The sequence below is a fragment of the Amblyomma maculatum genome, chromosome 9, assembly GCF_055883805.1.
Source record: "Amblyomma maculatum isolate TAMU_Amacu chromosome 9, ASM5588380v1, whole genome shotgun sequence".
Classification (NCBI taxonomy): domain Eukaryota; kingdom Metazoa; phylum Arthropoda; class Arachnida; order Ixodida; family Ixodidae; genus Amblyomma; species Amblyomma maculatum.
This window is the reverse complement of record NC_139352.1, coordinates 83,498,202-83,642,380: the sequence shown is the minus strand read 5'-3', so window position 1 is coordinate 83,642,380 and position 144,179 is coordinate 83,498,202. Positions and strand designations below refer to the sequence as shown.

General features: G+C 44.9%; 3 protein-coding genes and 1 long non-coding RNA gene across 8 annotated transcripts; all 4 read left to right on the top strand.

Annotated features, from left to right (window-relative positions):
• The first annotated feature begins 3,192 nt into the window (after positions 1 to 3,192).
• On the top strand, positions 3,193 to 17,498 carry LOC146179635 (uncharacterized). Of its 4 annotated transcripts, XR_014700742.1 has the most exons (5): positions 3,207 to 3,908; positions 5,175 to 5,291; positions 6,572 to 6,633; positions 6,915 to 7,067; positions 15,337 to 17,498. It is a non-coding gene; the product is annotated as an uncharacterized LOC146179635 (long non-coding RNA). The 4 variants fall into 4 exon arrangements; XR_014700743.1 differs by having other exon boundaries at positions 3,193 to 3,719; positions 3,838 to 3,908; positions 5,175 to 7,067; XR_014700741.1 differs by having other exon boundaries at positions 3,196 to 3,908; positions 5,175 to 6,633.
• Positions 17,499 to 27,439: 9,941 nt separating this feature from the next.
• On the top strand, positions 27,440 to 94,798 carry LOC146179634 (uncharacterized). 2 transcript variants are annotated; one of them, XM_084579287.1, is made up of 13 exons: positions 27,440 to 28,126; positions 38,311 to 38,460; positions 40,154 to 40,282; positions 44,860 to 45,009; positions 45,931 to 46,059; positions 52,246 to 52,398; positions 54,795 to 54,923; positions 64,286 to 64,444; positions 70,672 to 70,824; positions 71,095 to 71,244; positions 82,313 to 82,465; positions 86,074 to 86,223; positions 88,526 to 94,798. In XM_084579287.1, exons 1-13 carry the CDS (start codon positions 28,114 to 28,116, stop codon positions 89,116 to 89,118), a joined length of 2,211 nt encoding a protein of 736 aa, XP_084435413.1. In that variant the 5' UTR covers positions 27,440 to 28,113; the 3' UTR covers positions 89,119 to 94,798. The 2 variants fall into 2 exon arrangements, with proteins under 2 accessions (XP_084435413.1, XP_084435414.1); XM_084579288.1 differs by lacking the exons at positions 45,931 to 46,059; positions 52,246 to 52,398.
• Positions 94,799 to 96,304: 1,506 nt separating this feature from the next.
• On the top strand, positions 96,305 to 98,413 carry LOC146179633 (uncharacterized). Its single transcript, XM_084579289.1, has 2 exons — positions 96,305 to 97,004; positions 98,034 to 98,413. Exons 1-2 carry the CDS (start codon positions 96,848 to 96,850, stop codon positions 98,294 to 98,296), a joined length of 420 nt encoding a protein of 139 aa, XP_084435415.1. The 5' UTR covers positions 96,305 to 96,847; the 3' UTR covers positions 98,297 to 98,413.
• A 6,849-nt stretch (positions 98,414 to 105,262) lies between these two features.
• LOC146179632 (uncharacterized) lies at positions 105,263 to 119,620 on the top strand. The gene is made up of 3 exons (XM_084579290.1): positions 105,263 to 105,297; positions 118,706 to 118,840; positions 119,203 to 119,620. Exons 1-3 carry the CDS (start codon positions 105,288 to 105,290, stop codon positions 119,418 to 119,420), a joined length of 363 nt encoding a protein of 120 aa, XP_084435416.1. The 5' UTR covers positions 105,263 to 105,287; the 3' UTR covers positions 119,421 to 119,620.
• Positions 119,621 to 144,179: the final 24,559 nt, after the last annotated feature.

Below are 144,179 nucleotides of genomic sequence, written 5' to 3'. Positions count from 1 at the left end.
CCCTTCCGCACATTAACCTTACTTTCCCGAAGAGAGCCTCAATGGGTCGCTATATAAGGCTTGAAATGAGTCTTCAGTGAGAGTGTCCTTCTTTAACGCTTTAGAAGTTTCTTGCATACTTTCGATATAGCAGGTGAACTCATTTGTAAGTCACCGCACTGCATCACTGCATCACCTTCATCATTTATTGGCCTTTTTTTACCACTTCGAGCACAAGTGGTGTCATGAATATCAACCATTTTTTGTTTTCATATTAAGCATAATATCATGTAAAAAGTTCATTAAAATTTGCAAAAATAAATAATGTTTATAATGCCACACATTGCCAAGTATATGAATTGTAATAACACTTAAAACTCAACCCTACAACGTTTACTTTGACTGTTATACTAATACTTTATATCATGCAAGCATTTTGCAATTTACATTACATTTTTATGAAATTATTTTCATCTTCGGTGCTACATGAATGGTTACGCATCTAGCGCTGACAGACGGTTTTGCTGTTGCAGACGAGTTGCTGTCATGTTAGCCTTGAAGGAGCTTCGATGTGATCACTGCTCATTCAGTTTTCTTTTTGTTCCCATTCGTGTACAGGCTTGAGAAAATTCGGATTAAAATGAACAAAAGTAGCTACCGTGCCGCAATGTATGCCATGCTTGTCGAACGTTTGCTGAACGACAGTGTTTTTTATATCCGTTCACGTGTGGTACGTTGACGACATGCCGCTGCAGCATCTACCTTCTGTGCTCTTTAATTTCGGGGCTGCACTCTCCACGAAACTCGCGAGCGACAACACGAAACCAGGCAAAAACCACCCGCCGCCGCTGAAGCAGACGCGGAGGGAACAGTGAGCAGGTCGCGCCCCTTGCGGTGGCGGAGAGCGTAGCTCAAGGAGAAAAGTTCCCATTGTTCCCGCAGCGATTGAGAAGGCCGTAAGAAAGAGAGCGCGCCCTCTCCCTCGAGACCGGCCGTGGTAGCCCTTGGCTTGTTGCGGCCTCTTCCGCCAGATGGACGGTGCGGTGCTGGATCGCAGGGTCCGCGCTTCGCAGCAGGGTATCCCAGGCTACTCTACTTGTAATATTTTGTCCTATCCCTGGAGATTGTGGGCACTCCCAAATTATGTGGTCGAGGGTCCCTCTCGCCCCACAGTGTTTGCAGAGATCATTGTCCCTAAGGTCTGGTTGGTTGGTTGGTTAGTGGGGTTTAACGTCCCAAAGCGACTCAGACTATGAGAGACGCCGTAGTGGAGGACTCCGGAAATTTCGACCACCTGGGTTCTTTAACGTGCACTGACATCGCACAGCACACGGACGCCTTGCTTTTCGCCTCCACCGAAAAGCGGCCGCCGAGGCCGGGATTCGATCCCGCGTCCTTGGGCGCAGTAGTCGAGCGCCGTAACCACTGCGCCACCCCGGCGGTAGCGAACAAGTTTAGGAGGTGTTGGTGAAACGCCCAGACCGGGTTCATGAACGTATTAGTTTGTAGCCGCCTCCACGCGACAGCTTCTCTATTATTTAGTGTAACATCTGGCGGGGGTACCAGTCTACGTCCCAATTTATAATGGTCGATGATTTCCCCGTTATTTAGCAGACGCTCGTCGTATGCCCAGTGTTCGGGGGGCTCGACGGCTACCCGGAAGTAGGGAAAGACGCAGTATCTGTCACACTTGCTCTGTGGACAAATGACGTCACGCATACGTTTACTTTGGCGCGAATTATAAACAAGTTAAAAAAAAAATCCGCCGCGTTGCATTGACGAGCCTGCATCGTTTAAAGGTTGTTGCCTTTCAGCGCACGCCAACCTTTGCCATCTAAAAGAACTCGAGTTTCTGTTTACGTCCTTATTTATAAGCAGTTGCTCCAGCACAGTGAAAGTGGTTGGCAAAGGTGGCGGCATAGAAAGGCAGCAACACTTCCAAACACATACCAAGCATACAAATTCATAATGCAAATACTGCTGCAAGTCATGCAAGTACTTTGGCCATGTACTTTGTCCTTCAGCACAGTAAGCTGTTGTACAGAAAGTCTGGTAAAACCGGGCAGTCGTGCTCAGTTCGCAACGGAGTGTACCAAGTGACCAGTTATGGTCTTCATAAACTCATTGTTTATTGCATCAACCAAGAAAATACAGCAATCAAGCCCAACAATGAAAAATGCATGTCGCAGACAGCAAGAACAGTAGCACGTACTGTTTAAGCGGGCTAATCATTTCAATGATCACAGCCGAGGCATGGAAAAGGCTGGAAGTGCCTGCCACAAAACGTCACCAGATAAGAAACATGCATGTACAGAAAACAAAGCCAGGTGCATCAAAACATACGTGGAGCATAGAGCACTGGAATTATACTCTTCACATTTAAACTCTTCGGCAGAAAGCATACAGCAGTTTTCAAGGCAATTTCAAGGCATGCACCAGTCCAGACAGCTTTAGCATCAACAAACGTGCTTAACACGCATTAGAGCATACATTGAGCCTGTGTGCAATTCTCCAGATCTGCTCACCGGTGAAAGTCAGCCGGCTGGGATTAAGCGGTGTAATAAGACACCGACGGTTGGGTCCACGCTGTCGCAATGTGCCACAGAGCATCGCTTTCTCACTTTGTGCGGGTTCATCTTGCGATAAAACATAAAACGCTAAGCGCAATACAATGTTGCAAAAAGGCTTCGCACTGCCCGCACGACGAAGGGGACGAAACCAAAAAAACGAGGCTGCATGGGGATAATCAATCTCACCAAACGGCGACAGAGCAGCGACCAGCAAGGACGTCGAAATCTTCGAAAAAAGGGACACTTTCAGACTTGCGAACTAAATTTATAAGCTTTCCCGGGCGCACCAAGGCCCGCAACACAGCAGACGAGCAGCAGACAGCGGTAAGAAACCGTTTCGTGCTTCGTCAGCTTCGTTATCTCCATGGTTATCTCCGTTGCCTTGGTTACCTCTGGTTGCCTACTTCCACGGAGCAAGAAAGCTTTCCAAAGTTTCGTCACGGCCGATGCAACACCAAGGGAACGTGATAAGAAGAGGGTTGCAAGATTGAAAAAAAAATTAAGAATATCTTTGTAAAGTACCACACCTCATTCACAAGCGAAGTTATCAAATGTCTATTCTTTTTATGTTGATTGATACTTATTATTTGTAGTAGTATAATCATAATCATAATGGTATAATTTCTTAATCTGAGTGATTGGCCCCCCGACCTGTGGCTACGCTGCGGTACCGCTGAACCGCTTTTGTGCCCAGCCTTCGCCACCATTCCGACCATTCTACTTCCGCCCCTTGATCTAGACACCTACAAAAAGCAAATGAAAAGTAGAACCTACATTTGAAAAGTTTGGTTGCGCTAGTTGCGTTTGATGTTTTGGTGCCATGTTTGGTGCTTTGGTGGCGTTGGCTTCAAATGCGTGTGGTGCACATGGTGATGCAACGGATGCAGCTGGTTCAAGTGCCCCAAAAGCCAGCTGTGCTCGTGGCGTGATCAAAGCGCTGGAGTTTGTCGCGATGCTGCCAAGACACTTGCCTATCCAAGCAGCACTCCAAGATCTACCTTGTCTCTCCGACAAGACAAGCGTCTACGTTTTGTGCGCGCGAAGACCTCAAAAGGACGACCACCTTTCGTCACTGTTCTGAGACGCCGCTTGTGATTGCGTTGTACCTTTTACTTTCATTATTAGAAAAGTGCTGTTCATGGCCTCAGATGCATGGCAAATACACATAATGTATGGCTTTTTCTTTTTTGGAAATCTGGGCACCTGTATGGTTTCACCTCAATAACCTTTTACTTGTTAGTTAAGTACATACACTGCATTTACAAGTGCTGTCATGTCTCCTTTCCAGACTTGCTCGCGTGTGTTTTTGTACTAAAAGTGCGTGGCTCACCAACTTTGTGACACATGAAGGCACTGCACGTAAGTTTGAAAGGTTACAGCAGCCTTGTAGTCGTGGCTGATCAAAGTAAAGCATGTCAAATGTTAATGTGCTTGCAGTGGTTTTGTTTCTATATTACTTCTTTGTATAGCATGGCTATCTGTCATTTTTCTTTGTTGTTGTTTAGAGCCATATTTTTATCTGTTAGGTTTTGCAGCCTTGTTTCGCTTTTGCAATGCACTGTCTGCCTCGTCAAATTCTATTTCTGTTAAAGTGGTACCTTTCGTGTGTGTGTGTGCTCCATGGTCATAGAGACATGGAGCCTACCAGCAGTGATTCAGCTAGTTGGGAACGTATGTTCAGATATGATTTATTGTATACGCACGTGGCGTTCGCCAAACGGGGTTTCTACGCATGACACACACCACTTCACGCTGCTTCTAACATGTCAGATGCAACAGGCCAGAGTTGTGTAGTGGTGGTGTCTTTACAGGCAAAGGCAGCTTCGCCGAAATCGAGCAGGCATTCATATTTTTTTATGGCACAGCGAGCAATGGTACTACGTAGCGGTGAATGGGTGATTTGAATAGTATGGCCTGGCTTGATGCTAAGTTTAAGTTCATTAACTTTAACTAAGTATGCAAGCATGGGGCTGCTAATTACATTAAATCAAACTTTCAACTATCTTAATGTCTGGTTTGGCTTGTGTTTTTAACTACCCAAAATGACTCAGGCTATGAGAGAGGCTGTCGCAGAGGAGTCCGAAAATTTCGACCACCTGGGGTTCTTTTACGTGCACTGACATCACACAGCACATGGGCACCTTGCTTTTCGCCCCCATCGAAAAGCGGCCGCCTTTCACTCACTTTAGGTGCTGCTAATGAGCCATTGAATATAATGATCCTTCCATTGCAATTATCTAATTTGCCCTCCTAATTCATGTGGTTCAGTGATATTATCATTAATACGCAAACTACATACCGTATTTTCCGGTGTATAAGATGCAGTTTCTTTACAAAATTTTCGGTAGTGTGTCTTATACAACGATGCATCTTATGCGCATGTTTTTTTCCTCGGTTTGCGCGATATTCATATAGTCTAGTCCTATTGCCCTAACCCGAATAAATTGAAGTGCGTCTCATACAAGAGTGTACCTTATATACGAATTTTTTTGTCGAAAGCCTTTAAATATGAGGGGTGCGTCTTATACAAAGGTGCGTGTTATAAGCAGAAAAATACGGTACCATGCTTGTGACATTGGGATTTCTCTCGTACTTATTCCAATTTTGTCTGTTTTTATTTTTCAGACACTGGAGAAAGTGATGTCAACATAAGAATTTAACTGTGCTGGAGCAAAGATCTTTCAAATCAGCTGCTGCAAACCTTCACAAGCCTGCTGGACTACTGTCAGCCTGTAAAACAGTGTGCGCAAGAAAGATCACTTAGCCTGTAAAACAGTGTGCACAAGAAAGATTACCATAAGTGGCCAACAGCGAGAACGAGAAAACTTTAATATGTGGTGCTATAGTATCTGGAAGACATCGAGGGTGAAGTTAGTTGACTGCACTTTTTCTGACTTGCTGGTAGAGGTATGCTGATTTGTGACTGAGCTGAAATACTTTGAGGAGCGGCATCCTTCGCCTGGTTTTATAAGATAACATTGTAGCGCTTTTGGAATGTGTAAGTACTTCTGACAGTGTGAATGCAGCGGCATTTATGCTGCTATTTGCAAGTATTTTGTCTTGTATCAGTGGCCAGTTCAGCATCGTATACACAATCAGTAATGGTCTCACAGTGATGAAGAAACTAAAAATTCTGCTCCAAAAAAGCCACTGAGATGTTAATTTATGTCCAAACTCAAGCCTTTCTGGCAAGCCAGTGCGTGGCAGTATCAGTAGAAAATCACTATTAAGCAGCTGTGGTCTACCAACCTTCTCTGTTCTACAGTACTGCAAAACCTCCTGGCAGCCTCGTTGCTTGAGTGCCGGGAGTACCTTGTGTTGCCTTAACTCATACCACCGGAGCCTGGCTTGTGGTAATCTCTTCTTGTGAGCACTGTATACTGTGATCTCAGTCTCTGCTATACGCGTGCAAAATGAGTGAATTGAGCTGTGTTGAGTCAAAAGCGCAGCAAGGTGCTGCAAATAAGATTTCAAGGAGGTGTTAAAGATTTCGCTTCTGATCATCTTGTTTAGTTCAAAAATATTTCCTGGACTGTCATGGTCTGAGCATTTAGGAAAGCGGGACTGTGGATGTGGCCTTTTGATTGTTCAGTAGACCACAGTGCAACTTTCATTTTTCTGATTATGTATGGCAGTCTTCTGCCACACTTTTCTTGTTTACATCTGCATTTTTTTTCTAGTGTTTTGGTGCATTTTATGGCCCTAAATATGGGCATTATTTTTAAGGCCAACCTAGCGTGGATGCTAACTGAGCAGCTTGTGAGTGTGCCTTCTTCAATCCCTGGATCGAGCGTGTGATTCCATATGCAGTGAAATACGTGAGGCAGCACTCGTTTAGGTGTTGTCACTTATGTACTCATTTAAGGTGCAACATACTGCACAACATACAGCTAGCGGTTGGGTGTTTGTGCGATGGATTGCTGCTTCAATTGCTATGTGAATTGACAGAGTTCACAAAATCTGGCATGTACTGTTTGCTTTTGCATCAGAAGTATTATGACTTTCAGTTGTTCATAATGCAGGTGTGATAAGAGTGTCGAGAGACTGTCATTGCGGTCAAGGATGACACATTGCCCGCATACAGGTAACAAGCGTTAGAGCCTGCTCAGATTCCTCCGTGTGAATAGCCTGCATAAAAATCGCTACTCTATTGATAGCCTCAGCTATGCCTTATGGGACACTGCAATTAAACAAGAAGCTACTCTGGTTGGTTGCTTTAAACATTAAACGTATAAAATAAAAATCAGCCTAGAATTGCTAAGGCTTTTGCAGGATGAGCTATCTTATTATAGTGATTAGCAGAACATGGAGTTCATTCATATTTCACCTGATGTCAGTTACTTTTTTTTTCTTATTTTTTGCAAGTTGAATGCTGGGTGGCCATGCAAGTTGTGAAGCAGGAAGAGACTGAGCTGTTGCCCAACCAGCCTGCTGATGAGGGGGTTGAGGACACACCAGCTGTGCCGCAGGAAGATCTGGGACAATTGCCATACCAGCCTTCTCCTGGGGAAATTGCAGGTATGTTCAGTAAAACAGTCATAATTTTCTTTAAAGGTCTTCAATTTAGATGACCCCGTTTTGCAAGTTGGTTATGACAAAGGCTCGCAAATCACACCTGCTGCAGCCTCTAACTGTTCTGCTGTCTGGCCGCGTTTGTTACTACAGTTAAACCTGGTCATAACAAAATCGTAAAATGGTCCCAATCTTTATTTACATCCAGGTGGTTTTCACACGAGGAGTCAAAAAGACAATGCAGAATGGAAAGCAGATGAATTAGGTAATCTAAGGGAAACCATCTTTAAAGTGTTTACAGTAAATCCCCATTACTCAGAGTTATAGAAGCGGTGAAACATTTTGCAATAACGCTGAGGGCGTGGTGTGACCATGGCAGGCAGTTCATATGACACCTCTACGAAAAGGGCGGGAAAAGGGGGTTCAGGGTTGGAAGTGCTGTGCCAATTGCGCCATTCCGTGTCAGTCTGACCTGTCGTGCCAAGCTGCGCCAAAACTGCAATTTACGCGATTATTGACCATTGCAAGTATACAATGCCAAATTTAGCCGTTATCACCGGTTGAGCAACACTGGGTGCTCGCTATACAAAAGCATGCGGCCGCTTCCGCATCCACAACAGTTGGTTCACTCCAGGTACGTTTGTCATAAAGCTGTTATCGCCATGGCTTTTGCAAAAGCCAGGTGGCACGAGCTTTCTTGAATTGAAATTAATAGCAGCTAATCGATTCCACTACTGTCTGCAATAGTTGTCATTTTGACTATTTCATGAACTCAACCAGAAAATCTTTGGAATCATTTACTCCTAAATCATTCTGCTAAATGGGATACAAAATAAATTTTCGTGTGATTTTTTGGACTAAAGTAAATTTTTGTTTTAACCCTCATTTATTCAGAAGTTCAGGTAATTTGAACTAGGAGCACAGTCGTGGCCGATGACCATTTAAAAGGGACAAGTGCAAAAAGCGAGTGCAATTAGCCAAGGCGCGATGGCCAATCACAACTCTTCGCCTGCATCCAAAAGGGTAGATGTCAATGACGGGCGGCACATGGCAAATGCACCGGCGTCCAGCGACACGTTGAGTTATGATGCTCTCTGCCAGCGATCACCCTCCCCGAACCTGAATTGCAGATTGTAACGGTTGTTACACTAAAGAATTACTGCAACCGCTGAACGAGGGCATCGAGAGAGCTGAACCAGGAATGCTGGCAACAGGAACGGCCGACACTTCAACATCCTCTACTTTTGCCGATTGTGCTCCTTCTTGTTCTTCACCTCTAATGCAAGTGTCACTGCCCCCTCCTCTGGAGCATCGCCCCGATGCGGTGTTACCATCAGAAAGAAGAGCGATGGAGGAAATGCGTTCAAGAGTTACACCACAGTCTGACATCACGGATAGATTACATGCAGCCTGAAAGTCAGTCGGGGGGTCGCTTGTAATATAGCTTCATTCGCACCACATGCACAACATCGCTGCGCTTGGTGTTGTGCGATGAACGAGCTGGTGTGGCTGGTGCAACCTCATACGTTACGTCGCTGAGGCGGCGGACTACAAGGTAAGGGCCGAAGTAGCGGCGTAGTAACTGTTCGGACAGCCCGCGGCGACGAACGGCCGTCCAAACCCACACAGTCACCTGGGTTGTAAGCAATGTAGCGGCGTCCAAGGTTTTAGCGTTCAGCATCGATCTGCTGCTGACGGTGAATGCGATGTCTGGACAGTTGCCGTGCGCTGAGCACAAGTGGCGACGCCGACGTCAAGTTCCCTCTCACTGTCAGGGGGGTAGTATCCTGTCGACCGAAGACTAAATCGAATGGAGTGAACTGGGTTGTTTCTTGCTGTGCGGTATTATACACGAATGTTGCGTATGGAAGAATTTGGTCCCATGTTTTGTGCTCGATATCAACATACATGGAAATTATGTCAGTCAAGGTCCTGTTGAGGCGTTCCACCAACCCATTTATCTGCGGGTGGTAGGCCGTTGTGTGTCTATGGTTGGTATGCGTGAGCTTGAGCACAGCCTGAGTGAAGCGGGCCGTAAATGCAGCTCCACGGTCAGTAATGATAGTTGCAGGAGCACCATGACGCAGGCCGATGTTGTGGACAAAGAATTTGGCGACTTCAGCAGCAGTACCATTTGCAAGTGACGTGGTCTCAGCGTACCGTGTCAAATAATCTGTTGCGACCACAATCCACCGTTTTCCTGTGGATGACTTCGGAAAAGGGACGAGGAGGTCTATGCCAATTTGCTGAAAAGGGGTCTTTGGGGGTGCTATGGGCTGCAGATAGCTGGCTGGTTTCAGAGGGGGAGATTTGCACTGCTGGCAATCGCGACATGTTGCTACATATTTACGCACTGATGCTAGTTAACTGGGCCAGTAATACTTAAGCCAAATCTTTACTAGTGTGCGGCTGACCCCCAAGTGGCCGGCGGATGGTTCATCGTGACAAGCACTCAAGATTTCGGAGCGTAACTCGGATGGCACAACAAGCAGAAACGTCTCCTTGTTGCTGTCAAAGTTGCGCTTGTATAGGACTCCACGCCGCAGGATGAAGGACTGTAGTCCACGACGAAACACACGAGGTACACTAGCATTAGAACCCTCCAGATACTTAATGAGTGGCGCCAACTCAGGGTCAGTTCGTTGAAGCTGCGCCATACGGGAGACGCTGATAGCACAAAGAATAGGGCAATCTTCGGTGATGTCTTGAGTAGCCGGTCCCACGGGCGCTCGTGATAAACAGTTCGTGTCTTGGTGCTGCCGACCGGATTTATAGACGACCGTCACATCGTACTCCTGCAACCTGAGCCTCCATCTGGCCAACCGGCCAGAAGGGTCTTTAATGCTGGCTAGCCAGCATAGTGAGTGATGGTCTCTGACAACACGAAATGGTCGTCCGTAGATGTGTGGTCGGAACTTACTCAGAGCCCAGATGACGGCAAGCCACTCTTTTTCTGTCGTCGAATAGTTCCGTTCCGATCGAGAAAGTGTGCGGCTCGCGTAGGCGATTACTCGTTCTGCACCGTCCTGCCACTGTATGAGGATCGCTCCAAGGCCGACATTGCTAGCATCAGTGTGGACATCCGTCTCTGCATTCTCGTCGAAATGAGCTAGTATTGGTGGACTTTGAAGGCGGCGGCGGAGTTCATCGAAGGCTTCATCTTAGGTACTTCCCCATACGAAGGGTGTGTCATTTCGAGTCAAGGCTGTTAATGTCTCGGTTAAGTGAGAAAAATCTTTAACAAAGCGATGATAATACAAGCAGAGGCTCAAAAAACGTCGGAGGGCCTTCTTGTCAGTTGGGCGTGGGAAACTGGAGATGGCAGAAGTCTTGTCGGGGTCTCGAAGAACACCTTGTGTGCTGACAACATGTCCGAAAAAACGGAGCTCCTCGAAGGTGAAATGACATTTCTCTGGCTTGATAGTTAGTTATGCAGATTGGAGAGTTTGAAGGACAATTCGCAATCGCTGCAAGTGTTGTTCGAAGCTAGACGAAAACTTGACCACGTTATCCTGGTACACAAGACACGACTACCACATCAGACCAGCTAAAACAGTGTCCATCATGCGTTGAAACGTGGCCGGAGCGGAGCAAAGTCCGAACGGCAGCACCTTAAATTCATACGGACCGTCAGGTGTCACGAAAGCCGTTTTCTCGCGGTCTCGCTCATCCACCTCGAATTGCCAATATCCACTTTTCAGATCTAAGGAAGAGAAGAACCTGGCGTCTCGGAGTCGGTCAAGCGCATCATCGATCCTGGGGAGTGGGTATACGTCCTTTTTGGTAACATTATTCAGTTTCCGGTAATCAACGCAAAATCGCAATGTGTTGTATTTCTTTTTCACCAGGAGCACCGGCGACGGCCATGGACTTGTTGACGGTTGTATAACATCGTCTGCAAGCATTTCATCAATGCGTTCTAATAGCCTCCCGCTCTTTAGGCGAAACACGGTATGGACGCTGACAGACTGGTGGCGTAGCCGAATCTGTGACGATGCAATAGCTTGGCTACCGGCGTACGTCCGACCTTGGAGTTCGTCGCGAGGCAATCTTTAAAATCAAGTAGCAGCGACGACAGAAGGTTCTTCTGATGAGGTGACAACCCCAGGTTGATTTTAACCTGAAGGGCATTACGTGGTGCGGCATTGTCGAGAAGATTCATCTCCACGGGGCATAGATTCGGCAACCCATCCACGTCGTGAAGGAAGGCGACGCCCATTCCCTTGGCGAGGTGCTGAATTTCATTGGCGAAATTCGTCACCAAAACTGTCGCACAGCCGTCATTCAGTTCGACAAGACCGCGCGCGTTAGCCACTCTCTTCTCTAGCAACAGCGAAGAGTGACTGTCCGCAATACCTTCGTAGTCGTGAAACGAGTCGTTCCTCACTAACACCAGCACACTGGGTCATGGTGGCAGCATTATGTCGTCTTCAACAATACGCAAAGCGTTGACTCCTGGGTCTTCTGTGTCACTGTGCGCCACGGCTTGCTTCGTCAAAAATGTGACTCGCGCCTCGTGTAGGTCGATCACAGCACCGTTTGCCTGCGGAAAGTCGAGGCTCAGGATCAAGTCTCTCGAACACTCGCGCAAGACGACGAATTCACCGACGTAGACGAAACCGCAGATGTCGATTCGGGCTGTGCACCTTCCGGCCGGGCTAATGAGGTGACCCCCAGCCGTGCGAATGCTAGGGCCCAACCACGGCGTCAAAACTTTGCTCAATTCCTGGGCGAGGGCGTGGATCATCACTGAATAGTCTGCACCTGTATCAAGTAGAGCGACCATGTCTGTTCCGTCAATTTTCACACACAAATCAGAAGTAGCGCGTCAGATGCTGTCGCTACCCTGCCCCTGCGAGAAATCAGCGTATCGGTGTGTTGGCGGCGGAGGATCTTCAGTTTTCCCGACAGCAGCGGCCTTGCCTCCGGAGACCGCTGGAATTAGTTTTCCCGCTGTGGACTGGGAGAACGCCGCTCAGGATAGCTAGCATCTCGGCGAGGACTTGGGGAACGGTATCGTAGCGAAGATGACGATGTAGAGTCATAGCGGCCATATTCAGGTCGTGTCACAGGCCCACAGATGAGGTTCTATTTCGAGTGGTCGTTCGCCGTTCTATGGGCAAGGGTCGTCGGGCAAGAAACCACGCAGACCAACTCGGCGGCACGGGCAGGTCCTGTAAAGATGACCGGCCTCACCACAGTAGTAGCAAAGTGGCCGCCGGTCCGGTGCACGCCACACATCACATTTCCGTGGCCGCTGATAGACTGGTCGAGCAGGCACACAGGAAAGACCAGACTGCTGCACTGCTTGAGTCGTGGTATTCATGTCGTAGACTGGTGCTGGCGTCCGACAGAGGACAGCTGCATATGTAGGTCTGACCTCAGTCTGTCTAGGAATCTGAGAGAGTTGTTGCTGCTGCGATGCCAGGTGCACTTCGTCCCGGACGACTTCAGACAACGATGTAACAGACGGCGCGCTGGGAGACAGCTGGAGGGTTTGTAATTCCTCCCTGATGATCGACCTGAATAGGTCACGTAAAACGGCTACATCGCTCTCTAGCGGCATCGAAGAAACAGCGGGCCCAAGCGTGCTTACATCTCGATTGTATTGCCGGGCTCATTGCAGGAGCGTCGCCTCCATGGTGGTCGCTACAGTGAGGAATTCGGCAACAGTATGTGGTGGACTGCGCACAAGACCGGCGAAAAGCTCCTGTTTGACGAAGCTTCGCATGAGGTGGCGAAGCTTCGTTTCCTCGGCCATGGAGGGGTCAGCACGCTTGAAGAGGCGCATTATTTCCTCCACATACATGCGGACGCTTTCGTTAGTCTGCTGGTTACGGGAGTGAAGCGCAGCTTCAGCCTTCTCTCGGCGGTCTGCGTTGGGGAATGTAGCTAGGAGATTTTGGCGAAATGTCTCCCATGTGGACAAGCTGTTCTCATGGTTCTCATACCATGTCCTTGTGGAGTCCTCGAGTGCAAAATACACGTTGTCGTCACTCCAACCGTTGTAGCAGGCGACCCGCTCGAAGGTGTCAAGCCAGTCTTCCGCATCCTCGTACACGTCGCCGTGGAAAGATGGCGGTGTTTGCGGCGAGTGGTAGAGGATGGGCGCCGGAGACCTGCTATCTGTGGCTATTTCTGCTGGAAGAGGCGGTCGAGGCTGTGTCGTCCTCGTCGAGGTGGTAAGAGGCCCGAATTCAGGTGACTGGCCGCGGAGGCGGCAGCTTGGGTGCTGATGGATCGGTGTGAGATTCGTGTTCCTATTTTGTAGGCGTACGCAGGTTGGGAAGCGTACCCAGCTCGACTTCACCAGATGTGTAACGGTTGTTACACTAAAGAATTACTGCAACCGCCGAACGAGGGCACCTTGAGAGCTGAACCAGGAACGGCCGACACTTCAACGTCCTCTACTTCTGCCGATTGCGCTCCTTCTTCTTCTTCACCTCTAATGCACGTGTCAATATAACTGTTGTGCCCGCGCACAATGTGTGTGCTGTGGCAGGTATGGCAATGATCGGAAGTCCGCCATTTCCGAATAAAGCTCAATCGCATTCTAGTGTCACGGTTTTTTATTCGCTTTGACTCCATGCGAACCTGCGGCTGCCATTGGGCACACATATCGGAAGTTGCTCAGGGCGTCACTGTTCTTTTATTTTTGTTTTGGGGTGGTGTCCCGCTGTTCTAACGCATAACGCATACATCCCACGCATGCATCCACATTCTGCTTCCAGCTGATCGCATGCAGTTTCACTGCACTGCGCGCTTCGCCACAGTACTTCACTATGCGACTCTGCGGTGAGGCATCCTCAAAGCACAGAAGGGCTATTTTGTGCACAGGTATCAATTCAATTGAGTAGCACTGTGAAGCTTTTACGATTTTGAAGCAAACTAACCTTCTGGGCAGTGTGCGTACCCAAAGCAAAGTGCTTGATGAAACCGGTAATAATTGTCGTTTTGACCTGCGTTTCACCTCAAACGCAGACTGCTGTTATGCAGGTAAAATTACTGTAAACAAACAGGTTTTGGCATTTTTTTTTATTCCATTTAATAATTAGAACTTTAGGCTGATTTGAATATTTTTTCTGTTCTTTTGGGGACCAAATTAAAAAGAACTTTCTTTAGACGTGAGGAGAAAATGCTCCTAGTAGCATATAATGCCATCAGACTGCTCCAGAATGCTCCCAAATAGCCCATAAATTGTTCCAAACATGCTCCAAAATCGGACTTTTGCTGCTCCAAAGCTGCTTCAAAGTAAGAATTTTGCTGCTGCCGTGCCTACTCCAAAAGGCTAGAGCCTGCTTCTACCTCTAGGAGTTATGCCGAAAATGCCATGGACAGGTTAGGGGAGAGTGTGCACGGTCGCATTGCCCCTGGCAGAGGAGGCACCTGCATCTTCATGAATTTTCCCTCTTGCATGCGACCACTGCTACACTAAGCAGGCTCTTCATTTCGCTTTGCGGGCATTCAGAAATCATCTGACCAACCGCGTAGCAGCCATGTGTCCAGAAAGCATTCCCTAGTGCTATATTTTTCTTCGTCCTTCTTATTTTCACTGAGTTTGAGCATGAGCTATTCTAGTGTCACGTCTTGGAAGTGAAAGCAGCAGAATTTGCTGCATTTGCAACATAAATGCACCATTGGCGCTGAAGCCGTGCATGGTTAGATTAGTTTACTCAGGCAGGTACGGGTGTCCAGGAGAATTCCGGACGATGTGCCATCCGCCTTCCCCACTCCCACTGCAGTCGCTCATTACGATCGTAGATGCTCCTCACATATCAGTTCATGCTTTATCATCATCAAACTTCCAGAGTTTTGCGATATTCCAAGTAAATCAGCACTCGATAAATTTTCGGTGCGGAAAGTTCGTTATGCTAAGGTCAACTGCTGCAACATGTCTGTTGTATGGAGTTTTGAAGTAAATTCTTTTCAGTGAGGGCGATGTTGGGGGGTTGAAAAACTTCGTAATATCTAGAAATTGACTGCATGGACGATCGTGGCATACAGGTTTAACTTTAGTTCAGTTAGTAGAGAATTGAAATGGCAGCCTTATCTACATGCACATCACGATGTGAGGAGTGTTTATTTATTTATTTTTTTTCAGAACTTCATTTTTACTCATTTAATCATTCAACCTGTCAATTCGACATTCATATGCTGGTGTGGGTGTTGTGTAAGGACTGCCTTGTGTCTCCTTGTGCTAACGGTCATAGGTGTAAATGAGCCGTTACGTGTGGGATCATGTTTTATTGATAATACTTCTGATTTCAAACCACAGGCACGGCCACCATACGTCACGAGCATATCACACCACCTGGGCACAACTCTGAGACAACTGCCAGCACCAGCGAGGTTGAGATACGGCAGCTGTGCACGCACTGTGACATGAAATTCTGGACAAGAAAAGACTTGTTGATTCATTACCGCTCTCACACTGCAGAGCGCCCATACCTATGCTACTCCTGCGGCAATAGGTATAAAGAAAAATGCAACTTATTGAAGCATCTTAATATCCACACTCAGCGTCCATTCAAGTGCCAATACTGCAGTAGCACTTTTGCACATCAGGACAGCCTGGGTAAGCACTTACGCACCCACAAGCCCCGTTCATACTGGTGTGACATGTGCGACCGAGGCTTTTTGACAAATCAACGTTTAGGTATTCACCGCCGCACCCACACAGGTGAGAAGCCATATCGCTGCCAGTTATGCCCTATGGCCGTTGTAAACGCTGAGAACCTTAAAAGACACATGATGCGAACCCACGAAGGTGTAAAACCGTACCAGTGTAACAAATGCGAAGAGGCGTTCCGAGATCGAAGCGAATTGAGAGCTCACAAAAATGAAAAGCATGGACATTAATGAAGCTTTGCTGCATTATGCATGAAGCTTTGCTGCATTACGCCTACATCAGTTGTGGCAATTGACATTTCTTCTCATCAGTGTGTTGGCGGCTGCATTCACCACTTTGTTTTTTGATTAACAAGCTCATTTCCCTTACTATATGCCTATAGAGCTCACGGGTTCAGAGCTCCTCTTTAAATGGTTTCCTTCCAAAAGGAGAGTAGCTTAGCTGAATTTCATATCTGTCATTGAGACTGAAATTATGACATACCTAGCATGAGTTTCTTTAGGAGCAAAGCTTTCAGCGGCTGTAGCTAAATTTGTGTATTTACTGTGTAATAGTGGCGCAAGTGCAAGCATTTTTGTCACCAAAAGCATTTAAGGAATCGAAGTGAAACCAGCTGCTTGCCAAACTGGCACATTCTGAGTGCAGCTATTTTGACACTGCTTTGCAGTTTCCAGTATTGATGTCACTACAGCTCTGTCTCTGTGCTTGGAAATTCGGAGCTAGGAAGTCCTGGTCATGTCATATGCTTAGGATTGTTCGTTTTTAGGTAAAACCCGATTTTACCCAGTTTTTGCTACTGAACGTGTTCCTAAAAAATCGGGTAACACCCGATTTTACCTTGTTTTTGCCCCCCGAACATGTTCCTAAAAAAAAAAAAAAAAAAAGGGTAAAATCGGGTTTTACCCGAAAACGAACAACCCTATCATTTTTCCAGATTTCTGGAACAACTGTGCCCACATAACTTGTTGAAAGCTCATATGAAAGCACCTAAGTTTTGTGCTTAAATCTTCACAAAATGGGACTGCACTCTGAAACCGAATGTCTCCTACAAAAGAGAAAACCAGTTGAAAATGTGGAAACTGGGCGCTTTACTCGATCCATTCCAGAAGCAGCTGCTGAGTCAGTTGTTTGATGACTACCAACCTTTTTATTTCCGGGATGGACGATGTAGGCTCACTTCGCGAGGAGTTTAAACACTACTTGCTGAAAGCAAGCTTCACAAATGAAAGTGTTGAACTGATGAACTATTGGAACTACGGAACTGTGGCACTACCCCAGGCTAGCAAATAGTTGTTGACATTGTTGTGCCTAGCTAATGGCAGCTGTGACATTGAGTGAACGTTCTCTCAGCTAAGATGCTTCCTCTTGGACGGAAACCGAAATATTGCTCATGCAGATGATTACCTATTTAATAAGGGCATGTAAAATGTCAATGAACTGACCGTTGCACAGAAACGCCGAAATATGAAATACTTTCTTCAAAGCAACCGAAAACATAACCCTAATCATTACCCACCAATTAGGAGAAATCAAATAAATTATTAGTTTGTAAGTTTAACCCGATAAAACCCAAATTTTGGAATGTTTCCATGAAAAACCTGATTTCTCTCCTCTTATCAAATCGAAAAATAATGCCCGATTTTTACCCACGAATTTGAAAAAATATAAAAACCGAAAACGAATAACCCTAAATATGCTTTCCATGTTAGTGCTGTCTAGAATTGTTTCATAATAGAAATTTCTTGCTTTTGTTTGTTGGCTGCAAGAGCAGTCTCTTCAATATGAAAATAAAAGGAAAGTGAACCATGTCAGGCTGTGTGCTCACTCCTTCAAATCTATGTCAGATGTAAATGGGATGTTTCTATTTGGCCAATTGTGTCCCCATGCATGTCTGGTCTTTTTTTTTTTCCAAGAATATTGCTCATTAGGTGAACTTCACTATGCTATTGAAAAACGTTTTTATTCTTTAATCTTAGTTTAGGATGTTGATCTCATATATAACACTTCCGGTCCTATTGGCACTTGACTTCCCATATTTACTCTGAATCCTCTGCAACCAGGGAAGTTACCCTGTCAGGATATAAGGATCTTGCCATTGAGATAGTGATTTCTGAATTATATCATGCTTGAGCAGTTGCGATTGACAATAGCCAACTGATATGCTTGGAGAAAAGTTGGAGCAATGCAGTAAGTGAGGCCTCGCTTTTTTATTTTGTTACCTTTTTGTAGGGTATTAGTTAATTCATAAATATGACCTCTGCTCCGAGATTCCATAGGATTCATAGCAGCCCTTGAAGCACTTGGCTCCTTGATTTCTGTTATGTTATATTCAAGTACTACGGAGGTACTGGAATGTCCATCAAGTTTACATTTACTAAGTTTAGCATATTTGGGTGAGTGTCCAGCTGCAGTCTAATGATGAAGGTCGATCCAACTTAATTGCTAGCTGCCAAGCTCTTCTGATCAAAAAGATCTGTTTACCATAGCTCTTCAATATGACTAGTTGCGAAGTTTACCATATGCCCTGTGTATAAAAAAATGGGTAGTAGCAGCGCCTGCACCCAGTAAAGGAAACTGTGTGGAAGTTTGAAACATCTAGTTTGTTGACAAATGCACAACCACCTAATAACATCAGTTAAAGAGATACAGTAGCAAAAATTATTAAACTTTGTAGCCATAGAGATGATTAAGAGGAAAAATAAAAAGAAAGGCTATTTTCAGAAGGCAATGGCAGCAATAGCTGAAAGCATTTGTTGGCCACTTGTAGTTGTCACCAGAATTCATAAGTACCCGAAAAATGCGTGCTAAGTCTGGTCACTTCTTGAAGCGGAGTTTTCCAACTTGTCACTCGTGGTGCTGCTGGCAGGTTGTTTGAAATGCATCAGCAAATGACATCTGCCCATTACCGTTGTTTGTCTCGCAGATGCCGACAGTCATTTTCTTTAGGTTGCTTCTTCATAATACCGGTGGCTTCACGCTTAGACATCGAAGCATTGGCCAAAAGTCTTCTTTTTTGAGTTTCAGCCAAGCTACTGATATGGCATTTAGTGTTATTTACCAGTTATACATTGAAAATATGAAAGTTGTCCTATATCACAAAAACTGTGCTGTACAGAAAGCTGGCGGTACCCTATGTCTGTGTATACCCTTCTTGTGTATATCCTTCTGTGTCTGTGTATCCTTCTATGTCTGGTTCAACTGCAAGGCACCTTTGGCAAGCATTCCTAGGGAAAAAAAAAAGAAGCATAACCCAGTCAAGACTGTAAAAGAAAAAGTAACGGTAGTTTAGCTTTGGTTTAACAGAGTAAAAAGTGGTAGCTTGTCGTGTCTCTGCTGCTTGCTTTGCCCTCTCCCATTCAAGAACTTTCCATAGACTCTCCTGGCAAATTGCTAAGCTGTCCAGATCGCCAGACGAGGCTAAGTGGCGGCTGTACATCCTGCAGCGACACACTTGTTCAGCACTGGACTCCATGGTTCTGACTGCGAGGCATCTCTGCAGCTGCTATTTACGCTCGCCTGAACACGTGTCGTCATGGCCTAGCACGTGAACACCGCATGTGAACTTCGTGCCAGGTGTGCTAGCACTGCCTCCATTACGTACTCTGTTTAGGAGGCCGTGATGTCGGAGCCTAGCATGTGAACACTGCATGTTGACTTGTTCCTAGACACGCCGACGCTCCTTCCATCATGTATTGGTTGACTTTGAAGTGACCTTGACGTTCCCGGCTCGACCTTGAAAGACCTTGACCTATGCAATGGCTTTACCATTGACCATCTAGGGGCCTTCCAAACTTAGAAACTGAAGGTTTGACCTTGGCTGAGCCTTGAAGGTCATGGGCAGCACATGCCGAAGAAAGCCTGAAACCACTAATAGTGAAGCTACCACTTCAAAACAGTAGGGTTTCAACTGAGGGTGAACCGAGTTAGATGTGCAAAATTCTGGTTTAATTACGCTCTAAATATACACACGTTTACAGTGTCTTTTCTCCCATTCCAACTCAGCCCAGCAGATATGGAGCACTTCTTCGACCGAGACAGTAGAAGGACCCGGCTCAGTCGCCATCCTGGCGTGGTCTGACGGGCGGTAGCAATTGCACGGTGTGCCTATGCAGGCAGCGATGGTACGCAGCAAGATGCCAGTCGCATTGTGCCGGGGCTGAGTCACTGTCGGTGCCACATGAGCAAGACAATCCTGTTGTCCGACTAATCCGATAATGGCCCCCTGCCCCAAGGCGTGATGGATGAGACTTTCATTAGCATGCGTTGACACGCCTATCAAAGACGCCGGGTGCACGGACCCCTTCCCACTTCCCTTTGTGCAGTCTCTTTTCAGCCCACACTGCAGCCCTCAGTTGGCACTTGACTACTGGTGAACTGTTGTTGCTTGGTTTGACACTGTCACATTCAAGGCTAAGCCGTGCACATCCTAAAGGGCCGGTTATACCTCATGGAATAGTGCATTCATGCTAAAACCTTGCTGATTATGAAGTCTTTAAAGAAGAGTTGATGACCATCTGCTGACAGCTATGCCAAAAAAGTCATGACAGCAAATGATCTTATATACAGTATGTATTGTGAAATCAAACAGCCATGACTACAAAAGAAAAGATGCATATGTTTGAAGACATATTGGTGGTGCAATTCCACAAAATTTTTAAAGCTTTCTAAATGTATTCAGCAGTGTGTAATTGTGTCTACAATTGAATTCAACAAATATAACAGCTTGTATAGTGATGTTGAACAAGGCCTGAGCAAATTTCAGGTCTTCTTCCGTGACGGTGAGGTGGAGCGAAGATGAGTGATGAAATATGGATAGCAGCACTTGGAGATAGCAAAGAGATTAACTGAAGTTTAGGCAAAAAACTTTACAATATATACAGCTAGGTTGGGTAACACATGGATCTGGTTAGCTCTGACTAGCCGAAGATGACGAGTCAAGCCATGCAGAACACTCGACTGGGCCATGGTGCTCAGTTTTAATGCCTCGGGGCCCAGCCCACATTTGAATCTTAGCGAATTGCAGCAAGCATCACCACGATTGGTTGCTTGCTGCTTACCACACCCCTCCCGACTTTCCTAGAATTAATAGTTAACTCTCTTCCAACACAGATATTCAAGCAAAAAGAGCAGCAGAACTCGAAACATACAAATGGCAGTGACCCGAGCAACCATATTAGACTGCCAAATCTCGGTCTCTGACCCACAACGTTAACTTGTACACAAGCCCCTCTCTTAGAGAGAGGGGGAACAACAACCAACCAAATACCCAATCCTTTTAACGTTTCGCTTCGTAACCCCGTGTTGCCTACAGTGCACCTGGTCACCTCAATCCTACAGTTGACAATGCTAATTTGGCGTAGTTGTTTTGCCGTATCCGATAAGTGACCATCAATGACCTTCACCCTTGCGATTGCTGCTGAAATGACCCCCTCCAAGCAGGTGCATTTCCCTTTTCTCGTATACGTTGTTGCAACCTCGACTCACCAGTCGTTAGACATTGCTCGCCTGCCATTCCAACAGCCTCCGCCAATTTCGTTCACCTAGCACAGCGCAAATACCTTGATCAGTGTCGACAAGTCCCTTTGTACTGTATACACACAAGGAACTATGTGTCCACCACGTTACCACATATCAATACCGACCACTAAGAAACTGAAAGATTCGATGTGTGAATTACTAGTGTGTTCCAGGGAAGGGTTTACCTTATTTCCTTCTTTTGCTATCAAGATGAGCAAACATGTTGAGGGCGTTGTTTTTGCCCAGGTGACTGAATGCAATGGCGTTTAAAGCCCTTGAAATTACTTTGACAGGGTTGTGAAAATCCTTGAAAGCTCTTAAATTTTTTTTTTAAGCTACTGGCAAACCCTTACAGCTGTTTTACTGTTATGTCATTTCAGTAAAACTGGAAAGCTTTGCCATGCTTTCAGAAATAGTTTGACTGGAAAGAGTAAAAATTCATCACGTGATGGGGAGTAATATATGTAAAATGTATGCTCTTATGTTGTCTTCAGAACTGTCACGTATGTGTTGCAGCAGATATGTAGCTCTGTAGGATATGGAATGGTTAAGGGACTACTTTAAAACCATGGACTCCGAGAAGCCAAGAAAACATGTAATTTAGATTTTTTTTTTTCATATGGTTTGTTGCGGTGTGACTTTGCACGAGTACTGGTACACATTTTTTCCATATAGTGCACTATGTATTTAGATAATATCAAGATGCTCCATTAATTAATGCTGACACAGTACTGTTCTGCTCATTGTTCGTCAATGTGAATACATGCAGCTACTTTCTTTTAACCTGTTCAGCTGAATTGTAAGAGGCAGACATAAAAACAATGCGAGTGCAGGCAGACGCATTATGCAGCCTTACTATTACACATTTTCTTGCTACTCATATTTCTTACCACTCTTATAATTACTGCCACTCTTATTCGACCTAAAATTGAACATGCTTCAGCCATTTGGGACCCTTATCAAGCATGCTTAATAAATGACACCGAATCATTGCAAAACCGCACCGTAAGTTTTATTTACTATGATTATTGGTGCATTACCAGCATTACAGGCTTGAAGAAACGGGGAGGTCATGAACTATATCTCCACCCTAAGGTTGCACGCTCACTTTATCACAAGCATTACTCGGCACTCCAGAATAATGTTTTTTGTTTGACTTCTTCCATTTTTGAGTGATGCGATCATCTTTTCAAAGTTAAGTGCATGTCATGTCGTACATTTAACTACGCACATTCATTCACAGCACGCACCATGACTGACTGGATTGCTCTGTCATAACATGTAGCTGCTACCATTAACCCTGGTGAATTTTAAACTGATGTCTACCGTAACTACTTCCTAACTTCCTTGCATTCATTGTTGCCAATCCATTGGGCCTTCTTGCTTTGTATTTTTATGAATTCATGTTGTATTATTGTTGCATGTTTCCATGAAGCTGCATAGTTGGAACTAATTTTTTCACTGTCTGCTTCTCTGTAATAAGGGTGTACAGAATTACTCATTGACATCCACCCAAGTGCTGCCATATGACTACGAAGGAAAGCTATACAGCTTTCTCGGAAACTTCCTAGTTCAAGAAAAATTCATCCTGGTCCGGGGATCAAACCCAGGACCACTGCCTTTCCAGGGCAGTTGCTCTACCAACTGAGCTAACCAGTGCAGTCAGCACAACAGATAGTAGGGTGGGAGCGAACTGACCAATAATTCAAAGTGGGAACGGTGTTGACCGAATATTTAGGGGAAACCCCCAAGGCGGAAAAATTTGTGATAGGGGAGCAATTACTAATTTTTCCCCTAAATCTGCTTCTCTGTTCATATGTTGTTTATATGTTTTTGTTTTTCCTTTATGCATGGATGTTAATTATAACTAATTAATGTTTCCCTTCCAATTCCATATGCTGTTTTTTTTTTGTTTTTTTTTTCATTCTCTTTGTGTTTTTGTCTATGCCTGTAACCTCTCCATGTAATACCTTCAGCCAGGGTGTTGAGGGGTATTTTATATAAATAAATAAATAATATGCACTGTGCAGAATCAATCATGAATTTATCCAGAATACACGATAATGTATAGGCAGTGTAAACATTGCTCACTCCGGTGAGGGATGGCGCAGTACATGCAAAGTTGGGAAAACCACAAAGGACTACTAAAGTGTGCATTGAATTTTACTGAAGTATGTCATGCTGTTAAAAGCTGCTAAAAGATGAAAAGTTGCTGAACAATACTGGTAGTGCCATTATTTACACCAAGTACTCAATTAGTGCATGTGACTACCCTTGCATTTTGCTGGCTCTGTGGCTTGTGCATTCAACTACTAAGTCCAAGGGCTCGGATTCAGATCCCAACTCTGGCAGCTGCATTTTTACGGAGGTTAAGTGCCCATGCAGTGTGCAATGTTGGTGCACATGGAAGAACCTAAGTGGCCGAATTACGTCATACAAGTGCCACTTCAGGACTTTAATCTTTGGCAACTCAATTGCAGTTTATAGTTTCCTCAAGTGTATTATTAGCACCACATCTCTGCGATGTAATAGAGAAAGGGACAGAAAGAGGCATTTTAATGAGACGTCTGCCTGCTAGTGAGCTTCTAACTACATGTAACGAGTAGCACCATCATGTCTCAAGGAAAAAAAATTTTCAAGCCCCCATCTATTCCATTGAGGTGTTCTATTTCATAACATGTTGCTTGCTGAAAATTTAAATTAACTCTTGTATCTGTAATGTGGCATTGTTGCTGTAAATTTTTTTGCCGATTCCACAATCAATTGATACCCCCTGAAGAGCTCTTCAAGGAAATAAAGGGATATGAAATGTAGGAATAGAGGTTTGTGGTTTATAGGTTTAACGTCTCAAAGCAACTCGGACTATGAGAGACGCCTTGAGGAGGACTCCGGAGATTTCAACCACCTGGGGTTCTTTAATGTGCACTGACATCACACAGCACACGAGCGCCTTGCTTTTCGCCTCGATTGAGAAGCAGCTGCCAAGGCCTGTACTCGATCCCGCATCCTTGGGCACAGTAGTTGAGCGCCGTAACCACTGCACCACCCTGGCGCGGCTAGGTGCTAACAAACCAAAAGAATGAATGTGCCCAAGAAGCTGCCACAAACTTTTCATCAAACTAAATGGGGTTACAAAACACCAAGCTTGTATGTTTGCGTGCGCTAGATTGCTCGGTGCATATTTTAAAAGCTCCCAGCAGCACGCTTGACCTCATTCGTAAGCTTGGCCTATTGCACGGTGTAAGAATAGCTTATTGGTATAGTCATCTAGAAAATAATAGTGTTTGCACTGAACAGCTGAAGCCATTAGCTAAGTAAGTGTAACAAAGCAGTGGCTATTACGAATTGCACTGCAGGGCCTCAAGCTTCAACTTCTTTATATTGCCAGGGGTCGCTCGGAGTGAAAACGACGTTGAAGTGAATCGGCTCCGGACTCGCAGGACGTACCTAAAACTTGGACCGTGTAAGTCCACCTGTATCGGCTCTGTTAACCTAGCCCCAGTCACCAGCATCCTTTGAAGGGTATCTGCCGTTTTGCCTCAAGATGTATCCGACTGTACAGTCTCTGATGAGTACAAGGTCGCCATCGTTCGTGGTTGAGAGCGACGTCCAATACGAGGGGGTAAGCAGGTTGCCAGATATTAAAGCTTGCAGGCTTAAAATGCTCTCACAGAAGCAAACATAGTTAGAAAATTACCCTGCACCTCCACCAGATTTGTCACGGTGTTGGCGCCCCCTGGCATTATGCCCCCTGGCATTATGCCAGGGGGCGCTCGGAGTGAAATAGACTAAGTGAATCGGCTCCGGACTAGCAGGACATACCTAAAACTTGGAACGTGTAAGTCCACCTGTACCGGCTCTGTTAACCTAGCCCCAGTCGCCAACACCGTAACAAATCTGGTGGAGGTGAGGTCTGATGTCCTGTAACCCTACTCTAAGCAGGAGTGCTGGTCATATTGTTACTGAGCGGTAATATTTCCCGTAACAATATATTCGAAGAAATGCCTGTTCACCGTACTAGCCGCAGGCAACGAGAACCTACCTCCTCGTGGTACCCACAGCTCTGAGAGAGGAAATCCTTTCCGCGTGCCACGATGAATCAACTTCTGGCCACTTGGGCTATTCTCGTACACTTGCTAGAATACGACAGACATTCTACTAGCCCAACCTTGCCACTATTGTTAAAAGCTATGTCAAGAGCTGTCGGCAATGTCAGCGTCGGAAGGTTCCGCAATCAAAGCCTGCAGGCCTCCTCATGCCCATAATACCACCACGAGCACCGTTTGATCAAGTCGGCATGGACCTTCTCGGACCTTTCCCTCTGTCCTCCGGTGGCAACCGTTGGATAATCATCGCCACAGACTATCTGACTCGCTATGCCGAGACCAAAGCGTTATCTAGTGGTATAGCGTCTGAAGTTGCCCATTTCTTTGTACACCAGATCATACTGCGGCACGGTGCTCCTACCTGTATTATTACTTATAGAGGGACTGCCTTTCCTTCAAAAATGATGGCCGAAGTCTTTCATTTCAGCAGTACGGCGCATCGAAAAGCTGCTGCTTATCATCCGCAGACTAATGGGCTGACGTAAAGGCTTAATAAGCCCATCGTGGATATGCTGGCGATGCATGTCGACGCCCAGCACAAGACTTGGGATGCGATCGTACCATATGTGACATTCGCATACAATACGGCAGTCCAAGAGACTACATGTTTCACGCCGTTTCGCCTCATTTACGGCAGGGAGGTTCGGACGATGCTGGGCGCAATGCTCCCTTGCCAAACAGATACCGAACTTTGTTCTTACGCCGAGCAGTTTGCCCAAGATGCTGAGCAAGCACGCCAACTAGCACGCGTCCACATCACCCAGCAACAGGACAGGGATTCACGCCGGCACAACCTCCACCACAGACAAGCTTCCTACAACACCGGGGACCAGGTGTGGGTGCGGACTCCTGTTCGACGCCGCGCCCTGTCAGACAAGCTAATTTGCCGCTACTTCAGACCATATATAAAATCGTGCGGCGCATCAGCAACGTCAATTACGAAGTGCTCCCGGATGGATCAGAGTTCACAGGCCGTCGGCTACCTCGTCCAGAGACAGTTCATGTCTTACGATTGTACTACTTTGCACGGTAACTGACAAACTGCATCTACAAACGTTTTTTTTTTTTTTTGGGGGGGGGGGGGGGGTTGTCCGCTTCTGTGCACGTGTGACTCTGTGCGTTACGCTTAAGGAGGGAGGAATGCCAGGGGGCGCTCGGAGTGAAAACGACGTTGAAGTGAATCGGCTCCAGACTCGCAGGACGTACCTAAAACTTGGTCCGTGTAATTCCACCTGTACCGGCTCTGTTAACCTAGCCCCAGTCGCCAACACCGTGACAATATCGTACGTTCAACTGTAGCTCTTCGCCGCATGCCTACTTGAATAATGGAACTTTAAAATAAACTTAAAAAGCAAGAAACATTATGCAATTACTGTAAGAAGCCACAAGTGAGAAAAACTTCTCCTTTTTATCTCTCCTTGATTCTGGTGAGGGGTGAAGAAACAACGTTCTGCAGACATGAATGCTGCAGAGTTTACCATGGTTCTAAAACGCTTTTGACATGGAGCTCCATATGGTTTTTGAACTCAGACGCGAACCGCGAAAGGAGAAAAAGAATAATAAAGCTCTCCGTGACAATAAAAGCAAGAATCCAGCGTTACATATTAATACATCATAGACTCCTGCTAATGAAATCAGTGAATACGTTTGAAACAAATAAGACAAGAAAAAAAAAAAAACCCTAACGCTATGCTGCTCTAACCAGAACACCAGAGCTTTTGAACAGCTCTGGCTGTAACTAGGGTGGCTACTGCACGGCCGGTCTCGAGGGAGAGCGCGCTTTTCTTCTTAAAGAGCGCGCGCTCTCCATCGAGACCGACCGTGGCTACTGTAACCATGCTGTAACGCTCTAACGTCTTCCACATGGTGCCGCCATCTAACCGCCATCTAAATCACAACTTGCACAGCTGGTGACAACAGCGACTCCCACGTGAATGTGTGAACTAGCGTGAGGACGTACAACCTGCTCCACACTGTGATTGTGCGGACATCTTTTTTTTTTTTTTCTCCTTCTTTCGTTTTCATTCGTTGTGACCGTCCGATACGACGGGAATAGCCCCATCACCATCACCATCAAGCCTGCAACCGAGCCAATAAATTCGATTCAATCCAATCCAACTGCAAATCCAAAGGGTCGTTATATTTTTGTGAACGCTAGTTGTGGAAACTTGCCATTTTTTTTGGCAGTGGACTGGAGTTTCCTGGCCAGAGTAGTGAAGATTAGCGGGCCATAGTTGCACTGTGCTAGGAGAAGTGCATCGCATGTTCGGCCAGATGCCGGATAGAACTGACAGAACACGACGAGCCGTACGCAGTCACCATATCATGGCTGCTGTTACAATGCGCCGGTGTACAGTACGAGCAGTTGCGCACTTACACTGTGTACTTTGCCCGAAACCTAAGCTGTCACTTAGCGCCGGCTTCATCGCCGCGTTCCGGCAGCGTTGCATCCCAGCTCTCCCTCAGTGCTCGTCGTCTGTCGTTCTGCGTCTTTTGTGTCTTTGCCCTGAGGCTACAGCCGCCTTCACAGCTCTCCGAAGGTGCCTCGTGCGCGCGATGTTCAAACGTTTCAGGCGCCGTTCGCCCTGAAGCGCCACTGGCGTTAGTGCGTCGAAGGACGATCGCCTGACGGCCTAGTCCGGCGCACCTCTGTCGCCGAAGAGAGGCTGAGGAGTCGCGAAAAGTGAAATCTACTGCCGCCTTCCAAAAGGAACCTCACAGCCCAGAAGTGGTGCGCACTGCTAACTCTCGGCAGTTACAGGCTGCATAATCGCTTCGTGCTTTGAAATCGCAGCGACTGATGGACAGCCACTGTAAGTAGAATTCTGAACTTTTGGGAGAATAACTGACTACCTGTTACAAATCTTGAAAGAGCGGTCTGGCCAATGAAGCCATAATTTATTTAAAGAGCTGCTAGGTGTGAACATCTGCTGTAGTGGTGCAATAATGACTTATAGTCTGAGAGGACTGGAAAGCAGAACAAGCATGAAGATAAACGCCGCCACGAAGGGAAATGCGAAGGAAACTAAAAGTGGATGGGTTAGATTTCAACTCATGTTTGTGACCGGTCAGACAGGAAAGTGGCTGCGTATCCCGGCTAACGTACAATGATGGCTAACATATGCTCATGATCCACTCTGGCAAACAACCTAAATGTCATTATTGGTAACAGCCTGACTACACCCAATGACTACATCCCTCCAGCTAACATTGTCCTCTACCAGCTGCATCAACTTTGCCCCCACAAACTTCCTAAACTCGTCTGCCTACTTAACTCTCTTTCACCCCCTGCCCTACTTGTCTTTCCTTGGAGTCCTTGATCCGCTTTGCACTCTTCCTGTTTCTTAATGCTGCACTTTACATTTCCCCTTTTATTAGCTCTTTGCATTGTCGTCAACTAAGTAGAACACTTTTCGTTACCATTCACATTTTTGCCCCATAGGTGAATACCAGTAAGATACAGCTTTTATAGCTGTTATAAGAGTAGTTAGCTCTTGAGGGATTCGGTTAGTATAAACGGACTAGTGATGGTAATTTTGGCATTAATATTGAGTGTAAAAGTATCGGGTGTTATCATTTGTAGCAGTCAAATCAGCTCATGCAGATGGGGGCAACCTCATGAGGTTATGTTGAATCCTCATTAGGTCACCTACTTCTGTTTGTTGCTATATCAAACTTCCTGATAAAATGCGGCTACAAGTTCGAGGTAAAGAATTCATTTTCCAGAGAAGGCTGCACTTGCGGGGCAGATTGGCAAATGTTCAATGTTGTTTTATTGCTGTAGGTGACTGAATGGTCAGTTTGATTTGTGGGCAACCTCATCAAGTTAAGTTGGAATGTCATGAGGTTGCTCACACCTGCACATGTGCATTACAGAATTTTTGCTATCTTCAACTATATTGTGTAGGAAGTTAGGAACATAGGAATACCAATATATAACAGGACAGACATACAACAATACAGTCAGAAGAAATGAGCAAAGTGAAAGAGTTTTGGGTGCATTCAGGGGTGGAAGCACTGCTCCATTTGCTCCATTCTTTTCCAAACTGCTTTTCCTGCTCCAAATCTGCTCATAACAAGCTGCCTAAGTGTACTGACATCAAATTTAGCTGAAGGCTGGTTTTTGCTGCACAGTGAATCATCGTACTGCCTGCAAAGAATGTAATCCATTCCAATTAACCCGCCGTAATATTGTAGTAACACTGTAACTGTGAAAAGCACAGCAGGCATGTTTTGAGTTGTGCATCCTTGATTTTGGGAGGTTCTATAGTTGAAACGATGACAGTACCCCGGCGGCAGAGGTACAACGCACCTTAATGCTGCTATGCCTGATACAAAAAAAAAAAATTTAATCTAGAGAAGTATATTTGGAGCAATAATAAATATTTGTTAGCAAGTAAATTTAAAATGAGGTGCAGGCAATTGGAGGGAATTAATTGTGGAAAAATAGCTGTTCATGTGACATAGCTTCTCCTCCCAGCCTTTTCAATCGCCTGTGGAGAGAGAAATGATGCAGTTACTGCAAATTTCCATCTGTTCGTTTTATACAGCTGCACAAGTTTCCTGAGCTATACTGCTTCTGTTATGAAAGTGGGAAGGTACTCGACCACTGAGCCTGTTTATCAATAACAATTGTGCAAAGCCTACGTCAAACAAAAGCATACTTGAATCATTTTGGGGGGGGGGATGTACCGAAGGTGCCAATCACTAGAAACTTGAAGGGGATTGGAAAGTCATATAGGGCTTATCACACACATGCTGGAATTGAGGAAGTGCAGTGTCTTTCAAGGAAAAAACGTAAGGAGCCACCGGCTAACACTTTCCTGTCCGTGGGAAAAGTAGAGGTTTTTGATTGGTGTCATATATTGTTTTTTCTTTCTTACAAAAACTTGCTTGGTACAGAATTGGTTTGGTTTGGTTTGTGGGGTTTAACGTCCCAAAGCGACTCCGGCTATGAGAGACGCCGTAGTAGAGGACTCCGGAAATTTCGACCACCTGGGGTTCTTTAACGTGCACTGACATCGTACAGCACACGGGCGCCTTGCTTTTCGCCTCCATCGAAAAGCGGCCGCCGAGGCCCGGATTCGATCCCGCGCCCTTGGGAACAGTAGTCGAGCGCCGTAACCACTGCGCCACCCCGGCGGGGTTGGTACAGAATTGTATAATAGCAAATTGTAGAGGAGGAAATTCTCTTCACAATGGTACTAGTCACAATTAACATCTTTACTGCGTAGGTGATGAAAAAAAAACATTATAGAAAAAAAATTGCAGTTACCTGTGGATGAAGTTAGAGAGGGTTCGAGGGATCCATTCCAATTTGCTGAAACGGCTTGGTCGGGGATGGTATTGGGTTCAGTAGCCCAGCAGGTCTGATTGGAGGCATCTTGCATCACTCACACTCACGGCGCATTTTCATGTAAAGTGCAATGTTGGCGGGTAATCGCGGCTTGCAAAGCCCAGATGCCCTGCAGTCGGCTCATCGTGCAACGCATGAAGAATTTCCTGCCTGAGGCTTTTAGGCACAAGAAGAAGCTGCGCGGTTTTGTTAGGAGCGAAGGTCTTCACTAGGACATCATTGCTTAAGGTGAACGACCACAATTGACACCTGAACACAGTAGGAGTGGAAGCAGTTTTGCCTTCCAAGTTCTCGGCTAGGTCTTTCAACTCAGTGTCTGATCGCTGGTGCTCTGTGAAACTGCTGGCGCTTACGGGTCCCAGAAAAACGTTGTCGTTGTCTTCCTTTGGAGGAGCGTCGGCGGGAGCTCTGGATAAGCAGTCTGCGTCAGAATGCTTGCGTCCAAACTTGTAGAGTGCAGTCATGTCAAAGACGTAAGCTCCATCTGGTAAGGCGGTCGGAGGGATCTTTCAAATTTTCCAGCCAGCAGAGCGTGTGGTTATCACTTACCACCTTGAATGGTTGACTGTCTAGGTACGGGCGGAACTTTGAAGTGGCCCAGATGATCCCAAGGCACTCCTTCTTAGTCATTGAGTAATTGGCTTCAGCTTTTGAAAGCAACCTGGTAGCATAGGCAATACTTTTTTCTGTCCGGCTCGCTTGTGAACGAGAACGGTGCCTAAGCCCACACGGCTTGCGTCGGTGTGAATTTCAGTCTGCGCGTTTTCATCAAAGTGGCATGGGACAGGAGGCTACTGTAGGCGGCGCTTAAGTTCGTCGAAGGCTTCTACTTGTGGCACTTCTCATTTAAAAAGCATGTCATTCTTTGTGAGCTGTGTCAACGGTCTGGCGATGTGCAAAAAGTTTCTGACAAATTGGCGATAGTAAGTGCACAGTCCAGAATCTGCGCACAGCTTTCTTGTTAGCAGGCGGGGGAAACTGTGCGATTGCAGCTGTTTTCTCTGGGTACGGGCGAGCACCATCCTTGCTAACGACATGACCTAGAAACTGCAGTTACTCCTAGGCAAAATGGCATTTCTCTGGTTTCAGTGTTAGCCCTGACGACTTGATTGTATCAAGCACTGTCCGAATCCTTTTCAGGTGATCATTAAAACTTGAAGAGAAGACAACGACATCGTCTGAGTATACCAAACAAATCTGCCACTTCAAGCCAGCCAGTACGGTGTTCATTATGCTTTTGAATGTGGCTGGTGCGGAGCAAAGGACAAAGGCATTACCTTGAACTCGAAGAGGCCGTCTGGTGCGACGAACGCTGTCTTCTTGTGATCTGTTTCGTCCACTTCAATTTGCCAGTACCTGCTCTTCAAATCCATGGAGGAGAAATACTTAGTGTTGCAGAGACGGTCTAGAGTGTCATTGATGCGAGTGAGCGGGTAGACATCCTTTTTTGTTATGTTGTTCAACCAGCAATAATAGATGCAGTAGACATCCTTTTTTGTTATGTTGTTCAACCAGCAATAATAGATGCAGAAGCGCAGTGTGCCGTCTTTCTTCATCAAAACAGTGGTGCCCAGGGGTTCTTCGATGGCTGGATCACGTCATCATTGAAGCATTTCCACAACTTGATCACGTATGGCCTGACGTTCTCGTGGCGATACATGGTAGGGGCTTTGACTTAGCAGTCGAGCGTGTTCATCTTTGAGTACTTAGGTGTAGAAGAGGATGTGTGGTGAAGAGGAAGTGTGTGTTAAGATCCATATTACAGTTGGTAGTGTGCGCCTGTGTTGTGTTTCTTCTCATGTGATTTTGTTTGTTGCGCCACATTTCTGGGTATTATGCAGCACCAACTCACCCCTCAAGCTGTTATTTTGACATGCAACTAAGCTTAAGCACGTGAATACACAAAACCGCAACAGGGATAGGCAGCGTAAATAGCCCTTCTATGGCACAGTCTTTTCGACAGGCACCTTGCACGGGCCATGCACGGGTCGCTGGAAATTGCATTCAATACATGCTTGTCCCTGAACTTGTAAGTTGATCCTGCACTGGTTTTTCTTTTTACACCCCATTTAGCTGATAAGTCGCGCTCGTAATGCTTGGAAATACAGAGTCCGCATACTGGAAAGTCGCACAGAAAGCCGAAGCTGGGTCTGCAGAAACGTTTGAATTTTACCGCTGCAGGAGTTTTAGCGTTTGTCATTAGGTAGATATCAGTCAAGGCACGCTGATATCATTCCACTGCTCAACTGCCAATCTCCTTTAACTTATGTGCTTGCAGCTCTCGAGTGAAAGCTTTTGCTTCTTGGCGCAGTGGGTACATCGCACATTAGAAGCGCACTGTCAGCTCAGGAACGCACATTGCATAATGACCGAAATGCTATTGTCGGCTGCTTAGTAATTACAAATATGCGCCAAATGCCATCTATTGCTGTTTCCTCTAGAAAGTGAATGGCTGTTTTTATTGAGATAGCAAGCGTTTTAATTGAGTTCTAGTTTGGTGCCTTCACTTTTCTTTGCTTGACGCATACATGCAATTTTTATACTTGTGCAGCTGCTGAAAACAGTAGCATAATGGACGGTTTCTCTCGCAGTCACAAATAAACACTCGTACATAGCTGGCTGTACTCTATATATTTCAGCTTGAGCTGGTGAAAGAAAAGAGTGGTCAGCATAGGGCGAAGGACGTTTTTCTAACTAGAGCATGCATGCACCTGATCGCCCGTACTGATCACACTGTAGCCCCGTTTCATGCGGCTATGAAAGAGAACAGTAGAGTCGAACACTGAAATTGTTAACTGGTTCGTGGCACCCTACGACGCAGGCGGCAATATAGCGGAGTAACGATCTTTCTAGACGGGGAGGTACACTGCAAGATCGCCACCGCCCATGCTTTGAGCATTTTGCCGGAAGGCAGCCGCAGCATTTCCTTTTTTTTTTTTTAATTTTAGGCTGCTGCTGGTTCGCAATGATGTCCATGATACGTGACGAGTCTTTTCACGCTCACCACGGGCCAAAAAGAAGCGCGAGTTGACATCAGGGTTGCCAGGTACTCACAGCATGACCCGCCAAACCAGAAAAATTCATATAGTTAGGGTAAACAATTTGCTTCAAACATTTATTGACAGTCTGTTGAAATGCAAAGAAACAGGCACCTCTTTAGGGCTCATTCACAACTTCGAGTCGCGAATGTGTCACAGGGTGGGAGTGCGACGAATGGGCCGTACCCAGTCACCCTTGAGGAGCAGGGGGCTCGACAATCCTCACACCACTCATTCTCTATTTTACATATAAAGAGGTGGTATTCTAACACCGTGCTCTTTCGACCCTTCTCCTTGAGTCATCTTGAAGTCGACTGGATACATTCCTGGGTTTACTTAGCACTGGCAAAAATGATGAAGACGAACCAACTAGCTCAGATTTTCGTGCTACTTAGAAAGGAGCACTTCTGTCTGCTCGCTTCTTCGAGCGGCATCTCAGAACGAGACCCTTCTGTTGGAAAACAATCCTTGCAGAGAAGCTAAGTTCCAGAAGTTGTCCATTAAATGATGGACCACTTTAACGCGATTGGCAACACCGGGAAGCAGGAAAGGGAAGGAAACGAGCTTCTGTCCGGGCACACCTCAGCCTACCGACCCCGTCATGTACGAAGTCCCCCCCCCTATTCACCCATCCACACCCCAATCCTCATTCCGAACAATTAACAAGCCACGAGTGCACAGACCCGTCTTCTATTGTCCCATGACTGTGCAAGTCACAATTAGGCTGCACCCCAGCGGTGAGGAGTCCATTTCTGAACATTTCAAGCAAAAATACAGAATAGCCCAAAAGTAGCAAAATAGCCAACCAACAATATTTCCTGGCAACCGTGAAACTTAACATAGAAAGCCTGCGAGATATGTGCTACAGCATAGGCAGCGCCGCTGTTGTACTGCCAGTCAGGTTTTTCTTGACTGCCACGAGGCGTCTCCACCTTACTCAAAACTCTAGTGCAAGGCTCTTATGAAGGTGAAAAGCAAGATGCCCGTGTGCTGTGCGATGAATATGAAAATTTTCAGTATATTTAGTAATTTTCACTCATTCTGTAATTTGTAATATCAGTTTTTCAACTCCAAACATCAATAGAATAACAAAAATATTAAATTCGTATTCGAAATTTCAAATATTTGCGCACCCATACTTCGTTTGAAAGATCTTTGGCATCTGTAAATTGACCTATCTTTTAAGTTCGCAGGCAGTTTATTCCAAATCACAGCTGTGTTAGCAATTGGAAGGTTAAAATGACGGAAAAATTTCTTGTCGGATGAGGTGGATAGACAAAACGGATGAGGGGGGGGGGGGGGGAGGGGGGAGTTATAATTTTATATTACAACCGCACAAGCCACTTTATAATCCTGCGTAACAGAAAAGAAAATATCAGCGTCACGGGAGAATGGAGCAGACTTGTATGAGTTTACTCTGTTATTTTATATTGTAGCGTGTGCAACAGCAGCCGCTAGGCGGCTGCTCATCGAGAGTCTCGTGCGCGGACTCGAAAAAGTGGCCCCGTGGCGTTCAAGAGCAAGCTGAAATCTGCTGCTGTCACTCAGTGCTCTCTGGACCTGCTCTTCTGTGCTTACTACGTCAACCCCCTATTAAAACCAACCTTCTGGTTACGGGCCTGAACGGCTACGTGACAATATGTTCCACCGCCTCTTACCTGCAGTAATATTTTATTTAATTGCGTGTATTATACTTAAGCTGCTCAAAACTTTATGATTTAAGTCGTGTGGCTACGAAAACAGTAGTGGTGCAGAGTGCTTGGTGAACAAAGTCTGGAGTGCTTTTGAGATTTATTTTACAAAAAGCTCCTTTCTTAGGTTCCTTTCACGGAATTTGAAGTAGTAACAGGCAAGCACATAGCTGTTATCAGCATGCTATCATATGACTAATATTGAATGAGCTATCTTGGTTTGGTTTACCACGGCCGGTCTCGAGGGAGAAAGCGCACTCTTTCTTACGGCCTTCTCAATCGCCGCGGGAACAATGGGAACGTTTCTCCTTGAGTTGCGCTCTCCGCCGCCGCAAGGGGCGCGACCTGCTCACTGTTCCCTCCGCGTCTGCTTCAGCGGCGGCGGGTGGCTTTTGCCTGGTTTCGCGCTGTCGCTCGCGAGTTTTGTGGTGAGTGCCCCTAAATTAAAGAACACAGAAGGTAGATGCTGCAGCGGCATGTCGTCGACGTACTACACACGTGAACGGATATAAAAAACACTGTCGTTCAGCAAACGTTCGACTAGCATGGCATACATTGCGGCATGGTAGCTACTTTTGTCCATTTTAATCCGAATTTTTCCCAAGCCTGTACAAGAATAGGAACAAAAAAACAAACTAAATGAGCAGTGATCACTTCGAAGCTTCTTCAAGACTAACATGACAGCAACTCGTCGGCAACAGCAAAACCGTCTTTCAGCACTAGATGCGAAACCATTCATGTAGCACCGAAGATGAAAATAATTTCATAAAAATGTAATGTAAATTGCAAAATGCATGATATAAAGTATTAGTATAACAGTCAAAGTAAACATTGTAGGGTTGAGTTTTAAATGTTATTACAATTCATATATTAGTCAATGTGTTCTATTATAAATATTATTTTAATTGTGCAAATAAACATTGTTTTAATGAAATTTTTACATGATATTAAGCTTATTATGAAAACAATAAAAAATGGTTTGATATTCATGTCACCACTCGTGCTCTAAGCAGTAAAAAGAGGCCAATAAATGATGAAGGTGATACTCGATGCAGTGACTTACAAATGAGTTCGCCTGCTATACCGAAAGTATGCAAGAAACTTGTAAAGCGTTAAAGAAGGACACTCTCACTGAAGACTCATTGCAAGCCTTATATAGCGACCCATTGAGGCTCTCTTCGGGAAAGTAAGGTTAATGTGCGGAAGGGAATGACATATGTTAGATGCGAGGGCCGTAACAGCTAGCGGCACATGACTACATTGTCAAGACGGACGTTTCATCTGAGAGCAAAATCAAGGCACCGAAGGAAGTGATGGCATCTCCTACCATCACATTTCCCACTGTCACATATTCCGGTTTACCTTAAGTCGCTGGATATATCGTTTAGTTAATCAACTTCGGGTGTGATGCTTGCGCTATTCTTGAAACTAGCGAAAGAAGCAGCCCCATGTAATACGCTCTTCTACGAGGACAATATTCTAGTGGGCTGCATTATCCGAAACCAGAGCTCTTTGCCCTATTGGACAAGCTCTTTTTTTTTTTTTTTTTTTTTTTTCGAAAAAGCTGTCGTGTACCTACTACACACAAATGTTCTCGAAGTACTTAAGATCCTGATTCAGTCAGCATTTCAGAATTCAACACTGAGTTGCCTGAAAGGAATTGACAACAGCTATGTTGTTAGATCCGCTTCTTTGATCTTTGAAAAATTTCTCAGAATTCTTCTTCTCAATTAACTACACCAGGAAAGTGACAGAGAAGACCGAGAGGCCAACTCCTTATGTGCACAAGCCGTGCAGGAAGGTTTTGAGACGGAATTTTCTAGACGTAGGTCGCATTTTGATGAATATATAGTGCAATGTGTAATTTTGAAGGACAATTTTTTTATTGTTTGCCGCTCTTTTCGATTCTGCTTAACTGTTTATGCCCATTTCCTTGATTAAAAGTAGTCGCGAGACTACATATACATCTTAGGTATTTCAACCGACTGATATGTTTTGAACGAAGCTAGAACAGCCCACTCCACTAGACAAGTGAAATTTTTGCTATATGAGTAAATTTTTGTTCTTTACTCTGAATCTGAGACGCGCCATGAATTTTTGCCCGTGCCCCTAATGATCTAAACGAAAACGGTAGCGGTTGACAATCTCCACCGAACAGTTCACCATGCACTCACGTCAGGTCGCGCTACACCTGCTTAAAACATTCAAAGGCACATTACATAGCGTGGTAAATTTATTTTTGTACAAAACTTAGGGGTAAAGAATGTTGAAGTGTACCCGAAGCTTCATTCGATCGTGCACGGCCGCACTGACGAAGGAGAGCGCGCGTGAGCGGATTGTTGACTGTATTTTATTCCTCGTACACGATAAATGTTCGATGTTGATTACGGACTTAGTATATAAACCATAAGGGGCGAAATGTCAGGACCTGCCGGTTGCAACTGACGCGGGCAAAGCTAAAAGCGAGCGCATTTTCCTTGCGCGTGAATGGCTGTAGCGGAGGAGCAGCAGTGGGGCGGTGGCGACCCCACCGAGGCACGGCTGCGGTGGAAACAGACCCCATTGGAGAGGCCGTAAGAGAAGAGAAGCGCTCTCTCCCTCAAGACCGGCCGTGGGTTTACAAGGCTTAACATCCCGAAGCGACTCATGCCGTGAGGAAGGCCGTTGTGGAGGGTTTTGGAAATTTCAACCACCTGGGACTCTTTAGCATGCACTGACATTTCACTAGCGCACAAGTACTTTGCTTTTTGTGGCCGCTGCAGCTGATATCAAAACTGCTTCCTTCGGATCAGTCAGTAGCTAAGCCACCATTGTGGGAGAATTAGCTTTCTTCTCATAGTGGTTAACAATGTGTGAAGTTTCCTCATAGTTGATCTTGCCTCCTCTTCTTTCCCTTCTTTTTTCTTTGCAAGTTGATTGGTGTATGTGCACGCCAGCTGTGAAGCACGGAAAGATGGAGCCATTGGTAAACCAGTTTCCTCTCACTGATTTCGAGTATGCACCGGTTGTACAACAGGAACAGATGGAACGTTTACCAGATCAGCCTTCTGCACACATTACAGGTATGTTCATGGAATCATTAGATTTTATTTTTTTTTTCAGCTTTTGTGGCTGGCATTGATGATCGGGTTGGTTTGATCAGCATACCAACTGAACACAGCACAGCATTCTCACTACATATGAAGACGATGTACACAAGGGTAGTGACTTGCTGCTGATGTTTAGTGGAAGAATGCTTGCCAGTTGTTACAGATCACGAAATGAATTTAAAAAATGCAATCCAATGCCATTGCCCTGCATCTGCATACTTGCTATCATATCTGCTTGTGCACATTCATCATTCATTCACAGCATGCACCAAACTGACTGGATTGCTCTACCATTACATGTTGCCGCTACCATTGACCCTGATGAATTTTAAACTGATGTCTACCATAACTGCTTCCTAACTTCCTTCCATTCATTGTTTTTAGTTCATTGGGCCTTCTTGCTTTGTATCTTAAAGGGACAGAACACAAGCCAAAATATGTCATGAGATTATGGTGGAGATGCAAACACCTTGCCTCATATAGTAGAGATCGAGGACTACAATATTAAAGAAAAAAGGCTTTACAATTTTAATTTGCCATTGAAGATTACATAAAAACAACTGAGGCGCTATCTAGCGGAGAAACCCTATTACTTTCGTTGTACCCACGTGACTGAAAATATTGCTGATTCTGCAAGTGCACACTGTTCTTTTTCTTCTAGGAGTGCTTGTCATAATTCATTATATTTTGCGCTCTCTGCACTGCATCCTTAAATAAAAACCATCTGTGTCTTCGCACTGTGAGAGGCATCTTTTCAGGTTTCGCCACTAGATGGCGGCAGAGTGTTTGGAATTTTGTGAATGAAGCGATCATAGTATCCTAAACTTTCATTGATAAGGCGTGTGCTATTGTGTCGTAACAGCCTTGAGTGTGAAGCTGCAAAGGACGTTACTCTAAGCAAAAAATATCGAATTACTGCCTGGCGAGCAAAATTTATATTTGTTTTCGGTACTTCTTTTATGTCGACCACCAATCGTCATTGCGGTCGCTGCTCACGGTTTCCAGCATCGAACTACATAAAAACGGGCGCATGCACTGACCGAAAAATTCTCGGTAAAACTTTTCTACAGCGTTTCTACCAAAACCGTTATGGAATAGAACTTTTTAGACATCAATCTTCCCATTGCACCGAAAAAAATCTGAGACCTAAATTCTAGTGTTCTGTCCCTTTAATCGATTCGTGTTGTAATATGTTTGTTCATCTCTATGAAGTTGCATAGTTGGTACTAATTTTTTCACTACCTGTGTCTGTAATAAGGGACCAATTGCTCATTGACATCCACCCAAGCGCAGCCATACAGCTGAAAAGGAAAGCTACACAGCTTTCTCAGAAACTTACTAGTTAAAGAAAATTCATCCTAGTCCAGGGATCAAACCCGGGTCCACCGCCTTTCCAGGGCAGTTGCTCTACCAACTGAGCTAACCAGTGCGGTCAGCACAACAGATGGTAGGGCGAAAGCGAACTGATCAATAACTCAAAGTGGAAATGTTTGTGACCAAATATTTAGGGGAAACCCCCAAGTTTAAGTAAATTTGTAATAAAGGTGCAATTACTCATTTTTTCCCGTAAATCTGCTTCTCTGTTCAAATGTCATTTATTTGTTTTACCTTTATGCTTGAATGTTAATTATAACTAGTTAATATTTTCCTTCCAATGTCTGTGAAGCTGTGAAGCAGGCAGAGTTGGAACCGTTCCCCGTCCAGTCTGCTTCTGCAGATGCAGAGGATACACCACTTGTGCAGCAGGAAGAGGTGGTGCAGTGGCTGAACCAGCTTGGCTCAACGGACATTGCACGTATGTCAGTATAACACTCCTTTTCTTTTTTGTTTCAACTGGTTTTCAGCATAATAGACTCGAAACCACGGCAATAAAGATGGTAGGTGTGCACGCTTCTAAGTTGAGCATTTAACTTTGTTTCATTGCCAACTCATTTCTGTAAGCAATTCAGTTATTTGGAGATTCGAAAGTTTACTTCTGTAAGTACTCCACTGGAACATTTTGTTTAAAAGCTCAATTCTTTTCCACACTGATCTGGCACGTTAAAATGCATACCTGACTGGGGTCTGAGTCTACTGCAGCTGGCAAGTTGGAATAGGATTATGGCCCAGATGTACCTCAGCATTATTGTGTCTGGAGCTTTTTGAACTTTTTGTAAGCATTGTGCATTGTGTATTTTTGTTTTCCTTCCTTATATTTCAAGTTTTCCTTCTGAAGGAGAAGGCTGGTGTTAAAAACCACTGTGGAGGAAGTAGCAATCATCAGGCTTTGCATTTTGTGTATCGCCCTTGATATTGAAGTGGGCTTATCTATATAAGGAGGATCTACACTTCGAGGGGAAGGCAGACAGATATGACGTCTAAGATCTTTATTATCTATGATAGTTGTGAGATAACCCGTTTTATGACCTGTGACATCAAGGCTGCCTGATCAAGGTCTTCATTTGGCTAATCACCAAACATATGTAGAGAAAATGAGAGGCTCGTTATTGGACATATACCAAGACAGCCAACAGCCAGTGATACCCAGGAGAGTATAGGTGAAGCAACTTAAGGAAAGCAAGGTGTCACCCGTTAATAATTAAGGGGGTATTATTAACGATGCGCCCTTAACGGTGCGCACACTCCCAGACACCCTTTGAGTGAGTGGGGGTAGCTGTTCCGGTCGCAAAGGAGATGCCCTCGACCTGCGTGGCAAGCTCAGCCGGAATTCAGCTACCTTGTGGTGACAGAAGGGGGTGGTCGTTTGGTGCCCAGCGGTCGCCGGTGCAAACCAGAGAAAGGATCGGAGTCAGAAGTAGCAAACAAAACACAATTTATGCACAGCAAAAGACGATACAAAGGAATACACAAGATCACTTGAAATACATAGACGAGAGGTTCACAGAATACAAGCGCTAAGCATGCAATTACACAGGTATCCAATAACGTAGAGGCTTTACAACAGATGAAACACGAGAGAGTACATAAACAAACACCAAATTGTTCACCGGGCACTGTTGCAGTCCGACGCCTCAAGAGTCACGATGTGGCCGCCATACGAGACGAGCGCCGCTCCCTTGAAAGTCCGTGGGCTTGCCAGCAGCGGGTGATCCCCGGGAGTCCAGTCGAAACACAGGCGAGCACGTCGCAAAACACTTGACGAACTGACTGACTGACTGCCTGACTGCTCATCAAGCGGCGCGGTCTCTTTAAATAGGGCGCGCCGCGTCTGTTTGTTAGCACGCGTCAAAGCTAGCGCGCACACACACATAACTTCGCTGGTTATAGCTCCCTCTTCTCCTCCCGTCGAGCCGCGCGTCGTCATTGGCTAGGTCCCATAGAGGATGCTAGAATTTTCTGGCTGATTCCAGTCCGATGAATCACCGTCTTCCCCGGGCAAGGGGAAAGAGGGTGACAACAACGCGTACAAAGCTACGCGCTCTCCCGCGCGGGGAAGGGGCTTTTCTCTCCATGCTCTCCACGCGACGCCGCGCGCGCCTAGCGCTGTACCGGCTTGCTGAAAATGGGCGCCGATTTCGTGACACAAGGTGCACAGTGGTTGTATACAAAAACAAAGAAATTGTGCAGTAGTTATAAAGGCTCTCAAACAGTGTTATACATGCAAGAAATTATTGATATATAATGGAATCAGATACAGTGAAATCTCTTTACTACGAACACCACATTAACGAATCTTTCAAGTTAACGAATTTTTTTAATAGTCCCCAGCAGATTTTCTATGTTTTCAATGTAAAACTATTTCAGAATTACGAGCTTCAGCATAGCGTATATTTCAGAATGACTTACATACTGTATTTTTTTATATAATCTAGGACCATCAGTATTGGAAATTCGGCTGAAATTAACAGTGCCGCAGCTCGTAACTCTCGCGTGAAACAGAAACTGCATTTTCTTTGTACACGGTCCACAGGCTGTAGCTATCATCAACATATCCAGTGCCAGCTTCTAATGCCTCCACAAAGCTATGGTTTAACATGCAGCAGCCAGCAGGCATTGCCACCTGAACTTTTTTCTTTCTGTATTGTGTGACGTTGACTGATTGGTCATTCATGCCATTCGCGCGTGCGGGGCATTTTTTTTTTCTTGTGAATTATTTTATTGGAAAGTTTGTGCGAGATCTGACGATGATTCCAGCCAGCGAAGTTCCAGGAAGATAGGAAAGCAGCTTTCACTGCAAGAAATCAATGCAGAGAAAAAGTGAATCGGCCTCTGAAGACAGCTAGCATTGCCCTATCATCCGCCGGGATCACTTTGAAAGACTGAGACAAGATTTTCAAGCTTAGGGAGCACTGAAGATGAAGTCATGTCGAACTCTGATGTTTTTTTGCACATGGACAAAATCCGTACTTTCATCACTCGGTGCGATCATGCACCCGATAAAGTGTTGCGCAAAGTGGTAGGTGTACGTGCTGTAATGTCATGCATGGCCATGGTTGCTACGTGCAGCAAAAGAAAATAACTGATTACTTCTGACAAATAAGCTTTGAAGTTACTGCAACATATTTATTCGAGGTTTTGCTTGTCTACAGACGTGCCTACTGCCAGGTACATCGTTTTCATACCTAGCTTTGACCACTGGCTTATGATCGCAGATTTTTGATTACAGCGATATTTTAAAATAAACTATTTTTTGTGGTCCCGCGGGATTCATTATATCGAGACTTGACTGTATTGCTTACCTTTAGGGACATGCTAATATTGTCTTCGAATACGAATTTAATATGAACATTGGAAGAAATTACTTCGAATATTAAGTATTTGGTCAGAGAAAAAAAAAATGGAAAATTTAAAGTCTAGCAAGCACGGTTTGCCTTGTGTATTTCAGAATTCACACAGCATATGGAAAGAGGGTTAAGATAGAATTGGAAAGAAGTGTGTATGCCCTACTGAAAAGTCCACTATAAATTTTATACATGATTTCGTAATCCAGTTTTCTGTATAGGAAAGACCTGCATGAAACTGGATGGATTGTCGTATCGCTGTAGAATACAGTAAGCTCGTTAATTCCACCTTCAAGGGAGTAGAAAAATTGATGGAATTAACTGAAAGCATAAATTATCGAATGGGCTCAAAAAAAAAATAATAACTGCCAACAACAGTTTGCATCGCATTAATTTTATGTGATAGACACCTGTACGATGGTTATCCGCATTTGATGTGAAGCAAGTGAGAATGGCGTTCTCTACCGGTTTCTTCGGGTGGTTTGGTTTGCGCACAATGCTGGGAAGCTCCTATTCATGAACAACGGCCCCTTCGCATTTTGAGAATGATTCACTACACTGCAAATGCGGTCGTGCATTGCGGCGAAGTATGCAGTGCAGGGAAATTGCAGTGAATTAGAAAAGTTTCAGTGTATTTGGTAATTTTTACTTATTCATAAATTTCTAATATGCATTTTTAAATGCAAATATAAATTGAATGGCAAACATAATAAATTCGTATTCGAAATTTCGAACATTTGCGCACCCATTCTTACCTTGGAAGCTCTTTGGCATCTGAAAATTGACCTATCACTTACGTTTGCACGCAGTTTATTCCAAATTGCAGCTATAGCACAGATAATACTTCCTTTACTACATATAAACAATGTTAGCAATTGCAAGGTTAAAATGACGGTTGGAAAAATTTCTTGTCAGTTGAGGTGGATAGACAAAAGTGGATGAGGGAAAGCTGATGTTATATTTTATATTACAACCATACAAGCCAGTTTATAAATTTGCATAACAAAAAAGAAAATAGCGTCACGGAAGAATGGAGCAGACATGCCCGAGTTTACTCTGTGTTATTATATATGTACGACCGCCTCTTACCTGTAGTAATATTTTATTTAATTGAGTGTATTATATGTAAGCCCCTCAAGACTTTATTCATGAAGTCATGTGGCTATGAAAACAGAAGTGGTGCGGAGTGCTTGGTGAACAAAGTCTGAAGAGCATTTTAGATTTATGTTGTAAATAGCTCCTTTCTTAGGTTCCTGTCACGAAGCTTCAAGTTGTCACAGTCAAGCACATTGCTGTATCAGCATGCTATCACTATGACTTATATTGAATGAGCTATCTTGGCTTGGCTTACAGGGTTTGACATCCCAAAGCGACTCATGCTGTCAGGGAGGCTGTTATGGAGGGTTTTGGAAATTTCGACCACCTGGGGTTTTTTAGCATAAGCTGACATTGCACAAGCACTCAGGTACTTTGCTTTTTGTGGCCGGTGTAGTTGGTATCAAAACCGCTTCTTTCGGATCAGTCAGCAGCTAAGCCACCATGGCTAGAGAGTTAGCTATCTTCTTATAGTGGTTAACAATGTGTGAGGCTTCCTCACAGTTGATCTTGCCTCCTATTCTTTCCCTCCTTTTCTTCTTTTTTTCTTTGCAAGTTGGATGGTGTATGAGCATGCCAGCTGAGAAGCAGGGAGAGATGGAGCCGTTGACATACCAGTCTCCTTCCACTGTTTTTGAGCATGCACCGGTTGTACAACAGGAACAGATGGAACACTTACCAGATCAGCCTTCTGCACATATTACAGGTATGTTCATGAAAACATTCCTTTCTTTTTTTCTTTTTCAGCTTTTGCGGCTAGCATTGATGATCGGGTTAGTTGGTTCAGCATACCAACTGAAAACAGCACAGCATTCTTCAATACTACTTATAAAGATGATGCACATAAGGGTAGTGACTTGCTGCTGATGTTTAGTGGAAGAATGCTTGTTAAATGTTACAGATCACGAAATAAATTCAAAACATGCTATCCAATGCTATTGCCCTGCATCTGCATAATTGCTATCATATCTGCTTGTGCATATTCCTGATTCATTCATAGCACGCACCATAACTGACTGGATTGTGCTGCCATTACATGAAGCTACTACCATTGACCCTGATGAATTTTAAACTGATGTCTATCATAACTGCTTTCTAACTTTCTTGCATTCATTGTTGCCAATTCATTGGCCTTCTTGCTTTGTATATTTATAGATTGCTGTTGTAATATGTTTTTACGTTTCCACGCAGATGCATAGTTGGCACAAATTTTTGCACTCTCAGCGTCTCTGTAATAAGGGAGTAATTACTCATTGACATCCACCCAAGGGCAGCCATACGGCTGCAAAGGAAAGCTAAACAACTTCATCAGGAACTTCCTGGTTCAAGAAAAATTCTTCCTAGTCTTGGGATTTACCCCGGGACCACCACCTTTCCGGGGCAGTCGCCAGGACGGGCAGCACTACAGATGGTAGGGTGGGAGCGAACTGATCAATAATTCGAAGTGGGAATGGTGTTGACCGAATATTTAGGGAAAACCCGGAGTATGTTTGTAATAAGGGAGTAATTACTCATTTTTCCTCTAAATTTGCTTCTCTGTTCAAATGTCATTTATTTGTTTTTGTTTTTCCTTTATGCTTGAATGCTAATTATAACTTGTTAATATTTTCCTTCAATGTATGTGAAGCTGTGAAGCAGGCAGAGTTGGAGCCGTTTCCCATCCAGCCCGCTTCTACAGATGTAGAGGGTGCACCACTTGTGCAGCAAGAAGAGGTGGTGCAGTGGCTGAACGAACTTGCCTCTATGGACATTGCACGTATGTCATTATAGCGTTCCTTTTTTTTTTTTTTTTTCAACTGGTTTTCATCGTAATGGACTTGAAACCACGGCAATAAAGATGGTAGTGGTGCACGCTTCCAAGTTGAGCATTTAACTTGGTTTCATTCCCAAGTCATTTCTCTAAGCAGTTCAGTTGTTTGGAAGTTCAAAAGCTTACTTCTGTAAAAACACCTCTGCCTGGCAAGCTTTAAGAGCTCAATTCCTTTCGACACTGATCGAGCTAGCAAGTTAAAATATGTGCTGGACTGGGATCCACGTATACTGCAGCTGGCAAGTTGGAATAGGATTACGGCCCAAGTGTACCTCAGCATGATTGTGTCTGGAGCTTTTTGATCTTTTTGTAAAGCATTGTGCAATGTGTATTTTTGTTTTCCTTTCTTATATTTCACGTTTTCCTTCTGAAGAAGAAGGCTGGTGTGAAAAACCACTGTGGAGGAAGTAGCCATCATCAGGCTTTGCATTTTGTGTATCGCCCTTGATACTGACGTGGGCTTATCTATATAAGAAGGATCTACACTTCGAGGGGAAGGCAGACAGAGATGACGTCAAAGATCTGCAATATTTGATATAGTTGTGAGATAACCACTTTTAATGCTACCTGTGACATCAAGGCTGTCAGATTAAGGTCCTCATTTGGCTAATCACCAAACATGTGTAGAGAAAATTAGAGGCTCGTTATGAGACATATAATAAGGGAGCCAACAGCCAGAGATACCCTGGAGAGTATAGGCGAAGCAAGGTAAGGAAAGCAAGGTAGACAGTGATTGTATACAAAAACAAAGGCTAAAGACGCAAGAAATTGAGCAGTAGTTATAAAGGCTCTCAAAACAGTCGCAGTCGTGGCCGAGTAGTTTGGGCGCCCGTTTCGGCTGCGGGAGTTGGTCAGTTCGAGACCCGCCGCCGGACACCCACCAGTAAATTTGGGTACAAGCGTCCCCCGGCCCGGCGCCCGGCTCTTCAAGGGGTGTGCGTTTGGAAGAGGCTCTGCTAACCCTGCTGTGCTCCTTCGAGGGCTTAAAGTTTCGAACAACTAATGGGCTGCAAAGGTCGGGTGAACAAATACATGCAAGAAATTATTGCTATACAACAGAATCGAATAATGCTTACTTTTAGAGTGTTGCAAATACTGTAGTCTTCGAATATGAATTGAATGCAAACATAGGAAAAAAAAATGACTTCGAAAATTGAATACAAAAATGGGAAATATAAAGTGTAGCAAACACTGTTTGCCTTGTTTATTTCAGAATCCACTCTAAATTTTACACATGATTTCATGTACCAGTTTTTTGCATAGAAACGACCTGCATGAAACTGGGTGGACTTTCATATCATTGTTGAATGCAGTAAACTCATTAATTCAGCCTTTAAGAGACTAGAAAAATTTATCGAATTAACTGAAAGCTAAATTATCAAATTAGTGCGAAAAAAAAAAACTGCCAACAGTTTGCATCACATTAACTTTATATGATGAACGCCTGTACAATGGTTGTCTGCATTCGATGTGAAGCAATTGAGAATGGCACTCTTTACCGGTTTCTTCGAGTGGCTTGGTTTGCGCACAGTGCTGGGGAGCTCCTATTCATGAACGAGAAGGTGCCTCTTCACACAGTGGCCCTGTGCCATTTTGAGAATGCCTCATTGCATAGCAAATGTGGTCAAGCGTTGCGGTAAAGCGTGCAGGGCGGGGAAACAGCAGTGAATTCGAAAATATTCAGTGTATTTGATAATTTTCACACATTCATAAATTTCTAATAGCCATTTTTCAATGCAAATATAATCTAGCACAGGCATTTCGGAGTGTGCAATGCCTGACGCTAAAGAAGGACGACGACAACCGTTCAACGCTCGCTCCGACGCTCGTGCTTGTGCTGACCCAAGCTGCAAAGTATTCAGTGTATTTGCTAATTTTCACACATTCATAAATTTCTAATAGCCATTTTTCAATACAAATATAATCTAGCACAGGCATTTTGGAGTGTGCAGTGCCTGACGCTGAAGAAGGACGACGACAACCTTTCAATGCTCGCTCCGACGCTCGTGCTTGTGCTGACCCAAGCTGCGACTACCACGATTGGTCGCTGGATGTTCTGTTGACTGTTCACGGCATAGCACCCTGTGCAAGGTCCTTTATTACAAGTGGTGGAGGTGTGGGGAGGCAGGTGCCGATGGCAGAGGCCGATCGCTCAAATACCGCTTTTGTCACACCCGATGGGCTCTATGAATTTAATGTCATGCCATTTGGCCTGTGCAATGCCCCCGCCAAATTCGAGCTCACGATGGACAACCTACTCAGACGGCTCAAATAAAGCACGCTTGCCTTTGGTACCTGGATGACGTTATCTTTTCCCCGGATTTTTCCTCTCACCTCCAGCACCTGGACACTGTTCTGCGAGGCCTGACCGATGCTGGCCTCCAACTAAATTTAACCCTTTGAGGGTTTTTGCCTTAAATGTATGGCAGCGGTTTTCTGTCCTGCAATGTCTTTTCCGTACTGGCACGGTTTCAATCCTCCTTTTGAAATTTCGCACCCTAATAAGGATACATGCTCACTGGGAGGTGCTGCCACCTGCTAGGACTTACAAGAAGCGCTTGAAATTTATGCTCTGCCTTTTTGCGAAGATGAACAGAAGTGATTCCTAGCTGCAGCGTGTCCCCGGTCTGCGGCAACACCGCCCTTTTGCGGTTTCGGTTTTGTGATCGCAACTGAGACACACGAAGCTTGATTATCGTTACGGTCACTCCCGTGCAGGGGCCACAGAAGCTGATTTCCATCTTTATTGAGGCTGCTGTTACCTTGTTTATCATTGAAGCTCTCGAGGTATTCCTGCTCTTTTTGTTTACTGAGTTTCTTGAGGTTCCTGAGTTCGCAGTCTTGAGCAACGTTGACTCCAAAATACGGTTCCTAATATTTTTCTACAACTTTTCCTTCATTTTACTCGTGTTGAACTTTCAAAATCTGCAATAAAGTAATTTGACCATCTGGGAAAGTTTAAAAAAAAAAAAAATCGACCCTCAGAGGGTTAAAGAAGTGCCATTTCGGAGCTCGGCTTCTCACCATTCTCGAACGTCATTTCCAAGGATAGCGTTGTTTCCAATCCGGCAAATTTGCGCACTGTTGTAGAATTTCCCAACCCCACTACTGTGAAAGAACTGCGCAGCTTCGTCAGCCCCTGTTCCTACTTCCGTCACTTCGTTCACAATTTCGTCACTGTCATCGACCCTCTGACCAAGCTTCTGTATAGCCACGACCTTTGAGCTTGATCTTCACACTGTGATGAAGCCTTCGTGACACTCCACCGCTTTCTGATGACTCTGCCAATCCTGCATCATTTCGACCCTTCTTTTCCCACGGAAATCCACACCGATTCCAGCGGCGTTGGCCTCTGTGCAGTACTCGTTCAGCGCAAGTCTGACTTTGACGAGTATGTTGTCGCTTACACCAGCCAGACCCTAATAAAAGCTGATGTAAACTATAGCATCACAGAAAAAGAGTGTTTAGCTATCCTTTGGGCAATAGCCCTTTTGACGTTGTCACCGATCATCACTCCCTCTGCTGGCTGTCTTCTTTGAAAGATCCCTCTGGTCGACTGGCCCGGCTTTGAGGCTCCAAGAATAGGACATTAATGTCTTCTATCGCTCTGGTCGTAAACATGCTGATGCTGATGCCTTCTCACATTTGCCCCTGCTGTCCTGCATCCCACCGACATGCCCACCGATATGTTTTCCGAGTAACACAAAGACACATGGATCGCTTCACTCCTGTATTTGTTTTCTGGCCGATTGTCACGACCTCCTTGCTGCGCTCTCCATTGCCATTCCTATCATTTCACCATCGGAGACGAGCTCCTTACCGTAGGAATTACCTCCCGGATGGCCGAAAGTGGCTGCTTGTTATTCCGACCCACCTGTGCTCTGTAATTTGCTCCCACTACCACAATGATCCGCATTGTGCCCACGCCGGCTTATTGCAAACCTTCACCGCCTGCGACAGCGGTACTACTGGCATGGGATGTACCGTTATGCTCATCGGTTCATCCATTCGTGCCCCAAATGTCTGTGCCGAGAAAATCCACCTCAACAGCTCGCTGCTCCTATGCAGCCACTGAACTGCCCAACCCAACCCTTTGAGCGTGTTGGAATTGACTTGTACGGCCCTCTTCCTAGCACATCAACAGGCAATCGCTGGATCATCGTTGCAATTGTTCATCTCACACGTCACGTCAAAACATCCCCTTTGCAATCTGCTACGGCCCATGACATTGCCTCTTTATCCTCCATCGCATCATTCTTTGCCACAGACTTTTGTTTCAAGTACCCAACCAGGCGGAGTTCCGCTGAAGATGTTCTCGTTCAGGGCTCCCAAAGAGCTGCTGAGTGGCAGAGATTCGGCCTCCCTCTCTAAATTATGGAAGCTCTCCTTCGGGAATGCAACATCATTCACCGCACAACCTCCGCGTACCATCCGCAGACAAATGGCATGGTTGAGCGTTTCAACTGCACCATGGGCAATGTTTATTGCTTCCGACCACTCCAGCTGGGACTGCGTTCTTCTATTCGTCGCCTTCGCTTATAACTCTGCCACTCAAGCAACCACCAGATTCTCGCCATACTTTCTCCTGTATGGCCGTGAGCCCTCTTGTACCATGGACACCATTCTCCCATACCGACCGGATCTTTCCGAATTCACGACTGTTTCTCAAGCTGCCGCTTTTGCTCAAGTATGGCGCCGCCTTTCCTGCTCATTCACTTCTCATGCCCAGCAGCAGCAGCAGAAAACTACTCAAGATCAATCTGCACTTGCTCCTGCTTATCGTCCAGAGTCTTTGGTCTGGCTATGGGTACCTTCCTCCAGTCCCGGTCTTTCCTCAAAACTTATCAGCAAGTACCAGGGCCCCAGCAGTATTCTCAAACAAACATCCCGATCAACTATCTCATCAAACCCTTTACGCCATCCACTGACCACCATCGCCGCAACCGGGAAATAGTACACAGCAACCACTTGAAACCTTATTACGATCCCATCATCGTCACATCGCCATAAGTCGCCAGCACCTTGTAGGACAGGCATTTTGGAGTGATCAGTGCCTGACACTCAAAAAAGACGACGATTCAACGCTTGCTCTGATGTTCTTGCATGTGCTGACTCAAGCTGCGACTACTACGACTGATTACCGGACGTTTAGTTCACTGTTCACGGCATGGCACCCTGTGCAGGGTCCTTTATTACAATAAACTGAAACACATGCATATTAAATTTGTATTCGAAATTTCGAATAATTGTGCACCCATACTTACCTTGGAAAATCTTTGGCATCTGAAAATTACCTATCTTTTAAGTTTGTAGCCAGTTTATTCCAAATCACAGCTGTAACACAGATAATAGTTCTTTTACTATAAACAATGTTAGCAATTGGAATGTTAAAATGATGGTTGAAAAACTTTCTTGTTGGATGAGGTGGATAGACAAAACTGGATGAGGCTAGGGGGATATAATTTTTTATGATTACAACCACACAAGCCAGTTTGTAATCCTGCATACCAAAAAGGAAAATATGGAACAATGGGGCAGACCTGTCCGAGTTTGCTCTGTGTTATTTTGTATGTACGACCGCCTCTTACCTTTATTTAAATGCATGTATTATATGTAGGCCCCTCAAGACTTTATGTTTTAAGTCATGTAGCTATGAAGACAGCAGTGGTGCAGAGTGCTTAGTGTACAAAGTCTGAGCAGCATTTTAAATTTATGTTGCATAAAGCTCCTTTCTTAGGTTCTTTTCATGAAGCCTGAACTAGGTAGTCACAGGAAAGCACATAGCTGGATCAGCATGCTATCACTATAACTTATATCGAATGAGCAGCGTTGTTTGGCTTACAGGGTTTGACATCCCAAAGCGACTCATGCTGTGAGGGAGGCCATTGTGGAGGGTTTAGAAATTTCGACCCCCTGGGGTTCTTTAGAATACGCTGACATTGCACAAGTACACAAGTACTTTGCTTTTTGTGGCCGCTGCAGCTGATATCAAAACCGCTTCTTTCGGATCAGTCAGCAGCAAGCCACCACGGAGGGAGATTTAGCTATCTTTTTATACTGGTTAACAATATGTGAAGCTTTCTCACAGTTGATCTTGCCTCTTCTTTCCCTCCTTTTGTTTTTCTTTGCAAGTTGGATCGTGTATGAGCATGCCAGCTGTGAAGCAGGGAGACATGGAATTGTTGGCAAACCAGTTTCCTCCCACTGATTTCGAGCATGCCCCACTGGTTGTACAACAGCAACAGATGGAACATTTACCAGATCAGCCTTCTGCACACATTACAGGTATGTTCATAGAATCATTGGATTTTTTTCTTTTTTTTCATCTTTTGCAGCTAGCATTGATGATCGGGCTAGTTGGTTCAACATACCAACTGAAAACAGCACAGGGTTCTTTAATACATATGAAGACAAGGCTAGTGACTTACTGCTGATATTTAGTGGAAGAATGCTTGTTAGATGTTACAGATCACGAAATGAATTCAGAACAAGCAATCCAATGCCATTGCCCTGCATCTGCATAATTGCTATCATATCTGCTTGTGCATGCATATTCCTGATTCATTCATAGCGTGCACCATAACGGATTGGATTGCTTTGCCATTACATGTGGCTGCTACCATTGACCCTGGTGAATTTTAAACTGATGTCTACCGTAACTACTTCCTAACTTCCTTGCATTCATTGTTGCCAATTCATTTAGCCTTTTTGCTTTGTATTTTTATGGATTCTTGTTTTATGTTTTCTCGTTTCCATAAAGTTGCATAGTTGGTACTAATTTTTTCACTCTCTGCTTCTCTGTAATAAGGAAGTAGTTATTCATTGACATCTACCTAAGCACAGCCATATGGCTACAAAGGAAAGCTATACAACTTTGTCAGAAATTTCTGAGTAAAGAAAAATTAATCCTGGTCTGGGGATCAAACTTGGAACCACCACCTTTCCGCAGTAGTCGCTCAACCAAATGAGCTAACCAGGACGGTCAGCACAACACATAGTAGGGCGAGAGCGAACTGATCAATAACTCGATGTGGGAATGGTGTTGAGTGAATATTTAGGGGAAACCCCCAAGGTGGAGCATGTAATAAGGATGCAATTACTCATTTTTTCCCTGAATCTGCTTCTCTGGTCTAGTGTCGTTTACAGTCGAACCCGGATATATTGAACTCGAAGGGGATCGCAAAATTAGTTCGATATATCGATAATTTGATATGCAGAAATCGGCTTGTGACGACATTTACGGTGCAAAAAAACGATACCGTATTTGTCGCGTAATCAACCCACTCACATAATGAACCTACCCTCCACTTTTGCCCGCGAGAATTTTTTTGGGGAAAAAAAAAAAAAAAAAACGGGCTAAGGCCAGCTCGCTCACATGCAAGCGATTGAGGGATCTCAGCGACAAGTGGCAGCGACAGAGCGAAAAATTTCCAGCTTGTTGGAAGTGCGTCCTTCTCGCCACTCGAGCTACCATGGCAGCTAAAAACAAGGTTTCTGTGTCGCTGCGGCAGAAATCGCGAGCGTTTTCGCTTGCATGTCGATGGCGCGCCACTCCGTTTCGGTCGTCTCATCCACAGCTCATTTCTTGGCAGCGTGCCAAGACGCTGCGCAGCGATAACGTCACGGCGTGTTTATCTTTTGATAGCTCCTGCGGTGGCGGGGAGCGAAATTGGCACAGAGTGTCCGATGGCTTGATTGCACAAGCCTGGTTCGATTTATCAAGCCGCGCTTGGAGCAGGCGTAGTCCAGTGCCACAAAATCATTGGAAAGCGGGATAGCTGCAAACGCTGTTTGAAGCGAGAAATGCTAAAAGCCGGTGTCGTGATCGCAACTGAACGCGTGCTTTTATTTATTCACACATGCAAGATTAAACGACTCCCGAAAAAAAAAAAAAAAAAGAACTGCCGCTTCTCAACATCTGCAGCCCCGCGTACAGAGGATAAGAATAAACGACTCTTGCAAAAAAAAAATAATAAAAGAGAGAGAGAGATCTGCCGCCTTCTTAACGTCCGCAGGCGCCATAGCCACGTCAGCCGCCGCGCGCAGAGGGTTCGCAACACACGCTGGAGAAAGCGTCCGACGTTCTGTCTGAAAACGGGTGGAGCTGGCTTGGCGCATGCCTAGCGCGTGCTACTGCGAACGAAGGCCCGGAGAGAGGAAGGAGAGAGATAGCTCGGCAAAAAAATGGGCACGCCCTTGCGCTTCGCTCTATTGCGTTTTCCCCCTCTTCTTCCCACCGGTTCATTCTGGTTCATTCACGCACGTGGCTTGCAAACGTCACTTGCTGGCGCACGGGAAACGATAACTGCAGATGCGCGCCTTTGGGGAATGGGCGGGTAGCTGCCCTGGACCAGCCGTCGCCGAACTGTCCCCTCTCATTCCTTCCGTGCGTGGCTTAGAAACGTCACGCGGCAAACGGCCGAGGGTGATGCGATCATCTTTGGAGATGGCACACTTTCCAGTCCATGGTGCGGAGTTCGATATATCGAACAACTGGTGAAATTGAGTTCGATATATGACGCGGCTTTTCTATACTTTTTTTACATGGGATTTTCAAGGGGATTATTCGTGATTTCGAATAACCAAAATTCGATATATCCGGGTTCGACTGTATTTGTTTTTCCTTTATGCTTGAATGTTAACTATCACTAGTTAATATTTTTCTTCCAATGTATGTGAAGCTGTGAAGCAGGCAGAGTTGGAGCCGTTCCCCATCCAGCCCGCTTCTACAGATGTAGAGGGTGCACCACTTGTGCGGCAGGAAGAGGTGGTACAGTCGCTGAACCAGCCTGGCTCTACGGACATTTCACGTATGTCATTAAAACGCTCCTTTTCCTTTCTTTTCAACTGGTTTTGACCATAATGAACTTGAAACCACTGCTGTAGAGATGGCAATGGTGCATGCTTCCAAGTTGAGCATTTAACTTGGTTTCATTGCCAAGTCAATTCTGTAAGCAATGCAGTTATTTGGTGATTCGAAAGTCTACTTCTGTAAACACTCCACTGGAAAATTTTGTTTAAAAGCTCAATTCTTTTGCACATTGATCTGGCAAGTTAAAATGCATACTGGACTGTGCTTCGAGTATACTGCAGCTGGCAAGTTGGAATAGGATTATGGCCCAAGGCTCAGCATGATTGTGCCTGGAGCTTTCTGATCTTTTTTGTAAAGCATTCTGCAATGTGTATTTTTGTTTTCCTTTATTATATTTCAAGTTTTCCTTCTGAAGAAGAAGGCTGGTGTGAAAAACCACTGTGGAGAAAGTAGCCATTACCAGACTTTGCATTTCGTGTATCGCCCTTGATAACGCAGTGGGCTTATCTATGTAAGGAAGATCTACGCTTTGAGGGGAGGGCAGGCAGAGATGATGTCAAAGATCTTTATTATCTATGATAGTGAGATAACCCCTTTTTATGCTATCTGTGACATCAAGGCTGTCAGATCAAGGTCCTCATTTGGCTAATCACCAAACGTGTGTCGAGAAGATGAGAGGCTCGTTATGAGATATATACTAAGGCAGCCAACAGCCAGTGATACCCTGGAGAGTATAGGTGAAGCAAGTTGAGGAAAGGAAGGTAAACAGTGGTTGTATACAAAAACAAAGGCTAAAGACTCAAGAAATTGTGCAGTAGTTGTGAAAGCTCTCAAAACAGTGTTATACATACAAGAATTTATTGGTATACAATGGAATCAAATATTGCTAACTTTCAGTGATGTGCAAAAACTGTAGTTTTTGAATAATTGAATACAAACATGGGAATAAAAAGCTGACTTCGAATATTGTATATTTGATCAGTGAAAAAAAAAAAGGTAAATTTAAAGAGTAGCAAACTCTGTTTGCCTTGTTTATTTCAAAAGTCACATAGTATATGGAAAAGGGTTAAGCTAGAATCGCAAAGAAGTGTGTATACCTGACTGAAAAATCTACTATAGATAAATTTTATACATGTTTTTATATACCAGTTCTTTGTATGGGAAAGACCTGCATGAAACTGCGTGGACTGTCATATCGCTGTCGAATACAATAAACTCAATAATTCACCCTTCAAGGGACTGAAAAAATTCATCGAACTAACTGAAACCTCAAATTGCCGAATGGACACGAAAAAAAAAAGCTGCCAACAGCAGTTTGCATCACATTAATTTTATATGATGAACACCTGTTGGTGGTTATCTGGATTTGATGTGAATCAAGTGGGAATGGCGTTCTTTGCCGGTTTCTTCGAATGGTTTGGTTTGCGCACAATGCCGGGAAGGCCCTCTTCACAAAAGGGTACTAGGTCCCTCTTCACACAACGGCGCCGTCGCATTTTGAAGATGCTTCACTGTACAGCTGATGCAGTCGCGCAATGTGGTGAAGCGGGCAGTGCGGGAAAATTGCAGTGAATTAGAAAAGTTTCAGTGTATTTGGTAATTTTCACACATTCATAAATTAATAATATCAATTTTTAAATACAAATATAGTTGGAATAACAAATATAATAAATTCGTATTCAGAATTTTGAACATTTGTGCCCCCATACCTCTTATAAAGATTTTTTGCATCTGGAAATTGACCTTTAAGGTTGCTTTTTTCCAAATCGCAGCTGTAGCACAGATAATAGTTCTTTTATATAAACAATGTTAGCAATTTGAAGTTTACAAATGACAGTTGAAAAAATGTCTTGTTGGATGAGGTGGATAGACAAAAGCGGATAAGGCTTGAGAGATAATATAATTTTATATGATGATTATAACCGCACAAGCTACAGTAGAACCCGGATATATCGAATTTTGGTTATATTGAACTCACAGAATATCCCCTTGAAAATCCCATGTAAAAGTATAGGAAAGCCGCGTCATATATCGAACTCAATTTCGCCGGTCGTTCCATATATCGAACTCCGCACTACGCACTGGAAAGTGTGCCTTCCCCAAAGACGATCGCATCATCCTTGGCCGTTTGCCGCGTGACATTTTCAAGCCACGCGTGGAAAGAATGACAGGGGACAGTTCGGCGACGGCTGGTCTGGCCAACTCCACGCCCATTCCCCAAAGGCGCGCGCATCTGCAGTTATCGTTTTTCGCGTACCAGCACAGGACACTTGCAAGCCGTGTGCATGGGTGTGCCAATTCTTTTGCCGAGCTATCTCTCTCCTTCAACATGCGCCAAGCCAGCTCAGCTCGTTTTCAGACAGACGTCGGACGCTTTCTCCAGCGTGTGTTGCGAACCCTCTGCGTGCGGCGGCTGACGTGGCTATGGCGCCTGCAGACGTTAAGAAGCGGCATCTCTCTCTCTCTTTTTTTTTTTTTTGCAAGAGTCATCCATTCTTATTGCTGTGCTGTACACGCGGCGTAGTGTAAGATATGGCGGCTGCAGACGTTAAAGGGACACTAAAGAGAGAAAGGAAGTGGGTTTGCATCGATAGGATGCCAGTTCCTGATTACAAAAAGACCACTCTTACTGAAAACAGAGCTGTTATAAGGTAGTAAAGAAGAATAACAGAAATACAGGTATCGCCACCACAGCCAAACGGCCGAGGCTCGCAACTGCAAATCACGTGACGCGCTAGGGATCCCGGAGGCTGACAAATGCGAATTACGTTGCTTGTTTGAATGCGGTAGTACATTTTTTCTCAAACATGATAACACGCTTTTATCATACGTAAACGACGGCGAAAAGACAACGTAAACGTTGCAAGGCAAATACAAAAATATACTTGGAGGCGCCACAGGCGCCCACTTCAGTTTTGGTTATGTTTCGGCTCAGGCATTTCGTGCGCACTCGGATAGTTTGTTTGAACCTGCAGCGCCTGAATTACGAGCTTGGAGCAGCAGATGCGCCTTGATGGTTCCCATTTGAGCATTCGGAGGCACGAGCGAGCGAAATCCGCTACCGCCGACACACTCCATCGTTCACACTTCTGCGCCAACATATCGCCGCCGTTGCCGCTTCGACTGCGACCTGACCGCTTGACTGCAGCTACGTACGCCACGAAAAGCATACATATGCTAAGTACCGAAGGAAAAACGCATTATCATTCAATTGTTCACTAAATCATGGCACATCTGACCAACATAGCTGCGTCAACAAGACCTTCAACGTGCTATTTGCAGGCGTCGTAAGCAAAAGGGGCATACTTGCCGCTCATACCAAGGAGAGCGTCGATATATTGCGCTCGTCGCCCGGCGAAAAAAAAGGGCTTCGGGTAAAAAGTAAAAACTAAAAATAACGAAGCACCAGAAATACATTACAAAAGATTTAAAAAAAATCGATTTGAAAAAAAAAAAAGAAAAAGAAACACCAGAAGCGGTAAGACTCGAACTCGCTACTGCTTGCTCCGTGCTTGCTCCGTAACGTTCGGCGCTAACCGCTCGGCTACGCCGCGCCACAAGAACCTTAGAAATATTTTTAGTTTTTATGTCATAGCCCCATTTACAATAAAGTGTTTCTGCTGTTGGTCTAAAAATTACAACTGCTTGATCATCGGCGCATGCTGCCTGCTCTCACGTCTTGCAACTTATGTTCTGGATGCCTATGCGCACTATATTGTGCACTGGATCCATTTTAACATGTGGAATATCACAGCGCTGGCAAATGTAGTGGCACCGGCACTTCGGTCATGTTCTGCTACCGTGGACGTAATTTTCGCTGAACACGGAGCTGTAGCACAAACCTTGAAGGAAAAAAGTGCGACGAAGCTTCAAAACTGACAAGCGCAGCAGCGAGGACACTATTTTGCTGGTAACTAAATCTTATTTGTATGTAAACATGTCAGGAAGCGTTGCGATGACCGAGGGCTCGGTTTGTTTATACACAGTGCAAGAAGGAGCGCAAAAGCTTGAGAAACATGTAAAGTATTGTGCATTACAAGCACTCTATGTTTTTTTTTTCTTCCTTTATGGGCCCATCGCTCAGTAAATTACTCTCTTCATCGTTTTATTTATTTCGGCTGAGGCCGTCATTGCGAGTACGCTGTTGCCAAGTTGGCCCTTGAGGAATGCGACACCGCGGGCCGCGCCGGCTCGCTAGCTATCACGGAGTCTCCGCTTACGTCATAGTGTGCGTCACTCAACTCCAACTACGTAGTTGGAGGCCACAGTTTGAATTCGACCGGCGGGAACAAGAAAAAACCCCAACTTCTTATCGCAATATCTCAGCAATTATTCGATTTTTTGCTGCCGGATATGCGGCGACAGTGTCACCAAATGTAGTTTATTAGATTTTCATACCATCTTTGGCTGTCTTTAGTGTCCCTTTAAGAAGCGGCAGGTGTTTTTTTTTCTTTTTTTTTTTGCGAGAGTCGTTTATCCTTGCATGTATAAATCAACGAAAGCACTCAGTCAGCTGCGATCATGACGCCCGCCCCCAAGCACGGCGTGATGTATCAAACCAGGCTTGTGCAATCAAGCCATCACGGGCACTCTGCCAAGTTCGCTCTCCGCCACCGCAGCAGCTATCAAAAGATAAATGCGCTGTGACGTTATCGCTGTGCATCATCTTGGCACGCTGCCAAGAAATGAGCTGTGGATGAGGTTACGGTCTGGTGCGTGACATCGGCATGCAAGCGAGAGGGACGCAGTTCCAACAAATTGGAAATTTTTCGCTCTGTCACTGCCGCTCGTCGCTGAGATCGCTCAATCGCTTGCATGTGAGCGAGCTGGCCTTAACACATTTTTTTTTTTTTTTTTTCAAATTCTCTGGTGTAAAAGTGGAGGGTAGGTTCATTATGCGAGTGGGTTGATTACGCGACAAATATGGTGTCGTTTTTTCGCATCGTAAATGCCGTCACAAACCGATTTCTGTACATCGAATAATCTATATATCGAACTATTTGGCGATCCCCTTCGAGTTTGATATATCCGGGTTCAACGGTAGTTTATAATCCTGCATTACCAAAAGAAAATATCAGTGTCACGGAAGAATGGACCAGACCTGTCCGAGTTTACTCTGTGTTATTTTATATGTATGACCGCCTCTTACCTGTAGTAATATTTTATTTAATTGCGTGTATTATACGTAAGCCCCTCAAGACTTTATGCTTTAAGTCATGTGGCAATGAAAACAGCAGTGATGCAGAGTGCTCAGCGTACAAAGTTTGGAGAGCATTTTAGATTTGTGTCGCAAAAAGCTTCTTTCTTAGGTTCCTTTCATGAAGCTTGAAGTAGTCACAGTCAAGCACATAGCTGTATCAAGTCAAGCACATAGCGATGTGCGATACTTCTCACGGCGCGTACAGCATGACTGGAGATGGCAACATGCGGGCCGCACGGCGCCACAAACTGCTCGCGGATCGCGGGCCAGCGATGTCCAGTTCATGTGCACCCGCCGCGTATGCTGCCGCCTGCTTCGGCGGTTGCGACGTCTGCGGTTTGTCAGCCTTGTGCCGCAAAAAGGCTTATTGCGGGGTGTGGCCGACAAACCGCAGACGTCGCAACCGCCGCTTACGCTGCCGCCAGCTACGTCGATTGCGACGTCTGCAGTTTGTCGGCCTTCCGCCGCTGAAAGCTTTTTGCGGCTTGAGGCCGATAAAAAATCGCACCTCGACGACGTTGCAATTTTCTGCCAGGCTCACGCCACAAAAAGGCTTATTGTGGCGCGTGGCCAACAAACCGCAGACGTCGCAACCGCCGTAGCTGGCGGCGGCGTATGTGGTGGGTGCGCACGGACTGGACATCGCTGGCTCCGCGATAGCGATCTGCGAGCAGTTTGCGGCGCCGTGCAGCCTGCATGTTGCCATCTCCACTCATGCTGTACACGCCGTGAGAAGTAGGTGAGGGCGGATCGCACATCGCCGACATCGCGATCGTTTTCCACGCCGCAAAAAGTTTGCAGGTGGTGGTGGTTTGCAGCGGTGCGCGGTTGTGAGTAGTAGTAGTCGGCAGCGCACGGGGCGGCGGGCGCGCACGGGCCGCACATCATAGACTTTGCGACCGCGCGCTGTACGCATCGCGAGCAGTCAGCGGCGCCGCGCGGCTGGCACATTGCCATCTCTTTTCGTGCTGTACCACGGCCGGTCTCGAGGGAGAGAGCGCGCTCTCTTTCTTACGGCCTTCTCAATCGCCGCGTGAACAATGGGAACTTTTCTCCTTGAGTCACGCTCTCCGCCGCCGCAAGGGGCGTGACCTGCTCACTGTTCGCTCCGCATCGGCTTCAGTGGCGGCGGGTGGCATTTGCCTGGTTTCGCGCTGTCGCCCGCGGGTTTCGTGGTGAGTGCAGCCCCTAAATGAACGATTACAGAAGGTAGATGCTGCAGCGGCATCCTGTCAGCGTGCTACACACGTGAATGGAGTCTTTATATTAAAAAACACTGTCGCTCAGCAAACGCTCGACAAGCATATGACATGTATTGCGGCATGGTATCTACTTTTGTTCATTTTAATCTGAATTTTTTCCCAAGCCTGTACAAGAAGATGAATAAAAAAAGTGAATGAGCAGTGATCACATCGAAGCTTCTTAATTTAAGGCAAACATAACAGCAACAATGGCAAAACCGTCTTTCAGCGCTAGATGAGAAATCATCGAGGTAACACCGAAGATGAAAATAATTTTATAAAATTGTAATGTAAGTTGCACAATGCTTACATGACATAAAGTATTAGTATAACGTCAGAGTAAACGCTTTAAGTTTTGTTTTCAATTTTGCTATAATTTATAGGCCAGCAAACGTTTTATGTTGTATTATAAACATTATTTTAATTTTGCAAATAAACGTTGGTTTAATGAAATGTTTACATGATATCATGATTATTTCATGAAAAAACAGGAAATCTATTTCAAGCCCTAATTAGCAATATTTTCTTTCTTTTTCTAGTATGTGTTAGAACTAATAGTTCCTTGTAACTATCTGTGCAGTAATGCCTGCCTTAGAGAGCAATCGCTGCCCCATTATTTTGGTAGAATGCTTTGCTTAATACACATTCGCCACTGTTACTCAAGGGACACTCCTCAATAATGAATATAAAAGCTTTTCTTTGTGCTATTTATTCAGATCGAGGTGACTATAGGAGTTGTATGTCGCGCTGTATTGCGCGCCTAGGCACCTAGTGTCGACCCCGACGAAATCATTTCAGCTCTGCTGCAATCAGTAACCGAGGAACTGAAAGAAGTGATGGTATGTCTTGTCATCCCATTACCCACTGTCACGTATTCTGGTTTAGCTTACGTCGCTGGATACATTAATTGTAAAGTTAATCAGTGACTTCGGGTGTGACGCTTGTGCTATCCTTCTTGAAACCAGCGAAAGAAGCAGCCCCATGTACACTATTCTGCGAGGACAAGATTCTAGAGGACTGCATTATCCAAAACCAGAGTTTGTAGCCCTCTTGGACAAGGTTGTGTCTTTTTTTTTTTTTTTTTGAAAAAGCTGTCATGCACCTACCACACACAAATCTCCTTGAAGTCCTTCAAATCTTAATCCAGCCAGCACTTGAGAACTCACCTTTGCTGAGTTGCCTGGAAGGCATTGACAATAGCCATGCTATAAGGTCCGCTTCTTTAATATGTGAGAAATTTCTCAGAATCCTTCTTGTCAATTATGCTAAGAAAGTGACAGACAGGAACGAAAGGCCAGCTCCTTATGTGCACAAACCGTCCAGAAAGATTTTGAGACTTTAATTTTCTAGCCGCATGTACCGTTTTGATGAATGAGTGCAATGTGTTAACTTTGAAGGACATTTTTTTTTATTGCTTGCTGCTCTTTTCAATTATGCATATTTGTTCATGCCCATTTCCTTGATTAAATGTTTTTTTATCGCTGTATTAATATGACTACGACTGTCTACGTGTGCGTCAGTCGCAAGATTACGTATACATCTGCTGTCTTTCAACCTACTGATTTGTTTTAAACGAAGCTAGAACAGTCCACTTCACTAGACAACTGAAATTTTAACTGTATGCGTAAATTTTTGTTCCTTACTCTGAATCTGAGACGTGCTATGAATTTTCGTCAGTGCCTCTTTTGCTCTAAACGAAAACGGCAGCGGTTGACAGAATATCCACCGAACAGTTTGCCATGTACTAGCGTCAGGTCGCGCTATACCTGCTTACAGCTTTCAAAGGCACACGGCATAAAATGGTACACATAGTTTTGTGAAAAATTTAGGGGCAAAAAGTGTTGATGTAAGTGCACCCGAAACTTCATTCGACCGTGCGCGACAGCACTGACGAAGGCGCGCGCGCTCTCGCGCGCACGCGCATTATTGACTATTTTATTGCTCATACACGATAAATCAGACGCTGATTACGGCTTCTTCCTATAAGCCATAAGGGGCGAAATATCGGGACCTGCCGGTTGCAACCGATGCGGGCGGAGCGAAGAGCAAGCGCGCGTGAACGGCTGTAGCAGAGGAGCAACAGTGGGGCGGTGGCGACCCCACCGAGGCGCGGCGGGCGGTGGAAACAGACCCCATTGGAGAGGCCGTAAGAGAAGAGACAAACGCGCTCTCCCTCGAGACCGGCCGTGGCTGTACGCGCTGCGAGAAGTTCGCGGAGGCCGACGTCGCGATCGCCTGTGGCACTGTGTGTGCTGCGAGTGGCGAGCTGTGACTCCATGGTGCCTTAGCTGTGAGTAGCTAAGGCACCATGGAGGGAGAATTAGCTATTTTGTCATAGTGGTTAAGCACTTCTTTCGGATCAGTCAGAAGCTAAGCCACCATGGAGGGAGAATTGCTATCTGGTCATAGCGGTTAACCGCTTCTTTCTGATCAGTAAGTAGCTAAGCCACCATAGAGGGAAAATTAGCTATCTTGTCATTGTGGTTAGCCGCTTCTTTCGGATCAGTCAGTAGCTAAGCTACCATGGAGGGAGAATTCGGTATCTTGTCATAGTGGTTAAGCGCTTCTTTTGGATCAATTAGTAGCTAAGTCACCATGGAGGGAGAATTAACTATTTGGTCATAGTGGTTAACTGCTTCTTTCGGATCAGTCGGTAGCTAAGCCACCATCGAGGGAGAATTAGGTATCTTGTCATAGTGGTTAAGCGCTTCTTTCGGATCAATCAGTAGCTAAGCCACCATGGAGGGAGAATTAGCTATCTTGTCATAGTGGTTAACCGCTTCTTTAGGATCGGTCAGTAGCTGAGCCACCATTGCGGGAGAATCAAGTACCTTGTCATAGTAGTTAGCAATGTGTGAAGGTTCCTCACAGTTGATCTTGTCTCTTGTTTCCAACCTTCTCCTTTTTTTTCTTTGCAAGTTGGATGGTGTATGAGCATGCCAGCTGTGAAGCAGGCAGAGATGGAGCCGTTGACATACCAGTTTCCTTCCACTGAGTTCGAGCATGCACCTGTTCTACAACAGGAACAGATGGAACAGATGGAAAACATACAAGATCAGCCTTCTTCAGACATTACAGGTATGTTCATGAAAACACTCCTTTTGAAGAGTGGTTTATTGGGGGTTATTCGGAGGACTGGAGACGGCGACCGGTGACACAAGACGATCGTAGAGCGAAGCACAATATCGTCCAAACAAGACGGTCCGAGCTCTCAGTGCGCGCGCACCAGCTGATCGGCGTCTTCATCGTCGTTAGCGTCGGCGCTGTATCATCTTCCTTACAATTGCCCCGGCGGAAAGAGGGAGCCATCCTGGCGACTTAGGGCTAGGATATGACAAGGGGATCGTAGTGTGGCTTAAGTCAACTGACGCGAACAACTTCTCGCCCGCGGGGACGGTGGTCTGAAGAAGGCGTTGCTGGCTCCACGACATAGTTAACTGGTGATGTACGCTCTAATACACGATAAGGGCCATTATACTTTGCAGAGAATTTGGAATCAGCCAGAACACAGAGCCAAACGAGGGTGTTGGTAGGAAAGTCAGCAGCGGGCTTTCCGTGATCGCTCTCATGTCGGCGAAGATCTTGAATGTCCGACGTGAATGGGCGAGCCAGCTGATGGCACTGCCCAGCATTATGGGCAACAGCAGAAAGAGAAGTGTACTCTGCACTGTCGGGGTAGTAAGGAAGTATGGTGTCTAGTAAACAGGAAGGCTCACGACCATATAGGAGAAAGAATAGGAAAAATCCAGTCGTTGCTTGAGACGCTGTGTTATAGGCATAAGTGATGTACGAAAGCACCTGATCCCAATTAATTGGTTAGAAGAAACGTACATGGCAAGCATGTCACCAAGAGTTCGCTTAAACCCTTCTGTGAGGCCGTTGGTTGGAGGATGGTATGCTGTGGTGGTTCGATGTATTGTTTGGCAAGCTTCCAACAGCTCGTTGACCACTTGAGATAGGAAGACGCGGCCGCGGTCACTGAGAAGTTCACGAGAGCCCCGTGACGCAGAACGAAGTGACGCAGGATGAAGGAGGCGACGTCACGAGCACTAGCCGTAGGCAGGGCTGCAGTCTCCGAGTAGCGAGTGAGGTGATGGCGACTATTATCCAGCGGTTGCCTGATGTCGAAGATGGAAGGGGGCCATAGAGGTCGATGCCAACACGATCAAAGGGTCGCGCTGGACAAGGCAATGGCTGTAATTGGCCGGCGAAGAGGCGCGGAGACGACAAGCAGTACAGGAGCGAATATAGCGGCAGACAAAGTTGTACATCCCCCGCCAGTAGTACCGCTGGTGGAGACGCTCGTATGTCTTTAACAGGCCAGCATGTGCGCTTTGCGGGTCGGCATGGTGATGAGCACAAATTTCTATGCGAAGATGGCGAGGAATGACCAAGAGCCATTTGCGACCATCCGGGCAATAGCTTTTGCGATACAGCAGACCACCCCAGATCGTAAAATGGGAAGCTTGGCAACGAAGGGCTCGTGGGAATGAAGACGTTGAGGACGCGGTGAGGACGTCTAGGAGCGAAGATATCCAGGGATCCCGGCGTTGTTCAAAAGGCAGGTCGCCGAAAGTGAGGGCTGCAACGGAGGGTTCAGATATCGAGTGCGAGGGTGCAGGAGAAGGCAGCAGCGAACGCGACAAGGCGTCAGCGTCGGAGTGTTTGCATCCCGATCGATATATCACGTCAAAGTCAAAGTCTTGAAGGCAAAGAGCCCAGTGGCCGAGGCGCCCAGAAGGGTCTTTCTAACGCCTTCTTTCTAACGCCGTTCTAACGCCTACTTATATTTTCCTCTCTTGCATCCATGTGCTTCTTCCGCTCTTAGAGTACGTTGAACCATTGCGGTTTGAGGATGCTTCACTACATGGGTTACGGTTCGAGCAGTGAAGCATCACAAAACGCAAAGGGCCGTTTGTAATGAAGCGCCACTACTACTGTGTCACACTGCTAAAAGGGTTGTGGTGGTACTTGTGATTTTGGAGAAGTTCTTCTACACTGTATTTTAGAAGCTGCGTGCCTTTAATGGATGCATCTAGATTTTTTTTCATGTGTCTGTTGGAAGTTTTCGATATGTTTTCAGGCCATTCATGTACAGCAAGGTTGTCTTTATGCTGTCTCGTCGATAGACTCACTTTCTCGTCGCCAGATAGTATAGGAGGCACATCAGTTATGGCTTTTGTGTTTGTGATAATATAACTTGAGGTGGTATATCTGAAAATTTCTTTGGGGCATCAGCAGGTCAAGAAACGCACAGCTGCCTTGGATTTTGAATTCCATAACACCGCTGTGGAGCCCAAGACTGCAGCAATTAACATTTATGGATGCTGGAATAATGAAATACTATAAAGTCTTCTCCATGCACGAAAGATATAACCTAATATTCTGAGTGATCGCCAACAAAATATTGATCCAAAAATCGAGTCATCGCCAGCCCCTAAACTCCGTTTCATACATCAGGTGTAACACAGCGAAAGCTACGCAAGTAGTCTGCAAAAAAAAAATTGGAGTTGTGTCACTACACGCTCGTTTTGTGGCCGAGTGGTTCTTTCGGAGACGGGCTCTATTCCGAACATACACGTTTGCAATAACTTGCTTCACGTGCCTAGACATCTTCGCAGTGCGGATCTTATAGAAGAAATGCTCACCGAAGAACCATTTTCTCAAAAAGAGATGTGCAGTGGGGAGGGCAGAGCCAGCGCCATCTAGTGGCACAGCTGGCAAGGTTGCGGGGCAGCGAGAATGCGACACGAACGAAATCGACATAAAAACATACAAATTCACTGAATCCGATCCTTTCTCCCTAAAAAAGGTGCTCTTTATGAAATTGATGGCAAATGTAAGATGTACCATACACACGCGCGTAATGGCCGCACTTTTTTTCCCGAGATTGGGGTGAAAATCAGGGGGTGCGGCGATTACATGAGAAAAAAGACAGCGAAAAAATTATTTGCGGTGGTGCCTGCCTTTATTATTGTCAAAAAACTCCTCGTCCTCCTCCGCTAAACTCGTCGGGATTTCAGGCTCGTCCTGTGTCCAAAACATCACTCCTCGTTGTCGTCGTCCTCCTCCTCCGAACTCAGCGGGACTTCAGGCTCGTTTTTGTCCCAGATGAAGTCATCCTCCGTGCCGTCCAGCCTGTTTTATATCCCTGTCACCTTGAAACTTTTTTCCACAGTCTCGAACGAAACCGTGGCCCACACTTCGAGTATCCAGTGGCAAACGGCCACAAGCGATGCCCCTTTCAGTCTTCTTGGGAGCACCATCGCCGTACACATTTTTCGTCAACGCCGAACTTTCGTCCAGCCACTCTTTTTCCTTCTTCTTTCGCATAGTGAATCACTTTCAGCTTAAAGTGAGCGGTATAACTAACCATTTTCCTATCGGTATAACTAACATATTTTCCCATCGAGGAAAAAGAAAATCTTCAGCTCACGAGCGCAGAACAAATCAGGGCAGCGATGCATTCCGATTGCGAGATCGCACGTGATATGCTTCAGGTGATTGAGGAAATGGCTGTAAAACGGAGGAGCGAACAGATTTGGATTGGACTGGATTGGATTTGCTGGCCTCACTCTTTGTAACGGGCGGGCATCGCTGCGGCTAGGAGCGCCCCCTTTGTAACGGAGGTATTGGCCGCTGCCCCCATGCTCGACTTTTTTTTAACTCAAATATTTTGTTCTTAATTCTTATTGGCAATTCTACTTCTAACCTTACGCTTCATTTTGGCTTTCACTTGATTTTTGGGCCCCACCTGGCGGCAGTAACCACAAAACGTTCCGTATTTCTTACACCGCACAGTAGACGGCACTGCCCAACTTCCTGAAACTCATGGTGCGGCTTTTACTCGGGAAATTTTTTAAAAGTTTTTTTTCCCAATTTTCTTTCTAAAGTTCGGGGTGCGGCCATTACATGCGTGCGGCCATTACACGCGTGTATACGGTATTAAGCTTGCAGACAAAGCAACTATTATTTCCTCTCGTCAAGAGCAGGCACTATTTTTCATTGCGGATGCAGGAAGCGCGAACAAGAGCTGTAGCTTTGGCAGTGTTGCACTTAAGCGGAGTATAGAAAGCATGAATCGCTGGCCTAAGACGAGCTCGCTCATCAGTTGTCTTCGCTAACGACTTGCTTTCTTTTCCGCTTTCGGCTTGTGGCATTTCGCCTTTTGGTCTCTGTTTTTATTTAATTTTTTCTTCTTTTCTGTGTTTGCTTTTGAATCAATGTTATTATTTTTTTTTTTTCCTCCACTCGCTTTTTGGCGCAGGCTCATCGCAGTCACTGCTTCGAATTGGTCTCTTCTGGAGCTTCCCTCGGATTTTGCAGACAGCAAAACATTGTTTTATAAGTCTTGCGAGGTTATGATCCCGGGATTGAGATTGTCAAACTGTGCTAATACAGTGAAAGCTCGCTAATTCGAACCTCGATAATTCGAATTTTCAGATAATTCGAACTACATTACTTGGTCCGGCCAAGCTCCATAGAGATTTGTGTATTAAAAGTTTGTTAATTCGAATGCGTGTCAGTTCTGCTATGGATAATTCGAACTACGCATCGCCGCGTCTGGGCGGCTTGGCGCACATCACGCGGCAAAAAAAAAAAAAAGTAAAGAAACACCTTTGCGATCGGAAGGCATAATTAGAGGCTGCGCACGTCCAAAATGGGGACAGAAGATGGAACCAGGTAAAACCATGGAAGAGTGGGTAAAACTTAAATGGCGCCATGACCTCCGCGGCGGCCGGCGGCCGCGGCAAGGTCAGTGCATGGCTGCGCGGCGGCGGCTGCCTGCTCTCTCTTCTGCGCAAGCTGCGTAGCTCGCAACTAAATACTTGTTAATTCCAACACTTTGAATTTGAAAATAAGTACAGTCGGCGCGGTCCCAGCCAACGCGCATAAAAGGCTATGATCTCGGACTGGCACTATGGGCTAAACTTTTTTTTTTTTTTTTTTTTTTTTTTGCGATAGCCATCCATTCTTTCACCCATGAGTCAACGGAAGCACGCGAGTCAGCTGCGATCATGACGCCGGCTTTTTTAGCACCGTCATTCGTTCCGATCACCCGTCCCAGTCTCTCATAGCATGATAAAGCGAACATACTGAAAAGGAGGCGTGCACAACCGGACAAGCGCTGGCACTCTGCCAAGTTCGCTTCCCCCCCCCCCCCCTCCCCCCTGCCAGAGCTAAAGTCAAAAGATAAACACGCTGTTGTTGCTGTGCAGCATCTTGGCGCACTGCCAAAAAATGTGTTGTGGACTGTGACGGTGGGAAACGGAGGGACATGTTAACGACTGATGCCGTTATTTTTTTATTTTATTTTTTTTTTTTTTCAGATTAGTAGGCACAAATCAGGGCTGGGTGGGTTCATTATGTGAGCACGACTAAATACGGTACATTTACCGTAATGCAAATGGTTTTGCTCAGTTTTTTGGAGGCCATTCGATAATTTGAACATCGGATAATTCGAACTGTTTTCCCGGTCCCGTTACGTTCGAATTAACAAGCTTTTACTGTATATGCAAAAAATTATATGATATGCATATTCTTTAAACATTGTTTCATGAGTTTTGCAAGGTTAAGATCCCATGATTGAGATTGTCAAACTGCAGTAGATGAAAAAAAAAATTTGATATGCATATTTTCTAGCTTCTTTCTCCTTTTTTTTTTTTGCCCCCAATGTTTGAAAAATTAACCTCCTCAGTTTTATGGCTCACTTAATTTTTTTAGTGGCATATCATGCCTTGTGGTACAAAATGCTTATTTACCAAAATAAGCACATGCCAAATTACTAAGGTAAATATTCCAAGCACTGGTTATAGGTGGCCCTTGCTAGATTTCTTTTGGATCACATTCATGCCGATGCTCACATCTCTTCACTTTTTAGTGCCGAAAGTAGGGTTTCGTCTCTGTTTAATGGCTCCAAATTTGAATGAATTCAGGCTCCAAAGGGCAGTTTTTTTTTTCCTGTGAGCTGCTCCAAATATGGATTTTACTGCTCCAAAACTAAGATTTTGCTGCTCCAAAAATTGCTACAAATCCTATTTCAGCTGTTGCACCCCTCTTATTTATAATTTTTTTTTCTTTTTGTTTTCACTGATCTAATATTCAATATTCAAAGGCATTTCTTTCCCACTTAATATTCGATTCTTACTTGAAACTGTCAGTATTCACAACTTTCAGCATTCACAAGACGAGACATGACTGCATTAGTGTACTGTCACAGTTTTATTTCATCAGAGTGATCAGCAGTGTGTGAAGCTGCTACGTGGCTAATCTTCTATCTCTCTGCTTCTCTTTTTTTCTGCAAGTTGAACAGTTCATGGGCATGCCAGCTGTCAAGCAGGCAGAGTTGGAACCATTCCCCGTCCAGCCTCCTTCTGCAGATGCAGAGGATACATCACCTGCGCAGCAGGAAGAGATTGTGCAGTTGCTGAACCAGCCTGGCTCTATGGACATTGCACGTATGTCGTTAAAACGCTCCTTTTCTTTTCTTTTTTGTTTCCCATAAGAGACTTGAAACCGCTTCGTTCGGATCAGTCAGTAGTGAAGCCACTATGACAGGAGAATTAGCTATCTTGTCATAGTGCTTCTATCGGATCAGTCAGTAGCTAAGCCACCATGGTGGGAGAATTAGCTATCTTGTCATAGTGGTTAACAATGTGTAAAGTTTCCTCACAGTCGATTTTGTTTCTTCTTTCCTACCTTTTCTTTCTTTCTTTTTTCTTTGCAAGTTGGGTGGTGTATGAACGTGCCAGCTGTGAAGCAGGGAGAGGTGGAGCCGTTGTCATACCTGTCTCCTCCTGCTGATTTCGAACACACACCGGTTGTACAACAGGAACATGTGGAACAATTACCAGATCAGCCTTCTGCACACATTACAGGTATGTTCATGAAAACATTCCTTTTTTTTTTTTCGGCTTTTCTGGCTAGCATTAATGATTGGGCTAGTTGGTTCAGCATACCGACTGAAAACAGCACAATGTTCCTCAATACACATGAAGACGATGCCCACAAGGGTAGTGACTTACTGCGGATGCTTAGTGGAAGAATGCTTGCCAGAGGTTACATATTATGAAATGAATTTAAAAATGCAATTCAATGCCATTGCCCTGCATCTGCATAATGGCTATCATATTAGCTTGTCATTCATATGCAGTATCGAAGATACATGTATCTTCAATACTATGGAAGATACATGTATCTTCAATACTATGTTTAGATACATTTTGTGTATTGGTATTAGGTACCGTGAGCTGAAAATGAAAGTATTGGAGTATCGGTATCGAAAATACATTTTTAAAGTATCGCATAATTTGAAGATACTCGATACTAAAGAAAGCTTCAAATATTGAAACCACTGTGAGACTTCGGGTTGACGGCGCTAGTTCAGACAGTACAGTACAGGCCCTGAGACAGCTCGGCTTTTAGTACCGACTGAGTTCCCTACAAGTGCCCCGGCACCTCAGCGTCAGCTGCATTTCCAGATTCCCTGTTTTTAAAACTGAAGGAGACAGTGGTAGGTAGGTGCTCACGAGGTGCTTTACTTTTGAACACAGAGTGCATATCACGAAGTTGCTAAGCCTTTAATAGACACACAAAGATATATGAACAAAGTGGAAACGCAAGGCGAACACGCAGTAGGGATCACGCACACGGCTGTACCCTCTCTTCCCACCCTTTGCCATCCCCCCCCCCCCCCCCCCCCCGTTGCCTCTGCGGCGTTTGATTCTCGTCAAGCAGTGCCCCCAGTGTGCTTTCGAACGCAGTAACGTATGCACAACCCAAAACCCCTGCCGTGTGCCAGCTCTGCTTGGCGGCAAGAACACAAGCTTCTAAGGGCTCAGTCCACCATGATGCAGTCGGCTAACCACGTTCTTGTAGTTACGGCGTTTGACGGAAAACTAGTTCATCCTTGGTAACTGCACAGGGAACAGGCTTCTACAGACTTTTTTTCTGGAAAAAATATTGCGTCCAAAATTTAACGAAATGCACGACATGAAAGCTATGAATGCAGTTTTCTAGCACAGTTCGAATAACAAATTATGTGTTGCCAAACAATTTTTTCAAAAACATTTGAGAAAACCTTGAATAATACTTGTAAAGATATCTCTATCTTAAGAAAAAAAAAACCTTTAATTTTTGAAATAAGCAAATTGATTGACACCATATTAGTCACTTTTTGTTAAAAAAAATACTTCTATCTTTTATCTACAACCAGCCATAGTTTTCCAGCGACACTAGTGAACCTCAAGTTTCCTAACTAACTCCAGGATGCTTGAGTCAACGCGGCTATTGTTCACTCTTACATGCTGATAAAAGGCATCTTCATCTAATACAACACTGCGGTGTGCTTGTGTGCGTATGTAGAGAAGCTTTCCTTATTTGTGTCGCTTTTAGCACGTCCTTCCAATGCCATATGCTGTGGGTTTTTTTTTGTGTGTGTTTTTTTTTTCATTCTCTTTGTATTTTTGTATATAATTGATCACTTGCCTGTAACCTTCCTATGTAATATCTTAAGCCATGAGTATTTTATGGGTATTTTGTATAAATAAATAAGTAAAAAAATGAAATGCACTGTGCAGAATCAATCATGAATTTATCCAGAATACACGATAATGTATAGGCAGTGTAAACATTGCTCACTCCGGTGAGGGATGGCGCAGTACATGCAAAGTTGGGAAAACCACAAAGGACTACTAAAGTGTGCATTGGATTTTACTGAAGTATGTCATGCTGTTAAAAGCTGCTAAAAGATGAAAAGTTGCTGAACAATACTGGTAGTGCCATTATTTACACCAAGTGCTCAATTAGTGCATGTGACTACCCTTGCATCTTGCTGGCTCTGTGGCTTGTGCATTCAACTACTAAGTCCAAGGGCTCAGATTCAGATCTCAACCCTGGCAGCCGCATTTTTACGGAGGTTAAGTGCCCATGCTGTGTGCAATGGTGGTTCACATGGAAGAACCTAATGTGGCCGAATTACTTCATACACGTGCCGCTTCAGGACATTAACCCTTGGCAACTCAATTGCACTTTATAGTTTCCTTAAGTGTATTACTAGCACCACATCTCTGTGATGCAATGGAGAGAGAGACAGAGAGAGGCATTTTAATGAGACGTCTGCCTGGTAGTGAGCTTCTAATAGATTACATGTAGTAACCAGTAGCAACATCATGCCTCTAGGAAACGAATCTTTCAGGCCCCCATCCATTTCATTGTGCTATTCAATTCATAATACATTGGTTGCTGGTAATTAAATCCCTTTTTATGTATCTGTAAATTGGCGTTGGTGATGTAAATTTGGTGCTGATTCCTGAATCAATTGATACCCCCTGAAGACCTCTTTAAGAAATCAAAGGGATATGAAATGTAGGATAGAGGTTTGTGGGGTTAAACGTCTCAAGTAACTCAGGCTATGAGAGACACCATAGTGAAGGACTCCTGAAATTTTGACCACCTGGGGCTCATTAATGTGCATTGACATCGCACAGCACATGGGCGCCTCTCTCTTTGCCTCCACCGAAAAGCTGTGGGCGAGGCCGGGATCTGGTCCCGCATCCTTGGGCACAGTAGTGGAGAACCGTAACCACTGCGCTAACCCGGCGGGGGTATAGAAGGGGACCGAGAAAGCAGATGTGTCGTATCTGAAGGCTGTGACTAAGAAACCAAAAGAATGATTGTGCCTAAGAAGCTGCCACAAACTTTTCATCAAACTAAATGCGATTACAAAACACCAAGCTTCTATGTTTGCACACGCTAGATCACTAGGTACATAGTTTAAAAGCTCCCAGCCTTGGTGTTAGAAGTACTTTAGGTGATCCAACGGCGCTTCTCCGCCATGTAACCACCGCAGAGAACATTGGGACGAACTTTCCCAGCAAGACGAGAGGTGGGTACTCTGAGCCGGGCCGGCAGCGCCTGCACCTAGAGAAAGAAATGTTCGCCGAGAGGTGGCGCCACTCTAAGCCGGGCCGGTAGCGTCCGCGCCTAGAGAAAGAAACGTTCATGCATGAAGCTCACGTCAATTGGTAGCCAGCCTTTGTGTGGTGTTTGACGGTCGCCGAAAATCACGAAAATTGTCGCACATAGAAGCGATAATTCTCAACAATCATTGTGCCCAGTCTCGCAGTGTTTGAGTAAGTTATGGGAAAGTGACAGCATGGGGAGAAAGTGCTTTGTTCCTCGATGGAACTCCGGTTACAAAATTTGCTCCGAGAAAGTGTCCCTGTTTGCTGCTCCAAAGGATGAGAATCACCTAAAAGCTTGGCGACACATCATACAGCGCAAGGACCGCTTGCTGCAGCCGGATGACTACGTCTGCGCGAAGCACTTTAAACCACACTTCGTCACCAAAACATAGGAGGCTCATTACAATGGGCAAGTGCTTGCAAGTGCGCCATGAGTAGCTGCTCTGGCTAGAGATGCCATTCCAGCGGTTTTTCCCGGATGCCCGGATTACTTATCGAAGAAGACAAAACGAAGACAAGTCTTCAGAAGCGCTCATTATGCTCTGAAGAAATCAATTAGCCCTCTCACAAAGAAAGTGAAGGCACTGACCACTCAGCTCAAAGACACTAAAAAAAAGTTGTCCATTTCTGACGAGGCTATAGATGACTAGCTTCGGCTATAGGAGCTTCTAGAAGGACAAACAACAGCTATTAAGGAATGCAAAGCAGCTGCCAAATGCACCAGCAAAATGAGCAGGTGCTACACCAAAGAGTGGCTTTTTTTATGTCTTCTCTTGCATATCCGCAGTTCATCACGGTACTCTTTCCTTAGAGACAACATCTTACCACTTCCTTGCACGTCAACTATAAGGAAGTATTTATCTATGGTGCATGTTAACTGTGGCTTTGAGACCCAGTTTTTCTCTGCATTTAAAAGAAAGCTAGAGACAAAAGATAGTTTTAAGCGGCATGGAATTCTGATTTTTGATGAGATACATGTCTGGAAAGAAATGAAAGTTAATGCGAGAACAATGACCTACACTGGCCACGCAGACTTTGGAGACGAGGTACAAGCGCCTAACCAATTGGCAGACCATGGACTAGTCTTCACGTTTCGCTCTTTTGGGGAAAATTATTTCCAACCTATCGCAGTCTTCGCAAGCCGTGGGCCAACAAAAGAGACTATATTGGCACAACTTATAACAAAGGCTATCCTTCTACTTGAAGATGCTGGTGCACTTGTCGATGCAATTATATGTGACAATGCTGCAACCATTCGGTCAATGTTGAAGCATTTCGATGTAACAGGAACTCTCAGTTCAGTTCAGTCGTTCAGTCGTGTCCGACTCTTCGTGACCCTATGGACCATGTCACGCCACGCTTTCCGGTCTCTCACTATCTTCCTAAAATCACATAACTTCATCTGCAGCGCCTCGAGGATGCCATCTAACCATCGCGTTCGCTGCCTACTCCTTCTCCGGCGACCCTCAACCTTTCCCAACATCAAATCTTTCTCTAGCGACACCTCTCTTCTCATCAGTTGACCAAAGTAGCTGAGCTTTAACTTTAGAACTTGACCCTCCAATGAGCAGTCAAGGTTTATGGTCGACAATATCAACTGATTTGATCTTCTGGCAGTCCAAGGAACTCTCAAGAGTCTCCGCCAGCACCACAATTCAAACACATCAATTCTTTGGCAGTCAGCCGCCTTCACAGTCCAACTCTCACATCCATACATCACAACTGGAAAGACCATAGCACGAGTTATACGGATCTTGGTTGGCAGACTAATGTCTCTGCTCTTTACTAGGCGGTCAAGGCTAACCATGGCTCTCTCTCCCAGAAGCAGGCGTCTCCTAATTTCATGGCTGCAGTCTCCTTCCAGGATAATCTTGGATCCCAAGAAGAGAAAATTTGTCACAGCTTCTACTTCTTGTCCCTTGATGCTCCAGGACTTGATAGGGCAAGACGCCATGATCTTAGTCTATTTAATGTTCAGTTTAAGCCCAAACTTCTCACTCTCTTCTTGTACGCGCATCAGAAGTCTCTTGAGTTCCACTTCACTTTCTGCCATTTAAGTGGTATCATCTGCATATCTAAGGTTGTTGATACGTTTTTCAGCAATCTTCACTCCAGCTGAAGACTCGTCCAGACCGGCCTTCCTCATGATGCACTCTGCATATAGGTTAAATAGGCAGGGCGACAGTATGCAGCCTTGTCTCACTCCTTTCTCAATCGGAAGCCAATCAGTAAGACTATGCCCAGTTCTGACTGTGGCCTCTTGCCCTTCATACAGGTTCCTGAAGGGACAGATGAGGTGAATTGGAGCTCCCATCTCTTGGAGAGCTTACCACAATCTGCTGTGATCTGCGCAGGAACTCTAGACGGCACCAAGAACAGCTTCTTGAACCCTACATTCGACGACCGCAATGTTTTTGTTTTTTTCAGATGCACCACACCTCATCAAATGTGTACGCAATCGCCTGTCACAATGCGGAATGTTTTGCATAAATCGGAGCCGTGTTGTGGTTGCATTATGACAAGCTGTATGTAGCGGACACAAAATTTGAAGGCCGACTCGGGGCATGTCCAAAACTGTCATTTTCTTAGAATCCAACCAACACAGAAAAGATGTGAGTAAAGCTGGCCACTCAGCTATTTAGTATGTACGTCGCAAACGGCCTACAGTTTTATTCCAAGCGAGGGATCAAGGGACTCGGAAACGTAGAGAGCACAGTTGAGTTCACAGTCAGAATGAATAATTTGTTTAATGCACTAAATTGCAGACATCCAAACAAAGGCCTGAGGTTGGGTGGTCAGGATTTTAAGGTGCTGGAGTCTTCTTTGCAGTGGCTAGATGAGTGGCAGAAAGACGTCAAGGCTGGAAAAATTGATCCCCATAGTTTTTTATCGTACTCAACTGCTGAAGGGTTGCGAGTGACCATTCTTTCAACAACCCAGCTTTCTAAACACCTCCTGGAAACATGCGACTTCAAGTATGTCCTGTCTGCAAGATTTAATCAAGGTGTTCTGGAAATGTTTTTTGCCGTAATCCGTCATGCGGGCGGCCAAAATTAACACTCCTGTCTGCCAACTTTTCTGCAGCTTTACAACATGCTGTCCATTTACAGTCTCATGAGACCGCCTAAGTACGGGAATTGCCAGTTGGAGGCTAAAGAGGAACCATGTCTGCAGAGTCTCTCAGATCTGACAGCCGCATTTTTAGAAGATGCACCCAGTAAGTCTCGATTGGAAGAGCTTAAGGTAAAACTTGACAGCTGTGTGGAGAGTGAAATTGAATGTGAGGCTGTGTTTGAGAATGTGTCCGTGGAAACCAGTGTGACTGATTGCATCTTTTACTATGTGACAGGCTTTCTGACGAGGAAGCTACTGAAAACCACTAGTTCACAGTGTAGACTCGGGCCAGTAGCAACAGATGATGTGGCAAGAAAGCCTGAAGCAGCGCTCGTTATGTGCAAAACACATGGAGGGCTTAAACATCCTCACTCTGCGCTCTTCTGCTTCATGAAGCAGACAGAAGAAATATTTCAGAAGCACGCTGACGATAAACAAGTGTATGACATAACCATAGGCTACGCGCTAGAAAACTTCAATCTATCTATTCCATGTCCAGAACATAAAAGAGATATAATGGCACAAGTGTTGTACTACTTGGTCAGATTGCGAATGCACCAGTACTGCAAACAGCTCAAGAAAAATGAGCCAAACAAAAGCCAGAACCTGCAAAAACTCTCAAAGCTGGCATAAGCAGTAGTCCGACTTTCTGTTGAAGAATGTAATGGGCTGCCATTAGATGATAACTAGTGTAGGACTAAAACCTGTGCACCTCATCAAAGTTGAACGTAAGATGAAAGCTCCAAGTATCATGCCATGTAACATAACATAATTAATATTAGGAAACCAGCCAGCATGCAAGCAAAAGGTCACGAGATTTTAGATACGAACTATTTATTAAGCACCGCGAAAGAAAAATTTCTTAATGCACGCTGAGCGTCTGCAGTCAACATTAAGTTGCTGAGCTGTCCGACTTTTCCACTCCCAGTGCAGACTTTTCACAGCCCTCATTTGGCTCAAAATATTTTATTTAAAAGCAAGACGTGCGTATTTGCATGTCACAAACAAAGCTAAGTGTTCACTGTAAAAAAAAATATGAATTTCTGCCTTCTGTTACTTGCCATTCGGCCTACTTTATCATCCTTATATCATGATGACCCTGCATGCAAATGTTAGTGAAAGATTCACATTTTTTGGTGAACTGCGGTTAAAGATGTACATTACTTTTACATTAGAGCGTTGCAATGTGTCGTATCTTTTTTATGCTGTTGTTGTAAATATTTTGTTAAAAATATCGTCACTACCGTCTTTGTCACTATTTAACCCTTTCGCTGTCAATAACGTACCGCTACGTTCTTGCTCTCCCCCCCCCCCCCCCCCCACACACACACACAGTGTCACCGACGTACTGGTGCGTTCTCTATCGTGCACTTAAAACATCGCACCTGAGCGCGAAGCTGGCGCGCGTGGACAAGCTGCGCCATTTGTCAAATCTTTCTACAAGTTCGTATTTTTGCCCCACGTTGTGTTGGTACGTATATACTGAAGAGTATGGAACGACCACACCCACCCCTGCCACCTCCTTTGCTGGGGGGCGCGGTCGCTCCGCGCGCGCTACTCTATCGCACTAAGCAATCATGCGGCGCGTGCGTGCAGTTACGGGTTCAAGGGTTGCTCAGCCATCTGCCGCAGGTTTACAGGTTTTTATTTTTATTCTGTTGCCGTGTTTGCTACGGCACGTCACGTTCAGGGGCTCGCGCCGCACCGTTGCCTCTCGTCTACACATGACCCGATCGCTGCTTTCGCTCTCTCTTGCCACGCCCTTGCTTGCAGCTAGCAGCAGCAAAGGAGGTTGTTTTAGCCTCTTTTGATCTCCCTCTGTCATATTGATTTCACAATGTGCCATTTATCTTCGTTGTGCGGGTCACCGAAAGTGCGCCCTCCGTGCGTGCAATTGGATGGCTGAACACGTGGGACCTTCGACTGCGGACTGCAGTGATGACTCGTTTGATTATAAATACGAGACGAGCTCGGATTTGGTCTCCAATGAAGTATTGACCAGTTTTTTTCTTATATTATCCTCATTTATTTGATTTATAATCACGCTGATAATGATGATGATGTTAATTAACAACGCCTCTAGAACAGTGAAATGTGCATATTTTGTTGAGTATGTTATTTGTATAGCAATCATAATCAAAAATGAATCGCTATGCTCGTTCCCTGAAACCAAGCCGACACTAGGGGTGCGTCATGACCAGAAACGCCCGACAGCGAAAGGGTTAAGAAGTGCTAGCATTGCTGTTATTGCTCTGCTTCACTGGCGTTTGTCAAAATAAATCATGTGTATCCCAGACTCTGCCAATTTACTTGGCTCATTTCCTCTGCGCTGCAGAATCTTATTTGCAGCTTGTCTGCAGCTTCACACAAGTACTAGCTTGAGATATTAAAAGTATACATATATATTACCTAGCCTCATGAATCGAGTGGGTGGCATTAGGCAAGAAAAAAATAAATATTAAAATCGTGAACATAGAATATATTAAATGACGCTGCGCCGCCCCACAGCACTTAACCGTTGCGACCGCAGTTCGGTACATCGCGATCAATGGCAATTTCACACTCAAAACCACTTATATTTGATTGGCATGCATGCTAAGGTGTTCCACGCTAACAGTGCCATGTAACATTAACGGTATCCACTTAAGGCGAGTAAACGCGCACCACAGCATCAGAGTTCACAGGATCACCCATAGGGCAGGACGAGAAACAGGTTCGACTACCGGCACGGGCGGCCGTACTCACGCAAGCGCCATCCCGTGGCGGATGAGGGAAGTAGGGACAAATGTGTGCCACCTCCAAGGCGCCGTCATATCACCTAAAGTATACTTCCAACACCATGCTCCCAGCTGCATGCTTGGCCTATTGGTATAAGCCTCTAGAAAATAATTGTTTGCACGGAACAGATGCAGCCATTAGCTAGGTGTAACAAAGCAGCGGCTATTACGAATTGCACTGCAGGGTCACAAGCTTCGACTTCTTTGTATTGAGGTTCAACTGCCGCATACCTACTTGAATAATGGAACTGTTAAATAATCTTAAAAAGCAAGAAAAATTATGCAATTACTATATAAGAAGCCACAAGTGGGAAAAACATGTTTCCTTTTTATCTCCTTGATTCTAGTCAGGGATGAACAACATTCTTCAGACACGAACATGAACACTGGACAGTTTACAATGGCTCTAATACATTTTTGACACAGAGCTCCATGGTTTTTGTACTCGGACGTGAGCCACGGAACGGAGAAAAGAAATAAAAAAGCTCCTCTGCGACAAGTAAAATAACTATCCAGAGTTCACCATGTGCTTATGCGTTACATATTAATACACCTACAGACTCTTGCTAATGAAATCAGTGAATACTTGAAGAAATATGCTCGCAAGTGTATCCCAGCTTAAAAACCTTAATGACATACAGATACTTGAAATTCGTCGCTCCATTTCACTTCTGTGTTTATTCCATAAATATGTTCACACCCGTCCTTCGTTGTTACCTCTGGCATCACCTTTCCGCTCTTCACAACGCTTACACAATCAACTCAGCTTCAACCGGATATATGGGAAGACCCTGTCGTTTAATTCCTCTGCATTACCTAGAGCAATAAAACTCTGGAATGATCTTCCTGACAACATAATCTCTTTCATTGATCCTGGTGAGTTTAAAAAACATCTATGTATACATCTATTGCCATAGTGATGTTCAAAATGTACAACAGTTTCATTTGTTCTTAACGTTGTTTTTTGTGTCTCGTGTCTGATGTTATTTTAACTCGGTTTTGTATAAATTTCGTGTTCCTTTCTTGTATTTGACTTGTACCGCGTTCTTGTACGATATTCTTGTACCGATTTGCCCCCCTCACCCAATGCTCTTCGGGGCCTGTGAGGTACTAATAAATAAATAAATAAGTAAAAACAAATTAACGCGCTACTGCTCTAACAAGATACCAGAGCTTTTGAAGAGTTCTGGCGCTATCATCTTCCAGATGGGGCTGCCATCTGTATGTAAGCCTGTAACCGAGCCAATAAATCCAATCCAATTGCAAATTCAAAGCGGCCGTTATACTATTTATGTGAACACTGTAGCTGTGGAAGCTAGCCTTTTTTTTTTACAGCGTAGTGGAGTTTCCCAGCCACAGTAGTGTAGTTTAAGCGGGCCGTAGTTGCACTGTGCATCGCATGTTCGGCCAGATGCCGGATAGAACTGACAGAACGCGACGAGCCGTACACAGTCACCAGACCATGGCTGCTGCTACAAAGCGCTGACTTGACGAAACCAGGGAAAAACGTAGTTTTCACTTCGATTTCACCCCAAAGGTAGACCATAGTGCAGGTTTCATCAGGTAAAATTAGTGTGTTGCAAATGTCTTATGGCAATTTTCTGAGGCCCATTAGATTCACTTTTGAAGGCTGAATTAACAAGAGTTCACTGTATTCAGCTGTGATATGACAGCTCCTCTCACATAGGGCCTTCCTGTGCAGAAAACCAGCTAACAGAATTCTGCAAAAATTTATACTGGATTTTTCAGTAGAGTATACATTTCTGTACAACTGTAGTTCAGTTTTATTTGCAAATTCATGTGAATTCTGAAATGAATAAGACAAACAATGCCTGCTACTTCTAATTTTCTATTTTTCTTCACTGATCAGACATTCAATATTCGAAGGCATTTTTCCCCATATATGTATTCGATTCTTACTCGAAAATGTCAGTATTTGCACTGCCCTACTTATTAAGCTTTTAGCATTCACTAGATGGGACATAGCTGCATCTGTGTACTGTCAGTTTTATTTCATGAGAGTGATCAGCAATGTGTGAAGTTGCTACATGGCTTAACTTGTACCTTTGCTTGTTTTTTTTTTCTCCAAGTTGGAGGGTTCATGAACATGCCAGCTGTGAAGCAGCGAGAGTTGGAACCATTTCCCGTCCAGCCTGCTTCTGCAGATGCAGAGGACGCACAACTTGTGCAGCAGGAAGAGATAGTGAAGTGGCTGAACCAGCCTGGCTCTACGGACATTGCACGTATGTAATTAAAACGTTCCTTTCCTTTTCTTTTTTGTTTCAACTGGTTTTCACCATAATAGACTTGAAACCTCTGCAATAAAAATGGTATTGGTGCACTCTTCCAAGTTGAACCTTTAACTTGATTTTGTTGCCGAGTCATTTCTATAAGTAATTCAGTTATTTGGAAGTTCAAATGTTTACTTCTGTAAACACTTCAGTGTGGGAAGTTTTATTTAAGAGCTTGATTCTTTTCAGCACTGAGCTAGCAAGTTAGAATACGTGCTGGACTGGGCTCCGAGTATACTACAGCTGGCAAGTTGGAATAGGATTATGGCCCAAGTGTACCTCAGCATGATTGTGTCTGGAACTTTTTGATCTTTTTGTAAAAAATTGTGCAATATGTATTTTTGTTTTCCTTCATTATATTTCAAGTTTTACTTCTGAAGAAGAAGGCTGGTGTGAAAAACCACTGTGGAGGAAGTAGCCATCATCAGGCTTAGCATTTTGTGTATTGACCTTGATAACACAGTGGGGTTATCTGTAAGAGGAAGATCTACGCTTTGAGGGGAAGGGAGACAGAGATGACCTCAAAGATCTTTATTATCTGTGATAGTTGTGAGATAACCCCTTTTTATGCTATTTGTGACATCAAGGCTACCAGATGAAAGTCCTCATTTGGCTAATCATCAAACGTATGTAGAGAAAATGAGAGGCACGTTGTGAGACATGTACTAAGGCAGCCAACAGCCAGCAACACCCAGGAGAGTATAGGTGAAGCAAGTTAAGGAAACCAAGGTACACAGTAATTGTATACAAAAGAAAGGCTAAAGACACAAGAAATTGTGCAGTAGTTAGAAAAGCTCTCAAAACAGTTGTATACATGCAAAAAATTATTGTTATATAATGGAATCAAATATTGCTTACTTTTAGTGATGTGCAAGTATTGCAGTCTTCAAATATGAATTGAATACGAACATAGGAAAAAAATAACCTGGAATATTGAATATTTAAAAAAAAAAAATGAAAATTTAAAGTGTAGCAAACTCTACTTCCCTTGTTTATTTCATAATTAACATAGTAAAACCTCGTTGATACATTTTTTTAAAAATGCTGGAAAAACATATCCGGGAAAACGCATGATCCAGAACCCCTAATATACTATTAACAAAATTAACTGTTGAATGTGTACAAAGGCATTTAGAATTGAGACTTTCACTGCATAAAATTATTTATAGCATATGATTAGCATTTATGACATGAAGTATGCACAGCTCGTTTTTTAGCTCTCGCAGAATTCAGTCCGTATTTGCGTTGTCCTTAGCACGGAAGAGAGTTAGCAACAGATTTCGTTCGTGGAAGGAATGACGAGCCTGGATCGCCGGCTTGGTTGCTTCCAGATGCTTCGCCCCCTTATACCAATGACATGCGCAGAAGCCATGGCTTACAATCGCCGCGCTTTTTGCTCATGCCCCTCGCGTTATGACCCCCACCCCGCACACACCCACGCACTTTTGCCAGTGAGAATTTGAAACAAAAAAGGAAAAGAAAAAGAGTTCGTTAACACGTCCCTCAGTTTCTTTCGCCCTGTTGCCATCACATTCACTGGGGATTTCCTGGCAGTGCGCCAAGATGCTGCGCAGCGATAACATCACATTTTCATGTTAGCTCGGGGGAGGGGGAACTTAGCGCCAGAGCTCGTTCTATTGTGCATGCCTCGTTTTCACTTTATCATATCGCGTTTGTAGCACCGTGAAATACCACAAAATCATTGGAACGCGTGATAGTGCAAACGGCATTTGAAGCGAACCATGCTAAAAGCTGGCGTCAGGATAGCCACTAACCGCGTGCTTTTGCTGATGACTCATGGGGGGAAGGATGGACGAATCTCGCTTTTTTTTTTTTTTCTTTTCTGTGTGATTTGGATTTTTATTTGGAAATGTGTAGGGCCGTCGATGTGATAGCCTTTCATGCGCGTTGGCTGGGACCGCGCTGACAGAATTACTAATAATTTGCAAGTATTTAGTTTCAAGCTTCGGAGGTTGCGCAGAAGAGGAGAGCAGGCAGCAGCCGCCAACCCTTCCCCTTCAGTGCCGCCAGCCGCCGCGCCGGTCATGGCGCCATTTCTTCTTTAACCTCTCTTCGATGGTTTTACCTGGTTTCATCTCCTGTTCCCGTTTTAGAGGTGCGCAGTCTCTAACTGTGTCTTTCTATTGCGGAGGCCTTTATTTGGCCATGTGCTGGGTGCCAGACCGCCAATATGCAGTGGCGCATAGTTCGAATTATCCGTAGTGGAACCGACTCGCGTTAGAGTTAAAGGTCTTTTTATACACAGACCTCTAGAGAGCTTTACCAGACCAAGTAGTGTAGTTCGAATTAACGAGTTTTCACTGTAGTTGTAGTTATCAAATGGTTTATTCCTATGCCCCTAAGGCACCACAAAAGGAGTCATCCCATTTCTCCTCATGAAGTCACTTTTCTGCTATGTTCGTTTGATCGCAAAACGTATTATACGACCACAGCCCTTATTCATGAACGAGAAGGTTCCTCTTCACACAACAGCCCCGTCGTATTTTGAGGATGCTTCACTGCACTGCAAACGCGGTCAAGCAGTGCGGTGAAGTATGCAGTGCGATTAAACTGCGGTGAATTCGAAAATGTTCAGTGTATTTGGTAATTTTCACTCATTCAGAAATTTCTAGCATCAATTTATTAAATACAAATATAAATTGAATAACAATATTTATTAAATTCGTATTAGAAATTTCGAATATTAGTGCACCCATACTTAATTTGGAAGATCTTTGGCATCTGTAAATTGACCAGTCTTCTAAGTTTCCAGGCAGTTTATTCTAAATCACAGCTGTAGCACAGATAATAGTTTTTACTATGAACAGTGTTAGCAATTGGAAGGTTAAAATGACTGTTGGAAAAATTTCTTGTTGGATGAGGTGGATAGATAAAAGCGGATGAATAATTTTATATTACAGCCGCACAAGCCAGTTTATAGTCCTGCATAACAAAAAAGAAAATATCAGCATCACGGAAGAATGGAGCACCCCTGTCATAGTTTACTCTGTGTTATTTTATATGTACGACCGCCTCTTACCTGTAGTAATATTTTATTTAATTGCGTGTATTATACGTAAGCCCCTCAAGACTATGCTTTAAGTCATGTGGCTATGAAAACAGCAGTGATGCAGAGCGTTCAGCGTACAAAGTCTGGAGAGCATTTTAGATTTATGTTGCAAAAAGCTCCTTTCTTAGGTTCCTTTCATGAAGCTTGAAGTGATATAGCTTTATCAGCATGCTGTCACCATGACTAATATCGAATGAGCTATCTTCTTTTTGTTTATAGGGTCTGACATCTCAAAGCGACTCATGCTGTCAGGGAGGCTGTTGTAGAGGTTTTTGGAAATTTCGATCACCTGCGGTTCTTTATCATGCACGGACATTGCACAAGTACACAAGTACTTTGCTTTTTGTGGCTGCTGCAGCTGGTATCAAAACCGCTTCTTTCAGATCACTCAGTAGCTAAGCCACCATGGCTGGTGAATTAGATATCTTGTCATAGTGCTTAACAATGTGTGAAGTTTTTTCCCTCCTTTTCTTCTTTTTTTCTTTGCAAGTTGGTTGGTGTATGAGCATGCCAGCTGTGAAGCAGGGGGAGATGGAGCCGTTGACATACCAGTCTCCTTCCACTGATTTCGAGCATGCGCCTGTTGTACAACAGGAACAGATGGAACATTTACCAGATCAGCCTTCTGCACACATTACAGGTATGTTCATGGAATCATTACTTTTTCTTTTTTTCAGCTTTTGCAGCTAGCATTGATGATCAGGCGAGTTTGTTCAGTGTACCAACTGAAAACAGCACAGCGTTTCTCAATACATATAAAGACGATGCACACAAGGGTAGTGACTTGCTGCTGATGTTTAGTGGAAGAATGCTTGCCAGTTGTTACAGATTATGAAATGAATTTAAAAAATGCAATCCAATGCAATTTCCCTGCATCTGCATACTTGCTATGATATCTGCTTGTGCACATTAATGTAAATTGCTTCTTTTTTTGTTAGTGCGATCAACATTTCAACATCATACATTTTTTTCTTGCTGACTGTTTTTGCAGCATGGCGGCATCTTCAAGTGTGGATTAATAGGGTCAGTCTTGGCACCGGGTTCCGACGTGTGCCAACTTGATTGTCGGGTTCTACTGATGTTTCGTTAATCTGTCGTTTAGACACCAAGAACTTTGTCCAACTTTGTCCAACCCAGTGGAATGAAGAGCACTTGTGGTTGCACAAGTGTGGAACAAACTTTCCTAGTGTCTGTACGATATAATAAATTGAAGGAACATCATTACTTCTTGATGACCAAGTCAATGCTTGTTGCTTGTTGCCATCAACTGTTGAGGCTGGCCCTGCAAACTCATATTAAGAACACTGTCTTGCTGTAAAAACTTTCAGGTTCTAGGGGTTAAAACTAGGTTTATTGCTTCAAACAGAAAATATGTCCATGCCGCAACACGTCATTCCCACACTCATAAGTCTGCTCCGCTGACCAATGGCTCAGTTCAAACCCCACACCGCACCACAGGTCGCACATGCTTCTTCCGTTGTCCCGACGCCATCTTGCTTCCTCCCCGGGCACACCTAGCGTTGACCCCAAACCACTGCCTCGGTACCCTGGTAACCGCCGGGCACCTCACAAAACAAAAATGAGTTGACAGAAAGATGAGATTATCGCAGCTCAACAGACTACCTTAGTGATTACTGTGGGAGCTGCCTGCTGAGGCAGTAGCTGAAAGGGAAGCAATTTTCTTGATTGTGCGTTAGTAGATGGCATGGGGACTGTACATTTATTGTGCAGGGATACCGGCTTTCATTTGTGGATTTATCACGTGATCTGCATATCAGGTGATTTTGTTTACTGTTTACAGATTTTTGTTTTAAAAGGTGTGGGGTATACCTTGGTGCAATTTGAGTGGGTAGATTGCAGAGCAAAGTGAACATTATGCATGCTGTAGAGCTTAATGATTAGATAGTTAATTAGCTGTGGTAAGTAATATAATTTTTATTTTAATATTGTGAAATCAAAGGCCGTCCTCATCAAACGTGAGACCCCATTTTAAATTTCTTAATCTGTTATGGCTTGAAATGTCACACGTCAAAGATGGTTATCTCAAAGCTCATTGAACTGGCTTTCATACATTGCACATTGATAAAATGGCAATTGCCGGATGTGGCATTGGTGTAAAAAGTACTTCAACTTTTTTGTCATAAATGGCAGAAACGACGTTTGCATTTGATGTGCAAAAAAATACAAATGACGCCATTTTATAAATGTTAAGTGATGAACATCGAGTCAATGAGCTTTGGGATGCTTATTTTTGATGTTTGATATATTGAGCCACATTGCAGGTAAAGAATATCTAAAATGATATTCTCCTATCCTGTTGACAGCCTAACTTTTTGATTTGATATTTCCCCTTAAAATGAAAATGATGTTGATTAGTTAATTTGAATTCTCTAATCATTAAGCTTTGTTATATACATAAATGTCCACCACCTTACTGTACAATTAACCTGCACAGACGGCATCAAGGTATATCTCCTAGTTTTTAAAATACAAACCTGTAAACAGCAAGACACTGTCTTTCAGCATCATTTGAAAGGTACTCTCTTCGTGCATCTCGTTTTTGTCTCCATTTTTATGTGGTCTGCCATCTCCAGTCGGCAAGTTTTCTCCACAGCAGCCTAGAAGCTTCCGCCGTGAAGTTTGTAACGGTTCACAAAGTCAGGTCAATCGTGGTCTTCAACTTGATGCCAATGTTAGTCAAATTAATTTACCAGTTGAGGAATGCGCAGATTGAACTGCGGGCTTTACATGTATTCACGCTTTGACGTGAATACAAGTTGTTTTACAACATTGCTCTTTTTTGAGATTGACCGCTCGAGCAGGGCAGTAATATGTTGCCATAGCTGTTGTTCGTACATTTTGTTACCAATGCCCATGGCAACTAATGAGCTGTGACAAGTGAGGTGCCGCATATTGACAATACTGTCGATTTCACGATGCAGGCACGCCCGCCACAGGTCACGTACCTAGTGGAACCTCCACTGTAGTCGGCCGTGCGACAACTGCCAACTCTGGTGCAGCTGAGAAGAAGCGACATCAGTGCAGCCACTGCAGCAAAGTCTTCAGTGAGAATTGTCAACTGGTGAATCACATCCGCATCCACACAGGCGAACGTCCGTACCAGTGCCTCTTTTGCTCCCAGAGGTTCAAACAAAAAGGCCATTTACAGGCACATCACCACACGCACACAAGTGACCGTCCATACAAGTGCGACGTCTGTGATAGCAGCTTTGCACATCAGGCAAACCTAAATAAGCATTACCGCATTCACACGGGCAGCTGTCCTTACCAGTGTGACATTTGCAAAAAAAATTTCAAAGACAGTAGCAACCTGACTAGGCATCGTCGGATCCACACAGGCGAGAGGCCGTACCGCTGTGAGCTATGCCCCATGACCTGTACAGAATCTGGACGCCTTAAGAAGCATTTGCGAATCCACAAAGGTGTAAAACCATTCAACTGTAACATGTGCGAAGAGGCGTTTCCAAAGCCGGAAGATTTGAGAGCCCACAAAAATGAAGTGCACATAATTTAATGCAGCCTTATGCTAAATTGAATTACGAAGTGTTCCTTGTTAGTAATTGCATGTAGTCGCCAGCGGATTTTTTTGGACTCTGCAGGATCTGGAAAATGATTGGAATAATCGAACAGTTCGAAAAATTTATGAACAAAAGAAATATTTTTCTGTGAAAAATCGGACTTCGAAATCGTGAGCTTCGCTGCTCCCCATGTTTCATTTATTTCTTTATGGCTTGATGATACAGAATTGTAACATGGCGCAATCCGCTATCGTGATGTGCTCCCGTACACCACCGATGTGCCTAATCTATAGTGGTTACAGCATAAAGAGAAAGAACAGTTGCTAACTATGGGCAGGGGTACACAGCAGGTGTATTACTCTGCTGAACCATGAAAGAAAATCAGTTTTTGATATTTGACAATACCAAACAAGCAAGAAGCATCTAAATTGTTGTGCTTATAATTTGGTCCCACGGTCAGCTTTTTTTTAGGTAGCCATAAATGCTTTAACAGGGTACTAATTTCTGGAACAGGAAGTATTTTGGGTGGCAGTTACTGCAGACTTGTGTTGTATCTGACTATAGCGGGATCTGATACTGCAGACCTGTAGTGCACATACACTGATTTGTCCCGATGTAGGAGGCATGCATGCCGCTCCCCAAAGGCGACCTATGCATGCACAGTGGTGCCCCGCGGAAGTGGATCATGCTATGATAGCTGTCTCAGCCAAAGTCCCGCTTTCGTCACGTCCGCACCGCTTCACTTCATGACAGCGCACGTATCGCGCAAAGCAATAACATTCAGTTTACATGGGTAACGGTGGTCGCGAAACACCGCGAGATAGACCTCATAGGAGGAAAATGAGTGGAACGAAAAAATCCGCGAGGGATGGTGTCGTGGCTTCAAAGCCACGACTGACGCTGCTCATTCATTTTGAAAACCCAGTCGCTCTTTCTGTTTAGGCTTCCTTGCTGACAAAGAAGAACATACCGTTATGGTTACTACTTCAGATGGCAACGATGAACAAATAGCCAAACTAATCTGTCTGAATGACCTTGTTTAAATCCGAGATTGCACCTTTCACGGCCGCGCGGAACTGGTTGGTTCCAACATACCAGCAATGGTGACAGCTCACGTGTGCATTTTGCTTTTGGCCAAAAATTGATCTCCACAATATTGCTGGCACCTGTTTTGGTCCAAAAAATCGAACTTGGCCTTGAAAATGTAGACATTCTTATGGGGAGCATGATGGTTCCTGAATTGGGAAATATTATGCAAGTCCAAGTTATTGAAGTCTAAAAAATTGGTCAGCTGATGTACTAGTCCTTTGCCATGGGGACATGGTGTTAGCCCAGCAGAAAACTACTTGAGCATATATCCTCAAGCTTTTCTTTCACAAGAAGAGTGACAGGCTTCGCATGCATCGTTCTCTCTGGGATCAGCAGTGATACCTTGATTAGCATATCTATATGTTATGGTGGCGGAGACTCGAGCCTTTCTTTCAGCAGAAGCATTCAAGAACCAAAAGGGTCAGACTAGTCTTTCAATTTTTCACAATCCAATGGATGCGTTTTGGTAGTGCTTTATGATTTCGTGCATTAATGTTGCTGCAACTTCTTGTTATACTAGAATGAGGAAATTCGAGTAATACTACATTTTTTTGTATCTGTGCTCAAGCATTGTCTGAAAATGGATTTAGCTTGTGTTTGTTTAGGCTGTGGAGATGTCTCTTGCGTATGTTTGAAAACTTGAGCAAGACCATACCAGTCAGTGTATCTTTTTTCATAATATCTGTCTTTCTTTTTTCATGTAGATGGCATGCTTATGTTTTGCTAATTGTGTTCACTGTATGCCTGATCTTTTTTTTCAAGAGCAATGTAGCATTTCTATTCCTGCACTTAGCCATATGCTTATCATGGTGGTGTCATTTGAAGCAGGTTTGGGAAAAGCTTTGCTGGGACATGAACTTCCCTATTATACTCTTCAATGCTTGTTCATAATCTCCATAATCACAGACCCTATCAGGATTTTTTCATTAAGATAAATTCCTGCAATTGTTTTATTTATGAGCGTTTGCAGTTGTTAGCGGACAGCTAACATGCTTGCAAAAAAGTTAGTACAAGTGCAGTTCTGCAGTGTGTTTTGAGCTTCGATTTTGTGGACTTCTTTTTATGCAGAACATTGGTCAGTTCACGAATGCATTTTATGACCCAGCCGACACCAAGGAAAGTGTCGGGATATATATATATATATAATGTAATTGTTGTAGTAATCAATTGGAAAATATAGAAGAAAAACAACCACAAAAAACTGTTGAGATGGGTGGCTCTGGTGAACGCTCTCAAGGATGGGTTACATGCAACGTAGATACTTCAGAAATTAAAAGATTGAACAACCATTGCCATAGCACGACTCACTTAGTAGCTCATGACTCAGTAGAGCACCGGACGGGAAATTAGAGGTCATGATTTGGGATCCCATCAGCGGCATGTGGTTGTTGTTCTTCTACTTTCTAGCAGTTTATCTCTGCGGTTACATCATTATTTCACATTGATGAATGCAAAAAAGAAAGTATGTCCCCTATGCTTTCCTTGGTACCGATGACAAAGTGCTGCTTTTGTGTGCGTCTCGTAATGAGCCTCTAATTTTTTTGTATACTGCTTTGCTGATTGCTCTGTGACAATGTTTTATGCATTTCATTTGTGCTTGGCCTTCATTGCAGTATTTCTTCATTGGCAATAAAACATAAGAGCTTTGCCATGCTTTCAGAAATATGTTTGTTGGGAAACGGATGAATGTGGGTGAAGTGCACGCACCTTGTTGTACAGTGTCCCTGATCCCGTCAGCCTGATGTATATGTTGCAGCTGTGGTCAACTAACTACGCACGCTATGCAATGGTTTTGCCACATTAGCAAAATCATGGTGGCTTTGGATGGAGCTGCGTTGTCACAAAATTCCTGCGTTATTGTACTGGCACATCCTTCCTACACTGACTGCATGCAACCAGGACATATCTTGATCTTACTCTTCAACATTTGATATTTCTAGTAGTATTAAGATTTGAGTCCAGAAAACACACACAGGCAACGGGTACTTCAAAGCAAGATGGGTATTCATCGTCTTCTTCTTTGTCGCCTCTTTATCTTCTCGTAGCTACGCCTCTTTACGACTTAGCTGCGGCCACCCGATGTCTCACTTTGTCTGTTGTAGTGTTGCTTTCGCAACAAAGAAAAAAGTGTTACCATATTGCATGAGAGTTAGAGCCAAGAATTATCAGTACGTACAAGGTTTGCTCCAATGGTCGAGGCAAGAGGATTTTTAAATGTCGCCAGGAGAAACGTGCATCACAGGCTTGTAGCTATGAAACTAAGAGGAAGTGTGCCTAACGAGAACTGCTGCGAACTTATGTGGCAAACTAGATGGGATAACGAAAGATGCGACATACTCAAGCTGGCAAAACAAACTGCGGGAGGCTGAAAATTGTGCACACAGCTAGAGTGCTCCATTGAGGTCACAGTAGACTCGGCCGGTCTCTCTCAGGAGGTCAATTAGGGTGGATAGGCGAGACAACTTTCAATTTTGTCATGTCAGCTGTTTTAATTAGTAGTGAGTCATTCTATGCCACATGACCGCACACTGTGCTCTGCAATCTCGGATTTCTTTAGAAAAGAAATGTAGCCTGTCATGTCATTTCTGATAAATGCTCTTTTCAAGCCTGTTTTTGCAAAAAGAAAAAAGTGTTTTGGCTGCCTTGGCTTCCATTAAGAACTTTTTATATTTGACCAAATCATGCTGTCAGATTACGGTCGAAATAAAAGATGCTGCATCAGAGTGCAAGTATGAAGTGCTGTGATGGCTAAGAAAAGGAGTTTGTGGTGTTAATTAGGCATGGAAAAATGTATAAGCAAGTCAATACATCATCTTGTAAGGATTAGCCATTATTAGTGCATCCTACCACAAAACCAAATTCTTATTAACTGCTGATTCATTATTTTCAAGTATGTGGTGCTTTTAGAGTTTACACTCTCCAGTGCATCCTCTAAAAAAAACGCAACACTGTCTTCAGTCACTGATGAAGTGCTTTGAACTTCTGTTGATACTACTTCGTTTCGCACCGGGTGAAGAGGTTCAATGGTCCCTGAAGGCTGTTTTCAACGGCACATAGGTCACCGTGTTTTAATATCTTGTGTGAACTGAAACGGATGTTGTTCTGTGCTACAACTGTCTAATTAACGGTTTGGCTCATGAGTACATTAGTTTTTTGTTTGTCAGCACATAGTTATTCTCATGCCAGCCTGTCATGGCTTTCGGTATTGGGATACATAAAGATGGGCAGGTTCATTGATCTAAAATTCCATTTGAATATAGTTCATAAAACTGTCGTAGAATTGCGCACTCCAGATACTAAATATTGAAACAAACAAAAATTTTCTCTTTAAAATTCAGGCATTTGTCTCTTTAGAGTCACTGTTTGTGGGCTGAACTTTCCATTGCATGTATCTACTTTCTCCAAATCTATGGTGCTGCCATGTTTCGATCAATGTATAAAACACATGTACTGATGCTTGTGGCGTGGGGTTTTTTTCCTTGTATTTATTGTATTTATGAATATTTTCTCCTTTCCATTTTGCAGGCTTTAAGACGAGTGCCTTCAAGCCATGGAGTAAACTATGTTACAAGGAGAGACTCTGAAATCACCTGCGGCCAATCGTTGCTGGCCCAATGGCTTGATTTTCATGTATAGTTTAAAATGTTCAATGAACACACAAAAAACAAGAGGTTACCGCAGTGAATGTGAGCCAGAGTCAAGAAATATAAATACATACAAGGTTGGGGTCACCTTTGCCACTGTTCTAGCGGGGGTACGCAGATTTTTTAACTGCTGTCTTAAGCCGAAATAATGGGTTTAGTGACCCTAACTGTTGTTCCAACAGTTGTTAGAATATGTTCCTTTGATACAAATACAGTGACATTTATGTTGCCATACAGAACACTCTCTTGTATTAAAGTGGCAAGTTCAGCATGTGATAAACAGGGGTCTGACTTTTGTAGCGAGAGCAACATTGGCTACAGTCTCGCCATTTTGCCGTGCCAGTCCGAAGGAGCGAAGAAGAAGAGAAGGAAGAGGAAGAACTCATTGGAGACGTTAGCTGGCAGCTGACATGGCCAGACACTAACTGGACCTAGGGCTTCCTGACATTACGTTTGGCAGGAGCTGCCAACTCGGGCCTCTCCTTTCATATGAGAGGGTAATATCACAGTCAGCCTGCCAAAACCGTTGCATTCATGTTATCCTTAGGCCACACAGGCACGTTCATATGGCTCTGTTACAGCGGGGCTTTATATGTTGGCTGGTAGCTTACGCTATTGCGTCATCGCGAAGGTGGGAGTGAACACAGAGAGAAAAAGGTGCTGTAGTGGAGGGCTTCAGACCACCGCTTTTGACTCATCACACTTTAGTGGTCAAAAGTAATCCCTATGGCATAAATAAAGCTGAAACCATAAAGTAAACTACTATGTGCAAAAGCGATGTCCTTACTTTCAAGCACACCTAAGGGTAGCCATGCAGATAGCTCTCGCGTAACTCCAGGTTTAACCACAAGCTAAACCACAGCAGGTTTTTTTGTTCTATTTCTTGAAAATTTGGCAGGATGTATTGTGTGTTTGTGTTTCAGTATGCGGTTTGCATCAAATTTTTTTTCATTGATGTTTCATTTATCCCACGGATAAATTAGCATTCTTTTTTTTTTGGGGTGATGTGTAACATTTCTGTACAAATCTATCAGAGTACATTTTAGGCACGAAAAGTAGGTTCACTAGTAATTAACATTTATTTGGTCATATGTACTTTTGTGTGATAAAGGAAAGCATATTGCCATTTATGAAAGAGCCAGACAAAAACGCAAATCAAAGTTTAATTCTAAAGTTTGCTTGTCATTACTGTTGGCTAGTAGAGGACATTTGATCGAAGTGTAGAGACTCCCAGTCAGCAAGAGGTGTGTAAGGCAGTTGGGCAGCACTTAAAAACACAAAACTGCCCTATCTAATTGAAAGATGACACTGTCGCCGTACCACTGGCTTCTAGGCCTTGTTACTTTTACCTTTTAATTGGTTGATTTTTGTGAATGGTGCACAATGTCAAAGATACCAGCCTTTCTGTCTAAAACTTTAATTTATAGGATAGAAATTTGGCATACTTTTATTGGCATTTTTCAGTTTTAACCAAGAAGTCCACTTCTAATATTTGAACCGTTGGCAGTGATCAAGCACCGATTGGGACAGTAAATGCAGTGTTCTCATCAGTCATGCAAGATGTGACCGTTTATGCAGACTCGTCTCTTTATCAACCAGTGTGCAGCAGCGGCTGCTGTCTACCAGCCTATCCTGTGCTAAAGTGATGAAAAAAGCTTGGCAATCTTTTCATCGGTTTGCTTGTGCAAAAGGAGTGCCTTGTATCGCTCTTTGTGCATTTTGTTTACTGTTAACCAACACAGTGAAATTCATCGAACTGTGTCAAGCCAGGAGCCTATATGGGTGAATAAAATGTAGTACATATTAAGCATTGCTAAGAGATATCACTTGTGACCTTGAGTTTGTATGACAAACTTATTTGACTATGCATTTCACATTGAGCATTGAGTATTCTTTAACATGTGTCTCAGTTACAATGACAATTACTTAATAACCATGTCAGTACCATTATTAATTCTCCGAACTAGGATCATTTGAAGTGTGCATTCAATTTTCATCCTGATATACTCACTTTCATGTCACCCATAGCTGCACACCACGTTAAGCCACATATCAATGCTCACTTTGACAACATTAGAGAAACTCTTCGTACACTTCCTTTTCCTGATAAATCCCTCACTACTATGCAAATACGCATTCATAGATGCATGCTGCTTAATACACTCCTTACTCCTGCCCGATCGTTTCTATACCGAATCAGACATTCTCCGCATGCCCAAATTGTTCTGAACACGATGCAAACTTAAAACATCGCAAGTTTTCATTCCCTGTTGCAATTCAATCACCTCACTTCCCACACCCTCCTCACCCAACTTGATGGGCTTGGTTAGCCTCTGACCAGCTGAAAGATCAGTTCACCTTGGTGACCCTGGCCCAGGACATTCTTGACACTTAGTAATGCATTAAATAAAGTTGTTTCCTCCTCCTCCTCCTGCCACATATTCTGTGTTTGGGTATAATTTTTTTTTTTTCTGTTGAAGTGTTGAATGGTCATAAATATGTGTGTTCTGTTTGAGATCAGACTAGCTAAAGAGAGGTTACGCATGCTGGCATGGCTGCTTACAGACATGCCTCTTTCAATCCCTAGGTAGTATCTATAGTGCTTATAAGCAGGAATATGGGGTCGGGGCTTGTTCAAATGTCATTAATGTAACCATTCAAGGCAAGACATAATTTACAACATAGTCGGTGAAATGCTGAACATCAGCTAGATTGATTCCGGCCTCAACGATTTGGTGCTTGACTATGCAGTACACAAAATCTTGCACTGGCAGCATTGTTCATTCACTTTAAGCAGTGTGGCTGTCATATATCGGTTCTTGTTGATGTTTGTTAAGAGTGTAAGGGGACTAACATTGTAGGGAACTATGATACGTGCTGCTGATTGGTTTTTTATTTTAAGCTTTCAGCATTCACAACTAGGAACGTAGCTACGTTGGCAAGCTATCAAAATTTTATTTCATTACAGTGTTCAGCAATATGTGAAGTTAGTATGTGGCTCATCTTGTATCTCTGCTTCTCTTCTCCACAAGTTGAACGATACACGAACATGCCAGCTGTGAAGCAGGAAAAGATGGAACCATTCCCCAACCAACCTGCTTCTGCAGACGCAGAGGATATGCAGTCGCTGAACCAGTCTGCCTCTACAGGTGGGTATTGCATATGCTCATTAAAACAGGATTTTTTTTTTTTTTTTTCATGTGGTTTGCACCACAGTGGCCTTGGAGCACCCCAGTAATGAAGCTGGTAATGATGCATGTTCAGAATTTATGGCAGCTATGGCCTTTAGTTTGGTTTCAATGTCAGGTCATTGCTATAAGGATTTCAGTTATTTGGAAATTGAGATGTTTGGTTAAAAGATGTAGAGAAACCAAAGGTTACTATACAGTTGATTTAAGGTCAAGTGAAGCGTGCAAGAAACTGGGATATAATTTCTGCTTGTTCAGGTTTTGTGACAAACTGTTTTGCAGGCTTGATTTAGATATGGTGCAAAATGAACATAGCAACAACCGTACTGCAGTTGTTCTACGCCTTGTGTGATTTAAATCATATTGGACGTTACGGTTGTTGCTTGGTGGATGGAGAAAAAAAAAATTCATTCGTAAATCGTTTCCATTTGATTACACAAGTCACGTGGCTGAACGTTTTTTAATGCGCTATGTATCGTTCCAAAGACCGAATACGGAACTAAAATTAGATTATCTTCTCCAATAATCATGCGCATACTTCAGTGTCTAAAGTTTTGTTCAGAAACCTAATTCTTTTTGAGACTGATCTAACAAATTGGAATACATATTGAGTTGTGGTCTCAGCATACAAGAAACATGATTGTGTATTGAGCTTTTCAATCATTTGGTAGAACATAGAGTAAGTTGCATGTTTACTTTCTTTAGTTGTTTCAAAATTTCTAACTGAAGCAGCTTATATGACAACCTCAGGCCATATCAGGCAATTACTGTTTCGATTGTGACGAGAGCTCACCTCGTCAGGAATTTCACTGCTTTGTAATGGCTTTTGAGGAGCAGAGCTCATCAAATGGCTTTTTACATTCAAAACATATAAGCCAGGACCCATTCTACCATCAGCGCATTTCTTTGAATTACAGTTCTGACTCTACATTGCAAAAAGCATTCCTTTTGTGTTCAGGCTCACCTTATTATGGAATGAAATTTACTCAGGGAACGACAATACAAAGAAGAAAGGGCAACGAGGATGTATCCTGAACACAAAGCGGCTCACTGAGCGCCACTTCGTATCGCACATCCCCCCAACAGAGAAGAAAGAAGAGCCGACACGCCGCTGCGTCCTCTGCTACATGAAGAGAGACAGCAATGGCAAGAACATCCGCAAGGAAACGAGAATGTGGTGTCGATGGTGCGAGAAGGCCTTGTGCGGAGTGCCGTGTTTTGAGCGCTACCACACCGTTGGTAATCTCTGGTAGTTTGGAGATAATCAGCAAATGACTATAGTGCATGTTGTGTAGTGCTATCCAAAGCCAACCATTTCTTTTTGATATTTATGAATGGAGAATTGATAATTGCTAATAAAACAACGCTCTCTGCCATAAAATGATGTCATAGTTAATTTTGTGTTTTAAACATGGTAGTATTGAAGTATTTCACATCATAAAATAAACAAGCCATTTTGGTACTTTTTTTTTTTTTTTTTTTTTTTTTTTACTGCGCATTTAAGGTGTTAAGGGTATAACTCAATGACATTAATGGCTCCCGTCTGTGACTCTCCTTGCATACATGTGTTTTGGCACTCGCTTAATCACTATCTTAATTGGTGCCTTTATTCTCTTATACATACTCAACAGCACACAGTTGTAATCAACCACATTATTTGGTTGCTTAAGAGATAGTTATGTAGTTCCGCTTTAATCAACCCATACAAACTTGCCTGCGTGGCCTGGCATATGGTGTCTGCCAAGATCGAAATACAGTCGAACCCGGATATATCGAAATCAAAGGGGATCGCGAAATAGTTCGATATATTGATAATTCGATACAGTCGAACCCAGATATATCGAATTTCGGTTATATCGAACTCGCGGAATATCCCCTTGAAAATCCCATGTAAAAGTATAGGAAAGCCGCGTCATATATCGAAGTCAATTTCACCGGTCGTTCGATATATTGAACTCCGCACCACGCACTGGAAAGTGTGCCTTTCCCAAAGACGATCGCACCACCCTCGGCCGTTTGCCGAGTGACGTTTTCAAGCCGCGCGCGGAAGTAATGAGAGGGGACAGTTCGGCTAGGACAGCGGGCAGCGCCGCGCCCATTCCCTAAAGGCGCGCGCATTTGCAGTTATCGTTTCCCGCGCGCCAGCACGCGACGTTTGCAAGCCATGTGTGTGAATGAACCAGAAAGAACCGGTGGGAACGAGTGGGGAAAGACACGACAGAGCGAAGCGCAAGGGTGTGCCCATTCTTTTGCCGAGCTATCTCTCTCCTCTCTCTTTCCCGGCCTTCGTTCGCAGTAGCACGCGCTACGCATGCGCCAAGCCAGCTCAGCCCGTTTTCAGACAGAACGTCGGACGCTTTCCCCAGCGTGTGTTGCGAACACTGCGCGCAGCGGCTGACGTGGCTATGGCGCCTGAGGAAGTTAACAAGCGGCAAATCTATCTTTTTTCTTTTTTTTTTTTTTCGAGTCGTCTATCTTTAGCGTTGTGCTGTACGTGCGGCGTAGCGTAAGATATGGCGTTACAAAGTGGATTTTTTTTTTTTTTTTTTTTTTTTTTGCGGGAGTCGTTTATTCTTGCATGTATGAACTAACGAAAGCACGCGGTCAGCTGCGATCATGACACCGGCTTTTAGCATTTTTCGCTTCAAACAGCATTTGCAGCTACTGTATCACGCTTTCCAATATTTTGTGGCGGTGGACTACGCCCGCCCCAAGCGCGGCCGGCGTGATAAATCGGACCAGGCTTGTGCAATTAAACCGTCACGGGCAGTCTGCCAAGTTCGCTCCCCGCCGCCGCAGGAGCTATAAAAAGATAAACACGCCGCGACGTTATCGCTGCGCAGCATCTTGGCACGCTGCCAAGAAATGAGCTGTGGATGAGACGACCGAAACGGAGTGGGTCATGCAAGCGATAACGCTGGCGATTTCTGCAGCGGCGACACAGAAACCTTCAAGCTGCCGCGATGGCTCGAACGGCAGAGGGAGGGAAATTTTTTGCTCTGTCGCTGAGATCGCTTAATCGCTTGATGTGAGCAATCTAGCCTTAACGCTTTTTTTTTTTTTTTTCAAAATTCTCGAGTGCAAAAGTATGCGTACGTGCGTTATGAGTGGATTGTGAAAACACTCTACATTCCCCCATGCTGCGTGAACATGATATACTGCAATCACTGTCACTACTTTCTGCCCCGAGGCCAAAAAAGGGGGGAAGCTTTCGCTTTCTACCTGCGTTGGCGTGGCCATTTCGTACGGTGCGCTTTCGCGTCGTCTGCTACACTGCCGTCCAATGTGTTTCTCGCTCGCTCCCGCATGAAGGCGCCACATCATCCCGCAAAAGGCGGATTGGCAGCATGCTATTAACAAGATCCCTGTAGAGCTTCTTTCTGGAAACAGATACTCCCACGAAAAGCGCACCCTTACTATCGGGTTTTGAATATTTGGGGGCTGGGTTTTAAAAAAATCCTATGCAAAATCTACAACCCCATTCGAGCTGAAATTACGTTCACAAAGTAGCAAAATATGGTCTAAGTTATCTGATAAGTGATTGAACATCGGTACTTGCCTAGATTTTCCGGAATCGACGGAATATTGCTCTCGGCGGCGTGCACAAATTTCGCAGAAGCGAGTCGAGAAGCTGCGGTGACATGGTGCGCCATCTGTCGAGCGGCGAGGTAACCGCCATCTCCGGCAAGGCCATTGGTGCCGTTGGCGCGCTTGCTTCGAAGGTGCAGATCGTCTGCTCGTTTAAAGTAATACCACAAGGAAGAGTCACCGCTTCTCTTACTAAAAACAGTAGTGGAAATGCTACATCAGCAGCATTAGAAACAAAAATAAATATTAACTCGTCGCTTGCTCTTCCGCTACGATTCCGGTGCCGTCAATATCTGGTCCAATCTGGCTGATCATTTTCTGTGGTTCAACGTCCGCAAGCTGCTCATGGGATATGAAAGAGATCGTAGTGAAAACACCCGAGACTGTAACACGCACTTACATCGAACAGTACTCAGGCGTTCACGTCGAAGTGCTTGCTGTGATTTATACATCAAAATGTCCTCCGGCGGCGTCAATACATCTTTGCAATCTTTCTTCATATTCTTTGAAGACAGATGCCCTCATGCGCTCCGTGATGTCTGCACAAGCAGCCTCAATTTGCTGCTTCAGCTCTGAACAACTGTGAAGTCGGCCTCGGCGGTACACGCGGCTTTTTAGATAGCCCCATAAAAAAAAATCGCATGGAGTTAGGTCAGGTGAACGGGGCGGCCATGGCATGTTGGACGAGCCTCGACCCATCCACATGTTTGGAAATGTTGCATCCAGCCAGTTGCGGACACTTCTGGCGTAATGAGCAGGAGCTCCGTCCTGCTGAAATATGCAGATTTCTTTCTGCATATGTGTTGCTTCCAACTCTGGCAGAATCTTCTGCTGCAGCATTTCCAAATATGATTCGGCAGTCACGTTGTCCTCAAAATAAAAAGGCCCAACGAGCCCCTCGCGCCACAATCCACACCAAACCATGATATGTGGGGTCTTGTCGTTTGTGGAATAAAAACGAGGATTGTCTTTTGCCCAAAACCGAGTGTTCTGCTTGTTGATTTTTCCATCCAGGTGAAAAATGGATTCATCAGTGAATAATAAAAAGTTCAGATGTCCCCGGTCTTGAGTTATCCTTCGTTGTTCCGAGTGGCAGAATTGAAGCCGACGGTCTCTGTCGTCTTCTGAAAGCGCTTGTACAGTTTGCATCTTGTACGGATAGAAGCCCTTGCGTTTCATCGCGCGACTTACCGTTGACGGGCTCACTCCGAACAACAGCGCAGCGCGCGTACAGGACATCTGAGGGTCCGACGAAAATGCACCCTCAAGGGCATCAGCAATACTGCGATGTGTTCCCCGTTTATCCCTTCTTTCTTTCTTTTTAAGACAGCCTCTTTCTTCGAACATTTTCTTCCATCTTAGCAGTGACCTTTCACAAGGAGGACGACGGCGAAATTTTACCTTGAATTTCGTGCGTACGCAGTGAACTGACCCGGATTCAACAAGCCATGACACAGCTGCCGCCTTTTCTATCGCTGAAAATGAACGCATATCACTGCAGCACACAATGCATTATAGGGCGAACACACAAAAAATTTCGATCTTTCCTCGGGATCAGAACAGAGCAAGAGTCGTCAGAACAGACCAACAGTCAAAAGCAGACGGCACCGGAATCGTAGCGGAAGAGCAAGCGACGAGTTAATATTTATTTTTGTTTCTAATGCTGCTGATGTAGCATTTCCACTACTGTTTTTAGTAAGAAAAGCGGTGACTCTTCCTTGTGGTATTACTTTAAACGAGCAGACGATCTGCACCTTCGAAGCAAGCGCGCCAACGGCACCAATGGCCTTGCCGGAGATGGCGGTTACCTCGCCGCTCGACAGATGGCGCACCATGTCACCGCAGCTTCTCGACTCGCTTCTGCGAAATTTGTGCACGCCGCCGAGAGCAATATTCCGTCGATTCCGGAAAATCTAGGCAAGTACCGATGTTCAATCACTTATCAGATAACTTAGACCATATTTTGCTACTTTGTGAACGTAATTTCAGCTCGAATGGGGTTGTAGATTTTGCATAGGATTTTTTTAAAGCCCAGCCCCCAAATATTCAAGACCCGATATATTAAAAGCGTTCACCACTTCACGGAGGTAACTCTTTAACCTTTTCCTTTCAGCGCTGTACGATGACATGACAAAATCGGGCAGGTATTCGCATTCAAAGAGAGCTCGTGAAAACCGTAACCACTTTGAAAGTTGAAACACGAATGAAGGCATAGAGTTATGAATGAAGGTATGGGCGTATGGGTCTTTGGATAGGGATTGGCTTGACTTCCGTCGATCGGTCGCTCAAGTTGATTATTCCTATATATATCTTACTCTTGGCCGGCATTCTTGGCCGGCATCGGTGATCAGTCACGTGTTGACAACTATAATTATCCTCGTGAGAACCAGCGTACAATTTATTGCATACTCGGTCTTAGCGTCAAGGCACTGCTGCAACTGCGGCGCTGCGGCATTGACTGTGGTACGAAGCGTACGAAGTATAGTGAACTAGAATACTTTCTAGTGGCGCGAACGACGACGCTCGGGCACGCCGATTTTTATTGACGCCGCCAGATGGCGCAACTGCAACATCACCTAGTCGACTTTTCAATGCTTTCTTGCAATAGTGCGACATAGTACCGATGCTTTTGTGCGCCTATTCAGTAAAAGTAGTGATTTTTTCGCTATGCCGACGTATGTGGACCTCCACCCATGATAGAAGGCGTTTCATTCGACACTATTCGGGTTTTCGCCGTTGCACTAGGGTGAAAGCGCCCTTATTTCGCTGCAGTGTCTGCTACAGCTCATGCGGGACGAGTTATCGCGCACTGTAAATTTTTACGGCACATTTATTTGTACGGGACGGGTATTTTTCTGAGCCCTGCATAGCCCGCTTTATTACAGAGCCAACTCTACTGTCAGCAGCAGACTGGTAGCAGAGTGGCCAGGCATCGTGCGCACGTACGGGTTCTCGCATCTCTCCAACCACGCCGCAGTAACTCTCCTTTAGCCAATAATAATGATTATATTGCACTGCGCTATTCGATATCCGCTGGTAACTAGGAATGCTCATTTTAGCTTGATATCTGCCTAGTGTTAGGAAATTTGCCAACTGGTAAAGGGAGGAGTAGCTTCAGGCTGTTACATTTTTTTTTTTTTTGAAAGTGGTCATGAAAAAAAAAAAAAAAAAGAAATCCTACGCTTTGAAACGAATCATCCAGCGATATTCTGTGGCGTCACCATTATTCTCTGTTCACAGCAACAATATCTGTTATAAATCATCGCTGTAGGCCAGGTGCTAATTAAAATCCTTTCATCATCTCATATGCATAACATATATGAGGAGGGCAGAGCAGTTTTGTTTAGGTACTTCACAAGGCTTCTCCACTGCTATTTTATTTTTTTGAGTGCATGGGACAAAAGTCATCAACAATGAGTTGTTTTGTGAAATTATTGACTACACAAACAGTCCTAACAATGAGTTGTTTCGTGAAATTATTGACTACACAAACAGTGCTAAGAGCATCAATCTGCTCATCTTCAAGTGCTTTGAAGCTTGACATTGCGCTGGTTAATGCATTTTGTGAAAACGTGCATGCGGGTATTTAAGCAGTGATTTCAGCTGCACCAAGATTCAAGGATATATCATGACTACGCGGAATTGAATTTAATTTAATCTGAGCTGTCTGCTTTATTGAGCCAGTGGTAGTATTCGAGACCACGCAAACAGTCGAAGCTTTCTTCCCCCGAAGTCTTCTTTTTGTTCAGACCTGGTGCGCCAGGTGGCTGTCAGCAAGTGGTTTCTCTGGGCTATCTTAAATGGTTTATTTTTAACCCTTGGCTGAAGTTAGCTTGGACACGCGGTGTAAAATATGTCGGCTATCGTTTGGTTTAATAGCAAGAATTTGCTGAGCACAACTCTCTGCAACATCAATATTGCCCACATCCAGTCTTGGCTTCACGGGTTTGACGGTAATATATGTCGAACAACCCGGCAAGAGTATGCACCGCATCAGGTGCCAGAGATGGCTTTTCACGCGGTATATCCTCACTTCTGCCGTTGATCATATATATGCGTAGTCACAAATGATGCTCAAACACTGCCAATGTTTCTGTGAGAGGCTTTTCCTGCCTTCACAAGCTTCGTTTCCACTTTGTGCGATGTTTATTGTTCCTCGGAGCAGCAAACAAAGATGACTGGAGCATCCGGATAGCCGCGCTTCAGCATCTCGGAGCAAAACAGTGCGAGTTGGTCTTTTTCCTGGCCATTTCGAACATCGCATGGTGCTTTTGAAGAGCTGAGATGTCTTAGTTGCTGTGATGGAAGGCAGAAATAAAAGTTTGAGTTCAAAATCGCAAGAATGTGCAGACTGCACGGCGCACCAAGCCTTGACTTCCCTTTGCGGACGCGCACGCGGTCCTAGTAATGCAGCGCCACCAGCGGCGGTCAGTAGCGTCCGGCGTGCAAGAGGTGCCCATTTTCCTTCAGTTCGCGCCACTAGAAAGTATTCTAGTTCACTATAGTACGAAGTCCAGTGCAATGTATTGCACAGGTATTGCACAGACATGTGCTGCCATCTGGCCAAGATTGAGAGAAGTCAATCGCGCGGGAGGCTGGAGCGCTCGCTGGGCAGGTTTGAAAATGGCGTCCATAGCGACGACGTTGTGTTATTCAATGCGACCAAGTAAGTTGTCTGGATTTTGCAAAGAATTGGTTTAGGAATGTACAGGGCTCATTTTGAGCATAATTTATCTTGAGTCAAGCTGCTATTTTGTCCATGGCCACATTGAATTTGTGTTGCACGCTGGGACTGAGCTACAACACATGGGATTGTTTTCGTTCTTTCACTGTAAGTGCTTTTCTGCTTGGGAAGACGTTATGATGATGTTCAATTGTACCCAAAAGTTATTTCCAATTGATAAATAAGCAATATTTGTAATTTAGGCTTTCTTTGGCCTCTGCCGGGATTGAATCTGAGCAGAGCAGAGGCGATTTTGGAGGCCATTGCCTCCCAGGACAGCTTGGATCTGATGATGAGTTGAATGAAACGTCAATACAAGTACCACAACTAGACGTTTCCTCTTCAGGTGAGCTTCCTAATACAAGTCTTTACAATATAAGTACAAGATGTGGGACTTAAAGCCGTTTTTTTTTGTTTGTTTTTAAAGACGACTAGGACAAGGAAGACTCCGGCATCGGGCCATCAACAAGTATGGGGAAATTCCCACCTTGGAGGCATGCTCCGTTTGTGTCGCCACTGCCTGATGTTCCGGATACACCGGATACGATTCTCGAACCAACTGGACTGCTCTGGACTATTTCAAGCAGTATTTTTCAGAAGAGTTTTACCGAAACATGCATGAAAAGACTGAGTTGGGCTACCATCAAAGAAAGGGAACTCTGCTGAATAGCAACACTGCCGAAATGAAAAATTTCATAGGGCCAACGTTTATGATGAGTTGCTTGGGATACCCACAGATCCATCTTTATTGGGCAAGGCAAACACGAGTTGATGCAATTGCTAATGTTCTGACTCTCGATCGCTTCTTCTTATTGAGAAAAAACGTCAAAGTTGTGAATGACTTAACATCAGTGATGAGGAAAAGAAAGCCGACTGGCTGTGGAGATTGAGACCGTTCATTGAAATGATAAGGCTGGCTTGCCTTCAGCTTTCAAGAAGCCCGTCTGCAAGCACAGAGGAGCAAATAATACCGTTTACAGGCAGAACGACACTGAAGCAATGCGTTCTGGTAAACCGCATTCAACAGGGCTGAAGAATTTTGTGCTCTCCAGCCCAAGCGGAATGGTTCTAGACTTCGAAATATATCAAGGAAAGCCTGCGCTCGCAGCTGACAGATCAGAGCTGGGTGTGGGTGCTTGTGCTGTGCTTCGATTGTCAAAGTCCATGCCAACAGGCATTTCTTTATTTTTTGATCGCTACTTCACTTCTGCACCCCTGCTTCGGCACCTCTCAAGCCAAGGCCTGCGTGGAACTGGCACCATAATGAAGAATCTCGTACTAAAGGATTCCAAGCTCCCTGATGACAAAGCTTTGGTGAAGAAAGGATGCGGATCTTTTTTCCAAACTGTCAATGTGGCTGATGGCATTTGCCTTGTTAAGTGGGTTGACAACAAGACATTACGTTTGCTTCTTCACACTTTGGTGAGGAGCCAGTAGGAGAATGCAAAAGATGGTGCAAGAAGGAGAGTCTATAAGGATGTACCTCGGCCGGCTATTGTCGAAGAGTACAATAAGAATATGGGAGGCGTTGACCTCTGCGATAGAATGGTGAGTCTCTATTCAAGCAAGGCAAGGACAACGCGCTGGATTCTTCGTGCTCTTTGTTTTCTTGCAGACGTGGCTTTCGTTAATGCTTGGTTGCAGTGTAAAGAAGACTGTCAACTCCAAGGAGTTGCAAGCAAGAACACACTTAGTCTACTGGACTTCAAACTGCTAATTGCAAATGATTTGCTGATAGCAGAATTTGATGTGGGTGGCGACGATGATGAGCCGCCACCGAAGCGCCCTGCCACGAAGACAACACCATTGCCTCCCGTCTCCTTCCGGACAGCCGGGGCAACACACATGCTCGAACTTTCATTGCAGAAGTCCGCATCAAGATGCCGTAACCCCTGCTGTTCTGAACGCACGAAGTTTCGTTGCACTCGCTGTGACATTTTTCTTTGTGATGGGGCAGAGCACTGATTCTTCAATGGGCTGTGCGGCGTGATGTGACCGCATGTTGTCGCAAAGGTTGGGAGCTGCTGAAATTAGCCTTCTTGGGCTCTTGGATGACATATTAGGCCATGCAGATACGTTTGTACAGCTTGTTTAAAGTGGGGCTTTAAATCTGTTCAATAAACGTTTTTACCTAGATTGGTTGCTTAGGAATGTATGCCAATAAGAATGTGTGCGATATTAGAGGCATAAATTAATGGATTGGTAATTAATCAAGCAGAAACCGCATGTATGCGAAAGAGGAGCCACTGAAGGGAGCCATTTAGCAGATGCCTTGAAATGTTGAGCTTAAGTGTCCACCATAAATTTTATTCCTCACCTTCTTACATCATCACGACCGTCTTTCCTCATACCCTTCCCTAGTGCAGAGTAGCAGGCCAGATATTTGTCGTTGTGGCCAACTTCTTTGTGTTTCCAGTCAATGAACTCATCTTTTTCCTGCTCTAACCTACGCATATGTATGTGCATGCCTGAGTGGCCTAGAGGTAGCGTGTGTGTGAGCTGGGATCCATGTGTCCTGGGTTTGATTTGCATCAACCAATTCCTGCCAACTTGGTCATGTAATGCTGTCTCATGACATCACACAACCTGCCAATAAAAAAATGCTTAGCTTTGTTACCTGCCAACCCTCACAGGGGCATGCTCTTAATCTTTCTCTCGCAACACCACTGCTGCCGCCGGGTTTCCTGCGGAACGGTAGCCCTTAAAACAGCTGCAGTAAGAGACCCCTTGACTACAGCGTCCCATAACCCATGTGTCATTTCAGGAGTTTAACTTCTGGGCCATTGCCTTTATTTTGTTTTTGTTTTTATTTCAATGTATAGCAACAACAATATGTTACTCTCGTCTACAAGGGTTACGGAAAGGCTTCCAGTGGCATCTCGTTACTAAATGGTAGCCTTCAGGTCAGTTCATATTACAGAAAAGGGTGAAATGGAAATAGTGTATTCATAACCCTTCTGGAGGAAAAGTGCATCCTCTCAGCATGATTTTTACCCCATTCACAGTTGCTCAACTTCTATAGGTAGCAGTGCTATGATAGGGGCCAGTTGGCTGTGCATGTTGGTTTTCAGGCCTAGCACATACTAACAGTTGAAAAAACATGAAAACGGACAGTACAAACAGAGCACATGCAACACTTGTTTTTAACATTTTTTATGCATGCTCAAATAGAAGAAACAGATACGCGCACATGCTGGTCGTACACGACAAAAGGTGAGAAAGGCTTGTTGAGCTACGACTCGGGTCACTCAAAACTCATTAAAAGGAGTATAGCGTTATCCAGCATGATTTAGAGAATTAAAAAATTGTGCCATCACAAAATTAAGGACAGCATGCTTGTGCAGCTAGACAGATTGAAGAAAAGTGGTTATCCAAACGTCCTGCTTGCGTCAGTAGCTGAAAAAGCACTGAAAGCAACAACTAGAGGTAAGGCTGCAATACAAAAGAAAGAGAAGTGTATCCCATGGGTTGAAAAAGATTGGCGCGAGGTAAGGAATTAGTGTTGTATTCAAGACGCCACAGAAGTTAGGCATGTGCGCGAGGATAAGCACGGATGAAAAAAAAATTCAAATGCAATATTGCCCACAAAAAGAGGTACATTGAATGCGACACACGCATAATTTAACAGATCCCAGTATCTTGTAGGAAACATTATATTGACCAATCCGGAAGATGTGTCAACAAAAGTATAAGTGAACACTCCAGAAATTGTGGGCTGATTTCGCACCCAGGGAACCTAGCTATATGTTGCGCTCGGCCAGGTGTCGTCCGAATTTTTCTGGAACAAGAATGATTGGAATGCAGGTGAGAGAATAGAAAGGGAGATTAGAGAGGCATATGCAATTTTCGAAGCAGATGCAGAGAAGTGTGTTAGTGACGCTTCCATCTCATTTTTTTTTTTTTTTTTTTTCTTGAGGCGCTCACTGAAGTCATCTCCACCCAGTGTCTGCCTATTAGCTTACAACTCCTTCATCCGTCCACTGTTAGAATATGCCGTAATTATATGGGACCCTTTCATCTTAACTAACATTCATAAACTTGAGCGCATACAGCATAAGGTCGTTAGGTTTGTATTTAATTCATATGGCCGTGCGTCTGTCAGCGAGCTTGTGAAGCGTAGTGGATTACCTTCTGTGACTGAGCGCAATCGTATCTGCCGATTAAAGTTTCTTTTCCAGCTCGTAAAAGGTCATTATAATATTAACACTTCCAATTATATTACTTACTCTTCAGGTTATAATACGAGACAAAGGCATGCACTAACAATAACCCCTGTGAACGCGCAAAATAACTGTTTTAAATATTCTTTCTTTCCGAGGACAATTACGGAATGGAATAAACTTAATAGCGAGACTGTAACTCAAAGTTCTTTACTAATGTTTAAAAAGTGCCTGCAAATTTTATGAATTTGAGTGCGTTTATATGCTTGTATTTCTTTTTGTTTTTCCCACCCTGCTATGATCTGTACCAGATCGCAGTACCTATAAATAAATAAATAAAATAAAAAAAAGCCGAAATTGACTTTATCAAGAACGGATAGAAGTGTGGCGACATGTGCTTATATGTGATAATCCCATGACAACGAATGCATAAAAAATGTATAGAAACAAGTATTGCATTTTTATTAAACATTTGTCAGTTTGCACTCTGTCCGGTCTGTTTTCACGTTTTTTCAGCTGTTAATGTGTACTAGCGCTGAGAACCAACACTGCCTAGGTATGCTTATGCACTATGTCAGCGAAACTCTCTACTCTGTGCTCTTGTAGATATGGTTAAGTTGAATTTCACCTATGCATTTCACACCATTGACCATGCTCCTCTTCTCAGAAAAGCTGCTCAGGCTAGACTTCATGGTGCTGTGTGCTCTAGTTGGCTCAGTTTGTGGTCAGTAGCATTCAACAGGTGCATCACTGTGGAATCATATCTGTTCACTATTCTGCCTTCTCTTGGGTTCCACAAGGGCTGTGTGTTGTGCCTTATTCCATTCTGTTTACATGTCACGGCTGTACAAGGATATTGCGGTGTTGTACTTCTGTTGTATACGGGTGATATATCCTGTATACGTATGCATTTCATGTCGTTTCTCCGCCAAACTGCAAGAATAGATTACTGACCGTTCAAATGCTAAACACGAGCTGTAAAATGTTTTTCTTGGTTAATATTGTTACATATATGCCCTGCGCGTCGCTGGATGTTGAAGAAGAGGACGATAAACAGTAGTGACGCGAAAGGAAGACGAAGCTAAAGAAACCGTTGGGACTTGCCTGAACACTTGTTATGTTCTGCTCTACTGTGCTTCCTGTGCTAGCCTTCTGCCCCGTATCATCTTGGTGGAGGTGACCAAAGATCCCCGTGCGCACAGATTACCCCTTGCGCTGCCAAAACCTGGAGTTGCGCAGTGGCCGTCATCTACCTGGGCTTTCAACGACGTCAACAACTACCACTATGACCTCCGAGGCAGCCCCTACCACCGCGGCAACTTCGGCTCAGCCAGTCGTGCTCACAAAAATCCGCCACCCTCCCATATTTAATGGTGAACACAAGACAGACGTGGAAGATTGGCTGGATGAATACGAGCGTTGCAGCAAGAACAACCACTGAGACGCGACCATTATGCTGGCCAACATCATTTTCTATTTGGCGGGAACCGCTCGCACGTGGTTCCAAAACCACAAACAAGAGCTGGTGACGTGGGCAATCTGTAAGCAAAAGCTTCAGGACCTGTTCGGGAAGCCCATTGGCCGAGCTGTCGCAGCAAAAACAGAACTTTCATCTCGCATCCAATCCTCCACGGAGTCATACCTTGCGTATATTCAAGACGTGCTTGCGTTGTGTCGCAAGGTCAACTGCTCAATGACGGAAAATGACAAGGTAGACCATATCCTCAAGGGCATTGCGGATGATGCGTTCAACATCCTGTTCTGCATGGATTGCTCCACCGTCGACTCAGTGCTTCAAGTCTCGAAAATTTGAGCAGGCTAAACAACGACGCCTCGTACATCGCTTTGAGCGCCTTCCAAACACCGCAGCTACATCATCCTGCGATGATCTGACCCCTTTGCAACAGCCTTCTCATCCCACGAACATTACTCTTATCGTCCGGAGAGAACTCGAGGCCTTAGCTCCCACACCACTCATGTCTCCGCTACCCGACACCGTGGCCATGATACAGGCCGTAGTTCGCCAAGAACTTGCAAACGTCGGCCTCTCCTCCAGCCCCGTGTCGCCCACGCCACCATCCCACTCTGTTCCTGTAGTGGCTGCTGCTATGCCAGCCCACCTTCCCCACGTCGCTACCTTAGTCGCAATCCTGCAGAGTGGCGCACCTCAGACAACAGGCCAATTTGCTTCATTTGCTGTCGCGCCGGTCACATATCGCGTTATTGCCGTAGCTGTACCTTCTTCGCTCCTCGATCCTATTACAACACCGACCGCCGATACTACCAAGGACCTCGACGCTTCCTTATCCAACCAGAGGAGCTCCGTCCCATCTACGATGGACCAGGACATTATTTTTCTCAACAAGATGAGACTCGAAACGAAACCGTTCCCCCTGCCCGTTGCACCAGCCGATCTCCATCCCCACTGGCTCGTCGATCCCGTTCACCGGTATCTCGCCGCAACTCCTCCCCATCACACGCCGGTACCTACTCGGGAAACTAGCGAGTGCAGCGCCCTGGAGTGACGCTGCATTCCCGACCCGGACTGTCAACTCGGAACTGACCCCCGCACCTAGACGAAACCTCATTGATATTCTTTTGGACGGAGTCTCCGTTTCTGCCCTTATTGACACTGGAGCCCACATTTCTGTTCTCAGTTCCTCGCTCCGTTGACGCCTCAACAAAGTCCTCACACCTGCTTCCTCGTCTACCGTTCGTGTTGCTGATGGAAACACAACTACTGTCATTGGTATGTGTACTGCGCGAGTTACCATTGCCGACCGCCACAACCCTGTGCTATTTACAGTCCTCACCAGTTGCCCTCATGAAGTTATATTAGGACTCGACTTTTTAACAGAACACTCCGCTCTCATTGACTTCTTCTAGACTGATTCATCTAGACGTGCCGCTCTGCCCTGACAACAAAGCTCCTGAAACTTCAACGCTCCGTCTCCGCTCCGCTACATTTAGTCGCCTACCACCAGAAGCCGCAGTGTATGTGCTGATGTCGCCTTTTCCCTCCGTTCTGGATGGCGACTACGTTGTTTGCCCCACAACTAACGTGACACTTGAGCGTAGCATCGCTCTACCTCACAATATAGTGCATGTAGCGAATAACAGCACTTGTATTCCAGTCCTTAACTTCAGCTCTTTTGTGCAAGTTCTTCCTGAGGGCATTTCTCTCGCCGAACTGACCCCATTGTCGGAGTTTATTGTGGCTGCTCTTTTACGTGACCCTATTGCCGCAGTGCCTACACGACCTGCACCGTTCCCACCTCAGGAGGTCCGTATATCCGGCATGGTTGCTCCTGACTTGCGCCCTGATCGTGCTAAAGCACTTACGACCCTACTGACATCGTACAGTGATATTTTTGATTTTGGTGACCGACCCTTGGGTCAAACGTCCCTCGTTACACATCGCATCGATACCGGAGACGCCAGCCTGATTCACAGACGACCTTACCGAGTCGCCATTTCTGAACGTCGCCTCATACAAGATGAAGTCGACAAAATGTTGGCAAGAAACATTATAGACCCTTCCAGCAGTCCCTGGACATCACTTGTCGTGCTTGTTAAAAAGAAGGACAATAGCTGGAGGTTCTGCGTTGATTACCGACATCTCAACAAAATTACAAAGAAGGACGTTTACCCGCTCCCCAGGATAGATGATGCCCTTGACTGCTTGCACGGTGCCAGCTATTTTTCTTCGATTGATCTCCGTTCTGGTTATTGGCAGATCGCTGTTGACGAATGGGATCGAGAGAAGACCGCTTTCGTCACGCCTGATGGCCTGTACCAATTCAAGGTGATGCCATTTGGTCTGTGTAATGCACCCGCAACATTCGAGCGCATGATGGATTCTCTTTTGCGCGGTTTCAAATGGACGTCGTGTTTATGTTATCTCGATGATGTTATTGTCTTTTCCTCGACCTTCGAGAGCCATCTCCATCGCCTTGAGGCCATTCTTGGAGTCTTCCGAAGAGCTGGCCTTCAGCTTAACTCGAAGAAGTGTAGCTTAGGCCGACGTGAATTCAAGGTGCTCGGTCACGTGGTCGACGCACGTGGCGTTCGACCCGACCCAGACAAAATACATGCTGTAAGTGCATTTCCTACACCCCGCTGTACCAGTGACGTGCGTAGTTTTCTAGGCCTTTGCTCCTATTTTCGGGGTTTGCCCCCAACTTTGCGGAGATGGCTCGTCCACTCACCAATCTTCTGAAGAACGACGCTCCATTTTGCTGGGACCAAGAACAATCTCAAGCATTTTCTGCACTCACTGCAGCCCTCACCAACTCACCTATCCTGGCACACTTCAATCCCTCAGCACCAACGGAGGTACGCACCGACGCCAGTGGTCACGGTATTGGTGCCATTCTTGCCCAACAGCAGAGGGGTCGCACCCGCGTCATTGCTTATGCCAGTCGCCTCCTTTCTGCGGCGAGAGGAATTACTCGATCACAGAACGTGAGTGCTTAGCCCTCGTGTGGGCCATTACAAAGTTTCGCCCTTACTTGTTTGGCCGCCCATTCTCCGTCATCACCGACCACCACGCCTTATGTTGGCTTTCTACGCTGAAGGACCCTACTGGTTGCCTGGGGCATTGGGCCCTCTGCCTTCAGGAATACACTTTTTCTGTCGTCCACAAGTCCGGCCGATTGCACGCTGACGCCGACTGCCTCTCCCACAACCCGGTAGATCCACCACCCACCAGCGAGTGTGACGATGACACATGTGTGTTGGCCATCTCTGACCTTTTAAACATTCGCCACGAACAGCGCTTAGATCCCAAGCTTTGCAGTATTATCAATCGCCTCAGCACTAATCACCTTGATGCAACCCTTGCTTTGTTCGTGCTCCACAACGGCACTTTATACCGGCGGAATATGCGGCCAGATGGCGCCGAGCTTCTGCTCGTAGTCCCCGAACACCTTACCATCCACCACCGCTTACCATCCACAAACGAACGGCCTCACCGAACGCCTCAACCGCACGCTCACTGACATGTTGTCAATGTATGTATCGGATGATCACCGTGACTGGGATGTTACTTTGCCGTTTGTAACGTTCGCATATAATTCCTCCCGTCACAACACAATCGGCTACTCCCCCTTCTATCTTCTACACGGCCGCGACCCTCCCCTTCCGTTTGACAGCGTACTGCCTCCCACCGTTAATGCCAGCTCCTATGTTCGTGACGCCATATCTCGAGCTGACGCTGCCCGGGTTATTGCTTGCCGCCGACTAGCTTCCTCACAAAATTCCCAGAAACGCCGCCATGATTCTCGTCATCGCGACGTCCATTACTCTCCGGGTTCTCTCGTCTTGCTCTGGACTCCCGCTCATAGAGTTGGGCTGTGTGAGAAGCTCTTGCCACGCTACGCAGGACCCTACCGTGTCTTATGGCCAGTCACTCCTGTGACATACGAGATCACCCCTGTGCATCCGCAGCAGCAGTCCGCTATGCCACGTACCGAGATCGTTCATGTCGCCCGAATGAAGCCGTACTACACCTGCAGTAGTTCGACATAATGCGCACCGAGACTGTGCTTTTCGTGGGGGGGTAATGTTACATATATGCCCTGCGCGTCGCTGGATGTTGAAGAAGAGGACGATAAACAGTAGTGACGCGAAAGGAATACGAAGCTAAAGAAACCGTTGGGACTTGCCTGAACACTTGCTGTGTTCTGCTCTACTGTGCTGTGAACGCTTGCCCATCACTTGCTGTGGTTTCCTGTGCTAGCCTTCTGTCCCGTATCAATATGCTTGCATATTTGTGCTGAAATTTGTCACCCATGTGGCATACGGCAGTCTTTCTTTTTCAGTATCATAACTGGGGGGCATACTTACCTGATTTCATGTGATCAGAATCTGCAGCATTGTGACCCAATACAAGCAGCTTTTGCATAGCTGAGACCAGTGGTGCCATCATTTGCCTCTCCACAAAGTGATTGTTTTGCTTTTGAAGCTGCGATGATTGCAGGTCTGAGCGGGTTCAGGAGCTTGCACAAAAATTGAAACCAGTAGGCAATGTGCAGCTAGTAGTATGTGGACACCCACGGATGTGAGGTAAGATTTTGTGGAGCACAGATTCTTGGCTGCATCATTAATAGTAAGGCCAGTTTGCCATAAAAGATTGCTATGTAAAACAGGCAACCTGTGGTTAAATTTATATTTGCTAATATTTTACTTTCTATATTATTTCTAGTGTGTGATAGGAACGCTAGTTCAGTAAGTGCCTATGCTACTATTATGTACTATGCGATGTTGGCTCTTTAGTTAAAGAACCCCAGGTGGTCTAAATTACTGCAGTCCTCCACAACGGTATCCTTTATAGTTGATATTGCTTTTGCATGTTAAACACCATATGCTATAACAAAACAAAAATATATGTACCTATGTCCATGTCCTGACCTGCTATTTCACTCTATTTATTGCTACATAAAAAGGCAAGCTGTGGTTAAACTTATATTTGCTAGCATTTACTTTTTATATTTTTGGCAGTAGTGCAGTTGTTTGTTTGTTATGCAGGGTAGCTACAAGTTAAACTACCCAGCATATCCTAATACTTCATACAGATAGGAAAAGCGACTGCAAATTACCACTAGAAAAAAGTCTTTTGAGATAAGGCCAGCTAGAACTGTGTGTACCATGCATACGACCAAATTTAGTTTTCTGGCAATACCTTGCAAAATTTTTCAGCTCAGACCGGTGGTTTATGTCTAATTCTCGCAATGGAAGGCACTTGCTCCAGTGCCATTCCTTCCAGATATCAATGCATTCTCGCGCTTCAGCGACCACTACCATATCTCTATAAAATCTTGGTGCCGTTTCTGTCGTACTTCAGTAATCGGTTGTCTGGATCCATACAGGAATGCTCCTCACATAGTAGTAAGTTTTCTTTACTGCTATTTGTGAGCGGATTGTCAAAATGGACTTGGAAGGGGCACTGTCATGGGGCATGGCTTGGCTATTTTTTTCAGTGGTTGGAAAAAATTAAGCGGCGGTTTAGCTTGGCCAAGATTGAAAATTTATTTATTTATTTATTAACAATACTGCAGAGTCACATGACTGCAAGCACAAGTGAGCACAAAAAAAATTTTCATACAATATACATACGTACATATACATATACATATACACGTACAAGCAAAGTCTAGTCTTTGTTTAGCATTTGTGTAGCTTCGCTGTGCCACATTTTAAAATGATTTGATAAGTTTTGCTTCGGTTCACTTATTCTTCTTCTTTCCTCACAGCATTCTCATCAACGCAACTATGAGCACAGCGACGACAATGTGACCAGTCTGCTTTTTAGAAAACTGGCTGAAACTGTGCACTATATGTACTCTCTGGACTGTTTTTTGACCAGCATATTCATCTCTTGGAAATGTGAAGCGTGGACTAACTGTTTGATCTTAAATGTAACAAAATCCATAGTGCATTTGATCAAATGCACTGTGGAACTGTTTTTCAGATAAACCGGTCCTGTGTTGTCAAATGAATGTTCACTGTTTTTAGCTTCTGCCATTATACTAAATGCTTCAGTACTCCCTTCCATCATATTTAACCACTGTGCAGACCAAAAGTGCATGAAACTGCCAAACTGTGGTTGTTTGAAGATGCAAAGCGCAAACTAAACTTCATGTATTCAGTGGCCCTCATGCACTTCATTGAATACCTAAACATTCCTGGCATAGAGATCTTTCTTCAACTTAGAGCACTTTGCCTTATTTCCATTGCCATCAGAATCAACTTAGCCGTACAAGATGTGAAAGGAAGAATATAGCTGCCAACATGTCTGTTGTCAACACTCATTGACACAGTGGCTGTAGTGACATTCGTAGGCTTTAGAGCAGCATATTCAGTGATCTGAATGTCAGATGTTTGTGGAGAAAATGGATCACATTTTGTTCGTATTCATTGCACCAGTTGTTATGACAGCTTCCGTGTGTAATGACGTGATAACATTTTGTTCGTATTCATTGCACCATTTGTTATGACAGCTTCCATGTGTAATGACGTGATAACGCTAAAGGCCCCGTTATGCAGAAAATCCAGCATCTGCGTTGTGAATGAAAAATCCCTGGCATGGTTCCGGCAGGTGACATGGCTGAGCACTGATTCTTCGATGGGTTGTGTGACGTAACGAATTTGGAAGGAGCTTTCAACTTAGGGAGGCTCATTTGTGGTGGGAAGGTGGAAGGAGAATTGACCTTCCAATGCTCTTAGATGCTAAGTCAGGCAACGGTATTCTTAAGCCATGAAGGTTGAACGGCTTGGTTAAAGCGGGCTTTATATCGTATGTCGGGTGGTCACTTATGACCGGTAGCTGGAAAATGTGGTAGCGAACTGTTTGCTCACAAGTTATAGTGTGTGCAGTATAAGAGATTGGTAATTAAGTGATCAGAGGCTACACATTATGGGCGCGAGGAACTGCTAGGTTAGTCGCAAATGGGAGCCATTGATGCTATCACGTCATACTCCTAAAGCTTCAGTGTATGCCATAATTTTTGCTGTGCCTGATTGTGCAGGAAATAGTGTCATCCTTGCTGCTTGCCCTACTTGTAATCACCTACGGCACCTGCTAATCTAGGCCCTAAAAAACTTGTTTACTGATGGTTTGGTGCAAGGAATGAATGCAGTTATCTTAATTTTAGTTTAGGAGAGAGTGTAATCCGTGAATTAGGGGCTGAATTTCAGTTCCATTTATAGACAGGAGGGATTAGGTTTGTAAAAAAAAAATTTTTTTTCTGCAGCAATACTGGCAGCTGCCTGAAAGATTTTCGCATGGTTTGCAGTATAATAGACTCTGGAACTGATAGAGAGAGTGGAGTTAGTGGCAGTATGCTGGTTTGCTTTGTCAAAAACTATAATTAACTGTGACTAATTTATTCTTCAATAACACTTTTGGCCTTGGTGGTCTTTCATGGTCCTTATTGTGAATTCAGTGAACTGCTCTTTTACCTTTGCAATCATCTGTTATTTGCAGTGTGCTTGTTTGTTCTTGAATGGACATTGCGAGGAAATATTTTCAGGTGCAATAATTAAAGAAGGGAGAGGGCTGCTTCGGCATAGCATTACTCAGCTTTTGATTAACTTATGGGCAGATGTGTCATGGTTATCAGTCGTATATGATGCGGCCACATGTCTAACTTCGTGTCTTTTTTGTCTTTCATTTTCCTTTATTTTTCAAGTTACATGGCTGGGGGACTTACCAGCTATGAAACAAGAGGTGGAACCTTTACCAGACCAGACTAGGATTGATCAAGTACCATTTGTAGAAGATTACAGGGTGGAACTGTTGCCTGACCAGCCTTGTTCTACAGACTGTGAGTGTATGCTTTTTCTTTATTTAATGATTTAATAGTTGTTTGACAGTAAAATGTATTGTTTTTATCTTAATACCAATTTTTTTACCAAAGTTATTGACATGAACATACCTCTTTCTAGTAAGTTTGAAAGGTATATTTTATACTGACATGGAGCATATGCTTTTTCTTTATATATAAATAGATAATTTTTATAAGATTGTATTGATAGTTGAGTGCTTGTTTTTCTCTGTGAATAGATAGCTGCTTGACAGTTCTGTGCAATCATCCTTACTTTGCTTCTGAGTTTTCACCACTGCATTGTATTTGTGGCATGTTGGTCCCTGTTTTATACTAAAAATATTCTTGCTTTCAATATGTAGGCTCAGCTGTCTCGCAAGATGAGCATGGCATGCTTCCAGGACAAAATCTGGATGCTGAACAGGGTTCTGTGCACAGCTCTATGACAGCTGCTCATGCCAGTGTTCAGAGTCGCCGGCGGAAACAGACAGGCAAAGGCAAGCACAAGTGTGACGACTGCGGCAAGTTCTACGCTAGGAAATACAATCTGGCCATGCACCGCTACATCCACACGGGGTAACGTCCGTTCCACTGTAAACATTGTGACCGCAGGTTTGGTCATAAGGCCAACCTGGTGAAACATGTCCGTGTACATACGGGCGAGCGTCCATACAGTTGCGACTACTGTAGCAAGGCCTTTGCACAAAGGACCCACCTGGTGGAACACGTCCGTACCCATACAGGCGAGAAGCCATACCAGTGTGAACTGTGCCCAATGGCCTTTGTTGAAGGCTCGCAGCTTGCGAGACATGTGAGAGTTCACAAAGGAGAAAGACCGCACCAGTGCCGATTTTACCCAAAGAGCTTCGTCGAAAAGCGCAGTATGCAACTACACGAAGTGTCAAAACACAGTCTGCAAACTGCACTCATGGGAAATTTTTTTGTATAGCCAAAAACATCTATTTTAATGCTGAGAAAAAGCAGTGTTTTCTGAGGTTTACGTTTGTCTGCTTTGTGTGATACATGGCTAGTTCAGAGGAATGCTTTTATTTGCTGTTGAAAAAAAAATGCGTATTGTAACTTTTCTTTATCATTTGCCACAATTTTTCATGTGATGTCTTAAAGCTGTGCTGTGCCTCCACAGGTAACGTTTAGGTACCAGCTGTTTGGTCTTCAAGAGAGTTAACTGCTGAGCTACTTGGTTGTCAGACATAATTACAGGGTATCAGCGCCACACAGACACAGCACCCGTGGTGTCCTCTTTCTTGTGTATGTCTGTGTTGCGCTGAATACCCTGTGATTATGTTGGGACTTCCAATACAATAATTGTGTTGCTGTTTCACAATCTGGTGTTTAGTTTTCAGCAGGAGTGCATGTGCAGCCACAACAATAGCTATTATTCCTAATTTTTTGTATCTACGAAAGCCACAAAAAAGTGCTAAGTACAGATACAGTACAGCGCTCAGTACTGAGCACTGTTTTCATTTTGTAAATTATGTTTCTGTTAATGTGAGAGGGTTCAGTAATTGGTTAATTTTTGATGGTCACCTCTGTATGTATGTTTGTATGTATGTGTGTGTGTGTGTGTGTGTGTGTGTGTGTGTGTGTGTGTGTGTGTGTGTGTTTGTTTGTTTGTTTGGTTGGTTGGTTTTGTGGGGTTTAACGTCCCAAAGCGACTCAGGCTATGAGAGACGCCGTAGTGGAGGACTCCGGAAATTTCGACCACCTGGGGTTCTTTAACGTGCACTGACATCGCACAGCACACGGGCGCCTTGCTTTTCGCCTCCACCAAAAAGCGGCCGCCGAGGCCGGGATTCGATCCCGCGTCCTTGGGAACAGTAGTCGAGCGCCGTAACCACTGCGCCACCCCGGTGGGGGTATGTATGTATGTATGTATGTATGTATGTATGTATGTATGTATGTATGTATGTATGTATGTATGTATGTAGGTATGTACGTACGTACGTACGTACGTACGCACGTACAACTTTATTGAGATGCCGGCAAACGACCGTTTAATGTGTCGTGACGCTGGCCAAGCGTCGACCCGGGGTTATGCCCTACTCTACATTAGTACCTCATTTTGGCCCGTTTGTGGTGGGTTGTGAGTCTTGGGTTTTTTGAGCTAAATTACATTGAAAGGAGTGCAGAGCGTAACAAGCATGAAATGAAGGGTGTCATTGGATAACAGGGTTAAAAAAACAAATCTGTACTGCTATAATATAGAAAGCTGAACAAATTGTTGGCGTCACTTAATAGAGCTTTTGGAAGTTTGAGAAAAGAAAAAAGAAAGGTGTACTGACCAGTACATCTGCTATTCATTGTGTGCACAAATATGATCATGTGTATCAGGATTTTGTGTCTTCAAAATATGAAGAATCTGAATATATATTTTGTCATTCCACATTGTTCCATAATCTTGTACAGGTTAGTTACTTTCAGTTAACACACAAATCACAGATAATTCCAAATTATTTAGTAACTTGCAAATTCTACATGTGTTTCTTCACGCTGTACATGCAGATTTTTTTTTTTTTTTTTTCAGTGTTGTCACCTTGAACCTGATAACTGCTTGACTCTTCCGCTGCGACATATGCACTGTGCATTAGTTTTTTTGTCAGGAAATCATAGGTGACACTATTTGTTTATTGCTTCTACTTTTATGTGATTCCATCGTGAGTACAAAGACATGTGCATGATATTTGTTGACAAATAAACAGGAGGCTTATAACAATATTGCTGGTACTTTTATTGCTCTCAACATCACTAATAATGCATGTGCATTTTTGGTACTTAACTCTGCTTACTTCTTATGTGAGATTACATGAAAGCACTTTTCAAATGTTTGGATCATGCAGGAAGATCACCAGTAGTATTCCACTAGCCAAGAAGCTACATTGCTAGCTCGAATAAAATTCAGCAAAGTTGCATCTCCTTGCAAACAAAAACGCTTTTTTTCAGCACTGGCAAAACTTCTGCAGCTGTCAGAAAAAGTTTACTTTTCTCGTGGTAGCTAAGAGGTTGTTTGGCCAGATGCATCCTGTGGTTTATGACGCTGTAGGTCATTGCTGGTGTTGAAAACCTATGATAGCTCTGGTGAGATTACTGCATTTCTTCTACCTGCTTGACATGCAGGAATATTAAGAATACTTCTTGGTTCATAATTTGTGTGCTAGCCTCTTCCAGCATGTTCTATTTCTGCCAGGGCCTGTGAAGCACTTTTTTGTATGGATAAATATCACATGGGTTCACTATAGGGAAAGTTTATGTGTGCATTTTAATTTTGATAACCAAAACTAGTTGTCAGCTTGCAGGTGCTGGGCCTTGTAAACAGTGGGTCTTGCATCTACTGCAACCATGCAGAGACCAGAAAACAGCGCAGGACTATATGTTCATAGGGCTGCAAATGTGACATAATTGGAAGAAGTGTCGGGTTGCCTAAATATTGAAATGCACGAGCATTATATTTGCTCTCTCCTTTCACATTTACAGTGTGAACCACTTGCTGTGAGACATTTCTGCATGACATTCTTGCATACTGAGACAAATTGCGACTGTTTTTCTGGGTTAACAGTATTGGGAGTATTCCCCCGAAATGGTGATGACTGAAGCCAATTCACCCTTCAGGAGGTTTCCATCAACACAGCCGTGGAATGAAAAAGCAAAGGTGAAACCAAATTCAAAGATGGAGACGTAATTGTCACGTGACATTGTATTAGTCGCCTGCACTAGTTTCTTTTCTACTGTCAAAGATCTAGCTCTTGGCCCTTTCCTCGATAGGATTCTGTTCGCAGCACAGACTTGTGCAGTGAGCCAAAGTACGGCATGTTTATTTTGTCATGATATTGCCATGGCATTGGCGAACTGCCAAGGCACGTATTTCTGTGTCAGTTTAGAACGACGGTGAGACCCTATGGAAGGGATTCTGTTTTTTGCTCATATCGATGCATGCTGTGCACTCGAACATGACACTGCCACAACTATATAATTATGATAAAATATTCTCGATCGTCATAGTAATAACCAGCATGTGAACTTTTGTGCACTAAATCTCCATATTAATGCTGTGGTATTTTTTTGGAAGAATAATTTAAAACAATAGAATATGCACTAAGATTTTGGACCCATAGCCAAGGGCTAGTGTTGGGTCCATACACAATACAATACAATGCAACATAACTGCAGCATGCGAAGACGAACACATTCCATTCATGAAATAAAAGTCAGAAATTCACAACACATCAAGAGAAAACAAGGAAAGCAAACACAATACACTTACCTTCAAAAAAAAAAAAAATCACACTATAACTTTATATATGTTCATCAGGAATGTTTTCAAAGTTTGCAAAAAATTTTGTCCTGATGACATGCGGTGAGAGCCTGTTCAACTGCAACAAACTTTAGAAATTGTAATATTGTGGCTCGATCAAAGTGGTCTTTTGGCTAGTGTAGTCTAATATGGCTTTTTCAATTTAGATGGCGCTGTACCATTTCGTCAAGCATTTTCGAATGTGATTCCTCGCCTTCGTTTTTTCTTTTCTTTCTTTTTTTTTTTTTTTTTATCCCGCATTAAACGAATGCATGCTGTGTAGCTGTCAACACATGACCCACTTTTACAACCGTTCTGTTGAGCTCTTCACATAGTTTAATTACACCCCGAAACTAGTTACGGGCGTGTTCGTATTCAGCGCACACATCATGCACCCATGCAGAGATGCCGGCCTCTCAAAAATTTCCTAGCGTTTGAAAGTATAAACTACCTTGCAACGGTGTCTCCTAGACTGTTACGGGGGTGCGCGCAAGCTCGATTAATTTTCACTGGGTTCATGTCGTTGCGGTTTGTTTCGCCGCGTAGTATGTACTCGAGGCCTGTTGCGTGCTACTCGATTGTGCGCTTGTTGAAGTGAGCACTTCAGCTGCCGAAGTCAGAATATTTACTGTGCATTTTGCGCTTGTTTTACATACAATGTTTTAATTGTGTGCATTTATAATCGTGCTTGTAGCACGTACTGAAGCGGACAAACTTTAATTTGTCATTGTGTTCTTTTGTATGTCGTTATACCGGTACAGGACCGCGGCACAGTCGCGGAGCGCCTCCATTGAGCGGCTGTGTTCTGCGAGCAGCAGCGCGCAAAATTCAGCCACATATGTTATGCTTGAATTTGCCGCGTATTGATGCACGCCGCGATGAAGCTCGGTTAAGTCATTTCAGCCAACGTTACAGCGATAACCTGAACTGAGTGGCGCCTGAGTGTGCATCTAAAGTTTGTGTGTGTGTGGGAAGATTTGCCATTGGATTTCCTCCCGTCGACTGTGCCGTTATGCCGTGAAAATGACTGTGAAGCTTCTGTCTTCTGTGTAGCAACATGCCGCCGCCACTTCGTAGCAAGTGTAGCAAGTGCATGGTAGAAGAACCTTCCGTGCCTCGAGCATGGCCTCGAGTAGGCGAACGCGCGCATTGCTCAAGCAATATCATAGTGTTCTCATGAACAACGGGCGCTCAGTGCGCTCCGTCCCAATCATTCTACGTAGTTTTGCGCACGCACCGACGTTAATTAAGAGATCTTTGACACCCTAGCTTAATTACTACAGTCCTGCGAAGCCCCACATGCGAACGTTATTCGTGAGTGGTCGCCGTCCCGTCGAAGCTAGACGTTTCAATTTTACAGTGAGTAGCAGAGTGTATATGCACAAACGGGGACCCTCAAAGGGTCGACAGACAGAGTCCATTAACGCTATGCCGGGATTAAGATCCCCCACATTAACGCGACAGCGTTAAGGGCCCCGTGCCGCAGAAAAGTCGGTGTCGTCGTCGTCGGCGGCCGCCGTCCGGCGTCGTCCGGCGTTGGCCGTGAGAGAAAAATCCCAGAAGCATTAATAAATAAAAACGAGTAGGAAAAATCGCCGACCTGTGGAATCGAACGTGGGCCTCCGGGGGGCGAGACGAGCACGCTAACCACTCCATGGTTTGTCACCGGCCACGCTGAGCACCTACAGACGCTCTCTCGCGGTGCTCCGCTGTTTTCAAATAATGTGACATTCTCATCCGTTCGCCGACCTCGAATTTATCTCCATTCCACGCATCTAGCTTCAGAACATCTTTTGACACCATCTTCGTGGACAGACGCCACCAGTGAGTGCTCTACCGCTGTTCTGTTTATCTCATCTGCGCCGAAACTTTCGTTTTCTCGCGTCTCCGGGCGGGGCACGCCTCGCCAGGACGCTCCGTCTGAGCAGCGACCCTCCGCCTCTCCACTCTCCCCGTCTGGCTGTGTCTGCAAATCCCCCTTCGAGAAGAAGAACTGCGTCCGGTGCGTCTAGCCAGCGCGCCCAGCCGGCGTACCGCCCCATCCACGCTCCATGCATCCACGCTCCCCGCCGCCGATTCTGCGGCGCCGTTTGCTACGACTGCCGCCGCTGCGGCGCTCCACCGCCAAGAAATCCATCCTCTACCTGTTTCCCAGTATACCTGAAGGCCAACCGCTTCCGCGGTCCTCTACCACCACTGCGGCCCTCGCTCAGCGTAATCATCCCGAATGTCAATCTCCAGGCTGGGTCACGGCTTATTATAGCCGCGGCCGCCTGCGCCCGCAGGCCGAGGAGGTCGTGGGCCGAGGCAGCTGCTCCCACCCCCTCCTCGCCGCACTCCGAATCTCCCCCCGCTGCCCCGCGGCGAGGTAAAGGTTGTGATGCGCCCGCGCGGGGGCATTGACCTCACAAAGTACAAGCCATACCAGATTTCGCAGCGTCTGAGTGCTTCTGCAGGCATTTCACTCCCTTCCTTCCAGTCGCAGGTTACGCTGCGTATTGTTACGACCGTGCATCCGCATTGGCGCGCTCTATTGTTCGCCTGTGGGCATGAATAAGTGCTGTGGAGATGTGGTGATGGTCCAATGGCTCTAAGTGAGCCTGTTTCCAGGAATCCTGTTTTGTAAGCCTGTTTTGCTTTGTGGACACCCTGCAAATGCCAAATTGACCCTGTCAAGAGAACGTCTGGAAAAACACAAAGAAACGTCCCCCTGCGGGAAATGCAGGAAGTGCTTACTTTCTTTTGTTCACCCTTCCAGTCGAGAAGCCCTATCGTCCAGTGAGGAATGTCTACTTTCCAAAGGAGACGACAGAGTGACATGTCCGCTGACGTGCAGGACAAGAAAGGAGCATGACGCATACAGCCATTAAGTGATTTCCCAGGAATGCAGGAAAGATTTGCAATTGTCGAAAACGGACAATGCTGGGAGCGTATGCGGCGCCCACGTGCACTTGGGTTTCTGAGAAGTAAACCCACTTGTCAGAACCAGCCTGTGGTTTCTTTGCTGAAGAATAGAAATGTACCTCCTCTCCTCGCCGTTCCCAAGCTTTTCCCGCCAACAAGTGATCACGCCCAACGAATTAATGCCGGACCAGTCAGTGCTTCAGACCATCAGTGCAGTGATGTGTTCGATTGGATGCCGATATCTGAGGGGCGTGCCCTGGATTTGGTTGGTCAGCATCTTCAGAGAGGGGCTGGACATAGGGGGTTTTAAGGACGCTGCAGAGCACGAAATGTCGCTCTGGGCCCTGGGTAAACGGCTCATCCAGTCGCTTCTCGCTATGAACTCTTAACGCTTGCCATTTTGCTGATGTACCCTTCTTTTTCGTGTAAATACTGTAAATAAGTTTTCTCAAAGTGCCATTAAACCTGCTTGTACATATTTCACCAACTTCGAAGATTCAATCCTACTTCAACCCCGAGTCTCTGCACGCTACCAAGTGAAGGCCGGGTCGACATAGCCCCAGCGTCACGACAACTGGTGACCAGCGTTGGGATCTGCATCTACAAGCTACAACATCTGGTGATTCGAGGTGGATCAGAATCTACAAGCCACAACATATGGTGATCGGAGGTGGCATCTCAAGCAACAAGCAGGAGCAACAATCGGCCAACAAGAGAGCAGCTCGGAACATCGATCGCATGTGTGGGTGAGTGCTTGGCTTTTCTTCTGATGTGGACCAGGTTCTAGAACAGGGTTAGATTTTAGAACTGGTAAAAAGTGTTGAAACGCCTTTAGGTTTGGTAGTTTGCACTGTTGTTTTGGAAGTAGCCGACACTCGGAGCGATCATGGACCTACAAAAGCTGCAGAAACCGGAACTGTTGCAATTGTGTGAGGAATTGGGAATTGATACAAGTGGTTTGGCACGAAAACCTTTGATTATAAAGGCAATCACAGATTTGGGAGCCGATGATGAGGAGCTCAGTGAAGCATGGAACCTCATCGGTCAAAAAAAGGAACAGCTCAGACAGCAGAAAGAGCGGGAAAAAGAGGAAAAGGAGCGGGAAAAAGAGGAAAAGAAGCGTGAAATTGAAAGAGAAGCAAAAAAGCTGGACCAAGAAATTGAGCTCCGGAAATTAGACTTAGAGTTGAGCAAGAGGTCGGGCAATTGTCCCCAGCTAGCGGTACCTCTTCTCAACAAGGAGGCAGATTTCAAGATGTCAAAGTACATGCAGCCATATGTGATATCAGGGGATATCGGTCTGTATTTGGCTAACTTTGAGCGAACCTGCGAAAAACTGTCCTTCCAGCGAGACACTTGGTCTCAGAGATTATTGACGGTTCTGCCCTGCGAGGCAGCGGAGGTTGTCGTGCGGCTAAGCAAGGAGGACGCGGACAACTACGAGAAGGTCAAAGCTTGCCTTCTGAGAAAGTATAGGCTTAGCGCCGAGGCGTTCAGACAACGTTTTCGGAACGCTACTAAGTCCAGGGACGAGAGTTACCCTGAATTCCTGTACAATTTAAGAGTTAATTTGGGCGAGTGGCTAAAGAGCACTGATTCCTACAGTGATAGGGACGCTGTAGTCGAGCGAATTCTTTTGGAGCAGTTTTATAACTGCCTCCCAGAAAAAGAAAGAAATTGGTTACAGGACCGAGGCGAAATTAAGTCGGCAACTGAAGCTGCCGAACTTATTGAGGAGTATGCTTCGCGCCGACAATTCAGCAACCCAGCAGTGGATAGGCCCCGCAATCCCAAGTTCAGTGTGAAAAACCGTCAGGAAAGGCACTTTGCTAGAGTTGGAAACGAAGAAATGAAGGTTTCTTCAGGCAAATTCCCTAGAAAGGACGGCAGTGAGAAAAGTGGGGAAGTGACCAACGTGCAGAACACAAAGAATAAGCTTGAGGCTAGGAAGCCGCTCACATGCTTTAGGTGTAATGAGCAGGGTCACATTGCCGTCAACTGCCGGAAAGAAAAGATTGCTTTCTCGTATGTCAGGGACTGCGATGAAAATATGCAGCTTTTAGAACCCTACCTGCATGACCTAGTAGTCAACGGGAAGCCTTGCAAGGTACTGCGCGATTCGGCCGCAACGATGGATGTTGTCCATCCGGCGTATGTATCGCCTTCCGACTATACAGGACAATGTGCATGGATCCGACAGGTAGTTGAGGAACAGAGTGTGTGCTTGCCGATCGCGAACGTGGTCATCGAGGGCCCTTTCGGCGAATTAACAACCGAGGCTGCCGTTTCAGGAAAGCTTCCTAAGTGCTATCCGTATTTGTTCTCCAACAAATCGGACATGCTGCTGCGAAAGAGGGGCATCCTTTTCGGAGACAGAGTTGTGCAAGCCTTAACACGTTCAAAGGCGCGAGAACTAGCTACACTGCTCATTCCAGAAAAATCCACAGCGGAGGAAACGGCAGTTAAAACAGTGGTAAATGCGGAAGATAGCAGGTCAGAAAACTTTGAGAGCGAGGCATCTCAGATATGTCAACTTGAAAGTGAGCTTGATGAGACGCGGAATGAGGACGTTCTTGAGAGTAACCTCTTGCCGCCAGTGTCTAGTAATCTCCCGAGACTTTTAAGTGGAACCCGAGAGGACTTAGCTATGGAGCAAGCCGAGGTAAATCTAACGTTAAACCTTCCCGAGGAGATGGGGGACAACTTGATTTGCCTCAGCGGAAAAGGAAGCAACGCTCAGGAGCTTCTCAAAAAGACGGAGCAGAGAGGAGAACTAAAGAAATCCCAGCTGTCCGATCTGGGCGAAATAATAACAGAGTTTGAGGCCTGTTTCGTGGACAGGCCAGGCAGGACTGATTTGACTGAGCACGATATTGAGCTGACTTCAGACGTGCCAGTGCGATCAAGGTGCTACCGATTTTCTCCAAGGCAAAGAGAAATTCTGGATAGGGAAGTAACTCGCATGCTGGAATTAGGAGTAATAAAACCCTCGGAAAGCGATTATGCTTCGCCTATGATCTTAGTAGAAGCTCCAGGTAAAGACCCTAGGCCTGTGGTAGACTACCGAAAGCTAAATTCTCTCACCAGGGATCAAGTGTATCCTATTCCGAATATTGAGGAGAGAGTAGAACAGGTCAGTAGAGCGGCATATGTGACTACGCTGGACCTTACTCGAGGATACTGGCAAGTACCGCTCACTGAACGCGCCAGCAGATACGCGGCTTTCGTCACTCCGACGGGCAGCTACCAGCCAACAATGATGAGTTTCGGGCTCAAAAATGCTCCATTTTGTTTTTCACGACTCATGGATAGGGTTTTAAAGGGGTGTGAAACATTCGCGGTGCCTTATTTAGATGACATTGCGGTTTTTTCCGACTCATGGGCGGACCATATGGTACATCTAAGAGCTGTACTGAGCCTTTTGCGTCAAGCTGGACTAACCGTAAAGGCCGAGAAATGTTGCCTGGCAAGGGCGACCGTGGACTACTTGGGTCACAATGTAGGTCAAGGTTTCAGGAAACCCAGCGAGATTAAGATTTCTGCGGTAGCAGACTACCCGCGGCCGAGCACGAAGACGGAAATTCGAGCATTCCTGGGTCTGACTGGGTACTACAATCACTACATCCCTAACTATTCAGCTTTGGCTAGCCCTCTGACCGACGCTCTCCGCAAGACAGAACCGACAAATGTAGTCTGGGACGAACAAAAGGAAGCCTCCTTCGTAAACCTGAAGGCTGTGCTGATTAGCCGTCCGGTATTGCGAGCTCCAGACTATGCACGAGAATTCACGGTCCAGTGTGATGCCAGTGATCGAGGGTTAGGTGCTGTTCTCTGCCAGAGAGATGACGACGGTAATGAGCACCCCGTGCTCTACCTGAGCAGAAAACTGAGTTCTAGAGAGAGAGCTTATTGCGCGTCTGAGAAAGAGTGCGCTTGCATTGTATGGGCCATTCAAAAATTGCAGTGCTATCTTGGAGGGGCCAAATTCACCGTAGAGACGGACCATTGTCCCCTGGCTTGGCTGCAAACTGCGACATCGAAGAACAGTCGCCTTCTTAGGTGGAGCTTGATTTTACAGCAGTACAATTTTGAAATAAGATACAAAAAGGGGAAGTTAAATGGGAATGCGGACGCGCTTAGCCGCTGTTTCTAAGCAGTCCGAGGTGTTCCTCACCATGTATCCAAATTGATAATCAGGTTTTTATTTTTCTTTTCTCGTGCGCTTGTATATGTGTGACTATGTAAAGCAGCACGTTTGGTTTTCTAGGAATACGTGGGTCCTGAACGTCTTGAGAGTGGGCTTTTCTCGAACAACAATGGCAGTTTTCTTTTAACCTGGTCTCTTCAGACGGGGGCCGAGTGCTTGTTTAGACATGTGGTTGAGTTTCAGACAGCTCGAGCAATTTGGCCTACAACAATCAAGACAACGCGACAAGCAACAGCGAGCTTCAAGCGTTCACGTGCAGGCCATTAAGTCGTCTCTTCATGCAGCAGCTGCGACTGCTGCCCTCCGAGACTCTTCTGGCGGGGGAGGAGGCTGTTACGACCGTGCATCCGCATTGGCGCGCTCTATTGTTCGCCTGTGGGCATGAATAAGTGCTGTGGAGATGTGGTGATGGTCCAATGGCTCTAAGTGAGCCTGTTTCCAGGAATCCTGTTTTGTAAGCCTGTTTTGCTTTGTGGACACCCTGCAAATGCCAAATTGACCCTGTCAAGAGAACGTCTGGAAAAACACAAAGAAACGTCCCCCTGCGGGAAATGCAGGAAGTGCTTACTTTCTTTTGTTCACCCTTCCAGTCGAGAAGCCCTATCGTCCAGTGAGGAATGTCTACTTTCCAAAGGAGACGACAGAGTGACATGTCCGCTGACGTGCAGGACAAGAAAGGAGCATGACGCATACAGCCATTAAGTGATTTCCCAGGAATGCAGGAAAGATTTGCAATTGTCGAAAACGGACAATGCTGGGAGCGTATGCGGCGCCCACGTGCACTTGGGTTTCTGAGAAGTAAACCCACTTGTCAGAACCAGCCTGTGGTTTCTTTGCTGAAGAATAGAAATGTACCTCCTCTCCTCGCCGTTCCCAAGCTTTTCCCGCCAACAAGTGATCACGCCCAACGAATTAATGCCGGACCAGTCAGTGCTTCAGACCATCAGTGCAGTGATGTGTTCGATTGGATGCCGATATCTGAGGGGCGTGCCCTGGATTTGGTTGGTCAGCATCTTCAGAGAGGGGCTGGACATAGGGGGTTTTAAGGACGCTGCAGAGCACGAAATGTCGCTCTGGGCCCTGGGTAAACGGCTCATCCAGTCGCTTCTCGCTATGAACTCTTAACGCTTGCCATTTTGCTGATGTACCCTTCTTTTTCGTGTAAATATTGTAAATAAGTTTTCTCAAAGTGCCATTAAACCTGCTTGTACATATTTCACCAACTTCGAAGATTCAATCCTACTTCAACCCCGAGTCTCTGCACGCTACCAAGTGAAGGCCGGGTCGACATAGCCCCAGCGTCACGACAGTATAGACCACGACAGAAACATCATAGTGGTGAGCACCGCCTCTCTGGACATCGCGCAGGCCATGGAAAGAATCCAGAACATCATTCTCAATGGCAAATTCTACCCCACATGCAGCTACATCGCCTCCCCCGATAATTCAATCAAGTGCTTTGACCGAGAAGTTCAGCCAGGCTCCACCCCTGAGACTCATGCGGCAGCTCACCGCCTCCCCCAGGTTTCAACATCCTGCATGCCCGCCTTATTGGTGCAAGTGACAATGCGCTCGTCACTTTCGAGGGCCGCACTGTACCAAGATACGTTAATCAGGGCGTCATGCAGCCCTGCAGACCCCACCACCCCCTCCGCCAGATCTGCTCGCGCTGCCTCACCGCCGGTCACCGTGCAAATGTCTCCCCAATGCCGGAGGTGAACTTGTGTACTGTGTGCCGCCCACAACCCACCTCAACATCACCTGTGCATCCCACGTTGCACCCAGTGCCATGGAGCCCATACCACGGCGGACCGCTCCAGTCCCCTACGGTTTGCCCGGGCGCTCCCTCCTCCCACCTTCAACCGCCCTTTTCAAGGTAACCCCCCCTATCCTGACTACTCCCAACCCTGGCCCCCAGTGTCGATCCCCGCGAATTCCCCTCCCATCCCAGTCTGGAAACATTTACAAGCAGCCCCGAATGCCCCCCCCCCCTCCCAACCTGATCACAATTTGTGTCCATGGACACTTCATCCCCACCCAGCACCACCAACACCTTCCAATTATCCACCCCGCCTACGCTCACTCTCCCATCATTGACCCTTCTACCCCCCCTCCCCCCACTCCAACCGAGCAGCTCCTTCTCCAGATTGCCGATAGCCTTGCAGGCCACGACAATCGGATAACTACACTTGAAACTCGAGTCACCACCCCCCAACCTACCCCTCCATCACCGGCCATCACTCGCGACACAATCACCGAGGCAGTTGCGACGGCCATGAGCGAAGTGATGGAGCACCTGCGCAGCTTCGACCTCTGGCTCAACAGACTCACCGCCAAAGTCCAAGCCGGCCCTAGCATCGCCCGGGAACCCAAGCGTCCCAAACTCCTGCCCAAGGTAACCAAACGTTTGCGTCACCCACCCAAGCCTCCGTTACACACTGCCTGCCATCCCAAATCACACCAGTACCGCGTCTTGTAAATCACACTGAAGATGCCGCGCCCGCCAACAACTCGTGAATACTTGCGCGTCTGGCAGTGGAACTGTAACAGCCTCAACTGCCGCCACCACCAACTTTCTCTGTTCATTAATACATGTTCCCCTCCCCCCCTGGTCATTGCGCTAAAGAACCAGGCCCCGTGTCTCTCTCCCTAGCTATCAAACTTTCACCAACCAACGTTTCCCACAACATGCATTTCTCGTTGCTCGCCACCAAGTTGCTCGAGTCTACACATTTGCGGGTGTCAACGTCCCCTCACTTACTACTTGAACTCCTCCCGGCCCAACAGGGACAGCCCAGCCTTTTCATTCTAAACGTCTACTTCCCACTGCGTGACAACCATGCCGATTTTAACCTCCTTTTCCAGCTGGCACTACACCGCTCTCACCGTAATCTACTTATTGCTGGAGACTTTAACGCCCAACACCCCGCTTAGGGCTACCGCCTTCGTAACAGGAAAGGCCGCCTACTATATGAGGTTGTCTGTAATCACCGCCTCACCCTCTACAATGAACCCCAATCATTTACCCACGTAGGTAATAGTGTCAGTCTGGACACAACCCCAGATTTGACCTTCAGCCATTTTCTCCCCCACATATCTTGGGTCAACCTAGAGGAAAACCTGGGAAGCGACCACTTCATACTTCAAATTGACGTGTTCACCCATCTTCTCCACCGTCGCGTCCGTACGTAGCCCTTAACGGACTGGTCTGCTTTTCGCAAAGCTCGTCCAAACAATCCGCCCCCCCTTACTCTAGATACATATCAAGAGTGGACGAATTCATTAAAAGCCGATGTCCACTCCTTTACCAAAGAACTATCCGTCACCCTTGCACAACCAGACGAAGATACCCACCTTCTCCACCTCTAGGAAGCCCGCCGCTGCCTCGTCCGCCGCTGGCGTAAACAGCGGCATAACCGCAAGTTGCGCCTTCGCATCGCGCATCTCGCCGCCCAAGCTGCTGAATACGCTACACAGCTTGCCCGCTCAAATTGGCATGACACATGTTCTAGGCTCTAAGGCACACTCGGCGCCGCGGCTACTTGGCGCTTGCTTCGCCACTTAATTGACCCCACTTGCACTCGGACCCATTCCAATCGAGTCCTCCGGCTTCTGCTTCATGACCATTCTGACGAACCCGCTGCCCTGAAAGACCAACTCATCCAGCGTTTCCTCCCCCCCTTTAAGGCTGCCCCACAGCCCCCATACACAGGGGAACCCAACCCTGAGTTAGACAGAGATTTCACCGACACAGAGATACGCGCCGCTGCTCTGGCTCTTAGCAAAAACACCGCACCAGGTCGCGACGACATAACCAATCGCATCCTCTGAAACCTCGATGACTCCTCCTACGACTCGATCACCGACCTCTTCAACCAGGTGTGGGCTATGGGACAGCTCCCGCCTGACTGGAAGCACGCCACTATCATCCTCATCCCTAAACCGAACAAACCAACGACAATTGACAATCTTCAACCTATTTCTCTCACGTCCTGTGTCGGTAAGCTTTTCGAACATGCTGTACTCCACTGCCTCAAACCCTATCTTGAATCCATGGACTTTTTCCCTCACACTCTTTTTGGATTCCGCCCCAAGCTCTCCACCCAAGACGTCCTCCTCCAGCTCAAAGAGGAAGTCCTCGATAACCTGTCTACTCAGACCCTCCGCCTCGTGGCCAGTTTGGACATAAAGGGTGCATTTGATAATGTCAGCCACAACCTGATCCTCTCCAACCTTGCTCTTACCAACTGCGGCTCCCGCCTTTACTCCTACGTCCAAAGTTTCCTCTCTGCCCGTACAGCAGCCATTGGATTCGATTCCCTCCGCTCTACCGAAGTCCCTGTCCCAGATCGGGGCACCCGTCAGGGCTCAGTCCTGTCTCCCATACTGTTTAACATCGCTCTCAGCCAACTCCCCTCCCAACTTTCAACCATCCCTCATCTTCACCACGCATTTTATGCCGACGACCTAACTCTATGGACTGTTTCAGGCTCATTGGGTGCACAGCAAGACTCCCTTCAAACTGCCCTAGATATTACCGCCCAATACCTCAAAACCGTGACCTAATCTGCTCCCTGTCCAAATCCGCCGTGATGACCATCATCCGACGCATTAGCCCTCTTCCACCGGTGTTGCTTTTCATGGACTCTCAGTTGCTGCCCCAAGTCACGGAGATGCGTATCCTCTGCTTCTACCTCCATCACCACAGCTCAGCCGCCACGCAAATGCAGCGACTGACCAAATCTGCGCACCAAGTTCTTCGCATGATAAGCCGTATCACAAATCGTCGTCATGGCCTCAAAGAATCCGACGCTATCATCACAAATCGTCGTCATGGCCTCAAAGAATCCGACGCTGTCATCCTTGTCCAATCCCTCATCATCTCTCGAATTCTCTATGCTCTTCCCTACCATCTTCTCACTCTTCAGCAACTTGACCGCCTAAATGTCATCCTCTGCAAGGCCTACAAGCAAGCCCTGGGCATTCCTTTGTACGCGGCTACCTCACGTTTGCTCGCCATGGGCGTTCACAATACAATCCAAGAGCACATTGAGGCACACCTGCTCTCGCAACGCGAATGACTTGGACAGACCCCGCAGGGCCGCCACCTACTCCAAGCACTCCGGTACCCTCTGCCCAAATCATACTTAACAACTGTCCCGCTCCCCCCTGAGCTACGCCAACGTATCGTGGTTGCTCCCATCCCCCGCGCCATGAACCCTACACTCGCGCCAGATACATTCAACGCCACTACTCTCGTAATGATGAAGTCCGCTATACTGATGCCATCCCGCACCCCGACCACCATGCTTACACCGTTGCCGTGGTAAATACCTCCCTACAGCCGCAGGTCCTCGCCAGTGTGCGCACACCAGACACTGCAACTGCTGAAGAGGTTGCCATTGCCCTCGCCATAGTCACTTCCGCCTCGGAGCACTCCGTCATTCTCTCGGACTCGCAGGTTGCCCTTCATCACTTCAGTGATAGCCAATCTCCCCACCTTCACTTCGTATCCTGACCACTATCCCTCCTGACCACATGGTCGACCTCGTGTGGACCCCGGGTCACGAGTTGGTACTGGACAAAGGCCCGTCTATTGATTGCGGTGTTGTCTCAAGAATGTCCCTTAGAAAAGTGTATTGTGGTGTATGATGATAATTATAAGCGTGTAAATTACAGAATTACAGAACACGCAGTTAAGCAAGTGGCAAATTACTTTTCCGCTGTACTTCCTCTTCGCTTGGCATGCACGTAGCGCCATCATGCGTGTGGCACACGGAATAAGACAGACAGGACATGGCCTCCGAGATCTTCATCACGCCGGCTCGGATTGGCAACAATGTTGACGACGAACTACGACTGCAACTTGAGGTCCGCGCATTTCGGCAAGGTGGCTGGCAGCGCTTCTACGTCCTGGAAGGATTAATAAATAAAAATGAGTGTAGCAAGTTGCTCGATAACGCTATCGCGTTCCATTCTTGAAGGCGAAGCTTAAGCATCCTCCACATTTTTTCATGTACTACATATAAAGATTTCTAGATAGCTGTTATTATACTGGGTAATGCTTATTGTGAATTGGCTTTTGAGTACAATAAATATAGTTGCAGGCTAAGATGTGCTGTTTGTGGAGCACCTTTCTGCACGAAATGCCCTCACAATTTCAGTCAGTGTCATAGTCTTCGTAGTTTAGTACTTATTATCCTCTAGACAATGCATACAGATGGTGTGGACAGTCTCTACGGCCATGTATGCAGTGTTTGCTGTGTGTCATGAAATGTGAACAGGACATTTGAGCAGCAAAATGAGAAGATTTTAGTTGAGGGAAACTAAACATTAGTGCATTTGATTTTCACTGTGGTGACGTGAAGGTTGAAGTGTTTTGCCTGTATTTCTACAGCAACTAATATTTTTGTGTTCTTGGTATCACGTTAGCAATGGCATTACCGTGTTCTCATTTCATATGTTGCTTTATGCAGGATTATAAATACATAAATGCTGCCGTGCTGCATATTGATGACCTTGAACGTGTATTTCTATCTTTGTGAGTGAGATAGGGCAGCGAAGTACTCTTCAGCTGCTTTTCTGCCAAGTGCACCTACAAAACATGGTTAACCCATTCTCCTACTTCTGCGGTCATTTATCCAGTGTATGATGCATGTGAGGGCAGTACCGGTCAGCCACTAAGAGGTGTGAGTTGGGCAAGGGATAAGCTGGTTAGAGGGAGCCTGGCATTTCCAGACCATTTTGAAAGGAGGAAGGAAGGCAGTGCTTGTAAAAAGGACAGGCAGAGATACCAATAGAAGGGTGGGTGAATGTTGGAGTAGAGCAGTAGGATAGGAAAGGTGTCAGTCTTGAATAGGCTGCAGAATGTTGCTTGTTGAGTTAGGTTTGAATGACGCGAAGGATGACGTTTCCGTTGGGCACTCCTGTTTGCTGGAGGTCTTGTGAGACAGCCCTCAGTCTAATGCATCAGCTTGGTTTTTCCCAGTGATGCCAACATAACCAGATGCTAAAATGGGATGCTGCGTACAGGTCGCATATGTGAGCGTACGATGTAGTGGTGAGATGCACAGATTTGAAAATACTCATTTTCAGTAATTAATAAAATTGAAAACAAAGTTGCATCCAAAATTGTTGAAAAAACAAGTTTTCACAATTACCTCTAATGTGAAAACACTTGAAGCGTTTCTCTGCTAGTAGTAATAGCAAAACATTGCTGGTATGCTTTTCTCAACTGGTTGCATTGTTGGGGAATGCATTATTTTCCCCAGTTATTTTTAGTGGTTTCATATTTAATAATCATGCTGCAATGGCTCGAGCGGCAAGTTTTTTGTTATGTGTGCACTCATGCACATGTATGCACATATGTGCAGATAAAATCCGGAAGTTGTTAATTTACTCAATATTAGTCATGCAAATTCAAAGTTTCATTGGGTACAGGAGTTTTCCCTGTTATTGCAATTAGTACCAGAGGTATGGGGTGCCCGAAATTTCAGAATGGATATTACTGCCTGTTTACTATTTCTGTGCAAAATTTCAACAAGCTGTATGGATGCCTTCTATACTTCTATATCACATCATGTCTTGTTACATTTTGGGCACTTTGTACACACTGTGTTGCTTCGATTTGTGCCATGGTACACACTGATGGTCCTCGATTTCTTACGGCTCCTTGAATGGCTGGGGCCTGCTCTAAAAGTCTAATTTTTGATGAGCAACTGTAGCAATGTAAGTTTACGTGAGGAATGCATATGAAGCTATGGCACTGATTATGCTTTCTTATTTCTTGTTCTCTACAAATGTTATGGAGAAGCACCAAGCCATCGCAGACGTATTTCCCACATCTTTTGCATGAAAAAATGCTTCGTCAACTGTTCCACGCGCATATATGCAGCTGTGTACATAACAAACACAATTTTTTAAGAGTGTCTGCTGTGTCTAGAACTGATTTCGTTGTGTCAGGCAAATTTATAAGCCTTGATATGGAATAGCAAATGCAGTAAATAATGTAGTATTTTGATAAAAGTGCATACTTAGTAGCTCATTGTCTGCCATTTTCGTGCACAGTGGTTTTGTTGCCAGTCATATTTTTTTAAAGCTAAAGCTTTGCGATGCTCTTCCATATCTTGGCCAGGATGTGTTTCATATGGCCTCAAAACACTACAGCGTGTCTCATAGCCTGAGTCGCTTTGGAATGTTAAGCCCTATAAACCAAACCAAAACAATCTCATCCAATTTGATTTTAGGGTCAGTAGTTACCCATTTTTCAGCAATTTTCAAAAGCAGGCGTTTGCACGAAAAGGTCCCTCGAGGAGACACTGGCTATGCTTCGCCATAAAATTATATAATTTGCAAAGAAATCATTTCTCTCTGCTACCATGCCCAACATTTTTGTAGCTGTTACAGTGGCTGAAGCATCTGTAGTACCCCTTCTAATGTCCCTGCCTGCACTTCAAACCCTCAAGGTGCGGCCAGGCATTGCGATCAAATGTGCAAACTACATCAGCAACACTGTTTGGGGCATTGATATGTGTATTACACTGCTTTGCTTTGTTTCATTTTGCAGGCACCAAACCAGTGCCTGTAAGCGAAGCAATACAGCAAGCCAGATGAAGGCTCCTCCAGAGCAATTGCGGTCAACTTTCACTTACATGCTTTCTTGATGTTTGTACCCTATAAAATAGCACATCCAGGGATCTGGATGTGTACATTTTCATAAAATGGGCTTAATCATGTCCTGTTTGGTTAGCCCAGGCAACTGAGCCAGAAATTGAAATGTGGACAAATGGCACTAAACATTTTACATGACCTTGAGAGTGCAGGGAAAAGTATGGTCATTTAGTACAGCACAATATAGGTTGCACTTTTCTTTTTCTTCATGTTCTTGCAAGTAAGTTTTAGTGAAAATAGAAGGCTTTGGCTAAAAAAAAAAAAAACGATGTAGCATAAGCATAGCATCTGTGCCTCGAGCCTTTTATGCATAATATGCAACTTTTCGTCTTGTACTCCAGTGCTCCCAATATCTGAAATATTTTGTCTAGCACATTCGTTACATAACTGTACCAGTATTGTATTCTGGCTGGTAATTTCCTAGACTAACTTCACATGATTGTGCTAGGACTTCTTGAGAAAGCATCTTAGGAAATGCTGTTACACAGTTATTTCGAAACTGTAGTCTCATATTCAGTGATAAATAAAACGAATAGTCTTGAACTGCTACTCACTGAAGCGTGTTTTTTATGCGCATTTTGTTGCATTTGCCAAAAGAATATACATTGCTTGGTATAAATGATTTTTTGAAGTTTAAATAACACTGACGGCGTAGCTAATCAGTGTCTGTTGCCATTTTCATCGATTTCTGCTTTATCTTCTTAGTATTCCAAATAGTAGGCCACATTTCACTTTATAGCATGTTGGCATTTATCTTTTCTTCTTTGCTTCTGTCATAACACTGAGTGCTTTTACAAATGTCTCTTAGATACCATGAATTCATTGCCATATGTGGTGGCACTACTAACTTTGAGCAAACTTAAAGGTTGGGTTTCTTATGTTTTATTCTGGAGCTGCTTGAAAAAGAAAAAATCTTTGGCATGGTTTCTGTACAGTTGCGTTCTTTGTTGATCAGTAAACTGTTGCTTAGCACTAAGTCTATACGTGAAGAGAAAATGCATTATACTGAAGCAAGTTTTATAGTGACTCTATTTCCAATTTTGAAGAGTGGAATTTCTGGTTTTGAGTAAGAACTTGGAAGACATTTGTGAAGAGCTTGTGAAAAAATGAAATTGCTTGCGGTTTTTCTTTTAGCTGCACTTAATTGAAAGTTTTTGTCTTATGCTTACAATAATAGATGTGTGAGTGTCAGTAAATGAACTAGTGTTGTTATAGAAATATTTACCACTCTTAATTTAGTGCTATCTGTTTGTTTTTGAGTAGGAACTGCAACAGGGTCAGATTGACAAGGCTTTCATCGTGATAATGCAAGTGCATAGATCAGTGTCTCTTGCCTTATTGCCTCGCCATTACTGTTGATAAATGTAGTTAGTACTTACTAGCTTAATGGTTGGCCTCAACTGGGTCCAAACTTCTAAACAGGAAATCTCGTTTCAAAACAGTTCTTCTTGAAGCTGACCTTATGAATTTTATGTTACATGCTGTAATGGCAGAGCTGTTGTGTAAGATTGTTTTGTGCGTTCGGTGGCTCATGACTGCAGCATCGAATCAACTTGAACAAGCATAGCCGCATGTTTTTTTGAAAACCTGAAATTCACGATGCAGGCTTGGACACTACCAATCGCATGCATGGCAGACCTCCTTGGCTGAATCCACAGTCTGGGTTGGACCCAACAGTTAACCGCCTTGTGGCAAGTAATGATACCAACACAGGAAACCACTGGGGTAAACGTACCACCTTGCAGCGACACCACTGTACTTTCTGCGGTAAGGTATTCCTGAGGAAGTGGGCCCTCATGACGCATCTCCGCATCCACACAGGGGACCGCCCATACCACTGCGACTTTTGCGGCCACAGGTTCACGCAGAGCTCCAACCTGGTTAAGCACCTGCGCACCCACACGGGAGAGAAGCCTTTCCGGTGTGAACTGTGTCCCATAGCTTTTGCAGACAGTACAAACCTTGCAAGGCACATGCGATCCCACAGAGGTGAAAAACCATTTCAGTGTCAGTTTTGTCCCATGACGTTCAAACGTAAGCACTGTTTGAAATGCCATGAAGAGACGAAACACATAAGAAAATTTTAGGAGTTAGAGGAACGTCCATGTGTTTTTGTCAAAGAAGAAGTGTCTGATAAACCGAATGCAAGCTTAGTGTAAGTATGGATCGGTGCATTTTGACCACTTATGCTTGTAGCTGTGGTTAATAAACTGATGCCGTTGTATCACTGCAGGCCACCCTGCAAGGCTGTATCGTTTAGCTGATGCACTTCACGTCGGTGCAGGGGCAGCAGTTTTTATTCTGGCATCCCATCCTACTGTCAGTATTTTGTACTTTATAAATCCATTTTGACATTACTCAGGGAAGTTGTGATGACAAGCGGCGTTGGTATTATGGCTACCAAAAAATAAAGGTTCATCTACTGAGTTAAAGTTTAAAAACCAGCTAGAGGGCTTTCAGGAACTTTTGCTGGGATGCATTGAAACGTCTAGCAGTTCATTGTGAGCTGTCATATTGCATCTACTTTTTGCCTGGGTTTGAATAATCTACTTCAGCATTTGTTGGAAAATTTTATCTATGAGTGTCCACATGTGTTTTAAAAACCACGGAAAGCCGAACATTGTAGTAGCCTGTGGATGCAGCCTTAAAATGCAGTTTAGGAGATGCTGGGTTCATTCCCCAGAACCACTGGCCGTCTGCGAGTTTTTTGATGGGTTCGAGACCTCCCCCTACCGTGTGCTCGGTTCTTCACCTGAGAAGAGTCTTGCACCAAGCTGTGGAAATCTTGTAGCCATTGGAAAACAAGTGGGTGCCTGACACGTACTGCGGATCGAATACAGCACCTCCCAAATGCGGAGTGGATGCTATACCACAAGATCACCGCTGCCTAAAGAGTGCACTCGCCAAAGCCAAGCTATGCTTTCTGTCAGTGAGTAAATCAAGCTTATTATATCTGTGTAGCACCTTCACAATCTGGCTTACGAAATAAATTGCCAAAATTTACTGCTCTCTTCAAAATTCAAAAGCTGTGCTGTGCTTTTGCAGGCAATTGTTGACTACGAGCTGTAACAATGTGGGGAAAATAACTGCACTAATATGTCAATGATTAGCTTTTGTCAAGCTCATATCTGCAGTTGTTTCAAGGATTGTGACATCATAACGCTTAATGAAGCCACAAAGGAGCAGTGAGTTAATACTGATGTGCACAAGTAATGCATGTTCTAGTTAGTTTTAGTGGTACTGCATGAATACTCTATATTTAATACTTACTTTAGCAGAATATTTTAGTCATTTATTTTTGGCTAATTACTATTTCAGTTCGACAGTTAATATTGTTTCATTTCGTTGCCATACTTACTGGTCACCTAAGATCTACTGAAGTTGAATTGCATCCGGTGAATCCTTATCGCATTTAAGTATTAGTGTAGCTTAAACTTAAATGTAACGCAACTTAAATGTAATATGTATACTAATCACACACAATGGCATTGGGAATGAATGAGCTGGTATGTTCTGTCATACAGTAGGTATGGCTGAGTAGTGGGCATGAAGAGGTACTTGTCATTAAAGAATGTGGCTAACTAAAAAGCCCTAAATTTAAGAGATGTTTTGCACAAGTTAGCTGACAGCAGAAAGATTACATTCCTACATTGCTACTTGCCGTAACCATGACTAAAGAATGTTGCTTCTGTGCATGCTTTTTTTTTTAGGTTTTGTTGTATTAAAAAGTATAAGACGATAATCTGGCCTCTCAAAGTTTTGCACTTCCTCAACCTCTTTCTAGGTATTCATTTCATTTTGAAGATATTGTTTTAAATGTTTGTCTCTAGCCTGTTTTTCCTTTTTTTTTTTTTCAATTTTGGTCTTCAATATCACTTTTCATGTGGCTATATTCACTTGTGGTTTACAAATAAATTGTGCGTGTAATGAATTCACATCTGAAGGCATTTTAAATTATGGTAAAATCTCACCTGAATATTGTTTCTTCCTGATATAAATTTTAATAAAAACGTGTCTGTCCTTGTCTCGAGGAAAAAAATGGTAAATTTGTAAGCAGAGCTGCTGGTCGCAAGCTTGTTTTAGTATTTGGGCATTACTTACGTGCTTTCATTACACAAGTACACATGTATTCTCTTCCAGAATACATGTGTACTTGTCCGGGCTGTTACTTAAGGGTAATCATTAAAGATTGGTTGCTTGTGATGAGGCTTAGTGACTAACATTGCATGTTGCTTGTGCTTTGGTGTGTTTGCAATTACAAAAATACCATTTTTGTGTCATTTGTATTGAGAAATCACTGCAGAATGCGTGGCAGTGTTATTGGTGCTATTAATAAAATTGAGACGTCCAAATTGTGGCAAAAGACCTTGCACATCTCAGTGTAAGTTATTTATAAATATGTTGTTTCAAATACTGATGATAATACATTCATTCAGTGACTTGTTTAACTTACATGCTACATCGTTCAGTTTTTTCTCGGCTTGTTGCCCATACAGGTTTGTAACATATGCTGTCTGCATTCTGTTGTCTACGTGATGCGTTTGTTGGCTGATAAAGACTGCATTCCTTGCACTGGACGTTGCTATTGCAAATGGCCCTCCGTGCACACACTCTGCTCTTGCTACAGTGCTAGCAGCCATGTGCAGACATTATCCAACAGCACTGTGAACTTGTATTGCCTGCAACTATCCCTTTTTCGCGCAGCCAACCCTGAACGAATAACAATCAGCTCTGCTTCGCCATGTTCTTCGGTGCATGTAGCTGGCCTGCTGCAAGCGGTGCGCCTCAATCTGCCTGGGCGTTTCCACTTTCTCAACCGACCATGTCAATAACTTCGTATCTGCTTATGTGCCACCCCACGTGTCCTTTCTTTCAAAACAGACAACAGGTTCCCCTTCCAATTCTTGCATTTAACCTGGCTGTAGCACGCATTCTCACATGCGGACTGAGCTATTCAGAAAAGTTGTATATAGGGCTCGACAAGGCAGCTAATCGTTCGGATTTCTCTGCTTTCTCGTTAGCCTTTCCACCCCTCTCTAATGTCGCCCACTTTGTCTTCACTGTGACTGCTGACGGGGTCACCGCGTGAATGACGCATAAGCTTTCTTCATAGCACGCATGGTACATGCCTTGCTTACACTGTATGCCTCTTTCGTACAGGTTCAGGGGTGTTGAAGTCGAAGGGACGCCGATCTCTGACAGTCGCCTCAACACCCTTTAGGTCCTGCACAGCTTCTATGCGAAGTATT

Coding starts and splice junctions, on each gene's coding strand:
- LOC146179634 (XM_084579287.1), top strand. Junction 45,010..45,930: donor GCCTTCTGCACATATTACAG/GTATGTTCATGA, acceptor ATGTATGTGAAG/CTGTGAAGCAGGCAGAGTTG. Junction 86,224..88,525: donor GCCTTCTGCACACATTACAG/GTATGTTCATGG, acceptor TTCACGATGCAG/GCACGCCCGCCACAGGTCAC.
- LOC146179633 (XM_084579289.1), top strand. CDS start 96,848: ATGTGGCTCATCTTGTATCTCTGCTTCTCTTCTCCACAAGTTGAACGA. Junction 97,005..98,033: donor GAACCAGTCTGCCTCTACAG/GTGGGTATTGCA, acceptor AAATTTACTCAG/GGAACGACAATACAAAGAAG.
- LOC146179632 (XM_084579290.1), top strand. Junction 118,841..119,202: donor CCAGCCTTGTTCTACAGACT/GTGAGTGTATGC, acceptor TTCAATATGTAG/GCTCAGCTGTCTCGCAAGAT.